Source organism: Amblyomma americanum, chromosome 3 (assembly GCF_052857255.1).
Source record: "Amblyomma americanum isolate KBUSLIRL-KWMA chromosome 3, ASM5285725v1, whole genome shotgun sequence".
NCBI lineage: Eukaryota > Metazoa > Arthropoda > Arachnida > Ixodida > Ixodidae > Amblyomma > Amblyomma americanum.
Window position 1 is genome coordinate 105,456,072 of NC_135499.1, and position 127,500 is coordinate 105,583,571.

Genomic DNA, 127,500 nt, shown 5'->3' on the forward strand with positions numbered 1-127,500 from the left:
GTCCCAATTGACCACAAGTCACCTACGGCGTAATCGGCGGGCCCTTGATGGATGGAAACCGATGATGATAGAATGGTGGTCACTACCCCAGTAGTCTAGCTCCAGGTGCCACTATGGAGTCCCGGGTCCTGACCACCACCTAAGGTCCGGAGCATATGTTGGACTGTGAGCATGGCGCGCAGTCCGCGTTGCTGAATCTGGATGGTTGAGTAAAACAAACAGCGCATCTGCGAATGTGTCCCGCACACGCCTACCACCGGGTCTTGAAGTGGGGTACCCCCAGTCCGGATGAGCGGCGTTAAAGTCATCACCGAATAAAACAGGCCACTCTGGATGCTGCCGTCGTAGAGCTAATAACCACCCCAGATTAATGCGGGAGGGAGCTCCACCGGCGGGTCTTACATAGTATGACACGACCACAACAGTTGCCTTGGGAAGCTTCACAGCCACTGCGACTACCTCTTGATATGAGGTGCACTAGTTTTCTAGAGAGAGGCGAACTCGAGGAAAACGCGCATCAACGTACACCGCCGCCTTTCCCGGACGGGCAACAGTGTGCACACGACGGTCGTTCATTGAAGGAGACATGTATCCATTAAAGCCATGAATGGATGGCAAGTCATTGGTCTCCTGCAGTAGCAGGGCCCACACCTGGAGCTTGTTCATGCGAAGTCGAGATTTGAGCTCTCCCAGTTTTGTGGAAAGTCCTCTGCAGTTCCATTGGAGCACACCACAACAACGTGTACTTGCCATTTTCGATTAGGCTTCCAAGCGCTGTAATAGAACTGATGTCAGGTTAGATAACTGCAGTGCTGCAGAAGACCTGGTAGAGTCTGCGAAAAACGCATGAGCGCTGGACGTAGTCGAAGGCGCTGCAGCATTGATTGGCGTGGAGTGGGATTCCGCTGATTGTCTACGGCGAGCAAGCAGTTCACGGCGTTGCCGTAGCTTAGAGACCTCAGCTAAAAGGCGTGCAATTTGGTCGTCAACTACTTCCATGTCCTCACGCAGAAGTTGCAGTATGCTGTGCTTTTGTGTATCTTGAAGGCGACGGTGATCCTTGCGCACTTTATCGCTGTACGAAGGTTGTGCAGGGGCTGTAGGTGGATTGGGTTCAGAAAGCTCCGGCCATTCGTCTTCATCCCACTGAAGAGCCGCAAACCTGTTGGATGTCTGTACCGGGGCTCTGTTTTCAATCGGAGGCACTTGCTTACGGAACCCACGCCGAACCTTCTCAGTTGCTTTCTGTTTTGTTGGGCAAGTTAGAGAGTTGATCTCGTGGTCGTCAGTCTTGCAAAGTCCGCACCTGTAAGACGGTGTGACTTGCGGCCGAGCCTCATCTTGCGTTGTAAAAGGGCATGATCGGCGCATGTGCCCAGGTCTGAAACAACTCTAGCTATAGACAGCACTCGGTTTGTAAGGGCGATGCCGCAGAATGCAGCCATAGTAGTAAAGTCGTTCTGGGAAAGTTGGTGGACCCTTTAGTATGGCGATGCACGAGCGCCCCTTTCCCATATACCGCGCTTGGATGACACGGTGGGTTGGACAGTACAGCTCACGCTGGGAGGTTGTCTGGTCTTCGGCAACGTCGACGATGTAAACAACACAGCGTTGTATGTCCGAACCTTCTACTAGGTACACCTGGACCGGAACCGAGACCTCGCTTGTAATCGATATGCAATTGAGCGTTTGCAGACGCTCGACAGCAGCTAAAGTCGGGAGCCACACAGCGATAGTATTAGATTTCGTTCCAGACGTGAAGCCACGAAAACCTTTGCTCCCAAGACACTCGTCCAGGTTCGCCTGAAGAATCCTGTTCGGAATGTCTGTCAGGCTTTTGGCTGCCAGAGCATTAATGACCACTTTATACGATACCGATCCCGATGTCGGCACGGCCACCTGGTTGGCATACGCTGGGCAGGAACGCTTGCCTTGTGAGCTGGAGTTGGCAGAAGACGAATCCTGTGCAGCATCCTCTGATGGACGCTTTTTAGAACTGCGGGAAGCCGGTGGCACGGATGGAGGTGCGGAAGACAGGTCCATTGGAGAGCTCTCCTCCTCACGCTGCACGGTTGAAGCCCCATCCAGCAGTAGAGGCTGGGCAGCCATTGCCGAGTTCCGCCCGGAGGGCAGCTCGCTCACGGCCTGAGGTGCATTTGAAGAAGGCGGGATGTGCACTGCCGCTGATGTACCGGGAGCAGGGACCGACGCCGGCAAAGCCAACTCTGCCAGCGCGCCACCGGTGGCTCTAGGCCTAGCCACGGAGCCCAGTCCAGCTGCCGGGATGACTGAAGGACATTTGTTTACTGCCACCCAGTCAGACGGCGCATGAGCCTCAGGAGCTTCTTCAGATGGTGCGAAGTCAGTTCTCATGATATAGGGAACGTATTTATGCGGATGGCGAGATTTTTCACTGGAGCGATGTGCACCCACCTTAGCAGGGACACTTCGTCTTCTTCAGTTCCTTCGTGTATACTTGTTCGTATTGGAAGCCTCTCGCTCATTCGCGCACAAATCGCCAGATGACAAACACAGCCTTACTATGCCATCTACCAGATATTGGGAGCAGGGGGGAAGTATTCACGATACTCGTCGGTGTACTTTCTAATGCGACGGTTATGCAGACGCATATCAGTATATTTCGATTTTCTAGCTCTATCCGGCATGGCGAGAATGCTCTTCTCAGTACTATGTATGTTGGCTTCGAAATAACTTAACAAGCTGTGACTGTAGTACACCAAAAGAGCCACGTTGTATTTATGTCTGCGTAGAAGCAAGCGGCTTCTTTTATTAATGCGAAAGCATTAGATGGCTCACTTTCCAGGTCATATCTGCAAAAAAAGTGTCCGCAAGAAACGGCGCCATGCAACGTCACGAGCCGACGAATCCCGCGACGAAGATGATGGCGCCACATAATTAATCAATGCTAATTAATACAATTGGGTAACGCTAAGACTAATTGGTCACGTCATACTAGGTCACGTGACGGCGATGCAATCTGCCATCAAACCTAGTCACGTGACGACGCTGTAATATGACATCACACCCACTCACGTGACAACTATGTAATTTCTCGTCATACCAGGCCCCCATCCAACCCCCTTCCACCCGATTTCAAGATCCATATGGATCCCACATTACTACACATGCGCGCAGGACGCATTACAAAGTGCCCACAACCTGGTCCACATTTATGACATTCGGATTGTCCAGCAGGTAAATGCGCCAGTTCTCATCTATGACGTATTGCAAAGATCATGCAACGACACATGCCTTTGACTCTAGAGATGATGGCGATGATGACAATGCTAACAGTGTATCCTTATGAGCCCGGGGAAGTCTGATATGCCGCTACCAAAATAAAGTTGCAAGAATATTGATTAAATATTGTACATTACCCAGCAACTGAAAACAATTATTGTGCGGGAAAATAGAAATACCTGCAGCTAATAATTAAGGATGATAATGTTGATGTTCCTGGAAGGTCAAGACACTCCTTCGTTTCAGCCACTTCCCCCCAGGTGGCGATGGTAATGGTTTAGCAATCGTGCGAATTCTCCGATGGCTCGGTGAACCCGCGGTATTTTGAAAGAAAGGGCTAGATTACGTCTTCGAACACTGTGCCGGGTATTAAATCACACGGGTCAAAACAACAGGCCTATAATTGGCAGCGCGAACCGCTCTATCAGGATCACCACGGATCTCCGCTCAAATTTCCCCGCAGCAAAATATTTTTCAGAGCCCCCCCCCCCCCCTCCCCCAACCCGCCGGGAAAAAAAACCGCCTAAGTACTCATACGCCTCAAAAGAATTCTGGGTACCATTTCGTCAACCAGTCTGAGACAAGCTGCTTTAAGTCAATCACTTGTTTTCCTTCAAAACTGAACTAATCAATGGTACGCCAGCATCCTCCGCGCGAGCATTCTGCAAAGGCGTTTAAGGTGAACGATTGGTCTCTGCAAAATAGTTAAAGGAATATAACGTGCAGTGCCTAGTCGTCTGCAAGGCAGGCCGCCAACCTAACTGGTATCATACGAGAAAATAAAAAAAATGGCCTGGCTTAGCTTATGGTTAAGCCTAGGATGCGAAGCATACGTCGCTTGGCAAGCCGTACTTCTCGTTCTTCTCCCGTTTCCGTGGCTCTTTGTAACTTGCGCTTTGCGGTCTGGCGAGCCGCCCTCTCCATGGCCGACATCTCGCTGCTCAACTGACTCAACGAGTGCGTCGCCTTTTATACAATTGCGTGACGTCAGTATCTCCTAGCGGTAGGAGCGGGAGTTAGGCCGCCGGCGGAGGCTGCGCGTCCGCAAGCGAGCGCACAAGTTGAGCCCCAGCTTTCACAGCTGTTGTGACGTCATATCACGTGGTGCGCCGATGTAGGTCAAGTGGTAGCTACGCGGCCGCGCGCGGCGCAGCAAGGAAGAGCTCGGTTGTGCGGCTGGTATGCTTCGCATAAAAATAGAATGATTACAAACATACAAACAAAAACGGCACGCTAATAACAGAAGCGAACAACAGTGTGCCCCATTAAACGTCGTATTAGAAGGTTTTAACCGGCGACTCAGCAGCACAGCGCGAGCATGTAATCAGTTCCATTCACACATCTTCATTATAAAAAAGGATTCATCTACCACATCATCATGCATTCATTATAGTTTTGCATTTTTTCGCCGCTGCAACACCGCTATGCTGATGCGTTCGCCTCGTGTTGTGGTGTTTCGGCATAATAAGCGAATTTCCGAGAAGGAGCAAGGAATAAGAGACCAAAGAGAGGTTATTCGGAAGTATAAAAAAAGCGGAATTATATTTGCATCTGCTTGCATTACGCCACGGGAATATACATAATTAGTGTGAGATTCGAAAGAGGAAGTCAACGATCAAAAGCTTCGACGGTGTTTTTCTTGCTTCGTACTTTTTAATCAAATCAGCAGCTGTCCTTGTTAGGAACCACCTGAATCACATTCTCTCGCCTGTGCCGACTACTCCATGTTTCTGTTAAGTCAGCTTTTAATGTACATCAGGATCCCCTTTATTGGACTGCAAGGCAAGAGCCATGACGTCAGTGCCGGCAACGAGCATGAACACGAAGCAGTCTTGCTTGGGGCCATCCGCGCTGCGACGAATTTATTGCGTGCTTGTTTTACTTAACTTATTTATTTGCGGTATCAAACAAAGCTACCGCGGGTCAACGTGAGTTACGTGCTTTTCGCGCTCCCAGGAGCTTGAGCCGACCGGCAGGCAACCGGGTGCTACGCCAGCGGGGCAAGGGGGAGGGAGAGTAGCGTGCTGTGTCAGCAACACTCCTTCCGGGAAGACCAGAGGAGTGCGTCTTCCTGTAGGCTCGGTTTCAACGGACTTTACAGCGCAGCACCGGAAGCTAAGAGGGGACTGTGGCATCCGGTTGTGCAAACAGGGGAAACCGAACAACAAGCGTCATTGCATATACATTGGTGCGGTGCGCTGCAACTCAGCTTCGGAAGAGGCACTCGTCGTAGTAAGACGTGGAAACTGCAAAAAGGCTCGACCTCAAAATTTTGACCTCAATGCATGAGGACCTCACTCAACTTCAAACTAGCGCGTGAAATTGAGGTCTGATTTGCTGACCTCAATCATCAAATTTCGAGCCGTCGCCGACCTCACCTCAACCATACCTCACGACGTGAGAATGAGGTCACTGTGAGGTTCAGGTCGACCTCATGAGGTCAAAACATCATGAGGTTGCCCACCTCTGGTGTGTTAGTGGTAGGCTTTTATTGTGTGCTTGACGTCTGCGGTGTGTTGTGTGCTAGGTCCAGAATCGCCACACAAGATAGTCGTTTGGCTGGAAGGCTTGAAGGAGATGATGATATGAGCAGTTTTTCATGGAAAAACTCCTGAGAAAGGGGGCCCTAACGGGGTTCAAGATTCTTGGAGACTGGCCGCGGCGATCATCGGCGGTGAGAACCTGCCAGGCCGTCCTGCGGTTGTTAAAGGTGTCAGGCCTGCGCTACAGGCTGCGACTTTGCCGAAGAATTTCCGCCTTCTGCTTTTTATCCCTTCCTTTTCTCCCTCACCTTTACATCCCCCCTCTTTCCCCCAGTGCAGGGTAGCAAACTAGTTTCATCTAACAGTTCACCTGCCCGCCTTTCCTCCTCCTCTTCCCTCTACTCCTTCCGTCCCAGAGGTTATCAGAAGGCGTCCACAAATTGTCAGTATACCCAACACCGTTTCTATCGTTCTTAACAGATCACCTACTGTAGACTTATCCTCTTGACAAATGTCATTCCTAAAACAACACAGTCAAGACAAGGACGCAGGACCGGACGTACAAACGCGTACGCAGTGTACACCGTCCGTGTGTATACGCCTGTCACTGCGTTCTTGTATTGTTAGCGCTGTTTTAGGAATGATCTGCCACTACCTCACCCTATAGCTTCTGCACTGGATTCTGCACATAATTTCTGTGGCATTATCAAAATTTTCTGTCTGTAATTCGTCGATCTATCTAATTTGCTGAAAACTTAACAGGTGACCATCCGTGCACGTTCACAACTGGACGCAGATTAAACATATGCTACTTGTACTACCACAGAGGCACAACTCAAATGTATGCGGCTCGCGTGGGTCTGTGTAAACGATGTGTGCAGCTATAGTTTCGTAGAAGCCCCAAAATGAAGCTCGGACCGACGCCTTCTTGAGGAGTATGCACCACCGAATACATTTGCATAATGGTCGCAACAAAGACATCACAGCGGACTATTGGGGTATTTTTCAATAAAATATATTACCTGTGTAAAGCGCTCATTCGTATTTCTCATTTGTGACATCACGGGTTCATAATTGAATGAAATAACTTTGCTCGAAAGGACAAGCGCCATTGGCTCCAACGGGAAGATTTCAGACTTCATGTATATTTTGGCTGTGTGTCCCTCGCGTGTGCTTCTTGTTTGACTTTCACGCCATGAAGCGTTTGATATCACTCATCAATCTGCTCGTCAAAACACCAGCCCTGCGGCAAGCCACTTCTTTCTGACCTGCTGTTATCCTCGCACATCACTGTTCATTTCTTTTCGCTTCCTTCCCATATAGAAGATACAAATGTGGCCGGCAGTGCGAATATATTCCACCTGGATGCGTTTCGTACAAATGTCGTTCCAATTCGTCTGCGAAGTCTGTAGAAGGGTCCAAAGTTTGATTTGGTGACATTCTGTGGACGGCCAATCCTAGGTAGAAGAAACATCTAGTAGGCGTCCAGTGGACAAAGTCATGGACATGCAGAGACACAATTATCTTGGGGGCGGGGGGGGGGGGGGGCACGTTCTGTGGATCTCCTGAGTGTCAGGTGTGTGAAGGAAGCCAACAGCCACCGGAACCATGCAGCACAGGGGAATATTTCCTTGTCTTTAATTTCTGGCGTTCATCAATGGGAGACCAATGGTATAATTATTTTATTTCATGAAGATAATTGATTACAAAGGAGAAGGTGGGAAAAGTCTCTACAGGAAAACGGTGCTCGGTCATTTCAGTATCCTGTGGAGTGCGCACCAAAAGCCATGTGTGACCAAGGGACTGAGAAGATCCCAGCCGACTCTCCTGCATCAAATTCGCACGCCTCTGCTCGCACTCCTGCATGGATGTATAAGACAAGCATAGCATCGCCTCCGCTCTGCTCTTTACGTGGTGTGTGCGGGGATATCGAACATTATATTATGTACTGCCCAGAGTACAACGCGGAAACGTATGTGATGTTCGCTTCCTTCAAGAAGACAGGACCCGTCACAGTACAGTTCAGGACATTGTCTATACCGAGCGGAAACCATACATGCAGAAGGGAGGCGGCACGCCTTCTTTTAACATTCCTGCAGGACACGGATCTTGTTTCTAAATGGTGACAGCAGGAACGGACTATGGCCTACTGTGATTGAATGTGTGCGTAGATGGTGTCTTCCGGAGTGGCCTACGTTATACTGTCAGTGAATGTGTGTATGGATTGTGGCACTACAATGGTCTATGTTCTACTGCGACTGAATATGTGCATAGATGGTCACTTCTGGAGTGGACTGTGATGTGGACTGTGTGGATTGATTGTGTGCATAGATGGTGACTGCGGGATAGAACGTGTGCTATTATAAGAAACTGTGTTCATAGCGGGGTAGATGCGACAGGCTATAGGACATTAATAATATAGAAGGGACGCTACGGTGGAGCAATTGCCGGCAGATAAAGCAAGGCTAACCCCACCTGTAGCATTCAACACCTCAAATCAACTCAACTCAACTTCGCGTCCGGTGCTCTACCAGCCGAGCTACGGCGACGGCTTTCCTGTCTTCTGCTTGCAGGAGTATTTACGCTGAGTGTAACCGAACCTTGAGAGTGTTCACCACCGCCACCCTGGCCCATAGCGGCGGACGTAGTACGTCCAGTATTACCGCGAGTGTGACGTGGAACATCATCGAACGATGAGGGCGGAAGCTGTGCGAGAATCCTCTTATGCTCATAGGCTACCTATGGCATCAAGACTGCCAGAACCGAGGCCGTTGTTAAGCTGTTGAGCACACAAGGGAAGGGAAATGAGGGGCTATGCTTTTTTCTGGCCATGTAGAGGTGACGACCATCGGGCGGTCTAGAAAAAGGCAGGCTTCCAAAGAAAGCCGTTCATTCGGGCGAACTTATGCCCACAAACCGAACAAGACTAAGCGAAAACGCCAGCAGCAACTGCGCTGGACGAACGTCGGGTTAAGGATGGTCATCACTCTCGGTCACGCTCAGTTTTAATAATGACATCTAAATCTCAAGGTAAGTAGATCAAAACATTAACAATATCGATCACTTTAGGCAATGCCGCTTGTTACGATAACAGTTCCAGAGCACTCTGGTCGCGTCTCACGAAGCCAACACAAAGTGGTCAGGCCGCGTGCCGGCCGCGATAACCAAAGAAGATGAATACAAGAAGCTTCGCGGCAATACGTTTGCATTTAGCTTTCTCGTCTCTAGACTGCCGAGTCCACTCACTTCAGTCCGTTCGTTCATTCGGGTGCACAGGTGCGCATCATAATCATCATCAATCTGACTGCGCCCATATCTCTCCAATTAACCATGTCCTTTGCCAGCTCAGCAAACATATCCCCGCAAACTTCTTAATCTCATCACCCACCTAACATTCTGCAACACCCTGCTATGCTCGCCTTCTCTTGGAATCCACTCCGTTAACCTCAACGACCAGCGGCTTTTAGTGGAACAGCGCAGCGGTACGAGGCCAACGGAAGAGAAGGGACGAGACACAGTGCAGTGTGCCATGCTTTCTCTTGCTTTCACCTCACGCCGTTACACTGTCGCGCTAAAAAATCATGTCTTACCAACATGCCCACCAGTTCATGTTGACCAGTGGTTACCTAGCCTTCGCATTATGTGCCCTGCCAAAGCCCATTTTTTGTCGTGATTTTCCACTATGATGTCATTAACTCGCGTATGCTCCCAGCTCCCAGACCTACTCTGCTCTCTTCCTATCTCTTAAGCGGTAACCATATGAGGCGATATTCCTTCGCGATACGTCACGCGGTGACGCCCCCATCGCCCATCGCTGCCGCTGGCGCAAACTGCACGAAGCGACGGGACTCGGCGTCACAGCGGCGAGTTTTCAGAGTTGCTCGTTTGCGGCAGCTTCAGCGTTCAGTCATTTTTCGCTAATTAAAGCGCAGAACAACGCTCTCAAGGCTTCATACAAGATAAAACATGAAAAAACACTGAAAAATATATTTACATAGTAATTTTATATTAAGTCTACTGGACAAAGTCACGTGATGCAGAAAAGCGCGCCCGAAGGACGCTGCGAAGCGGCGCCAGGCGACATTCCTGCGCTGCTGCGAATTATAGTGCGCGTAGGACATATCCCACAGCACCCTTTCCTCAAGAACTTCATTAATGGGCCTTTCATTAAATTCTTGCATTGCTGCCATGGTGATGGATGCGTCGGCTGCTGCTCAGCTGAGAGTCCGCTGAAGAAAAAAAAACGACTTTCGCGCGCAAAACGTATCAGAAGTTACGCACCCGCAAGGCCTACCGTCGTTGCCTAGTCTCGCACAGCACTTCCGGGTGATGGGCGAAATTCTCTGCAAACCTAGAACCTGGCCGACGCGATGAGCGACAGTGCTACGGCGGCCCTGAGGCCACCGCGTGATGCCATCGCATGGCGTGTCGCCGCGAATTGTCGCCTCATGCGGTTAGCGCTTTAACGTTACACCTACCATTTTCCTTTCCATAGTTTCCTATAGATATATGTTGTACTTAACTGAAGCTGAACCTTTTTCTTTAGCCTTCACATTTCTGCCCTTTAGGTGAGTACCGGTAAGATACAGCTGATATGCACTATCATCTCGTGGGGTATCGGCAAACAGCGATTCATTATCTGAGAGTACCTGCCAAATGCCTCCATCGCATTTTTATTCTTCTAGTTATTTTACTGTCGTGGTCCGGATCTGCGGTCACTACATGCCCAAAGTAGATGTGCCCCTTTGCTACATCTAATGCCTTGCTAATAATCGTAAACTGCTGTTCCCTCCCGAGACTGTTGAACATTACTGCAGTTTTCTGCGTATTACTTTTAGACATTCCCTTCTGCTTCGCTTGTCTATGTAATTTATCAAGCTTTGCAATTCATCTAATGAGTGACTTCTCAAGGCAATTTTTGCTCCGGGTCGCAGGCTACAGTTCAAAATTGTTCCCCATCCAGGTCTCTGAATACCTCCTGTAAACAGGCTGTGCATGGCACTGGACAGAATGTGCCCGCCTGCCTGACATCGTTACTTCTCGATTGTTCTGCAGCCACATACCGAACGCCCTCCATAGCATCCAAACCCTTCGAAACCACACGGCACCAGAGGTGGGCATTAGAACCTCAAAAAGCTGGACCTCACCTCAACCTCAAAAAAATTTGCCGACCTCACTCAACCTCAACCTCATCAGTTGAGGTTGAGGTTGAGTGTCCTCACTGTCCTCCCTCGACCTCACGTCGACCTCAAATTGCGAGGTTGAGCTCGGCTGCTCGACCTCAGAAAGCAAACGAAAAGCAAAGCAAAAAGTGATCAAGAAGTTTTTCAGTTAAAAACAATTTTGAGAATCCTGTGAGACAGGAAAGCCAAAATGATGATGGTATTATTTAATTAGGTGTGTACAGACACTATTGATGTGCACGCAATAGGAGAAGCTTATAATCTGGGATGAACCCTCAGAGAGTATATAGCCTGCGGGCAGGGGTGTCCCATACGCGGTTACCACCAGTACGTCGGTGAGTATTTTATGTGTCAATATTTGGCAACCTGCTTCGTGTATACTTCTTCGTATTGGAAGCCTCTCGCTCATTCACGCACGAACCGGCAATTGACAAACACAGACATTCTACACCATCTACCAGAAATTGGGAGGAGGGGAAGGTATTCACGATACTATTTTCAGGCTTGAGAATAGTTACCGAATATAAAGAAACTGGTCGTCGATGTACTTTCCAATACGACGGCTATGCAGACGCATATCAGTATATTTCTATATTATAACTCCATCCGGCATAACAAGAATGCTCTTTTAAGCCCTCTGTATGTTCCCTTCGAAAACACTTAAGCTGCGACTGTAGTACACCAACAGAGGCACGTTGTATTTAAGTGTGTGTAGAAGCGAGCGGCTTCTTTTATTAATCCGAAATCAATAGATGGCTCACTTTCAAGGTCATATCCGCAAAAAAGTGTCCGCAAGAAATGGCGTCATGCGATGTCACGAGCCGACGAGTCATGCGGCTAAGGTGACGACGTCCCGTAATTAATCAATGCTGATTAATAAAATTAGGTGATGCTAGAATAATTAGTATATTTAGAGATGACATCATGTGGGTGTAACGTCATACCAGGTAACGTGACAGCGAAGTAATGTGCCATCAAACCTAGTCACATGACGACGCTGCAATATGACATCATTGAAGGTATTGGTGAGTGCTACCAAAATACGAAAAGGGACGAACACACAAGACAAGCTGTGCTCGTGCCTTTCCGTATTTTGGTAGCGCTAACCAATACCTTCAAGGATGCATTTACAACTAGCCCCTGTTGTAGCTCTTTTGAATATGACATCACACGTACTCACGTGCCAACGATTTAATTTCTCGTCATACCAGGCCCCCATCCACCCCCCTTCTACCACCATTTCGAGATCCATATGGATCCAACATTACTACGCATGCGCGCATGACGCATTAAAGCGAATGCCCATAACCCGGTCCACATTAATGACATTCGGATTGTCCAGCAGGTAAACGCGACAGTTCTCATGTGTGACATACTGCAACGATAATGAAAAGATAAATGCTTTCGACTCTCGAGGTGATGGCGGTGATGATGATGCTAAAAGTATCCTTATGAGCCCTGGGAAGTCTGATATACCCCTACAAAATTAAAAGTTGCCAGAATATTGGATAAATATGGTACATTACCAAGCAACGGAAGACAATTATTGTGTGGGAAAATAGGAATGCCAGCTAATAATTAAGGATGATGATGTTGATGTTCCTGGGAGGTCAAGACCATCCCCCGTTTCCACCACTTCCCTTCAGGTGGCAATGGTAATGGTTTAGACATCCAGAGAATTCTCTGATGACTCTGTGAACCCGTGGTATTTTGAACGAAAGGGCTAGATTACGTCTTCGAGCACTGTGCGTACTATTAAAATCACACGGGTCAAAACAACTGGCCTATAGTGGGCAGCGTGAACCGCTCTCTCTGTAAAGAGCACCACAGATCTCCACTCAAATTTCCCCGAGGCGAAATCTTTTTCCGAGTCCGCCCCCCCCCCCCAACCAACGCCATCATGGTAAAAAAAAACCGCCTAAATATTAATACGCGTCAACAGAATTCTGGGTACCATTTCGACAACCAGTCTGAGATATGCTGATTTAAGTCAATCACTTGCTTTACTTCAAAACTGAACCAATCAATGGTAGGCCAGCATCGGCGACGTTTTTTACAAGCGAGCGCCGCGCGAGCATTTGGCGAAGCCGATTAAGGTGAACGATGGGTCTCTGCAAAATAGTTAAAAGACAGATAACGTGTAGTGAATCGTCGTCTGAGAGGCAGGCCGCCAACTTAACTGATTCCATACTAGATAATAAAAAGAACAGAGAATGATTAGAAACATGCAAACAAAAATCGCTCACTAAAAACAGAAGCGAACAACAGTGTGCCCCATTAAACGTCATATTAAAAGGTTTGTAACAGCGACTCAGCAACACAGCGCCAGCACGTAATCAGTTTTATTCACTCATCTCCATTTAAAAGAAAGAGGAAAAGGAATCAGCTACCACACCACCATACATTCATTATAGTTTTGCATTTTTTCGCCGCTGTAACACCACTATGCTGCCACGTTCGCCTCGTGTTGCGGTGTTTAGGCATATTAAGTGAATTTCCATGAAAGAACAAGGAAACGGAGACCAAAGAGAGGTTATTCGGAAGGATATAATAGTGAAATTATGTTTGCATCGGCTTGCATTACGGAACGGGAATATGCAGAAGTAGTGTGACACTCGAAAGGGGAAGACACCTATCAAAAGCATCGACGATGTTATACAGGTTTTCCTGGCTTCGTGTTTTTTTTTAATCAAATCAACGGGTGCCCTTATTAGGAACCGCCTGAATCACAATGTCTCACCTGTGCCGACAACTCCAGTTTCTGCTAAGTCGGCTTGTAATGTACAGCACGATCACATTTATTCGACTGCAAGGCAAGAGCCATGACGTCAGCGCCGGCAACAAGCATGAACACGAAGCACTCGTGCTTGAGGCCATCCGCGCGGCGACGAATTAATGGCGTGCTTGTTGGACTGAACTTATTTTTTTGCGGTATCAAACACAGCTACCGCGGGTCAACGTGAGTTACGTGCTTTGCGCAGCACCGAAAGTCAACAGGGAACTGTGGCATCCGGTTGTCCAAACAAGAGATATAGAACACCCAGTGTATGACAGTAACTCTTTCAGGGAAAACCAGAGGGGTGCGTCTTCCTGTAGACTCGGGCTGAGCGGACATTACAGAGCAGCACCGAAAGCTAAGAGGGGACTGTGGCATCCGGTTGTCCAAACAGGAGAAACCGAACACCAAGTGTATGACAGTAACTCTTTCCGGGAAAACCAGAGGGGTGCGTCTTTCTGTAGACTAGGGCTGAGCGGACACTACAGCACAGCACTGAAAGCTAAGAGGGAACTGTGGCATCCGGTTGTCCAAATAAGAGAAACCGAACACCAAGTGTATGACAGTAAGTCTTTCCGGGAAAACCAGAGGGGTGCGTCTTCCTGTAGACTAGGGCTGAGCGGACACTACAGCACAGCACTGAAAGCTAAGAGGGAACTGTGGCATCCGGTTGTCCAAATAAGAGAAACCGAACACCAAGTGTATGACAGTAACTCTTTCCGGGAAAACCAGAGGGGTGCGTCTTTCTGTAGACTAGGGCTGAGCGGACACTACAGCACAGCACTGAAAGCTAAGAGGGAACTGTGGCATCCGGTTGTCCAAATAAGAGAAACCGAACACCAAGTGTATGAGAGTAAGTCTTTCCGGGAAAACCAGAGGGGTGCGTCTTCCTGTAGACTCGGGCTGGGCGGACATTAGAGAGCAGCACCGAAAGCTAAGGAACTGCGGCATCCGGTTGTCCAAACAGGAGAAACCGAACAGCAAGTGTATGACAGTAACTCTTTCCGGGAAAACCAGAGGGGTGCGTCTTCCTGTAGACTCGGGCTGGGCGGACATTAGAGAGCAGCACCGAAAGCTAAGGAACTGCGGCATCCGGTTGTCCAAACAGGAGAAACCGAACACCAAGTGTATGACAGTAACTCTTTCCGGGAAAACCAGAGGGGTGCGTCTTCCTGTAGACAAGGGCTGCGCGGACATTACAGCGCAGCACCGAAAGCTAAGAGGGAACTGTGGCATCCGGTTGTCCAAACAAGAGAAACCGAACACCAAGTGTATGACAGTAACTCTTTCCGGGAAAACCAGAGGGGTGCGTCTTCCTGTAGACTCGGGCTGAATGGACATTACAGAGCAGCACCGAAAGCTAAGAAGGAACTGCTGCATCCGGTTGTACAAACAGGAGAAACCGAACACCAAGTGTATGACAGTAACTCTTTCCGGGAAAACCAGAGGGGTGCGTCTTCCTGTAGACTCGGGCTGAACGGACATTACAGAGCAGCACCGAAAGCTAAGAAGGAACTGCTGCATCCGGTTGTACAAACAGGAGAAACCGAACACCAAGTGTATGACAGTAACTCTTTCCGGGAAAACCAGAGGGGTGCGTCTTCCTGTAGACTCGGGCTGAACGGACATTACAGAGCAGCACCGAAAGCTAAGAAGGAACTGCTGCATCCGGTTGTACAAACAGGAGAAACCAAACACCAAGTGTATGACAGTAACTCTTTCCGGGAAAACCAGAGGGGTGCGTCTTTCTGTAGACTAGGGCTGAGCGGACACTACAGCACAGCACTGAAAGCTAAGAGGGAACTGTGGCATCCGGTTGTCCAAATAAGAGAAACCGAACACCAAGTGTATGACAGTAACTCTTTCCGGGAAAACCAGAGGGGTGCGTCTTCCTGTAGACTCGGGCTGGGCGGACATTAGAGAGCAGCACCGAAAGCTTAGGAACTGCGGCATCCGGTTGTCCAAACAGGAGAAACCGAACGCCAAGTGTATGACAGTAACTCTTTCCGGGAAAACCAGAGGGGTGCGTCTTCCTGTAGACTAGGGCTGAGCGGACACTACAGCACAGCACTGAAAGCTAAGAGGGAACTGTGGCATCCGGTTGTCCAAATAAGAGAAACCGAACACCAAGTGTATGACAGTAAGTCTTTCCGGGAAAACCAGAGGGGTGCGTCTTCCTGTAGACTCGGGCTGGGCGGACATTAGAGAGCAGCACCGAAAGCTAAGGAACTGTGGCATCCGGTTGTCCAAACAGGAGAAACCGAACACCAAGTGTATGACAGTAACTCTCTCCGGGAAAACCAGAGGAGTGCGTCTTTCTGTAGACTAGGGCTGAGCGGACACTACAGCACAGCACTGAAAGCTAAGAGGGAACTGTGGCATCCGGTTGTCCAAATAAGAGAAACCGAACACCAAGTGTATGACAGTAAGTCTTTCCGGGAAAACCAGAGGGGTGCGTCTTCCTGTAGACTCGGGCTGGGCGGACATTAGAGAGCAGCACCGAAAGCTAAGGAACTGCGGCATCCGGTTGTCCAAACAGGAGAAACCGAACACCAAGTGTATGACAGTAACTCTTTCCGGGAAAACCAGAGGGGTGCGTCTTCCTGTAGACTCGGGCTGGGCGGACATTAGAGAGCAGCACCGAAAGCTAAGGAACTGCGGCATCCGGTTGTCCAAACAGGAGAAACCGAACACCAAGTGTATGACAGTAACTCTTTCCGGGAACACCAGAGGGGTGCGTCTTCCTGTAGACTCGGGCTGCGCGGACATTACAGCGCAGCACCGAAAGCTAAGAGGGAACTGTGGCATCCGGTTGTCCAAACAAGAGAAACCGAACACCAAGTGCATGACAGTAACTCTTTCCGGGAAAACCAGAGGGGTGCGTCTTTCTGTAGACTAGGGCTGAGCGGACACTACAGCACAGCACTGAAAGCTAAGAGGGAACTGTGGCATCCGGTTGTCCAAATAAGAGAAACCGAACACCAAGTGTATGACAGTAACTCTTTCCGGGAAAACCAGAGGGGTGCGTCTTCCTGTAGACTCGGGCTGAACGGACATTACAGAGCAGCACCGAAAGCTAAGAAGGAACTGCTGCATCCGGTTGTACAAACAGGAGAAACCGAACACCAAGTGTATGACAGTAACTCTTTCCGGGAAAACCAGAGGGGTGCGTCTTTCTGTAGACTAGGGCTGAGCGGACACTACAGCACAGCACTGAAAGCTAAGAGGGAACTGTGGCATCCGGTTGTCCAAATAAGAGAAACCGAACACCAAGTGTATGACAGTAACTCTTTCCGGGAAAACCAGAGGGGTGCGTCTTCCTGTAGACTCGGGCTGGGCGGACATTAGAGAGCAGCACCGAAAGCTAAGGAACTGCGGCATCCGGTTGTCCAAACAGGAGAAACCGAACACCAAGTGTATGACAGTAACTCTTTCCGGGAAAACCAGAGGGGTGCGTCTTCCTGTAGACTCGGGCTGGGCGGACATTAGAGAGCAGCACCGAAAGCTAAGGAACTGCGGCATCCGGTTGTCCAAACCGGAGAAACCGAACACCAAGTGTATGACAGTAACTCTTTCCGGGAAAACCAGAGGGGTGCGTCTTCCTGTAGACTCGGGCTGCGCGGACATTACAGCGCAGCACCGAAAGCTAAGAGGGAACTGTGGCATCCGGTTGTCCAAACAAGAGAAACCAAACACCAAGTGTATGACAGTAACTCTTTCCGGGAAAACCAGAGGGGTGCGTCTTCCTGTAGACTCGGGCTGAGCGGACATTACAGAGCAGCACCGAAAGCTAAGAGGGAACTGTGGCATCCCGTTGTCCAAACAGGAGAAACCGAACACCAAGTGTATGACAGTAACTCTTTCCGGGAAAACCAGAGGGGTGCGTCTTTCTGTAGACTAGGGCTGAGCGGACACTACAGCACAGCACTGAAAGCTAAGAGGGAACTGTGGCATCCGGTTGTCCAAATAAGAGAAACCGAACACCAAGTGTATGACAGTAAGTCTTTCCGGGAAAACCAGAGGGGTGCGTCTTCCTGTAGACTCGGGCTGAACGGACAATACAGCGCAGCACCGAAAGCTAAGAAGGAACTGCTGCAACCGGTTGTACAAACAGGAGAAACCGAACACCAAGTGTATGACAGTAACTCTTTCCGGGAAAACCAGAGGGGTGCGTCTTTCTGTAGACTAGGGCTGAGCGGACACTACAGCACAGCACTGAAAGCTAAGAGGGAACTGTGGCATCCGGTTGTCCAAATAAGAGAAACCGAACACCAAGTGTATGACAGTAACTCTTTCCGGGAAAACCAGAGGGGGTGCGTCTTCCTGTAGACTCGGGCTGGGCGGACATTACAGAGCAGCACCGAAAGCTAAGGAACTGCGGCATCCGGTTGTCCAAACAGGAGAAACCGAACACCAAGTGTATGACAGTAACTCTTTCCGGGAAAACCAGAGGGGTGCGTCTTCCTGTAGACTCGGGCTGCGCGGACATTACAGCGCAGCACCGAAAGCTAAGAGGGAACTGTGGCATCCGGTTGTCCAAATAAGTGAAACCGAACACCAAGTGTATGACAGTAAGTCTTTCCGGGAAAACCAGAGGGGTGCGTCTTCCTGTAGACTCGGGCTGAACGGACATTACAGAGCAGCACCGAAAGCTAAGAAGGAACTGCTGCATCCGGTTGTACAAACAGGAGAAACCGCACACCAAGTGTATGACAGTAACTCTTTCCGGGAAAACCTGAGGGGTGCGTCTTCCTGTAGACTCGGGCTGAACGGACATTACAGAGCAGCACCGAAAGCTAAGAAGGAACTGCTGCATCCGGTTGTACAAACAGGAGAAACCGAACACCAAGTGTATGACGGTAACTCTTTCCGGGAAAACCAGAGGGGTGCGTCTTCCTGTAGACTCGGGCTGAACGGACATTACAGAGCAGCACCGAAAGCTAAGAAGGAACTGCTGCATCCGGTTGTACAAACAGGAGAAACCGAACACCAAGTGTATGACAGTAACTCTTTCCGGGAAAACCAGAGGGGTGCGTCTTCCTGTAGACTCGGGCTGAACGGACATTAGCAGAGCAGCACCGAAAGCTAAGAAGGAACTGCTGCATCCGGTTGTACAAACAGGAAAAACCGAACACCAAGTGTATGACAGTAACTCTTTCCGGGAAAACCAGAGGGGTGCGTCTTTCTGTAGACTAGGGCTGAACGGACATTACAGAGCAGCACCGAAAGCTAAGAAGGAACTGCTGCATCCGGTTGTACAAACAGGAGAAACCGAACACCAAGTGTATGACAGTAACTCTTTCCGGGAAAACCAGAGGGGTGCGTATTCCTGTAGACTCGGGCTGAACGGACATTACAGAGCAGCACCGAAAGCTAAGAAGGAACTGCTGCATCCGGTTGTACAAACAGGAGAAACCGAACACCAAGTGTATGACGGTAACTCTTTCCGGGAAAACCAGAAGGGTGCGTCTTCCTGTAGACTCGGGCTGAACGGACATTACAGAGCAGCACCGAAAGCTAAGAAGGAACTGCTGCATCCGGTTGTACAAACAGGAGAAACCGAACACCAAGTGTATGACAGTAACTCTTTCCGGGAAAACCAGAGGGGTGCGTCTTCCTGTAGACTCGGGCTGAACGGACATTACAGAGCAGCACCGAAAGCTAAGAAGGAACTGCTGCATCCGGTTGTACAAACAGGAGAAACCGAACACCAAGTGTATGACAGTAACTCTTTCCGGGAAAACCAGAGGGGTGCGTCTTCCGGTAGACTCGGGCTGAACGGACATTACAGAGCAGCACCGAAAGCTAAGAAGGAACTGCTGCATCCGGTTGTCCAAACAGGAGAAACCGAACACCAAGTGTATGACAGTAACTCTTTCCGGGAAAACCAGAGGGGTGCGTCTTCCTGTAGACTCGGGCTGAACGGACATTACAGAGCAGCACCGAAAGCTAAGAAGGAACTGCTGCATCCGGTTGTACAAACAGGAGAAACCGAACACCAAGTGTATGACAGTAACTCTTTCCGGGAAAACCAGAGGGGTGCGTCTTCCTGTAGACTCGGGCTGAACGGACATTACAGAGCAGCACCGAAAGCTAAGAAGGAACTGCTGCATCCGGTTGTACAAACAGGAGAAACCGAACACCAAGTGTATGACAGTAACTCTTTCCGGGAAAACCAGAGGGGTGCGTCTTCCTGTAGACTCGGGCTGAACGGACATTACAGAGCAGCACCGAAAGCTAAGAAGGAACTGCTGCATCCGGTTGTCCAAATAAGAGAAACCGAACACCAAGTGTATGACAGTAACTCTTTCCGGGAAAACCAGAGGGGTGCGTCTTCCTGTAGACTCGGGCTGAACGGACATTACAGAGCAGCACCGAAAGCTAAGAAGGAACTGCTGCATCCGGTTGTACAAACAGGAGAAACCGAACACCAAGTGTATGACAGTAACTCTTTCCGGGAAAACCAGAGGGGTGCGTCTTCCTGTAGACTCGGGCTGAACGGACATTACAGAGCAGCACCGAAAGCTAAGAAGGAACTGCTGCATCCGGTTGTCCAAATAAGAGAAACCGAACACCAAGTGTATGACAGTAACTCTTTCCGGGAAAACCAGAGGGGTGCGTCTTCCTGTAGACTCGGGCTGAACGGACATTACAGAGCAGCACCGAAAGCTAAGAAGGAACTGCTGCATCCGGTTGTACAAACAGGAGAAACCGAACACCAAGTGTATGACAGTAACTCTTTCCGGGAAAACCAGAGGGGTGCGTCTTCCTGTAGACTCGGGCTGAACGGACATTACAGGGCAGCACCGAAAGCTAAGAAGGAACTGCTGCATCCGGTTGTACAAACAGGAGAAACCGAACACCAAGTGTATGACAGTAACTCTTTCCGGGAAAACCAGAGGGGTGCGTCTTCCTGTAGACTCGGGCTGAACGGACATTACAGAGCAGCACCGAAAGCTAAGAAGGAACTGCTGCATCCGGTTGTACAAACAGGAGAAACCGAACACCAAGTGTATGACAGTAACTCTTTCCGGGAAAACCAGAGGGGTGCGTCTTCCTGTAGACTCGGGCTGAACGGACATTACAGAGCAGCACCGAAAGCTAAGAAGGAACTGCTGCATCCGGTTGTACAAACAGGAGAAACCGAACACCAAGTGTATGACAGTAACTCTTTCCGGGAAAACCAGAGGGGTGCGTCTTCCTGTAGACTCGGGCTGAACGGACATTACAGAGCAGCACCGAAAGCTAAGAAGGAACTGCTGCATCCGGTTGTCCAATTAAGAGAAACCGAACACCAAGTGTATGACAGTAACTCTTTCCGGGAAAACCAGAGGGGTGCGTCTTCCTGTAGGCTCGGGCTGAACGGACATTACTGAGCAGCACCGAAAGCTAAGAAGGAACTGCTGCATCCGGTTGTACAAACAGGAGAAACCGAACACCAAGTGTATGACGGTAACTCTTTCCGGGAAAACCAGAGGGGTGCGTCTTCCTGTAGACTCGGGCTCAACGGACATTACAGAGCAGCACCGAAAGCTAAGAAGGAACTGCTGCATCCGGTTGTACAAACAGGAGAAACCGAACACCAAGTGTATGACAGTAACTCTTTCCGGGAAAACCAGAGGGGTGCGTCTTCCTGTAGACTCGGGCTGAACGGACATTACAGAGCAGCACCGAAAGCTAAGAAGGAACTGCTGCATCCGGTTGTCCAAATAAGAGAAACCGAACACCAAGTGTATGACAGTAACTCTTTCCGGGAAAACCAGAGGGGTGCGTCTTCCTGTAGACTCGGGCTGAACGGACATTACAGAGCAGCACCGAAAGCTAAGAAGGAACTGCTGCATCCGGTTGTACAAACAGGAGAAACCGAACACCAAGTGTATGATAGTAACTCTTTCCGGGAAAACCAGAGGGGTGCGTCTTCCTGTAGACTCGGGCTGAACGGACATTACAGAGCAGCACCGAAAGCTAAGAAGGAACTGCTGCATCCGGTTGTACAAACAGGAGAAACCGAACACCAAGTGTATGACAGTAACTCTTTCCGGGAAAACCAGAGGGGTGCGTCTTCCTGTAGACTCGGGCTGAACGGACATTACAGAGCAGCACAGAAAGCTAAGAAGGAACTGCTGCATCCGGTTGTCCAAATAAGAGAAACCGAACACCAAGTGTATGACAGTAACTCTTTCCGGGAAAACTAGAGGGGTGCGTCTTCCTGTAGACTCGGGCTGAACGGACATTACAGAGCAGCATTGAAAGCTAAGAAGGAACTGCTGCATCCGGTTGTACACACAGGAGAAACCGAACACCAAGTGTATGACAGTAACTCTTTCCGTGAAAACCAGAGGGGTGCGTCTTCCTGTAGACTCGGGCTGAACGGACATTACAGAGCAGCACCGAAAGCTAAGAAGGAACTGCTGCATCCGGTTGTCCAAATAACAGAAACCGAACACCAAGTGTATGACAGTAACTCTTTCCGGGAAAACAAGAGGGGTGCGTCTTCCTGTAGACTCGGGCTGAACGGACATTACAGAGCAGCACCGAAAGCTAAGAAGGAACTGCTGCATCCGGTTGTACAAACAGGAGAAACCGAACACCAAGTGTATGACAGTAACTCTTTCCGGGAAAACCAGAGGGGTGCGTCTTTCTGTAGACTCGGGCTGAACGGACATTACAGAGCAGCACCGAAAGTTAAGAAGGAACTGCTGCATCCGGTTGTCCAAATAAGAGAAACCGAACACCAAGTGTATGACAGTAACTCTTTCCGGGAAAACCAGAGGGGTGCGTCTTCCTGTAGACTCGGGCTGAACGGACATTACAGAGCAGCACCGAAAGCTAAGAAGGAACTGCTGCATCCGGTTGTACAAACAGGAGAAACCGAACACCAAGTGTATGACAGCAACTCTTTCCGGGAAAACCAGAGGGGTGCGTCTTCCTGTAGACTCGGGCTGAACGGACATTACAGAGCAGCACCGAAAGCTAAGAAGGAACTGCTGCATCCGGTTGTACAAACAGGAGAAACCGAACACCAAGTGTATGACAGTAACTCTTTCCGGGAAAACCAGAGGGGTGCGTCTTCCTGTAGACTCGGGCTGAACGGACATTACAGAGCAGCACCGAAAGCTAAGAAGGAACTGCTGCATCCGGTTGTACAAACAGGAGAAACCGGACACCAAGTGTATGACGGTAACTCTTTCCGGGAAAACCAGAGGGGTGCGTCTTCCTGTAGACTCGGGCTGAACGGACATTACAGAGCAGCACCGAAAGCTAAGAAGGAACTGCTGCATCCGGTTGTCCAAATAAGAGAAACCGAACACCAAGTGTATGACAGTAACTCTTTCCGGGAAAACCAGAGGGGTGCGTCTTCCTGTAGACTCGGGCTGAACGGACATTACAGAGCAGCACCGAAAGCTAAGAAGGAACTGCTGCATCCGGTTGTACAAACAGGAGAAACCGAACACCAAGTGTATGACAGTAACTCTTTCCGGGAAAACCAGAGGGGTGCGTCTTCCTGTAGACTCGGGCTGAACGGACATTACAGAGCAGCACCGAAAGCTAAGAAGGAACTGCTGCATCCGGTTGTACAAACAGGAGAAACCGAACACCAAGTGTATGACGGTAACTCTTTCCGGGAAAACCAGAGGGGTGCTTCTTCCTGTAGACTCGGGCTGAACGGACATTACAGAGCAGCACCGAAAGCTAAGAAGGAACTGCTGCATCCGGTTGTCCAAATAAGAGAAACCGAACACCAAGTGTATGACAGTAACTCTTTCCGGGAAAACCAGAGGGGTGCGTCTTCCTGTAGACTCGGGCTGAACGGACATTACAGAGCAGCACCGAAAGCTAAGAAGGAACTGCTGCATCCGGTTGTACAAACAGGAGAAACCGAACACCAAGTGTATGACAGTAACTCTTTCCGGGAAAACCAGAGGGGTGCGTCTTCCTGTAGACTCGGGCTGAACGGACATTACAGAGCAGCACCGGAAGCTAAGAAGGAACTGCTGCATCCGGTTGTACAAACAGGAGAAACCGAACACCAAGTGTATGACGGTAACTCTTTCCGGGAAAACCAGAGGGGTGCGTCTTCCTGTAGACTCGGGCTGAACGGACATTACAGAGCAGCACCGAAAGCTAAGAAGGAACTGCTGCATCCGGTTGTCCAAATAAGAGAAACCGAACACCAAGTGTATGACAGTAACTCTTTCCGGGAAAACCAGAGGGGTGCGTCTTCCTGTAGACTCGGGCTGAACGGACATTACAGAGCAGCACCGAAAGCTAAGAAGGAACTGCTGCATCCGGTTGTACAAACAGGAGAAACCGAACACCAAGTGTATGACGGTAACTCTTTCCGGGAAAACCAGAGGGGTGCGTCTTCCTGTAGACTCGGGCTGAACGGACATTACAGAGCAGCACCGAAAGCTAAGAAGGAACTGCTGCATCCGGTTGTACAAACAGGAGAAACCGAACACCAAGTGTATGACAGTAACTCTTTCCGGGAAAACCAGAGGGGTGCGTCTTCCTGTAGACTCGGGCTGAACGGACATTACAGAGCAGCACCGAAAGCTAAGAAGGAACTGCTGCATCCGGTTGTACAAACAGGAGAAACCGAACACCAAGTGTATGACGGTAACTCTTTCCGGGAAAACCAGAGGGGTGCGTCTTCCTGTAGACTCGGGCTGAACGGACATTACAGAGCAGCACCGAAAGCTAAGAAGGAACTGCTGCATCCGGTTGTACAAACAGGAGAAAGCGAACACCAAGTGTATGACAGTAACTCTTTCCGGGAAAACCAGAGGGGTGCGTCTTCCTGTAGACTCGGGCTGAACGGACATTACAGAGCAGCACCGAAAGCTAAGAAGGAACTGCTGCATCCGGTTGTACAAACAGGAGAAACCGAACACCAAGTGTATGACAGTAACTCTTTCCGGGAAAACCAGAGGGGTGCGTCTTCCTGTAGACTCGGGCTGAACGGACATTACAGAGCAGCACCGAAAGCTAAGAAGGAACTGCTGCATCCGGTTGTACAAACAGGAGAAACCGAACACCAAGTGTATGACAGTAACTCTTTCCGGGAAAACCAGAGGGGTGCGTCTTCCTGTAGACTCGGGCTGAACGGACATTACAGAGCAGCACCGAAAGTTAAGAAGGAACTGCTGCATACGGTTGTCCAAATAAGAGAAACCGAATACCAAGTGTATGACGGTAACTCTTTCCGGGAAAACCAGAGGGGTGCGTCTTCCTGTAGACTCGGGCTGAACGGACATTACAGAGCAGCACCGAAAGCTAAGAAGGAACTGCTGCATCCGGTTGTACAAACAGGAGAAACCGAACACCAAGTGTATGACAGTAACTCTTTCCGGGAAAACCAGAGGGGTGCGTCTTCCTGTAGACTCGGGCTGAACGGACATTACAGAGCAGCACCGAAAGCTAAGAAGGAACTGCTGCATCCGGTTGTACAAACAGGAGAAACCGAACACCAAGTGTATGACGGTAACTCTTTCCGGGAAAACCAGAGGGGTGCGTCTTCCTGTAGACTCGGGCTGAACGGACATTACAGAGCAGCACCGAAAGCTAAGAAGGAACTGCTGCATCCGGTTGTACAAACAGGAGAAACCGAACACCAAGTGTATGACGGTAACTCTTTCCGGGAAAACCAGAGGGGTGCGTCTTCCTGTGGACTCGGGCTGAACGGACATTACAGAGCAGCACCGAAAGCTAAGAAGGAACTGCTGCATCCGGTTGTACAAACAGGAGAAACCGAACACCAAGTGTATGACAGTAACTCTTTCCGGGAAAACCAGAGTGGTGCGTCTTCCTGTAGACTCGGGCTGAACGGACATTACAGAGCAGCACCGAAAGCTAAGAAGGAACTGCTGCATCCGGTTGTACAAACAGGAGAAACCGAACACCAAGTGTATGACGGTAACTCTTTCCGGGAAAACCAGAGGGGTGCGTCTTCCTGTAGACTCGGGCTGAACGGACATTACAGAGCAGCACCGAAAGCTAAGAAGGAACTGCTGCATCCGGTTGTACAAACAGGAGAAACCGAACACCAAGTGTATGACGGTAACTCTTTCCGGGAAAACCAGAGGGGTGCGTCTTCCTGTAGACTCGGGCTGAACGGACATTACAGAGCAGCACCGAAATCTAAGAAGGAACTGCTGCATCCGGTTGTACAAACAGTAGAAACCGAACACCAAGTGTATGACAGTAACTCTTTCCGGGAAAACCAGAGGGGTGCGTCTTCCTGTAGACTCGGGCTGAACGGACATTACAGAGCAGCACCGAAAGCTAAGAAGGAACTGCTGCATCCGGTTGTACAAACAGGAGAAACCGAACACCAAGTGTATGACGGTAACTCTTTCCGGGAAAACCAGAGGGGTGCGTCTTCCTGTGGACTCGGGCTGAACGGACATTACAGAGCAGCACCGAAAGCTAAGAAGGAACTGCTGCATCCGGTTGTACAAACAGGAGAAACCGAACACCAAGTGTATGACAGTAACTCTTTCCGGGAAAACCAGAGGGGTGCGTCTTCCTGTAGACTCGGGCTGAACGGACATTACAGAGCAGCACCGAAAGCTAAGAAGGAACTGCTGCATCCGGTTGTACAAACAGGAGAAACCGAACACCAAGTGTATGACGGTAACTCTTTCCGGGAAAACCAGAGGGGTGCGTCTTCCTGTAGACTCGGGCTGAACGGACATTACAGAGCAGCACCGAAAGCTAAGAAGGAACTGCTGCATCCGGTTGTCCAAATAGGAGAAACCGAACACCAAGTGTATGACAGTAACTCTTTCCGGGAAAACCAGAGGGGTGCGTCTTCCTGTAGACTCGGGCTGAACGGACATTACAGAGCAGCACCGAAAGCTAAGAAGGAACTGCTGCATCCGGTTGTACAAACAGGAGAAACCGAACACCAAGTGTATGACGGTAACTCTTTCCGGGAAAACCAGAGGGGTGCGTCTTCCTGTGGACTCGGGCTGAACGGACATTACAGAGCAGCACCGAAAGCTAAGAAGGAACTGCTGCATCCGGTTGTACAAAAAGGAGAAACCGAACACCAAGTGTATGACAGTAACTCTTTCCGGGAAAACCAGAGGGGTGCGTCTTCCTGTAGACTCGGGCTGAACGGACATTACAGAGCAGCACCGAAAGCTAAGAAGGAACTGCTGCATCCGGTTGTACAAACAGGAGAAACCGAACACCAAGTGTATGACGGTAACTCTTTCCGGGAAAACCAGAGGGGTGCGTCTTCCTGTAGACTCGGGCTGAACGGACATTACAGAGCAGCACCGAAAGCTAAGAAGGAACTGCTGCATCCGGTTGTCCAAATAGGAGAAACCGAACACCAAGTGTATGACAGTAACTCTTTCCGGGAAAACCAGAGGGGTGCGTCTTCCTGTAGACTCGGGCTGAACGGACATTACAGAGCAGCACCGAAAGCTAAGAAGGAACTGCTGCATCCGGTTGTACAAACAGGAGAAACCGAACACCAAGTGTATGACAGTAACTCTTTCCGGGAAAACCAGAGGGGTGCGTCTTCCTGTAGACTCGGGCTGAACGGACATTACAGAGCAGCACCGAAAGCTAAGAAGGAACTGCTGCATCCGGTTGTACAAACAGAGGAAACCGAACACCAAGTGTATGACGGTAACTCTTTCCGGGAAAACCAGAGGGGTGCGTCTTCCTGTAGACTCGGGCTGAACGGACATTACAGAGCAGCACCGAAAGCTAAGAAGGAACTGCTGCATCCGGTTGTACAAACAGGAGAAACCGAACACCAAGTGTATGACAGTAACTCTTTCCGGGAAAACCAGAGGGGTGCGTCTTCCTGTAGACTCGGGCTGAACGGACATTACAGAGCAGCACCGAAAGCTAAGAAGGAACTGCTGCATCCGGTTGTCCAAATAACAGAAACCGAACACCAAGTGTATGACAGTAACTCTTTCCGGGAAAACCAGAGGGGTGCGTCTTCCTGTAGACTCGGGCTGAACGGACATTACAGAGCAGCACCGAAAGCTAAGAAGGAACTGCTGCATCCGGTTGTACAAACAGGAGAAACCGAACACCAAGTGTATGACAGTAACTCTTTCCGGGAAAACCAGAGGGGTGCGTCTTCCTGTAGACTCGGGCTGAACGGACATTACAGAGCAGCACCGAAAGCTAAGAAGGAACTGCTGCATCCGGTTGTACAAACAGGAGAAACCGAACACCAAGTGTATGACAGTAACTCTTTCCGGGAAAACCAGAGGGGTGCGTCTTCCTGTAGACTCGGGCTGAACGGACATTACAGAGCAGCACCGAAAGCTAAGAAGGAACTGCTGCATCCGATTGTACAAACAGGAGAAACCGAACACCAAGTGTATGACGGTAACTCTTTCCGGGAAAACCAGGGGGGTGCGTCTTCCTGTAGACTCGGGCTGAACGGACATTACAGAGCAGCACCGAAAGCTAAGAAGGAACTGTTGCATCCGGTTGTCCAAATAAGAGAAACCGAACACCAAGTGTATGACAGTAACTCTTTCCGGGAAAACCAGAGGGGTGCGTCTTCCTGTAGACTCGGGCTGAACGGACATTACAGAGCAGCACCGAAAGCTAAGAAGGAACTGCTGCATCCGGTTGTACAAACAGGAGAAACCGAACACCAAGTGTATGACAGTAACTCTTTCCGGGAAAACCAGAGGGGTGCGTCTTCCTGTAGACTCGGGCTGAACGGACATTACAGAGCAGCACCGAAAGCTAAGAAGGAACTGCTGCATCCGGTTGTACAAACAGGAGAAACCGAACACCAAGTGTATGACGGTAACTCTTTCCGGGAAAACCAGAGGGGTGCGTCTTCCTGTAGACTCGGGCTGAACGGACATTACAGAGCAGCACCGAAATCTAAGAAGGAACTGCTGCATCCGGTTGTACAAACAGTAGAAACCGAACACCAAGTGTATGACAGTAACTCTTTCCGGGAAAACCAGAGGGGTGCGTCTTCCTGTAGACTCGGGCTGAACGGACATTACAGAGCAGCACCGAAAGCTAAGAAGGAACTGCTGCATCCGGTTGTACAAACAGGAGAAACCGAACACCAAGTGTATGACGGTAACTCTTTCCGGGAAAACCAGAGGGGTGCGTCTTCCTGTGGACTCGGGCTGAACGGACATTACAGAGCAGCACCGAAAGCTAAGAAGGAACTGCTGCATCCTGTTGTACAAACAGGAGAAACCGAACACCAAGTGTATGACAGTAACTCTTTCCGGGAAAACCAGAGGGGTGCGTCTTCCTGTAGACTCGGGCTGAACGGACATTACAGAGCAGCACCGAAAGCTAAGAAGGAACTGCTGCATCCGGTTGTACAAACAGGAGAAACCGAACACCAAGTGTATGACGGTAACTCTTTCCGGGAAAACCAGAGGGGTGCGTCTTCCTGTAGACTCGGGCTGAACGGACATTACAGAGCAGCACCGAAAGCTAAGAAGGAACTGCTGCATCCGGTTGTACAAACAGGAGAAACCGAACACCAAGTGTATGACGTTAACTCTTTCCGGGAAAACCAGAGGGGTGCGTCTTCCTGTAGACTCGGGCTGAACGGACATTACAGAGCAGCACCGAAAGCTAAGAAGGAACTGCTGCATCCGGTTGTACAAACAGGAGAATCCGAACACCAAGTGTATGACAGTAACTCTTTCCGGGAAAACCAGAGGGGTGCGTCTTCCTGTAGACTCGGGCTGAACGGACATTACAGAGCAGCACCGAAAGCTAAAAAGGAACTGCTGCATCCGGTTGTACAAACAGGAGAAACCGAACACCAAGTGTATGACGGTAACTCTTTCCGGGAAAACCAGAGGGGTGCGTCTTCCTGTAGACTCGGGCTGAACGGACATTACAGAGCAGCACCGAAAGCTAAGAAGGAACTGCTGCATCCGGTTGTACAAACAGGAGAAACCGAACACCAAGTGTATGACAGTAACTCTTTCCGGGAAAACCAGAGGGGTGCGTCTTCCTGTAGACTCGGGCTGAACGGACATTACAGAGCAGCACCGAAAGCTAAGAAGGAACTGCTGCATCCGGTTGTACAAACAGGAGAAACCGAACACCAAGTGTATGACAGTAACTCTTTCCGGGAAAACCAGAGGGGTGCGTCTTCCTGTAGACTCGGGCTGAACGGACATTACAGAGCAGCACCGAAAGCTAAGAAGGAACTGCTGCATCCGGTTGTACAAACAGGAGAAACCGAACACCAAGTGTATGACAGTAACTCTTTCCGGGAAAACCAGAGGGGTGCGTCTTCCTGTAGACTCGGGCTGAACGGACATTACAGAGCAGCACCGAAAGCTAAGAAGGAACTGCTGCATCCGGTTGTACAAACAGGAGAAACCGAACACCAAGTGTATGACAGTAACTCTTTCCGGGAAAACCAGAGGGGTGCGTCTTCCTGTAGACTCGGGCTGAACGGACATTACAGAGCAGCACCGAAAGCTAAGAGTGAACTGTGGCATCCGGTTGTCCAAACAAGAGAAACCGAACACCAAGTGTATGACAGTAACTCTTTCCGGTAAAACCAGAGGGGTGCGTCTTCCTGTAGACTCGGGCTGAGCGGACATTACATAGCAGCACCGAAAGCTAAGAAGGAACTGCGGCATCCGGTTGTCCAAACAGGAGAAACCGAACGCCAAGTGTATGACAGTAACTCTTTCCGGGAAAACCATAGGGGTGCGTCTTCCTGTAGACTCGGGCTGAGCGGACATTACAGAGCAGCACCGAAAGCTAAGAGTGAACTGTGGCATCCGGTTGTCAAAACAAGAGAAACCGAACACCAAGTGTATGACAGTAACTCTTTCCGGGAAAACCAAAGGGGTGCGTCTTCCTGTAGACTCGGGCTGAATGGACATTACAGAGCAGCACCGAAAGCTAAGAAGGAACTTCTGCATCCGGTTGTCCAAACAGGAGAAACCGAACGCCAAGTGTATGACAGTAACTCTTTCCGGGAAAACCATAGGGGTGCGTCTTCCTGTAGACTCGGGCTGAATGGACATTACAGAGCAGCACCGAAAGCTAAGAGGAAACTGTGGCATCCGGTTGTCCAAACAGGAGAAACCGGCCACCAAGTTTTGGCAGTAACTGTTTCCGGGAAAACCAGAGGGGTGCGTCTTCCTGTAGACCTGGGCTGAGCGGACATTACAGCGCCGCACCGAAAGCTAAGAGGGAACTGTGGCATCCGGTTGTCCAAACAGGAGAAACCGAACACCAAGTGTTTGACAGTAACTGTTTCCGGTAAAACCAGAGGGGTGCGTCTTCCTGTAGACTCGGGCTGCGCGGACATTACAGCGCAGCACCGAAAGCTAAGAGGGAACTGTGGCATCCGGTTGTCCAAATAAGAGAAACCGAACACCAAGTGTATGACAGTAAGTCTTTCCGGGAAAACCAGAGGGGCGCGTCTTCCTGTAGACTCGGGCTGAACGGACATTACAGAGCAGCACCGAAAGCTAAGAAGGAACTGCTGCATCCGGTTGTACAAACAGGAGAAACCGAACACCAAGTGTATGACAGTAACTCTTTCCGGGAAAACCAGAGGGGTGCGTCTTCCTGTAGACTCGGGCTGAACGGACATTACAGAGCAGCACCGAAAGCTAAGAAGGAACTGCTGCATCCGGTTTTACAAACAGGTGAAACCGAACACCAATTGTATGACAGTAACTCTTTCCGGGAAAACCAGAGGGGTGCGTCTTCCTGTAGACTCGGGCTGAACGGACATTACAGAGCAGCACCGAAAGCTAAGAAGGAACTGCTGCATCCGGTTGTACAAACAGGAGAAACCGAACACCAATTGTATGACAGTAACTCTTTCCGGGAAAACCAGAGGGGTGCGTCTTCCTGTAGACTCGGGCTGAACGGACATTACAGAGCAGCACCGAAAGCTAAGAAGGAACTGCTGCATCCGGTTGTCCAAACAGGAGAAACCGAACACCAAGTGTATGACAGTAACTCTTTCCGTGAAAACCAGAGGGGTGCGTCTTCCTGTAGACTCGGGCTGAACGGACATTACAGAGCAGCACCGAAAGCTAAGAAGGAACTGCTGCATCCGGTTGTACAAACAGGAGAAACCGAACACCAAGTGTATGACAGTAACTCTTTCCGGGAAAACCAGAGGGGTGCGTCTTCCTGTAGACTCGGGCTGAACGGACATTACAGAGCAGCACCGAAAGCTAAGAAGGAACTGCTGCATCCGGTTGTACAAACAGGAGAAACCGAACACCAAGTGTATGACAGTAACTCTTTCCGGGAAAACCAGAGGGGTGCGTCTTCCTGTAGACTCGGGCTGAACGGACATTACAGAGCAGCACCGAAAGCTAAGAAGGAACTGCTGCATCCGGTTGTACAAACAGGAGAAACCGAACACCAAGTGTATGACGGTAACTCTTTCCGGGAAAACCAGAGGGGTGCGTCTTCCTGTAGACTCGGGCTGAACGGACATTACAGAGCAGCACCGAAAGCTAAGAAGGAACTGCTGCATCCGGTTGTACAAACAGGAGAAACCGAACACCAAGTGTATGACAGTAACTCTTTCCGGGAAAACCAGAGGGGTGCGTCTTCCTGTAGACTCGGGCTGAACGGACATTACAGAGCAGCACCGAAAGCTAAGAAGGAACTGCTGCATCCGGTTGTCCAAATAAGAGAAACCGAACACCAAGTGTATGACAGTAACTCTTTCCGGGAAAACCAGAGGGGTGCGTCTTCCTGTAGACTCGGGCTGAACGGACATTACAGAGCAGCACCGAAAGCTAAGAAGGAACTGCTGCATCCGGTTGTCCAAATAAGAGAAACCGAACACCAAGTTTATGACAGTAACTCTTTCCGGGAAAACCAGAGGGGTGCGTCTTCCTGTAGACTCGGGCTGAACGGACATTACAGAGCAGCACCGAAAGCTAAGAAGGAACTGCTGCATCCGGTTGTCCAAATAAGAGAAACCGAACACCAAGTGTATGACAGTAACTCTTTCCGGGAAAACCAGAGGGGTGCGTCTTCCTGTAGACTCGGGCTGTACGGACATTACAGAGCAGCACCGAAAGCTAAGAAGGAACTGCTGCATCCGGTTGTCCAAATAAGAGAAACCGAACACCAAGTGTATGACAGTAACTCTTTCCGGGAAAACCAGAGGGGTGCGTCTTCCTGTAGACTCGGGCTGAACGGACATTACAGAGCAGCACCGAAAGCTAAGAAGGAACTGCTGCATCCGGTTGTCCAAATAAGAGAAACCGAACACCAAGTGTATGACAGTAACTCTTTCCGGGAAAACCAGAGGGGTGCGTCTTCCTGTAGACTCGGGCTGAACGGACATTACAGAGCAGCACCGAAAGCTAAGAAGGAACTGCTGCATCCGGTTGTACAAACAGGAGAAACCGAACACCAAGTGTATCACAGTAACTCTTTCCGGGAAAACCAGAGGGGTGCGTCTTCCTGTAGACTCGGGCTGAACGGGCACTACAGAGCAGCACCGAAAGCTAAGAAGGAACTGCTGCATCCGGTTGTACAAACAGGAGAAACCGAACACCAAGTGTATGACGGTAACTCTTTCCGGGAAAACCAGAGGGGTGCGTCTTCCTGTAGACTCGGGCTGAACGGACATTACAGAGCAGCACCGAAAGCTAAGAAGGAACTGCTGCATCCGGTTGTACAAACAGGAGAAACCGAACACCAAGTGTATGACGGTAACTCTTTCCGGGAAAACCAGAGGGGTGCGTCTTCCTGTAGACTCGGGCTGAACGGACATTACAGAGCAGCACCGAAAGCTAAGAAGGAACTGCTGCATCCGGTTGTCCAAATAAGAGAAACCGAACACCAAGTGTATGACAGTAACTCTTTCCGGGAAAACCAGAGGGGTGCGTCTTCCTGTAGACTCGGGCTGAACGGACATTACAGAGCAGCACCGAAAGCTAAGAAGGAACTGCTGCATCCGGTTGTCCAAATAAGAGAAACCGAACACCAAGTGTATGACAGTAACTCTTTCCGGGAAACCCAGAGGGGTGCGTCTTCCTGTAGACTCGGGCTGAACGGACATTACAGAGCAGCACCGAAAGCTAAGAAGGAACTGCTGCATCCGGTTGTCCAAATAAGAGAAACCGAACACCAAGTGTATGACAGTAACTCTTTCCGGGAAAACCAGAGGGGTGCGTCTTCCTGTAGACTCGGGCTGAACGGACATTACAGAGCAGCACCGAATGCTAAGAAGGAACTGCTGCATCCGGTTGTCCAAATAAGAGAAACCGAACACCAAGTGTATGACGGTAACTCTTTCCGGGAAAACCAGAGGGGTGCGTCTTCCTGTAGACTCGGGCTGAACGGACATTACAGAGCAGCACCGAAAGCTAAGAAGGAACTGCTGCATCCGGTTGTCCAAATAAGAGAAACCGAACACCAAGTGTATGACAGTAACTCTTTCCGGGAAAACCAGAGGGGTGCGTCTTCCTGTAGACTCGGGCTGAACGGACATTACAGAGCAGCACCGAAAGCTAAGAAGGAACTGCTGCATCCGGTTGTACAAACAGGAGAAACCGAACACCAAGTGTATGACGGTAACTCTTTCCGGGAAAACCAGAGGGGTGCGTCTTCCTGTAGACTCGGGCTGAACGGACATTACAGAGCAGCACCGAAAGCTAAGAAGGAACTGCTGCATCCGGTTGTACAAACAGGAGAATCCGAACACCAAGTGTATGACAGTAACTCTTTCCGGGAAAACCAGAGGGGTGCGTCTTCCTGTAGACTCGGGCTGAACGGACATTACAGAGCAGCACCGAAAGCTAAAAAGGAACTGCTGCATCCGGTTGTACAAACAGGAGAAACCGAACACCAAGTGTATGACGGTAACTCTTTCCGGGAAAACCAGAGGAGTGCGTCTTCCTGTAGACTCGGGCTGAACGGACATTACAGAGCAGCACCGAAAGCTAAGAAGGAACTGCTGCATCCGGTTGTACAAACAGGAGAAACCGAACACCAAGTGTATGACAGTAACTCTTTCCGGGAAAACCAGAGGGGTGCGTCTTCCTGTAGACTCGGGCTGAACGGACATTACAGAGCAGCACCGAAAGCTAAGAAGGAACTGCTGCATCCGGTTGTACAAACAGGAGAAACCGAACACCAAGTGTATGACAGTAACTCTTTCCGGGAAAACCAGAGGGGTGCGTCTTCCTGTAGACTCGGGCTGAACGGACATTACAGAGCAGCACCGAAAGCTAAGAAGGAACTGCTGCATCCGGTTGTACAAACAGGAGAAACCGAACACCAAGTGTATGACAGTAACTCTTTCCGGGAAAACCAGAGGGGTGCGTCTTCCTGTAGACTCGGGCTGAACGGACATTACAGAGCAGCACCGAAAGCTAAGAAGGAACTGCTGCATCCGGTTGTACAAACAGGAGAAACCGAACACCAAGTGTATGACAGTAACTCTTTCCGGGAAAACCAGAGGGGTGCGTCTTCCTGTAGACTCGGGCTGAACGGACATTACAGAGCAGCACCGAAAGCTAAGAGTGAACTGTGGCATCCGGTTGTCCAAACAAGAGAAACCGAACACCAAGTGTATGACAGTAACTCTTTCCGGTAAAACCAGAGGGGTGCGTCTTCCTGTAGACTCGGGCTGAACGGACATTACAGAGCAGCACCGAAAGCTAAGAAGGAACTGCGGCATCCGGTTGTCCAAACAGGAGAAACCGAACGCCAAGTGTATGACAGTAACTCTTTCCGGGAAAACCATAGGGGTGCGTCTTCCTGTAGACTCGGGCTGAGCGGACATTACAGAGCAGCACCGAAAGCTAAGAGTGAACTGTGGCATCCGGTTGTCAAAACAAGAGAAACCGAACACCAAGTGTATGACAGTAACTCTTTCCGGGAAAACCAAAGGGGTGCGTCTTCCTGTAGACTCGGGCTGAATGGACATTACAGAGCAGCACCGAAAGCTAAGAAGGAACTTCTGCATCCGGTTGTCCAAACAGGAGAAACCGAACGCCAAGTGTATGACAGTAACTCTTTCCGGGAAAACCATAGGGGTGCGTCTTCCTGTAGACTCGGGCTGAATGGACATTACAGAGCAGCACCGAAAGCTAAGAGGAAACTGTGGCATCCGGTTGTCCAAACAGGAGAAACCGGCCACCAAGTTTTGGCAGTAACTGTTTCCGGGAAAACCAGAGGGGTGCGTCTTCCTGTAGACCTGGGCTGAGCGGACATTACAGCGCCGCACCGAAAGCTAAGAGGGAACTGTGGCATCCGGTTGTCCAAACAGGAGAAACCGAACACCAAGTGTTTGACAGTAACTGTTTCCGGTAAAACCAGAGGGGTGCGTCTTCCTGTAGACTCGGGCTGCGCGGACATTACAGCGCAGCACCGAAAGCTAAGAGGGAACTGTGGCATCCGGTTGTCCAAATAAGAGAAACCGAACACCAAGTGTATGACAGTAAGTCTTTCCGGGAAAACCAGAGGGGCGCGTCTTCCTGTAGACTCGGGCTGAACGGACATTACAGAGCAGCACCGAAAGCTAAGAAGGAACTGCTGCATCCGGTTGTACAAACAGGAGAAACCGAACACCAAGTGTATGACAGTAACTCTTTCCGGGAAAACCAGAGGGGTGCGTCTTCCTGTAGACTCGGGCTGAACGGACATTACAGAGCAGCACCGAAAGCTAAGAAGGAACTGCTGCATCCGGTTTTACAAACAGGAGAAACCGAACACCAATTGTATGACAGTAACTCTTTCCGGGAAAACCAGAGGGGTGCGTCTTCCTGTAGACTCGGGCTGAACGGACATTACAGAGCAGCACCGAAAGCTAAGAAGGAACTGCTGCATCCGGTTGTACAAACAGGAGAAACCGAACACCAATTGTATGACAGTAACTCTTTCCGGGAAAACCAGAGGGGTGCGTCTTCCTGTAGACTCGGGCTGAACGGACATTACAGAGCAGCACCGAAAGCTAAGAAGGAACTGCTGCATCCGGTTGTCCAAACAGGAGAAACCGAACACCAAGTGTATGACAGTAACTCTTTCCGTGAAAACCAGAGGGGTGCGTCTTCCTGTAGACTCGGGCTGAACGGACATTACAGAGCAGCACCGAAAGCTAAGAAGGAACTGCTGCATCCGGTTGTACAAACAGGAGAAACCGAACACCAAGTGTATGACAGTAACTCTTTCTGGGAAAACCAGAGGGGTGCGTCTTCCTGTAGACTCGGGCTGAACGGACATTACAGAGCAGCACCGAAAGCTAAGAAGGAACTGCTGCATCCGGTTGTACAAACAGGAGAAACCGAACACCAAGTGTATGACAGTAACTCTTTCCGGGAAAACCAGAGGGGTGCGTCTTCCTGTAGACTCGGGCTGAACGGACATTACAGAGCAGCACCGAAAGCTAAGAATGAACTGCTGCATCCGGTTGTACAAACAGGAGAAACCGAACACCAAGTGTATGACAGTAACTCTTTCCGGGAAAACCAGAGGGGTGCGTCTTCCTGTAGACTCGGGCTGAACGGACATTACAGTGCAGCACCGAAAGCTAAGAAGGAACTGCTGCATCCGGTTGTACAAACAGGAGAAACCGAACACCAAGTGTATGACAGTAACTCTTTCCGGGAAAACCAGAGGGGTGCGTCTTCCTGTAGACTCGGGCTGAACGGACATTACAGAGCAGCACCGAAAGCTAAGAAGGAACTGCTGCATCCGGTTGTACAAACAGGAGAAACCGAACACCAAGTGTATGACAGTAACTCTTTCCGGGAAAACCAGAGGGGTGCGTCTTCCTGTAGACTTGGGCTGAACGGACATTACAGAGCAGCACCGAAAGCTAAGAAGGAACTGCTGCATCCGGTTGTACAAACAGGAGAAACCGAACACCAAGTGTATGACGGTAACTCTTTCCGGGAAAACCAGAGGGGTGCGTCTTCCTGTAGACTCGGGCTGAACGGACATTACATGCAGCACCGAAAGCTAAGAAGGAACTGCTGCATCCGGTTGTACAAACAGGAGAAACCGAACACCAAGTGTATGACAGTAACTCTTTCCGGGAAAACCAGAGGGGTGCGTCTTCCTGTAGACTCGGGCTGAACGGACATTACAGAGCAGCACCGAAAGCTAAGAAGGAACTGCTGCATCCGGTTGTACAAACAGGAGAAACCGAACACCAAGTGTATGACGGTAACTCTTTCCGGGAAAACCAGAGGGGTGCGTCTTCCTGTAGACTGGGGCTGAACGGACATTACAGAGCAGCACCGAAAGCTAAGAAGGAACTGCTGCATCCGGTTGTACAAACAGGAGAAACCGAACACCAAGTGTATGACAGTAACTCTTTCCGGGAAAACCAGAGGGGTGCGTCTTCCTGTAGACTCGGGCTGAACGGACATTACAGAGCAGCACCGAAAGCTAAGAAGGAACTGCTGCATCCGGTTGTACAAACAGGAGAAACCGAACACCAAGTGTATGACAGTAACTCTTTCCGGGAAAACCAGAGGGGTGCGTCTTCCTGTAGACTCGGGCTGAACGGACATTACAGAGCAGCACCGAAAGCTAAGAAGGAACTGCTGCATCCGGTTGTACAAACAGGAGAAACCGAACACCAAGTGTATGACAGTAACTCTTTCCGGGAAAACCAGAGGGGTGCGTCTTCCTGTAGACTCGGGCTGAACGGACATTACAGAGCAGCACCGAAAGCTAAGAAGGAACTGCTGCATCCGGTTGTACAAACAGGAGAAACCGAACACCAAGTGTATGACAGTAACTCTTTCCGGAAAAACCAGAGGGGTGCGTCTTCCTGTAGACTCGGGCTGAACGGACATTACAGAGCAGCACCGAAAGCTAAGAAGGAACTGCTGCATCCGGTTGTCCAAACAGGAGAAACCGAACACCAAGTGTATGACAGTAACTCTTTCCGGGAAAACCAGAGGGGTGCGTCTTCCTGTAGACTCGGGCTGAGCGGACATTACAGCGCAGCACCGAAAGGTAAGAGTGAACTGTGGCATCCGGTTGTCCAAACAAGAGAAACCGAACACCAAGTGTATGACAGTAACTCTTTCCGGTAAAACCAGAGGGGTGCGTCTTCCTGTAGACTCGGGCTGAGCGGACATTACATAGCAGCACCGAAAGCTAAGAAGGAACTGCGGCATCCGGTTGTCCAAACAGGAGAAACCGAACACCAAGTGTATGACAGTAACTCTTTCCGGGAAAACCAGAGCGGTGCGTCTTCCTGTAGACTCGGGCTGAGCGGACATTACAGCGCAGCACCGAAAGCTAAGAGGGAACTGTGGCATCCGGTTGTCCAAACAAGAGAAACCGAACACCAAGTGTATGACAGTAACTCTTTCCGGGAAAACCAAAGGGGTGCGTCTTCCTGTAGACTCGGGCTGAATGGACATTACAGAGCAGCACCGAAAGCTAAGAAGGAACTTCTGCATCCGGTTGTCCAAACCGGAGAAACCGAACGCCAAGTGTATGACAGTAACTCTTTCCGGGAAAACCAGAGGGGTGCGTCTTCCTGTAGACTCGGGCTGAGCGGACATTACAGAGCAGCACCGAAAGCTAAGAGGAAACTGTGGCATCCGGTTGTCCAAACAGGAGAAACCGAACACCAAGTGTATGACAGTAACTGTTTCCGGGAAAACCAGAGGGGTGCGACTTCCTGTAGACTCGGGCTGAGCGGACATTACAGCGCAGCACCGAAAGCTAAGAGGGAACTGTGGCATCCGGTTGTCCAAACAAGAGAAACCGAACACCAAGTGTATGACAGTAACTCTTTCCGGGAAAAGCAGAGGGGTGCGTCTTCCTGTAGACTCGGGCTGAGCGGACATTACAAAGCAGCACCGAAAGCTAAGAAGGAACTGCTGCATCCGGTTGTCCAAACAATAGAAACCGAACACCAAGTGTATGACAGTAACTCTTTCCGGGAAAACCAGAGGGGTGCGTCTTCCTGTAGACTCGGGCTGAACGGACATTACAGAGCAGCACCGAAAGCTAAGAAGGAACTGCTGCATCCGGTTGTACAAACAGGAGAAACCGAACACCAAGTGTATGACAGTAACTCTTTCCGGGAAAACCAGAGGGGTGCGTCTTCCTGTAGACTCGGGCTGAACGGACATTACAGAGCAGCACCGAAAGCTAAGAAGGAACTGCTGCATCCGGTTGTCCAAACAGGAGAAACCGAACACCAAGTGTATGACAGTAACTCTTTCCGGGAAAACCAGAGGGGTGCGTCTTCCTGTAGACTCGGGCTGAGCGGACATTACAGCGCAGCACCGAAAGGTAAGAGTGAACTGTGGCATCCGGTTGTCCAAACAAGAGAAACCGAACACCAAGTGTATGACAGTAACTCTTTCCGGTAAAACCAGAGGGGTGCGTCTTCCTGTAGACTCGGGCTGAGCGGACATTACATAGCAGCACCGAAAGCTAAGAAGGAACTGCGGCATCCGGTTGTCCAAACAGGAGAAACCGAACACCAAGTGTATGACAGTAACTCTTTCCGGGAAAACCAGAGGGGTGCGTCTTCCTGTAGACTCGGGCTGAGCGGACATTACAGCGCAGCACCGAAAGCTAAGAGGGAACTGTGGCATCCGGTTGTCCAAACAAGAGAAACCGAACACCAAGTGTATGACAGTAACTCTTTCCGGGAAAACCAAAGGGGTGCGTCTTCCTGTAGACTCGGGCTGAATGGACATTACAGAGCAGCACCGAAAGCTAAGAAGGAACTTCTGCATCCGGTTGTCCAAACCGGAGAAACCGAACGCCAAGTGTATGACAGTAACTCTTTCCGGGAAAACCAGAGGGGTGCGTCTTCCTGTAGACTCGGGCTGAGCGGACATTACAGAGCAGCACCGAAAGCTAAGAGGAAACTGTGGCATCCGGTTGTCCAAACAGGAGAAACCGAACACCAAGTGTATGACAGTAACTGTTTCCGGGAAAACCAGAGGGGTGCGACTTCCTGTAGACTCGGGCTGAGCGGACATTACAGCGCAGCACCGAAAGCTAAGAGGGAACTGTGGCATCCGGTTGTCCAAACAAGAGAAACCGAACACCAAGTGTATGACAGTAACTCTTTCCGGGAAAAGCAGAGGGGTGCGTCTTCCTGTAGACTCGGGCTGAGCGGACATTACAAAGCAGCACCGAAAGCTAAGAAGGAACTGCTGCATCCGGTTGTACAAACAGGAGAAACCGAACACCAAGTGTATGACAGTAACTCTTTCCGGGAAAACCAGAGGGGTGCGTCTTCCTGTAGACTCGGGCTGAACGGACATTACAGAGCAGCACCGAAAGCTAAGAAGGAACTGCTGCATCCGGTTGTACAAACAGGAGAAACCGAACACCAAGTGTATGACAGTAACTCTTTCCGGGAAAACCAGAGGGGTGCGTCTTCCTGTAGACTCGGGCTGAACGGACATTACAGAGCAGCACCGAAAGCTAAGAGTGAACTGTGGCATCCGGTTGTCCAAACAAGAGAAACCGAACACCAAGTGTATGACAGTAACTCTTTCCGGTAAAACCAGAGGGGTGCGTCTTCCTGTAGACTCGGGCTGAGCGGACATTACATAGCAGCACCGAAAGCTAAGAAGGAACTGCGGCATCCGGTTGTCCAAACAGGAGAAACCGAACGCCAAGTGTATGACAGTAACTCTTTCCGGGAAAACCATAGGGGTGCGTCTTCCTGTAGACTCGGGCTGAGCGGACATTACAGAGCAGCACCGAAAGCTAAGAGTGAACTGTGGCATCCGGTTGTCAAAACAAGAGAAACCGAACACCAAGTGTATGACAGTAACTCTTTCCGGGAAAACCAAAGGGGTGCGTCTTCCTGTAGACTCGGGCTGAATGGACATTACAGAGCAGCACCGAAAGCTAAGAAGGAACTTCTGCATCCGGTTGTCCAAACAGGAGAAACCGAACGCCAAGTGTATGACAGTAACTCTTTCCGGGAAAACCATAGGGGTGCGTCTTCCTGTAGACTCGGGCTGAATGGACATTACAGAGCAGCACCGAAAGCTAAGAGGAAACTGTGGCATCCGGTTGTCCAAACAGGAGAAACCGGCCACCAAGTTTTGGCAGTAACTGTTTCCGGGAAAACCAGAGGGGTGCGTCTTCCTGTAGACCTGGGCTGAGCGGACATTACAGCGCCGCACCGAAAGCTAAGAGGGAACTGTGGCATCCGGTTGTCCAAACAGGAGAAACCGAACACCAAGTGTTTGACAGTAACTGTTTCCGGTAAAACCAGAGGGGTGCGTCTTCCTGTAGACTCGGGCTGCGCGGACATTACAGCGCAGCACCGAAAGCTAAGAGGGAACTGTGGCACCCGGTTGTCCAAATAAGAGAAACCGAACACCAAGTGTATGACAGTAAGTCTTTCCGGGAAAACCAGAGGGGCGCGTCTTCCTGTAGACTCGGGCTGAACGGACATTACAGAGCAGCACCGAAAGCTAAGAAGGAACTGCTGCATCCGGTTGTACAAACAGGAGAAACCGAACACCAAGTGTATGACAGTAACTCTTTCCGGGAAAACCAGAGGGGTGCGTCTTCCTGTTGACTCGGGCTGAACGGACATTACAGAGCAGCACCGAAAGCTAAGAAGGAACTGCTGCATCCGGTTTTACAAACAGGAGAAACCGAACACCAATTGTATGACAGTAACTCTTTCCGGGAAAACCAGAGGGGTGCGTCTTCCTGTAGACTCGGGCTGAACGGACATTACAGAGCAGCACCGAAAGCTAAGAAGGAACTGCTGCATCCGGTTGTACAAACAGGAGAAACCGAACACCAATTGTATGACAGTAACTCTTTCCGGGAAAACCAGAGGGGTGCGTCTTCCTGTAGACTCGGGCTGAACGGACATTACAGAGCAGCACCGAAAGCTAAGAAGGAACTGCTGCATCCGGTTGTCCAAACAGGAGAAACCGAACACCAAGTGTATGACAGTAACTCTTTCCGTGAAAACCAGAGGGGTGCGTCTTCCTGTAGACTCGGGCTGAACGGACATTACAGAGCAGCACCGAAAGCTAAGAAGGAACTGCTGCATCCGGTTGTACAAACAGGAGAAACCGAACACCAAGTGTATGACAGTAACTCTTTCCGGGAAAACCAGAGGGGTGCGTCTTCCTGTAGACTCGGGCTGAACGGACATTACAGAGCAGCACCGAAAGCTAAGAAGGAACTGCTGCATCCGGTTGTACAAACAGGAGAAACCGAACACCAAGTGTATGACAGTAACTCTTTCCGGGAAAACCAGAGGGGTGCGTCTTCCTGTAGACTCGGGCTGAACGGACATTACAGAGCAGCACCGAAAGCTAAGAATGAACTGCTGCATCCGGTTGTACAAACAGGAGAAACCGAACACCAAGTGTATGACAGTAACTCTTTCCGGGAAAACCAGAGGGGTGCGTCTTCCTGTAGACTCGGGCTGAACGGACATTACAGTGCAGCACCGAAAGCTAAGAAGGAACTGCTGCATCCGGTTGTACAAACAGGAGAAACCGAACACCAAGTGTATGACAGTAACTCTTTCCGGGAAAACCAGAGGGGTGCGTCTTCCTGTAGACTCGGGCTGAACGGACATTACAGAGCAGCACCGAAAGCTAAGAAGGAACTGCTGCATCCGGTTGTACAAACAGGAGAAACCGAACACCAAGTGTATGACAGTAACTCTTTCCGGGAAAACCAGAGGGGTGCGTCTTCCTGTAGACTTGGGCTGAACGGACATTACAGAGCAGCACCGAAAGCTAAGAAGGAACTGCTGCATCCGGTTGTACAAACAGGAGAAACCGAACACCAAGTGTATGACGGTAACTCTTTCCGGGAAAACCAGAGGGGTGCGTCTTCCTGTAGACTCGGGCTGAACGGACATTACAGAGCAGCACCGAAAGCTAAGAAGGAACTGCTGCATCCGGTTGTACAAACAGGAGAAACCGAACACCAAGTGTATGACAGTAACTCTTTCCGGGAAAACCAGAGGGGTGCGTCTTCCTGTAGACTCGGGCTGAACGGACATTACAGAGCAGCACCGAAAGCTAAGAAGGAACTGCTGCATCCGGTTGTACAAACAGGAGAAACCGAACACCAAGTGTATGACGGTAACTCTTTCCGGGAAAACCAGAGGGGTGCGTCTTCCTGTAGACTGGGGCTGAACGGACATTACAGAGCAGCACCGAAAGCTAAGAAGGAACTGCTGCATCCGGTTGTACAAACAGGAGAAACCGAACACCAAGTGTATGACAGTAACTCTTTCCGGGAAAACCAGAGGGGTGCGTCTTCCTGTAGACTCGGGCTGAACGGACATTACAGAGCAGCACCGAAAGCTAAGAAGGAACTGCTGCATCCGGTTGTACAAACAGGAGAAACCGAACACCAAGTGTATGACAGTAACTCTTTCCGGGAAAACCAGAGGGGTGCGTCTTCCTGTAGACTCGGGCTGAACGGACATTACAGAGCAGCACCGAAAGCTAAGAAGGAACTGCTGCATCCGGTTGTACAAACAGGAGAAACCGAACACCAAGTGTATGACAGTAACTCTTTCCGGGAAAACCAGAGGGGTGCGTCTTCCTGTAGACTCGGGCTGAACGGACATTACAGAGCAGCACCGAAAGCTAAGAAGGAACTGCTGCATCCGGTTGTACAAACAGGAGAAACCGAACACCAAGTGTATGACAGTAACTCTTTCCGGGAAAACCAGAGGGGTGCGTCTTCCTGTATACTCGGGCTGAACGGACATTACAGAGCAGCACCGAAAGCTAAGAAGGAACTGTTGCATCCGGTTGTCCAAACAGGAGAAACCGAACACCAAGTGTATGACAGTAACTCTTTCCGGGAAAACCAGAGGGGTGCGTCTTCCTGTAGACTCGGGCTGAGCGGACATTACAGCGCAGCACCGAAAGGTAAGAGTGAACTGTGGCATCCGGTTGTCCAAACAAGAGAAACCGAACACCAAGTGTATGACAGTAACTCTTTCCGGTAAAACCAGAGGGGTGCGTCTTCCTGTAGACTCGGGCTGAGCGGACATTACATAGCAGCACCGAAAGCTAAGAAGGAACTGCGGCATCCGGTTGTCCAAACAGGAGAAACCGAACACCAAGTGTATGACAGTAACTCTTTCCGGGAAAACCAGAGGGGTGCGTCTTCCTGTAGACTCGGGCTGAGCGGACATTACAGCGCAGCACCGAAAGCTAAGAGGGAACTGTGGCATCCGGTTGTCCAAACAAGAGAAACCGAACACCAAGTGTATGACAGTAACTCTTTCCGGGAAAACCAAAGGGGTGCGTCTTCCTGTAGACTCGGGCTGAATGGACATTACAGAGCAGCACCGAAAGCTAAGAAGGAACTTCTGCATCCGGTTGTCCAAACCGGAGAAACCGAACGCCAAGTGTATGACAGTAACTCTTTCCGGGAAAACCAGAGGGGTGCGTCTTCCTGTAGACTCGGGCTGAGCGGACATTACAGAGCAGCACCGAAAGCTAAGAGGAAACTGTGGCATCCGGTTGTCCAAACAGGAGAAACCGAACACCAAGTGTATGACAGTAACTGTTTCCGGGAAAACCAGAGGGGTGCGACTTCCTGTAGACTCGGGCTGAGCGGACATTACAGCGCAGCACCGAAAGCTAAGAGGGAACTGTGGCATCCGGTTGTCCAAACAAGAGAAACCGAACACCAAGTGTATGACAGTAACTCTTTCCGGGAAAAGCAGAGGGGTGCGTCTTCCTGTAGACTCGGGCTGAGCGGACATTACAAAGCAGCACCGAAAGCTAAGAAGGAACTGCTGCATCCGGTTGTCCAAACAATAGAAACCGAACACCAAGTGTATGACAGTAACACTCCTTCCGGGAAAACCAGAGGGTAGCGTCTTCCTGTAGACTCGGGCTGAACGGACATTACAGCGCAGCACCGAAAGCTAAGAGGTAACTGTGGCATCCGGTTGTCCAAACATGGGAAACCGAACACCAAGCGTCATTGCATGAAATCTGCTGTGATGTGCTGCAAACTGCGCTTAGGAAGCGGCACTCGTCGGAGTAAGATGTGGCAACTGCAAGAAGTCTCGACCTCTAAATTTCAACCTCACTGAATGACGACCTCACTCAACCTCAAACTCAAGCTTGAGGTAGAGGTCTGATTTGCTGACCTCACTCACAAAATTTCGAGCCGTCGCAGACCTCACCTCAACCTCACCTCACGACGTGAGGTTGATGTCATTTTGAGGTTTAGGTCGACCTGATGAGGTCGAAACCTCACGAGGTTGCCCACCTCTGCACGGCACAAATATCCAGAATGATCGGAAGAATCGCGAACAAAACCAAAGGGAATGAGAGGAGAGGACACTATGCAACTTGTAAAATCTGTCATCCTATCTAGAGTAATCAACAGCCTCCTCTACCACGAGCCAAGGAAAGCGGAAGTGGATCATGTGGGCGCACTCATATGGAAATCTTTTAAGTTAGCGTTAAGCCTACCCGACTGCACGCCCACCGGCACTACTAAAGGCAGCGGTATACGATACCTATTCCGAATACATACTGTTCCGCAATTAAACGCGCGCCGTAGAATGCACCTCACAGCTAAAGTCGGCAGAATTGTTTGATACCACATTTGTTCAGGATACTTGCCTGAATCAATAAGAAAAAGTCGGATATTCGCATCATCTGCGGCGACGACAAAACGAAACGGGCCGCTTTCTCAGCGATTCCGTCGGTGGCATCATCTCGTAGGTCGACCATAGATATTAGGCAAGGGAGGGGTCCTTTGCGGGAGGTTTGAAGACTCTTCAGCAAATGCTTTATCAATGATGGCAATGGGCAGCCTCATTGCCTGGTAGACCCTATGAGCTGGAACCCAGATGACTGAAACCTCAGGCCAATCGCTTCTCCCCTTCTGTTCCTCTGCATAGTGAGCTTACAGACGATCCGGAAACTTGCAATCTCTACAACGTACCACTGAGTCAAAATCACGTAATCTGGCGATGCCCAAATCTCCGGAAGCTAAGCAGACTGATCCCCTTGAAAAAGTTGCCTGGGTGTCCTACATCCGCAGCCCAAATACAAAATATCGTCCTCGCCTGGCGGAGGAGACTTACTTCAAGACCTTCTCTGCGGTCACGGCGCCGGACGGCCGGCAAGGGGAGACCCTCCCTATGGCTGAGCCCCTGCCCTGAGGTCCATGTCGGTGTAAATAAAGTCTTCTCTCTCTCTCTTTCTCTCTATCATTGATCACAAAACTCACTAAGTTTGAAGACTTTCGTGGTACAGCATCATCAAACCTGCCGCGAAACACTCCCCCGCCTTCTTTGCAAAACCTCTACAACCGACAAACAAGGTGGCCGCGGTGGCTCAATGGTTAGGGCGCTCGGCTACTAAGCCGGAGTACCCGGGTTCGAACCCAACCGCGGCGGCCGCGTTTCGATGGAGGCGAAACGATCGAAGCGCCCGGGTGCTGTGCGATGTCAGTGCACGTTAAAAATCCCCCGGCAGTCGAAATTATTCCGGAGCCCTCCACTACGGCACCTCTTCCTTTCTTTTTTGACTCCCTCCTTTATCCCTTCCCTTACGGTCCAGTTCAGGTGTCCGCCGATATGTGAGACAGATACTGTCCCATTTCCTTTCCCTAAAGTAGTAGTAGTAGGAAGTGTTTTTTATTAAAATGTTAATAAAAAGGAAGGAAAAGAATTTTTGCTAGCCCCTTCATCTGCAATTGATACTACAGCACCTGAGCTGGGGCAGCGGAAATAAAGGGTAGCAGGCAGAATGGAAAAATGAAATGAAAAAGGTGAGGGGACAGGAAGAGAGGATAGGGGGAGAGGTAATATACACAAACTATTTACATCCCGAACACCGAATTTTCAATTTTTTAACGCCTTTAGCATCCCGCTGTGCTATGTCCTTTTAAATCAGGTGTAATCTGGTGTCATGATAAGGTTTCAAATTTAATAAATGAGAATTGTCGTCAACCTTTTTTTACGGTAATACATAAGGAAATTTGCAGGATTTATAGAAAGGTCTATCGCCAAATTTCGAATCGAGCAAGTTGACAAGCCCGCCACGGTAAAAAAAAATGGAAATAAAGATTGGTTTTGGTGGAAGGAAATAGCGCAGTATCTGTCTCGCATATCGGTGGACACCTGAACCGCGCCTTGAGGGAAGGGATAAAGGAGGGAGTGAAAAAAGAAAGGAAGAGGTGTCGTAGTGGAGGGCTCCGGAATTATTTCGGCCACCTGGGCATCTTTAACGAACCCGCCACGGTGGCTCAGTGGTTCGGGCGCCAGTTCCCGGGATCCAACCCGACCGCTACGGCTGCGTTTAGATGGAGGCGAAATGCTAAGGCGCCCGTGTGCTGTGCGATGTCAGTGCATGTTAAAGATCCCCAGGTGGTCGAAATTATTCCGGAGGGCCCTCCACTATGGCACCTCTTCCTTTCTTCTCTTAGCCCCTCATTTATCCTTTTCCATGTGGCGCGGTTCAGGTGTCCGCCGATATGTGGCATATACTGTACCATTTCCTTTCCCCAAAAACCAATTTTCACGTTTTCACCGGCGCAATCTCTGAGAAAGCGGAATTTTTCGTTTTGTCGTCACCGCAGGCGATGATAATATCCGACTTTTTCTTTTAACGCGTAAGCATTACTAGGCTATGTCGGCGAAAATATGTCCGCTGAAGGTTTCCGAAAAATGTGTCCGAAAAATGTTAATAACGTCGAGATCTGAGTGTTACTGCGCCCTTTCCTTTCGTCAAAAACATTTCATTTTCCTCAAAGCACGTGATTTCGCGGGGTTGAGGTGTCCACCAAGATGTCGAGATCAGTGAGCTACTGCGCCCTTTCCTTTCGTCAAAAACGTTTCCTTCCCTCAAAACATGTCTCGCATTCCTCCACGTAAGCAGACTTAAGTAGTAGAAGTGGTAGTAGTAGTAGTAGTAGTAGTAGTAGTAGTAGTAGTTTATTAAAATAATAATAGAAAACAAGGATAAGATTTTTACTAACCCCGGCATCTGCCATCGATACTGAAGCACCTGAGCTGGAGCAGTGGAAATAAAAGATAACAGGCAGAATGGAGAAATTAAAGAAATGAGGGGACAGGAAGAGATGATAGGGGGAGACAAGGCTTCTCTATACAGCGTGTTCTGCAATTGGATTGGATTGTAAAACATTTATTGCGTCGAGGGCAGGTTGAAGGAGGCACATTCTAGAAGGCCGCGCTAGCCAATGATTGGCGGCGACCTCACTGGCCCGCCCGATTGCCCGTACTTGAATCTTGGGGTCCAGCTGACCAGCACGGCCTCCCACCACTCGGGAGAAGGGAGCTGTACAACTCCGCCGGCGGCGGTTCATTTGCGCTGTTCCACAGAATGTGGCCGTGTGTGGCCCTTTCACCCTATTTATGGCAGTTTGCGTCGTACTGGCTAGGGTACATGAGGGCAAGCACTGCCGGATTCAGAAGGGAGCGTGTTTGCGGTCGGCGACAGGCAACTTCCTGCGCTTTTGTTAACGATTTGCGGAGAGGGGTATATGGGCGCCTCTCCAGCCTAAAGTGATGGGTGATGTCATGAAATGAGCTCAACCCGTCCCTCGTGAAATTTCGGTCGGAGGGCGCGCTCACTGCCCGGTCGACGAAACCTCGGGCTTGCGCGTGAGCCGCCTCGTTGCCCGGATTAGACAGGTGGGCCGGGACCCAGATAAATTCAACTTCTCTAACCCTCCTTTATCCCTTCCCTTACGGCGCGGTTCAGGTGTCCAATGATATATGAGACAGATACTGCGCCATTTCCTTTCCCCAAAAACCAATTATTATTATTATTATTATTCGAAAGGGGGTTGTTTTGAAGGATGCGGAGTGAGGCAGATGTGATATGGCACCTCGCGAAATTGCGAATGGCTGTTTTGGAGTCGCTGAATATAATATCAGCACGCGTGTTCGCTATAGCTAAGGCTATTGCCGCTTCCACCGCCGTCTAGGAGGAGGTGGTTTCTATCGACGCGGCCGCCAACGGGGCGGGGCGCCTTTCCCGTTCACCGCAATCAGTGCAAACGCTTTTCTCGGGGTTTGTCGGTATTCCGCTGAGTCCACGTACGCCACGTTGTCGTTTCGGCCGTAGTTGGTGTGCAGGGCGCGAGCCCTCGCTGCGTGTCGGCCTTCGTGGTGCGCGGGGTACGTGTGCTTGGGTAGGGGTTTAATCAAGAGAGCCTTCTTGATGTTCGTGGGTAACTGCGTTTTCTCGTCCCTATCTGGGGGCTATTCGCACATCTTTAGTCTATTTAGGATGGCCCTTCCCGCACTCGTACGAGTGAGTCGTCCGAGCTGGGAAACGAGGTGCGCCTAGCCCAGCTCCGAGAGAGTGTTGTGAACCCCAAGGGCCAGCAAATTTTCCGTGGACGTACTGTGCTGGAGCCCAAGGGCCGCCTTGTAGGCTTGCCGGATTGCAGTTTAGACCTTGTTCCTTTTCGCGAGCTGCAGGTGCAGGTAAGGGAGGGAGTAGGCGATCCTGCTCAGCACGACAGCCTGAACAAGTCGACATAGATCTTTCTCTTTCATGCCTCGTCTTTGGCTGGAGATCCGCCTGATTATCCGTACAGTCTGATTGACCGTGGCCGTGGGTCTGTTGATTGTTTCGGTGTTTTTGCGATTGTTCTCTATGTACATGCCCCGTATGCGTATGGTTTGGGCCCCCTTTACCGGAAGTCCTTGCACGTATACTTTCAGATGGGTCGGCGGGGTCATGTTCGCGTTTCTACCGCGTGGCTTGGCCCTAAGAACCAGCAGTCCCGGTTTCAGTGCGAGCATTCAAGGCCCGCTCCTGACGCGCAAGTTTCAATTATGTCAACTGCCTGCTGCAGGGTATCTTCTATTTGGCCGTCATTCAGAGTGGTTACCCATAGGGTGACGTCGTCCGCGTATACGGTATGCTGCAGCCCCGGCAAGGCGGCAAGTTTGGGGGGAAGTGTAATGAGTACAAGGTTAAAGAGGAAAGGCGAGAGCACTGAGCTTTGTGGCGCGCCTCGGCTTCCCAGAGGAATGTGCTCCGGTTTGAGGCCACCTAATTCAAGCTCTGCGGTCCGCTCGGATAGGGATGATCGGACGTAACTGAACGTCCGTTCTCCCGGTTCTAGGTTAGAGAGGTTCATGAGGATGCCTCATGCGAGACATTTTTGAAGGCCTTGTTTAGTTCTAGCCCGAGAACTGCCTTCGACCCGGTGCCGCGTGGAGGGTCCAGCACGTCCTTCTTAAGCTGGAGCATCACGTCCTGCGTGTACCAGCTAGCCCTAAAGCCAATCATTTCGGGAGGAAGTAGGTCACGGTCATCCGCGTAATTTTGCAATTGGTTAAGAATGACGTGCTCCATGAGTTTTCCGATGCAAGACATGAGGGAGATGGGCCACAGATTCTCGATCGAGAGTTTCCTTCCCGGTTTGGGGATGAAGGTCACCCGTGCATGCCTTCATTCCTGGGGAATCTCACCTTCCCTCCAGTAGGTGTTCATTCGGTCTGTCAGAGCCGCAACAGACTTGGGGTCTAGGTTTCTCAGCGTCTCATTCGACAATCCGTCCGGCTCCGCCGTGGAGGTGTTACGGAGCTGACCCAGAGCAAACCAGACCTCGGCATCTACTATGTCTGTGTCCATGGTCTCAATGGGGAGGCCCTCGTATGTGGGTAGGGGGTCTGTATGCGACGTGTTCAGGTAGCGTTTTTGCAGTTCGGAGAGTATAGCTCTACGTCTGTACCCTGATACTAGTGAATTAGTCTCGTGGGGTGGTCGCGTTGTGTGGCTTTTGTGTGTGTCGGGTCAAGCACGTGGCGGAGCAAGAGCCGTGTCTTTTTGCATCCCATCTTCCCATTCATATTATCACAAATTTGGCCCTATTGTTTTTGCACAAATTTGGCCCCATTGTTTTTCTTGCAGTTCTAGTGTGTATGTTTCTATTTGGCGCTCGAGTTGCGCCATACGCTTGGGTAAATTTGTGTTGTGTGTTTCCTCCAGCAATTTAGTAGGCTGGCGTGCGCTTCGAAGCCACATGTGGAGGAGTTTAGAGTCAGTCGTCTGATGCGGCTCCTCAGTAGGCGTCTCGACCGTGGTGGTCTTGACGTCGACTTTGAGTGCGGCAATCCACTCCGTTAGGTTGTTGATCTGACCTGGGGCAGGCTGCTCTCGTAAGCGTCTGAACCTATCCCAGCTGGTAATGCGAGTGCGCATGGGGTGCAGTTGGTGAAATTTCGTGTCAAATGTCGTGGCTAGTATATTGGCGCGTGCTCATGGGAGCGCGCCGACGATGAAGACGAAGTGTGCGTGCGCCGGTGAACAAAGACGAAGTGTGTGTGCGGTTCGGACAGCCATCTTGTGAGTTCCCTGCTGTGCGCTGGACTTCGCTGAGACCGTGATCTGTGCCGGTCCTGTCTTCGTTACATTTTTGGTGGAGGTGCTGGGTACTTTCCAACATCTACGTTACGTGCCCCGAAGGCTCTCTATGAACACAGATTTGACTCCGATTCATCGCAGTACGAGCCACCGAATCCAAGGTCAGTCACCAGAGTACGGTCCGTTATCCCCTAGGACCAGGGCTCCAGCTGCGACGCGCAGGACTGACGCGGCACCTATGGCTAGCAACGGAGACGCGGCAGCTATGGCTGACAACGGGAACTCAGCTGCTCATTTCCTGGTCCTCCAGCCGCGAACGCCGCCGACCTTCCATGGCGAAGTGTTTGAGGACGCGGAGGACTGGCTTGACCAGTTCGAGCACGTTGCCAGGTACAACGGCTGGGATGCGGAGCGGAAGCTGCACAATGTTTACTTCGCTCTTGACGACTCGGCGCGGACGTGGTACGAGAACCACGAGACAACGTTTCCTTCTTGGGAACGGTTCCGTAGCCAGTTGCTGGCTACCTACGTCAACACCGACCGTCGGGAACGAGCTGAGTCGGCGCTGCAGTCAAGGAACCAGCGACCCAATGAGAGCGTCGCAATGTGTTATGAGGACATGACACGACTGTTCAGAAGGGCGGATCCAAACATGGCCGAGGACAAGAAAGTGCGCCACCTGATGCGCGGGATAAAAGAAGAACTGTTTGCTGGGCTTGTGCGAAACCCACCTAACACCACTTCGGAGTTTCTATCGGAGGCCACTACCGTCGAAAAGACCTTGCAACAACGCGCCCGCTATTACAATCGCACCGTGAACACCGTATCAACTGCCAACTTTGCGCCAGCCTCCAGCGACTCCGCTGACACCCTTCGGGAGCTGGTTCGATCTATCGTCAAAGAAGAGCTGCACAAAATGCGCCTCTCTGCCCAGTCGCAGCCGCAGTGCCCATCGTTAGCACAAATTATCCGAGAGGAAGTGCAGCAGGTGGTCCCTGAACCTGTTGCCCCTGCTGCCCTTACACCGACGCCCCCGCGCCAGACGTACGCGTCGGTACTCCGACAGAACTGCGACCTCGCCCCTTGGAGCACAAGCCCATCTGCATCTGCTTTCCAGCCGCGGCCCCCGCCTGTCCCTGTGTTGCCCGAGGCCAGACTACGGAAGACGGACGTGTGGCGGGCACCTGACCAGCGGCCCCTTTGCTACCACTGCGGTGAGGCTGGCCATATCTTGCGGTGGTGCCCTTATCGTCGAGCTGGAATTCGAGGATTTCATCCGCGAGTCCCCTGTCCGCCCAATGGCGAACGGCCCCGCGAAATTGAGGAGCACCTGTCAACGCGCCGGGATCACACTCACACTGATTTCCCTCGCCCTGACTACCACCCACCAACCTCTACCCGCTATCGTTCGCCGAGTCCCCGTCCTTCGACAAGCCGTTTCAGCCGCTCACCGAGTCCTCGCCGGGGAAACTAGACCCAGCGGCCTGCGGAGGTAAGGCCGCTGACGAGCGAACAGCCGAACATCCTCCATCGCGTTCCCGACCAGACGACGGCTATCAAACGAGGACACGTGACGATCACAAAGGATGCGCAGCTTCGGACTTACCGGTCGATATCGACGATTTAGCAGTGACGGCATTGGTTGATACGGGAGCGGACTATTCGGTTATGAGCAACGAGCTAGCAAAAGAACTGAGGAAAGTTTTAACCGCGTGGACTGGGCCTCAGATTCGCACAGCTGGTGGGCACCTAATTACCCCTGTTGGCCGGTGTACGGGGAGAGTTACAATCGACGGATTTGTTTACGTTTGTGACTTTGTTGTCCTGCCTCACTGTTCGCGCGATGTCATTCTCGGCCTGGACTTTTTACAAGCTAACGGCGCCGTTATCAATTTACAAGAGCCGCGCGTGACGTTTTCGCCGACGCAAGCAATTGAAATAGCCGACCCAGACGACTCCAGGATACCCGCCCTGCGTATTGCTGCTGACGACGTGACGGTGCCTCCGCGGTGCAGCATGATGGTCCCCGTGCAAAGTGACTCGCCCGGTGATCGAGACGTTATGGCAGAGAGAAACGTCAGCCTTCTATTCGAGAAAGGAATCTGCGCTGCAAGAGGGCTTGTTCGCTTACGGGATCGCTCTGCGACACTCTTGATCACCAACTTCGGAACAGAGTTCCAGCCTATTGCGAAAGGAACGGCCGTCGCATACGTTACCGACTTCGTTGAGCCCGCAGAAATATGTGCTCTGGAGCTACCGTCGCCGGACGGACGCGATGCAGCAGCCGTTCTGTCTACCGTGGACATTAATCCCGGCTTGTCGGTGGGTCAGAAGCAGCGCTTGTTAGAGCTCCTTCACGATTTCGCAGAGTGCTTCGCCACGACATCAAAGGTAGGGCGCACCTCGGTAGCCAAACACCGCATCATCGTCAACGAGGAGACTAGCCCCATATCCCAACACCGTACAGAGTGTCGCCGGTGGAACGGGAGGCTATACGATCCCAAGTGCAAGAAATGCTTGCAGACGACGTAGTCCAGCCGTCCACGAGCCCTTGGGCTTCGCCTGTGGTATTGGTGAAGAAAAAAGATAACACCTTGCGATTCTGCGTCGATTATCGGAAGTTGAATCGTGTCACGAAACGGGACGTTTGCCCCCTTCCACGTATCGACGACGCCTTGGATCGACTGCGTGACGCTAAATATTTTTCTTCACTCGACCTTAATAATGGCTACTGGCAGATCGAAGTGGACGAAAGGGACCGAGAGAAGACAGAGTTCGTGACACCTGACGGCCTTTATGAATTCAAAGTGCTACCCTTTGGACTCTGTTCTGCGCCAGCAACCTTCCAACGCATGATGGACACCGTTCTTTCTGGGCTGAAATGGCAGACATGCCTAGTGTACCTTGATGATGTTGTCATTTTTGCTCCTAGCTTCGAGGAACACCTCAACCGGCTGCGAATGGTGTTACAGGCGCTCCGTTCGGCACAGTTGACGATAAAGCCACAAAAGTGTCACTTTGGTTTCGAAGAGCTCAGTTTTCTTGGTCACGTGATAAGCGCTGACGGAGTCCGTCCTGACCCGGAGAAGACTGCCGCTGTGGCACAGTTCCCGCGCCCAAAAGACAAAAAGTCCGTTCGTAGGTTTCTGGGCCTCTGTGCCTATTACAGACGTTTCGTTGAAAACTTTTCCACAATTTCCGAGCCCCTTACAATGCTTACTAGAGACAATGTATCTTTTGTGTGGCATGATGATCAGGAATCTGCCTTCAACGAGCTACGCAGCCGCCTACAAACTGTCCCTATACTCGCCCATTTTGATGAACGAGCTGCCACTGAAATTCATACTGACGCCAGCAATGTTGGTCTCGGCGCTATTCTCGTTCAGTGGCAGGATGGCAACGAGAAAATCATAGCGTAGGCCAGCCGCTCCCTCTCGAAAGCAGAGGCAAACTACCCTACCACAGAGAAGGAATGCCTTGCGGTAGTGTGGGCGATTAGCAAGTTCCGACCATATCTCTATGGTCGCCCGTTTCGAGCTGTCAGTGACCATCATTCGTTATGCTGGCTAGCCAATCTCAAAGACCCTTAGGGACGGCTTGCGAGATGGAGCCTTCGCCTCCAGGAATACGACATCACGGTAGTGTACAAGTACGGCCGTAAGCACAATGACGCCGATTGTTTGTCACGTGCACCTGCCGACGTTGCACCGGCCGAAACGGAGGACGACTTCCCGTTTTTTGCTCTCGTCACGTCGTCCGATATGGCCCGGCGTCAACGGGCTGACTCAGAGTTGCGTCCGCTCATCGAGCATCTGGAGGGCCTTAACGTCGCTGTTCCGCGGCTTTTCGTTCGAGGTTTGGGTTCCTACAGTCTCCGAGATGGCGTCCTTTACAAGAGGAACTTCGCCCATAACACGGAAACCTTTCTTCTGGTTGTGCCATCCGAACTCCGTCCAGAAATCTTGCACGCCTGTCACGACGAGCCATCGGCTGGCCATTTGGGTGTTACGCGGACGTATGCCCGCATTCGTGCGAAGTATTACTGGCCAAAGTTGCTCTCATCAGTCCAGCAATATGTGAGGACCTGCCGTGACTGCCAGCGACGAAAGACACCACCAGTTAAACCCGCAGGGCTTCTCCAGCCCATCTCACCGCCTACAACACCTTTCCAACAAGTGGGCATGGACTTGCTGGGCCCATTCCCATTGTCTTCCTCTGGGAACAAATGGATTGTTGTGGCGACGGACTACTTAACGCGGTACGCCGAGACACAGGCGCTCCCCCACGCTAGTGCTGCAGAAGTGGCTCAGTTTTTTATGACATCAATCGTCTTGCGTCACGGTGCGCCATCAGTCGTCATCACGGACCGTGGAACCGCCTTTACGGCGGCATTAATGCAATCTCTCTTCGAACTCACCCACACCAGTCACCGGAAGACAACAGCCTATCATCCCCAAACAAACGGCTTGACTGAACGCCTCAACCGGACGCTTGCAGATATGCTTGCTATGCATGTCGACGTTGAGCATCGTACGGTCCTGTCTTCGTTACAATATAATGGTCGCTTCCTAGCGCTCGTTTCGTGTTGGACCAGCGGGCGTCGGGAATGCTTTCGGATAGTGTGAGATCCGGTGAGGTATCTATGCTAACGCTATTTCCGACCCGCTTGTTTTCTTGGGGATCGTTAAGAATTGTGAGGCCCAGGTTTCGGATCGTTTGCCACAGCTTGGTGGCCTTGAGGTTGTCTTTGCTATAACGCAAGCTGAATGTTGGGCGTTAAAGTCGCCTACCACCAGGAGTTGTGTCCTGGCGGACAAGCTCGTGGCTTTAAGCGGTAGGTGAGGAATTCCTGACCCTCTGTCTTTCCGGAAACTGTATAAGTTCAGAATAAAGAGATTTGCGTCTCCCTTTTCGCTCAGCACAATTTCTAGTTACGTGTATTGTTCGTTAGAACTGTCTATAGTGTGTTGTATCGCCGTAATGTTGCGTTGCACAAAAGTAGCGGTGAACGGTGTCCTCGCCGTCGTCACTGCGTTGGAGGGGGGAATGAAATGAATGCTTTATAGCCTGGTAATTCCGCCGGGCCGCTATCTTCTTGAAGGGCTATCATGTCCGGTTGTCTACCTAGGTTTTAAGCGTGAAATTACAGGTTTCCCCGTTTGTTACGGAACCCCCTGCAGTCCCATTGTCATACCTCAATTTCTTGGCGAGGGGCCGTGGTGGGATATGGAGGGATGATTACGGGCAATGTCGCGACTGGTGGCATTACGTTGCGGCTTGGCTTCAAGGCCGCGAGGCGCTCCACTATTTGATGGAAAAAGGTAGCGATGTTTGTACCCAGCTGGGTTACCTCCCTCGTAAGGTTAACTTTTTCCTCGAGACCGCTAAATTTGTTCTCGAGGACGTTCATTTCGGCTCTTATCTTGTCTGTAGCCTTAGGTTTGATCGTCGGTTGCGGGTTGTCTCTTGGGACGCTTCCGCAGCGCGTTTCGATCCGGAGCCCTCGTCGGAAGGAGCCGGCCTTTTGAGGTTAATGCTGTTATCCGTCTCCATCGCATTACTGGTAGAGGGTATACCGCTTAGCGCGGGAGAGGGGGTCGTGCGAAATACGTGGGGCATTGCTGTTGCGGTGGATTGTAGCAATTTAAACAGCCTTTTCATATCGGCCATCTCCCTTTGATTTTGAGCAATGGATTCGTCTCTGGGCTGTATTTTAGATAGGAGCTTTTTCTTACGAGCCGTATAGTTTTGGGAGGCCGTATCCGGCTAGCTCACCTGCTTCTTCGAGCAGCTTCCACTCCTGCTCCTGCTCGCACTCCTCCGTCTGTCCTTGCTTCCATATACGAAGGGTATTTATAAAGCGTTGCTGGTTTGTTATCTACACAATCCTATCTGGACTGTAAAAATGGAAAAATAAACCTACTGTACAGTTTCGTTCTCAACGGAGTCCGCCACCGTCCTTCGGAGCCGGGACCTGCGGTGCTGAAGGTGTCAGATAACCCAAGGGCCCCTCCGTCTCCAACACAGGTTGCACCGGTGGGATTGAAGCGCAATCCACATTCTGGTGGCAGCGGCGGAATTGAAGCGCAAACCCCAACACAGGGTTAAACGCTTTATTCAAAAGAATTTAGAGACAGAAACGACTTAGTGTACACCGCCTCATCCCTGTATCACAAGAAGGGATCGGTAGCAGCGGCGGTAGATAATTTACAGCGTCAGCTAGTAACCACCTCCGTCGCCTCAGAAAATCCATTAACAGCTGAGTCGGGCGCAATAGCTCTAGCAATCGTAAACTGGAGGGCCAATAAAAGCCTGATGATTGTTACGGACTCGCAGGAAGCCTTCAGGGACTACACGATTGGCCGGATCGACATTAACGCCCTCAGAATTCTGACGAAAGCATCTAATCCAAATTTCACATCGGTATACCTTCATTGGATGCCGGGGCATGAAGGATTATTCGAATACGACGAAGAAAGTATGCTATCTTGAGCTTACGCCAACCGTGCGACACCTATGCTGCCCTTAACACCGGGTGGTGTCCTTCGCTGATCGCCTAGAACATTATGGTACGCTTAAGTGCTGTTATGCTCCTCTACACAAGGACCTAAACAAAAAGCAATCCCAGGACTGGCGAAAAATCCAAATGGGGATTTATCCAAACCAGCTCTTTATAACCGCGTGCATCCGAATAGCTATCGGGAGGATTGTCGCTGATGCGAAGAATCGCATCCCTCGCTAGACCACGTTACGTGGGAGTGTAAAAGCAGGCCGGATCTAAGAAAACGCGCATGCATTTCTCGAGAGAACTGGGAGTCCCTTCTAGCCCGTTCTGACCTCAACGAATAGCTGCAATTGATCGAAGCGGTCGAGAAGGATCTATGCAAGAGACAGTGTAGTCCTGGACTAAGGACCAAACCTTGCTCTCCCATGAATATTTGTGTGATTTACAGTAAATATCTTTCAGTTCAGTTGACACAGTTCTTTACTGTAATTTTATTGCTGCCTTTATGGAGCGCTACGGTGGCTGCGCAGCCTTTATACAGGGTGTTTGAGCCAACATAAGCCAGGATTTAAAAATATCCTGCGGCACTCAAAGACGACGTCATCAAATGCATGTTACTGGCTACTGTATGGAGCAAGTGGCGCTATTTTTGTATTGTGTTTAATTGCATAATAAGTCGAGATTAATTAACCAACTCCGCAAGAAACGAAGATAGGCGAAAATTTTCAATGAGAAAGTTGTAGGACGATGCACGAAACATCCGATTGAACAGTTTCTAACTTTTCATCTATTACATACTAGCTTTTTTTGGCTCACTGCAGATGCCGGCGAAATACCAAATAAAATACCACGCGAGTTACCCGTTTGCGCTCCGTGATTGCAGTCCTCTCAAACGTTCCGAAAAATTAAGTTAGACGAAAAATCAAATTAGGCCGGTGCCTTAGAAGGCGACAGGGCAGCGGCGCAGCAGCTGGCTGTGCGATTTACGCCAGCAGTATGCTTACCGATAGCTCCCCTCGCGGCGGTTCATGTTAGGCGTAAGCGGGCAAAGCCCTTATCGCTCGAGCTCGAGAAAATTGCACAGCCAGCGCCTACGTAGCAGTCCAGTCACTTCTCAAGCGACAGCACACCCGGTTAAATGAGCTGTTCGTTTGTAGGCGGAACGCTTGAGAGCAATGCAATCGCGGAGCGCAAGTGGACATGTCACGCGGTGTTTTTTTTTTGTATTTCGCAGGCATCTGTAGTGAGCGAAAAAAGAACTAATACGTAATAGATGGAAAGTTAGGAACTGTTCATTCGGACGTTTTGCGGACAGTTCCACAATTTCTCATAGGAACTTTCCGTCTTTTGTTGCTTACGAAATTAGTTAATCTCGACTAATTATGCAATTAAGCACAATGAAAAAATAGTGAGGCTTGCTCCTTACAGTAGCTGAAGCAACATGCATTTGGTCGCGCAGCCTTAGAGTGCCGCGGCATATTTTCAAACCCTGGTTAAAGTTAGCTGGGTGTAGACATGTTCTAGCATTTTTATATGAGGCTCGTTTACCCACTGATTCCGTAATGAGGCTGCTGAGGTTTCGACTCAGTCAAATGCTTTCTCGTAATCTATGAAGGCTATATACAGTCGAGCCAGCTTATAAAGGCCGCAGATATAACGAACGCTTGCTTATTACGAATGAGTGTGTAATTACGGTTAAAACATGTATTAGGGCTATAGCACTGCGTCTCAAATACACGAACAATCATGGACGCACTGTTCGGTTATAACGAACGAGAAAGCGTCGGAAAGTCGCCCCTGCAGTCAAAAAAGCGAAGCTTCCCGCCAGCGCAGTGACCGAAGAGTGGCTTCCAGCTCCTGTGATACTCCCCCGAAAGAAAGTGTTGATCTTCCCAAAATACAATACTAAGTATTTCACTGAAATGCAGCTAACCTTCCGCCAAGCGCAGGCCGATAAGCTACAACTTCAATCGCTGCGTACGTGTGCGCAAGCTGCAGGTAAAGTGCCGAAAGTGGAAGCCTGAGCCCGTTTCACATGCTGCGAATTTCACCGCCCGACTCTATTGCCGGAGAGGGCCGCAGACGGCTTGCGAACGATTTCCGTCGGGTTGGAATTCATTCGCAGGCCGAGCGAATTCGCAGTGTCGGGTGGTGAAATTCGCAGCTTGTGAAACGGGCCTATGCGTGGTAAGCGCGAGACAGGGGCAGCTTTGAGAGCGAAACTACTGCACATTGTCAGGTTCAACAATAACAATAATTAATAATAATAATAATTGGTTTTGGGGGAAAGGAAATGGCGCAGTATCTGTCTCCTATATCGTTGGACACCTGAACCGCGCCGTAAGGGAAGGGATAAAGGAGGGAGTGAAAGAAAGGAAGAAGAGGTGCCGTGGTGGAGGGCTCCGGAATAATTTCGACCACCTGGGGATCTTTAACGTGCACTGACATCGCACAGCGCACGGGCGCCTTAGCGTTTTTCCTCCATAAAAACGCAGCCGCCGCGGTCGGGTTCGAACCCGGGAACTCCGGATCAGTAGTCGAGCGCCCTAACCACTGAGCCACCGCGGCGGGGCCATAACAATAATTTGAAAAGTTGAAACACCGTGCCACGATGACTGGCCTTGCTGGCCCAGCCCACTTACGTGGCGTGCGTCGCCTGCCCCATCGGATCTCTATCAGCGCTACTGCCGCGTGCAGGCAGCGCGCATACGGCAGATGTAGTATATATCGCGCGCCGTATGCCTTGCAACGGGCCACCGTCTGCGCAGCGCCCTGGTGACCGAGCTCACGAGGCAGCGATGCAAAAAGGCGAGGGTTTTGCCATTCCAGTGACGCGTATGCAGTCGCCCCTGAGCCCTCCCACATCCTACTCCTCTACAGCGAAGTAAATCGTTCATTGAAGAGATAACCGGGCGCGCCGATGAGCGCTCTTGGCGTGTTCAAAAGGATTTCACTTGTCATGATAGCCTGCAACTAGGTTGCAGTCTTTGTGAGCGCTCATTTCCTCATAACGAAAAAATAAGGCAAAAGAAAGGCAGCAGATGTTTTGCATGGTTAGGAATCAGACGTCTCGCCAGCAAAGATCCGAGTTCAAATTTGAACACAGACAGACAGACAGAACAACTTTATTGAGCAAGTGAGTTTTAGACCCAGCTGGGTCCCTGGGCCACTGCGCGGTCCCGCACTGCATCAAGTAGGTCATGCCGGGACATGACGTCGGCAGCCCGAGTCACCGCAGCAAGCAGCGATGTCGGTTCTACAGACATGAGCAGGACCTCCCAGCTCGAGATGGCGTGCTGTCCCCAAGGGGGAGGGTCAGCAGGGCAGCCGAAAAGGATATGGGAGAGTGTGGCGAGGGGGTCACCGCATAGGGAGCATGCAGGGGATGTGCCGCAATAGTGGGATAAAAGCTGAGGGGATGACAAGAGAGCGGGTCTGGAGGCGTCTGAAGAGGATCTGTTGGGAGTGCGTAAGAGAGGGGTGGGGAGGAGGGTAAGCCCAACGGTCCAAACGGGGTATTTGCGTGAGCTCCGCAAAGGTGTGCGCCCGCTCCCTCGAGAATCCTGGATCGAGACTGTCCTGAGCCCGGCAAATCAAACCTCGGGCCAATTTATCGGCAGCCTCGTTTCCTGGGTTCCCAGAGTGAGCCGGCACCCACTGAAGCTCTACCCTGCGCGGTAAATTTTGGGTAGGGGCGTTCAACAATTGCCAGGCAGGGGCGTGAATCCTGCCCCTGGAAAAGTTGTACGGAGCCGTTTTTGAGTCGCTAAAGATGTATTGGGCGTCAGAATGTGCAAGGGCTAGGGCGATGGCGGTCTCCTCTGCCTCCTCAGGCATAGAGCCCGAGGGAAGACGGTGAGTTAGGGGGAGAAGTAGGGTTGGATTGTAGGCAACTGCTACCGCTTCATGCGCTGTACATGCGGCGTCTACCCAAACGACATCGTGGGCTTGCCCATACTTATGGAGGGCATTAGCGTGAGCTACGCGGCGAGGGATGTGATAGTTGTGTACACAGCGCCGTATAGGGTTAACAAAGCGCGCCTTTCATTTTCTTTGCTTGTTGAAAAAAAGTAGTCTTCAGCAATTCCCATGTGTTGAATACAGCATTAGCGGCGAGCGCTGCAAACATCGTGCGCCTCCCTTCATTCTCATACTTTGCGGCGAAGCATCTATAGTTCCCGATACAGCATTGCCAATGAGGAACTTGTGCTGAACACACTGCATAGCGAGAAGAGCAAGCAGTTTTGAGTAGAAGTCTTAGGACTTCTCCTCGCCACCTTCCGGCGCTTATTGGCGTGAGCCTCCGCGCTCTGTCGAAGGTGCACGTGCCGTGCGTCAGCTATATGGGCTACGCCGAGAGAAGCTAGGCAAAGAAAGCTGTCAGCCAAACGCGGGTATCTAATCGCGCAGAATGTGTCCTCGCGTTTGCAGCGGGCGAAGCTGCTGACAAAAGCAGTTTTGAGTCACCGAATGGAACAATTGCACTGTCACCTTGGCAGCGCAGGTTCCCCATACCAATCCTTTGCTTTATTTTTTTGCTCGGAGGTAAAGCCAGCATTTGTCTGCGACTGATAAGAGTAAAAAAACCCCAGTTGACCACGCCAAGCAAGCTCACGTGCGCCGCACCAAAGCATTATCCTTTCAAGGGGGAGGGGAAGCTAAGGGGTGACGCGCGTCTCTGGAATGGCCAAACCCTCGCTCTTTTTTTTCTCGCGCACGTCACATGCCACGCTGTGAGCTTGCCCTCCAGCGCTCTGAGGCAAGCTCCGGAGCGTTGCGAGTCATACTGTGCGCGATAGTATGTTCTGCGCGTGCATACGCTATTTTCGTCGCTGCATCCTCCCAACTTTTTCAAGGAACGAAGACGAGGATGCCGACGTATACTACCAGTTACCGTAAACATTCGAAAGAGTCCCGGGCAGGAGCGCATGACTGTGCTGGAGAGCTTTAAAGGCGGCCCGACAGGGTCTGAATGGAAGAAACAGTCGTGTATAACAAAGTGTTGAGATAAATAAAAGACGATTTTGTCTGAATGCATTTTTTTACTGTAATAGGGCGGCTCCGCTTACTACGAACGCAGTCCACATGAGTCAGGTTCGTTATAAGCGGGCTCGGCTTATCGTGGTTGGTTATATTGCCTGCATTTCTCTATCACCTCATAGTGTAAATATGGTCTATTGCCGAGTAGCCATCACAGAAACCTGACTAGTCATTTAGTTGATCGAAGCCTAGGGTTCTCCCGATTCTATTAGCTACAACGTTTGTCCGTAATGTTTCCAGGCTGATTTATTTTCTTCTCTAGAAATGATTCCTAAAATCAAATGTTGGTGCGCATGTGTGGCGCCATCTTTTCGGGATAACCTGTGCTATTTATGTTAACTGCTGCGGCAACCGCTAGATGGCACTACATGTAAAAAGATATGTCACTAACCGTTTGCGCATACATGTAAAAAGATATGTCACTAACCGTTTGCGCATACTACAGCGAGTGTATTTGGAGAGATGGACGTCCACCTCTAACAGCGTGCAAGCCTAAAAGTCTGTGTGAAGCTTGGCAAGACAGCCACACAGACGTGTGAGCTCCTTCGCGACGCTTACGGCGAGACAGACGTTTTTAGCATACCGGAGACGTATACCGGTTTACCGGACCCCTCTCGCGCATGCGCAGAGGCATGTTGGGGTGAGGGGGACCACTGCGCATGCGCAGCCGGCAAACCGGTATACGGCTCCGGTATGCTAAAAACGTCTATTAGAGAGTTATAGCATATCGTTACCGTGTTTACGTTACCGTTTACCGGGCCTGGCAAGCGACATCTGCGCATGCGCCGCCACTTACCGGTCCGCAAACACTTTACGGAATCCATATATAATTATATTATTGCGGAGGGTTAGCGTTCGCTTGTAAACAAACATGGCGGCGCCCTGCACGGCCGCTTCGGACCAAATACAGCACCGCCGCCGCGTTCTTCGGCGCCACTTCTCGCTATACATGAAGGCATTCGCTTTTAATTTGCAAACTCTCTCATACGTTGAGGTTTGAGTAACAACTAGGCCATGTTTTTGAGAATATTTGCCGATTTTTGAGCAGTTAAGCCTGACTATATGTCGTGTACATAGCCAAATAGCAACTACACTGCAGCTCTTCAGTTTCGTGCCCGATTTAACATTTTTCTATATTTTCATGATTTTTTCCTCGAAAAAAAGACTGCTAATTCTCTTGGTATATTCATCAGTAATTTCAGTAATTTCTCCGGCCCGGTGTTGGCGGGCTTTAACTTACTGCCACTAGATGGCGCCACAGTGTTTTCAGCAAAGCACGTGGTACATACTTTATCGGAGGATAGACCGGTTACAGCAATAGCTTCACTAGAGCAAGGAGAGTGGGAAAGGGCCGAGAAGAAGGTTCCTAGTGGCACATCAACAGGACCAGATGGTATCCCGATTATGTTGATAAAGAAGTTAGGACCAAAATCCAAGCAAACATTAATACAGGTAGTGAACAAAATGATAGTGGATGAGAAAGTCCCCGATGAATGGCGATTCAGTAGAATGAACATGATATATAAGGGAAAGGGGGACAAAGCAGACGTAAATAACTATCGCCCCATAACAGTGACATCTGTGGTTTACAGGGTGGTGATGCAAATTATAAAGGATAGACTGCAGGCTTGGGTGGAGAACGAGGGGGTGTTAGGGGAACTACAGAATGGGTTCCGGAAACAAAGGAGGTTGGAGGACAATCTATTTTCATTGACACAGTGTATAGAAATTGCGGAAAAGGAACATAGGCCCTTATTGCTAGCATTTCTGGATATTAGGGGAGCCTATGACGTTACTCAGGTGCATTTGTGGGACATATTGGGCACATTGGATGTGGAAAATGGAGTAATTAATCTTTTAAAAGATATATATAGAGGTAACAGAGTGCTCATAAAATGGGAAAAAATGTATCAGGGCCTGTAGAGATACAGCGGGGGCTTAGACAAGGATGTCCTCTGTCCCCTTTGTTGTTCATGTTGTACCTGCAAGGTTTGGAGGCCAAGCTAGAGGGGAGCGGACTAGGCTTCAACCTATCTTTTTTCAAGCAAGGGGAATTGATTAAACAGACATTACTGGGACTAATATATGCGGACGATATAGTGATAATGGCTGACAACAAGGAAGACCTGCAGAAGTTAGACATATGCAGTACAGAGGGAGATAGATTAGGCTTCAAGTATAGTAAGGAAAAATCTGCAGTCATGATATTTAATGAAGACGGCGGCGAGCATAGAATACAGGAGTTCGTGCTAAATGTAGTGAATGAGTACAAGTATCTTGGGGTGTGGATAAATAACAGTGTTGAGTATCTGACAGAGCATGAAAAATAAGTAATGAATAAAGCTAGTAGGAATGCAGCTGTCATGAAAAATAGGGCACTGTGGAATTACAATAGGTATGAGGTGGTAAGAGGGATCTGGAAAGGGGTGATGGTCCCTAGCCTGACCTTAGGGAATGCGGTCCTGTGTATGAGGCCAGATGTTCAAGCAAGGCTGGAAATTAGGCAACGGGGAGTAGGGAGGTTAGCTTTGGGAGCACATGGCAATACACCAAATCAGGGGGTACAGGGTGATATGGGATGGGCGTCTTTCGAGAGCAGAGAGGCTAGCAGTAAGATAGCATTTGAGGGACGATTGAGAAGGATGGAGGAAAAGTGGTGGGCTAGGAAAGTTTTCAGATACCTGTATATAAAGAATGTTGACACGAAATGGAGAAAGCGAACTAGAAAATTGACAAGCAAATATCTGGACAGCAGTAAGGGGGCAAATCAGCAATTATCGGTTAAGAAAAAGGTTAAAGGAACAGAGAGAGCTTTGTGGAAAACAGGGATGCTGGCGAAATCGGCACTAGAAACATACCGGACCTTTAAACAGGAAATTGTCAAAGAAAATATCTATGATAATTGTAGGGGAAGTTCTTTGTTGTTTGAGGCCAGGACTGGAGTTTTGCGGACTAAGACGTATAGAGTCAGGTACCAGGAGATAGACACTTTGTGCATTGCGTGCGGAGAGGAGGAGGAAACAGCTGAACACTTGATACTTTTCTGTAAAGGGCTTCACCCTACAGTGGAAGGCAGCGGGGCTGACTTACCCAAGGCATTGGGGTTTAGGGATAGTGAAGGGAAAGTGGATTTTAAGAGGTTAGAAGTAACCAAGCGAAGGTTATCTGATTGATGGCTAAAAGCAAGACAGGAGTAAAATTTCACAAGACATGGCTAGGTGGCTTGAGCCACCGCCCGATGTAAAGGGTTCAGCCGTATCCATCCATCCATCCAAACACATAAAGCGACGTTGCGGCACGGCAAACAGGTGTCGTAGTTGTGCTTTTGTTTTACAGCGCCCGCAACGCAACGTGCGCTGTGTATGCAAGCTTACTGAGGTCTACGTAGTGATATTGTCTGTTGGTCAGGGTAGGCAAATGTCTTTTTAAGCATCATTGTTGTGCATCATTACTAGCTGAAATTTTCAGTTCAGTATATACAATAGTGCCTGCCGTAGATAGCTTCACGGGCACATTTGAAAAGCCGCTGAGTCGGCTGTTAGCTGAAGTGTAGTCGGTACGTCTTTATATGCAGAGAAAAAGATTATGAAAGTGCAGCATTTCACTTCGTAGAAATGATTGCAATGCATCCGTTTTTTTAATCATTAGAAGCTGGGCATCTGCCATCATCATCACTCGTCTTGGCCCTACGGTAACGCGCTACGGAAGAGACGGTACGCTAAAACGTCTTCTGGCATGCGCCGCGCTAACCGGAAAATCCGGCGTCCGGTAACACGGTAACGTAAACACGGTAACGATATGCTATAACTCTCTATTATCGCGTGCGTGAGTTTTCGAGTAGCACAAGAGATTCATTTCGGGGAGAACGTCGGTGGAAGATGATATAAGGCAGGGGAGCCCTTCAACCTCACAGAAAGAAAACATGGCTCGGATTCAAAGAAATCGTACAGCAAGACCGCACCATTATAGTCCGCACGCCATCAAATGCTCTCGACATTAGTAATACACCATATGCCACCAAATTTTGCATGAGAACTTCGGGAAACGAAAGCTGAATGCCAGACTTGTGCCGCACTCCCTCACACAGAACCAGGACACGCGGGCATCAGTCAGCGCTGATTTGCTCTCCGAGGCAGAGAATGCTGCATTCGTGGACAGCATCATTGCTGGCGAAACACGGCGTTTTGAATACGATCCTTAAAGAGGCAGAGCACCGAATGGCGGTCTACAAGCTCTCCGGCGTCAAGAAAGGTGCGGCGACAAAATATGAAAACAAAGACGATGCTGAGTTTTTTTTTTTTTTCGATGCCAGTGGTGTCATACACCACGAGTTTCTCACAAGGCCAGACGGTGAATCGGATTTTTATCCGCATGCTCCAACAGACGCGTAATGCACTGCGACGCCGTCGCCCTGACTTATGGGCATGTGGACAATGCAGCCGTACCCACGATACTGCAAGGCCGCACACTGCTCTCAGCGTTACAAAATTACTCGCCAAGCACAGCATTACTGTACTTCCCCATCCGGCATATACGCCTGACCTCTCCCGATGCGATTTTTTTCCTGTTTCCTCATGTGAAGATAGCCCTAAAAGGTCACTGGATGGGGAGCGTGGAGGCCATTCAAGACGCCACGACAAAGGAGCTGACAGCTCTGCCGAAAGAAGCGTTTTCCAACTATTTCCAAGACCTCAAGAGGCGTTGGAAGCTGCGTATAGACTGCAAGGGAGACTATTTCGAAGGGATGCTGCACAAATGATGTGTTAAACGCATTTTTATTAATGGACTCAGTCTCGGAACTTTACGGACAAAGGTTGTATTACCTTAGCAAATAAATACCTTGTAAGTGACAGACAGCAAGTTGATCGGTCTAATTTTTTCGAGTAATCGACATCCGCTTTCTTATGAATTGGGACGATGTTTGCATCATCATGGGGTGCGCACAAATACAAGTCTAAACTAACCTGGATAACAGAGGAGCATCCATGTGTTACAGGTGAAGCTAATAGCACCGAAGAACACATGGGTGTCTGTTGGGAGCTCATCCATGTGTTACAGGCGTAGCTGATAGCCCCAAACACACGGGCGTCTGTTGGAGCTCCGTTGAGAAAAGCCCAACGAACAAATCGCTACCACATAAAGGAGTTAACTACTACATCCCACGCGTTGCACAGATTAGAATGCAAGCTTTTAGTGCCCAAGCACAAATCCGATGGGTACCAACCCCGAGCACAATCATCCGTTGCTCGCACGTGGCCTAACACAAGCGCTCTGTCCCACGGCACTGCCTGCTCATTGCTGTTTTCTGCGTAGCAGAAATCAATGCTTTCGCACCAATTCAAATGTAGTAAACATAGTGTAGTTTTTTTTTACTGCGCCATCAGTTCAAGGTATTTTTCCCGGTTCTGCGGCGTCAGCGCAAAATGATGTAGTGCGAGGAGGAAACGCAGGAAAAGGGGAATGGCGCTGCCTTCTACGAGTAGCGGTGCACACCAGTGCTTTACACGTTCGCTGTGGCACGGTCATAGTGGTCTCGCGAAGTCGCTCCATGACTCACAATGGGATCTTATAAAGTAAAACAAAACCAGAGCCCAGTCAGAGCGCTAGAAATAGGAAAAAGTAGCACCGAGACATATTCACCACCCCTTTTATCACTTGGTGGAAAGGACAGGGTGGTCGCCCTGTTCCTTCAATCCCCACATAAAATGTCATCCCTTTCTTCTTTCTCACTGATCGCTCATTTTAAGGCATCATGTATACATACTCCTGATTTTTGAACAGCCACCGGCCCTTTCTTTTTCTCGATTCTACCAGGAAGAGGCCCGTGAACATCCATACAGCCACTGGTGAGCCAAACAACCGCATCTTTGACGTCCTGTTAAAATTGGTCTAAAACTCACCCAGGGCACCGACGATGAAACCAGCCCCCATTCAGCCAGAATAACTATTTTGTAGTGAGATTAAGACCTCGGAAGGAAGGTCACCTGTTTGGCTAAAGCCTGTTGTTTATCCAGCGCCACCGAGTTTCGCCAAGTGCTTCAGAAGCGCTGCAGATGCTTCCAGAAGTTACGCTTACATGAATGTGACAGCAGTGTATCCTATCAATTTTCTGACATGTCGCACTCATGTAAACGGAGACAAAAGTGCCCGGAGAGCACATCTCGCCAATTGGCCAGACGGGAAGTATATAAGTCAATTACACGTAGCCAAATGGATTATGGGGAAGTGGACCTGCTTGCCACTTGCGCTAGCCGCAGTGCCCCAGCTGCTGGATAGCAGAAGCAGACGTGCACAAGGTTGCTGTCTAGAAAATAGGTAACAGTAAAGTACTGCCAGCCTAGAGCAGGAAGCATTTTAAATAAAATTCACTTCGCTTTAGGATTGACGTCCAGTACAGTAGAACCCAGATGTTATGTTCCCAAAAGCTGCGTTTTCCTGGCTGTGTTCTTGTGGGCCAGTCTACGGTAGCTTCCACAGATTTCCATGCAATACAAACTCGGGTGTTACATCGAGCATTTCTGCATGCATGAATGACACCCAACACTGTGCAACAAGTGCCAGAAGCAATTTAAAATTTGACATAGCTTGACTACACAAGCATCAACCGCAGCGAGCACTAGAGGGTGCACGTTCCTCAAAGCATGGTTACTGTGTGCACGCAAGCACGTTGACCATAGCGGGACCTTGCAATGGACATAAAAGTTTGACCACGCTCCACTGTGTTGGCCGGCTTCCAATGCGCCCCGACTACATCGATGAACCAAGCGCTCACAGGTGGCGTGAATTTTGTTGCGTGAAGTTCCATAGCAACAGCTAAGTAAGCAGGCGCAAAACCGAAATCGCGAAAACATCGCTCGCGGCATCAGCAGCGCTGCAAGAGGTGCCGGCTGTTGTGTGGGCTGCCTCTGGGCTTTTGTTCCTGTCGCCTAGTTTTTTCTAGCCCACTCTGGTTTAAAAGACTGAGTTTCTGGATTCAAATCCTTGAAAAATGGGCACAATGCGCCCACAGCGAGAACAGCTCAAGATCATACGCGCACCGCAGCTGCGCCCACTCCCTGCTTGCTCCCTCCCGGCCACTGCGCCCTTGAGTCGGACAGCTGCTACGATGGATGCATACAGCCATCGAAGGACTTTTTGTGCACGCAGAAGGATCGCGAGTGCTGCTCGACAGTGACAATCACAGGAGCCATAATGGTTTGCAAACTCGAGTAGTATGTTGAACTAGCAGGAAATTAAAGAAATAAAAACGACAAACAGCATACTTTTTCAAACGCAGAGATTACAGTTAACTTCCACCAAATTCCCTCATGCTATTGTTTTTTAATACGTTTGGCTACGTTTTCTGGCTCGTAGACTTTTTCCTTCTTTTCCGCAGCACCGTAAAAAATATGACAAGGGTTTCTACTTCTATTCTGTCAACTTTACAAGTGGCAGGCAACTGTCTCGCGATGCACGGAATACTACTCATCAAATGAAGGCAATGTTCGTTCCCGAGATGAAGCACATAGGCAACCACACTCGCTAAAAAGCCTCAAAATTTAGAAATGGGCTCACTGGAAATCGCAGTTCATCCTAAACATTTTTGGGGGCCCAAAACTCGCAGCGCCAATTTCTTCAGGTAATTAGAGCCGTTAGCGCGCTGCTGGACCGATACATTGTAGAATGTGGATGTGGCCTCCCAAACTCCCTATGCAAGTCACCATGCATATTAAGTGCCAATGCTCATCTCAAGATATGTTCAACATATTTTTGACGGCCTCACAATTATCCATTCTCATTTTATCACAGCATTCGTGCAGCGGCGCGGTAATGTGCAGAAAATGACAGCACACAATTCTAACCAAATCCAGGCCTAAAACCAAGCGCAGCAATTTGGGCTACACATTCTTCGTTAACTCTTTGATGCTCCGCGTAACGTCAAAAGGACGGCAGCGAGCTAAATTTAGGGTCATCTGTGCCGGCGAGCAGCGGCGAGGTTTGCCGATCGATGCGTTATATGAAAGGATATGCTCCGACGTGTCATGCAGATGTTTATGAACAGAAATTCTGGCACACGGCGGCGACGAAATTCCCCGCTTGTTCCCGTTTCACTAATCCCTTTCAATGCGTACAAATCAGTCAGCCTGTAAGCTTCTCTAGTGGTCAGACAGATTTGAACTTCTTTCCCTGAGGATATTTCCGAGGCAACAGATGCACTGCAACATGTCGCAAGATGCGCAACCCGCATCCAGGCGTCTAGCCCTCTGCGGCATGACATCTACAATTGTACACTAGACTTTTTCAGAAATTTTTTTTCCAAGCGTGCGGCGTTGGTTTTACAAAGCCAGTGGTGCTGGCTGCATTTCAAACTCTAACAGAATGGTAGGGCCATTTTGTGCCCACAAAAAATTTTCCGAAACAATAAAGATGGACGTCATGAAGTTCAATGGCACGCCTAGGAACTGCTGTCTGGTGCTATCATTTTTCTTTTCCGATGCAGTGGAATGTTTTATTAAAAGACACTGCATCATTGTTTCCATTGCAGAAATAGTTTTGGATGAAAAATTGTGCGTAAATGCGTTTGACAGAATGCTGCATTTCCATAAGGTTGGAAGTGTGCAGAGTACACAGTTTCCTCAAGTTTTTGAGCCATTCATGTTTTTTTAAATGGAAGATTCAAAGATACGCACAACAATTTCACTTTTTTTGCTCGACAATAGACCACAATGAGTGTTTGAAAGAGATGGGAAGGCCTGGCATTATCATCGCCAATTAAAATATTGATTTTGACGTGCTTTGGCACAGTTGGCCATTTTTAACAGAATTGCGGACCATATTTCATTTCACGCAGAATAGTGCGGTTTGAGTAGGAGTTAAAGGATTGCAGTCAGCACCATTTGTTGACTGCATCACTTCTCATTCTGTGTGGAGATGTCTTTTCTAAGTTAAGACACTATTTTTCATCCACTTGAACTGTCATTTGGCCTGCCCGAAACAAATATCTGAAATATGAGGTGCAAAGGCATTTTATTACTGTTGTAGTTGACACCATGCAAAAATGGAAAACATAAGTTGATGAAACAGAATGTGAAAGACCTTGCTAAATAATTTGTCAAGCTATCCAGGACACCATGAGTACATCTAAAGTCACCACAGTTCTATGAAACATGCCTTGTTAAGTTATGACTAAGACAGCCAGCCAAGCAGGCAAAAGGTACAGCAAGATACACTTTGCCTATTGTACCTTTAGGACTCCTATTGCACATCATGAAGCCGAGCGTAGACGTTCAAGAGCAAATGCTGGTACATTCATCGTGTCCTGGACAGATTCACAATAGTACATACTTACCAAGAGCGCTGTAGTGATGGAGCACAGCACATTAGTTTCCACTGGGAGCTCAGCGTCGTGTGTGAAAAGGCGAGTGATGAGGCGCAACACCACAAGACAATCTTTAAGTGAGTGTGCACACCGGAACCTATCTTCTCTAGAGCGGAGCCATTTCCCTCATGAACAAATATGCCATGATTCACTTCACATTTTTAGTCCAACAAGGATAAATGGCCATAACTGACTGCACTAAGTCCTTGAATGCACTGACAGGAAATGGAAACATTATAAAATGTACAAGCAGAGTGCATGTGGACCTCAATACAGTGAGCCATGTTAGCTACGCAGAGCAGATGTCATGTAATCCTGATCTCTGACTAAGCAGGTACCCCCAGCTGAAGGAAAACTGCATAAAGTTCATACATTCTATGTACAGGCATGCAATATTTACAGAAACAGACATTGTACACATTGCTTCTTAGAAGCTTCACTGCTACATGTTGGCTTCGAAGTTCCAACTGCTCAAAAGGAAAAGCAATTTGTACGCTAGCAATTTTCATATTGGCAAAGAAATACCTACTGCCATAGAGAGACAATAATTTGCTCTCAAATTCCTGAGCACTGCTGCTTAAAATAACTACAGAGCAAGCAGCATACGGCAAAAAAATGTATACTGCTATACTGCTGAATGATGCTTTGCTTTACGATAAGCAACGGCCTATTCATGTCTACCGTAAAAACCGGAATATAGGTCGAACTTTTTTTCAAAAAACCATGGTGAAAAGTCGACCCCCGTCTTATATACCGGTCATTGGCGGAAAAAAATACGGAAGTCTTGCTACAATGGGTGGCTGAAGTCAACAGCCTCCATCACCATCGCCATCAGCAGCAGTGCCGCCATTTTGCGTTTCAGTAGGTGCAAAGCGGAAGCTAACGGCAATTTACCGTCGCCTTCAAGAAAAACACGATTGAGTACGAGGAAGCTCACAGGAACCTGGCGGCACAGCGCGAATTTGGAGTATCCGAAAAGAGCATTCAGTACTGGCGGAGGCAGAGGCTGCGTATTACAACTTGCAGCAACCAGAAGAAAACATCATTTCGTGGGCAGACCGTAGTGTATCGAGAATAGGAAGGAAACGTTGCGCTGCGAGCAAGATCGCTGCCTGTGACTGCCGAATGCATCCGCGTGAAAGCGGCAGAGATCGCGCGTGCCTCTAGACTCACGAGGGCGCAATTCAAAGGCTCGCCATCCTGGCTGCGGCGATTCATGAAGAGGAGGGCTTTGCTCTACGACGCCGTACTTGCCTGTGCCAGAAACAAACACGCGGGCCGATTGGTGCGCGATATTGTTAAAAAATTTGCCGGGTGTACATACAAGCAGCATTTAAATGAAATTAAATACTGTCACCATTGTGCAACCTCTCGAGTCGCATTTGTTTCAAAGTAAGGATGTCTTTCGGTACCTTTCCCATTGAAAAAGATATTTTTAATTTTTAGAATTGGTTACTTAGGGGGTCGACCTATATTCCGGTCCGACCTATAGTCCGGTTTTTACGGTATTCACTTGGCACTGCCTGTGGCAAGATGGAAATCGCAGGAAAGTATTGTTGGCACAAGTAAACCCATAAAATAAAAACTGCGCACAAAAAAAAATAACTGAGGCAAACACAGGACAAGGTTTCCACAAATACTTCCTGGCAGTAACCACAGCACAAGCGATGCATCGGCAGATGCTACATAATGCCTGCTCAAATTTTGAATGCAAGTGGAGCAAGAAATTTCTAGAAAAAACTAGCAGTATCATGAATACCGGTCCACTTCTGGGTCAGACAGACTGAGTGGCGCTGCAAACACCCATTTGAAAAAGCCTCACCCGGACAGGTGCAAGATAATGCTGCTAGTTCGACATCACCGGAGCACTGGGCCCAGAGGCAGCCGAGTGGCACTGCAGTTTTGAAGTCAATAAAGCCTAAAGGAAACTGTTCGCTCTACACAGTCTGACAGCATGTGGGATGCTGTCAGTGTCAAGCTGTCACGACACTGCTGTCAAGGGCAAAACTGCACCAGGCAGTATGTCGCAATATAGATTCCATACAGCACAGCATCAGCCGTCGATACTGTGCACCATCTGGCTGTCCAAGCTTAACGAATGAATGTGCACACGACACAGTGTCCACTATGCAACAAGGCAAGATGCAGAAGGCAGACAAAGCTCGTTCAGTTCGGAGCAGGATGTCCAGACCCAGGTCTCAATGTGCTGTAAAATGAGGCAAGTTCATGACAGAGGAGGGGCACACAGAACCAGGCAAGCTGTAGCACACACATGCACACGCATACACCAGAGTGGGAAGACTGCATTATGTCCACTCCTCCTCAGACGGTGGGCTTCAGCGAGAAGGACAGTTTTGGGCGCACACGTCCCTTGTTCAGGATCACCTGCTGGTCCAAGCGCATCCTCTTTTCTTGCTCCTGCTCCAGCTGCCTTCGGGCCTCATCAATCAGCCGGCGCTCTTCAACCATAGCCAACCGCTCTTCTGCCTGCATGCACACAAAAACATGACAGAAGATAAAGTGTCGTTAAGCCAAATGCGAATAAGGAGCGCTAGCACATTGGTTTCGGTTTGAGGATCGGTTTTAAAGACCAAGCAGACTTCATAGATTGGTGAAAACGGACTAAAGCTCTATCTAAGGGCTTGACACAATAATGTTAATGAGTTAATGCCCACATATATGCAGAATTGGTCAGTCTATTTTACACTCATAGATTCCTGGGGGCCCCCATACCACTCCTAGCACGGTGATGCAGCGGTTAAGCGACGCACTACTGCCCTACAATGGCAGGTGCTGCCACCAGTGGAGCTGTGTCACCAACCCGCACCACCAGACAAACAGTGGCAAAATTAGTGAGTGGAGGTCTTGGTGCCAGCACACTGAAACGAGGTACCAATGGCGCTGTAAAAGCTGAAAAAACCAAATGAACGATGACTGAAACTTTCCCAGCCTACTTACTAAAGAAGGCAGCATTTCTCGGGCATAATAAGGCCAATGTCTCGTTCTTGGCAATGGTGAATTGCCTCTGGTGGGCTCCAAGAAAAGAGATGACTAAATGCTCGAGAAAGCTGCGTTCTGCTGTTTTTACGATATTCATGTGCTGTATGCAGAAGACTTATTTCATGTAGCAGGCTGATTAGGCCCTTTCAACAATGGTGGAGTGAAATGCCACTCATCCCTAGGCTCATCAAAAAATATATATATATTTCAGAGACTAAGGCTCAGTACTGCAAAAATTCACCACCTTTCTTCTACTCTTTTCGTGAAGCTATGCAGTGCCTTGCCATTTCATTGTTTTACACACTTCTGAGTTGGCAGGCACCCCAGTAGTAAGAGCAGCTGGGGTTAAGTGGGTAAGCAAACAATGTCCTAATGCTCTAAACACAATGATAGATATCCTAGATGAACATGCACCAAGAGCAGAAGAGAATCGAATGTCTAACCTGAGGCAATATCACCTGCAAATATTCGCTTACAAGTCACTGACGATGCCACCCACCGGCTCCTCATTTAAGCTTCTTAGTATTTAAGGACCTGTTACGTGACATTTCAAGAGGTCATTATAGCGCTGCAGACCCTTTCCAAATTACACAAGGCCAGACGCCTTTGTTGATGCTGCGAAACAAGAGATCTAATGACTGCCCTTCAGCCCTCTCTGCGCCATGTTGCATGCTCTGAACCACAGAGCGCACTCCCAGTTGTTACCTGCACTCAGGAATAGCAGTGGCACCGAATTCTGCTTACGTCACACAAAAAGTAAAAGGGTGTGCGCTCTTGATGCAAAAAGCCTCAGTCTTGGGATTTCGGGAAAAATTAGAGCAGTGGAGGGCGTGTTTGCTGTTTCCGCCCCTTCATTTAGGCGCTCCTGCCGACGCTCAAGAAGCTGCAGGTTTGAGCTTGGACGATATTGTTGGAAACAACGCAACATGTTCTTTTGTATTCTTTTTTTGGCTCCTTCAATATGTTGAATATCTTTTTTTTGTCATTTTTGAATAACACCACTACATTGAAAAATGCCTCATTTAGGGCGATGTTTCTTGCACTTCCGTATGTTATATAAAAATGAAAGTAGGTACGCTCCTTTAGCCCCTAGACACCTATCTGTTCTTCAAATTTGAAGAAGGCGTGCTTTATATTTTGAGAAAAGAATTTTCTTGAAAATAGCCTCATTTGAGACTTGTGCCTTTTTCAAAATTTTTTTTCTAGCAAGTGACAACTTCCTTACAATAGCGGAAATAAGCCTGACATATTCTTTCTGAACCATACTTTTAGTATGCAAAATATACCGTATAAACACATGTAGGGCAGCACCCTGTTTTCCCAAAGGAAATAATTAAAAAAAAACATGTAAGGGCCGCACCCAAACTTTCCTGGACCCACGTGAGAATAGCATTCGAAATGCACGAGCACAGGAGCTTCCAGGCGCCACCCATGGATGGCACCCGAGGCCGCGGGTCATCATCATCATCTTTTTCTTCTGCCACGAGCTTCCACTATCTGTATCGCCATCGTATTACCAGTTCAGACTTTGTTGTGTTGTGGCTGTCAAAGCACGTGCTTTTGGTGGTTGCGTTAGCGTGGTCGCTTGTCGTAGTTGTGGCTCTCATGTGCTGTCTTTCTTCAATTTTTCATGAATTGCCACCGAGCATTGCCATTCTAGCATGATGGGCAAGCACCTAGTAGCTACATAGCAGGCTTTACACTGAAAGTAATGGAGTTTGCTCTCCAACACAGCAAGCGTGCCGTGGAGGAAATTTGGCATGGACGAGATGTGCGTCCGACGATGGTGCAACCAAAGGGATGCGTTGAAGAATACCAGCTCCAAAAAGTGCGCTTTCCGAGGCAAGCCATGCAAGTTTCACGAGCTAGAAGAAGAGCTCCTGTGCTATGTGATGGAAGTGCACAACAGTGGCTACGAGTTGACAACAGACATGCTGCGCTTGAGGGCACAAGCATTGGCGCGTGCTAAAAGCATAGCGTGCGAGGTCTTCAAAGCTAGTGCCGGCTGGGTACGAAGATTTCTAAAGAGTAAGGGCCTATCCTTTCGGGCAAAGGACCACGCTGTGCCAGCGTCTGCCCCTCTCCCCCCCCCCCCCCCCCCCCCCCCCCGACTACACCTACAAGGTGATCAGCTTTCAAAAGTATTTCATCAGTCTACGCCATGAGCACAACTACATATTGTCTCAGATAGCGAACGCCGACCAGACCCCCGGGTGGTTCTACTGTCCCGAGAACTGCACAGCTGAACTGAACGGTAAGAGTGTTTTTGTGCGGACAACTGGCGTGGAGCGCCAACAGTGCACCGTTACGCTGTGCATCCCCGCAGATGGGCGGAAGCTGCTCCCCTAGGTCGTCTTGAAGATGAAAAAAGATTTCTAACGACATCTTCGCCAAGGGAATTGCAGTTCGAGCCCAAGAAAAGGGCAGGATGGACGATGAGCTTGTGCTCGACTGGGTAAAAAGCGTTTGGGAGAAACGCCCAGGCGCCATGTTGGCCCGAAGATCGCCGCTCGTCTTGGAACAGCTTCCGCGGTCTCTTGAAGGACAGGGTTAATGAACGCCTGCCCGGTATCCACACGGACATGGCCATTATACCAGGCGGCCTCACCGACATGCTGCAACCCCTGGATCAACCCCTGGATGTCAGCGTCAATCGGCCTTTTAAGGTTGAATTCTGAAGGCAGTATTGGACTGGATGGAAAACGGCAACCACGCCGAGATGCCGAGAGGGCGGCTCAAGAGGGCACCGCTCGCGACTGTGCTTGGTTGCATTTTGTCTGCATGGAACTCCGTGTCAACCGACATTGTAACCCGGAGTTTCGAAGTGACTGGGATTTCGAACAGTTTAGATGGGACTGAAGACTTGTTTTGGGGTGAACATTTACCAGAACACAGCACCAGCTCGGAGTCGGAAGGCTACGTGAGTGATGAGTGAACGGTAAATAAATGCCACGCATTCCAGATCTGTGTGTTTTTACATGAAAAAAAAAATTCTAAATTCACGTGTATGGGTCGCACCCCGAAATTTGGCCATCGTGGCTTTAATCTCTAGGTTATTACGTCACTGGAAAGTTTCCAAATTGAGCTGTGCGTAAGAATTCTGCCTCTGCCACGACGTCGGTAATAATTTTTTCTCCTGAAATATACCGTAAAAACCGGACTATAGGTCTAACCGGAATATAGGTCGACCCCTAACTAACCAATTCTAAAAATAAAGAAAAAAATTAATGGAAAAAGTACCGAGAGACACCCTTACCTTGAAACAAATGTGACTCAACAGGTTACATGCACAATGGTGGCAGTATTTATTTTCATTTAAATGCTGCTCGTATGTACACCCGGCCAATTCTTTAACAGTATCGCGCGCCCATCGACCCGCGTGTGCGTTTCTGGCACACAGAAGTACGGCGCCGTAGAGCGAAGCCCTTCCTCTTCAAATCGCCACACCCAGGATGGCGAGCCCTTGAATTGCACCCTCGCGAATCTAGAGGCATGCACGATCTCTACCGCATTCATGCAAATGCATTCGGCAGTCACAGGCAGTGATCTTGCACGCAGTGCAACCTTTCCTTTCAATTCTGGATAGGCTGCGGTCCACCCATGAAATGATGTTTTCTTCTGGTTGCTGCAAGTTGTACCGCATTCACGCAGATGCATTCGGCAGTCACAGGCAGCGATCTTGCACGCAGCGCAACCTTTCCTTGCCATTCTGGATACACTGTAGTCCGCCCACGAAATACTTTCTTCTGGTTGTTGCAAGTTGTAATACGTAGCTTCCACCTCAGCCAGAACTGAATGCTCTTTTCGGATACTCCAAATTCGCGCCTTGCCGCCAGGTTGCTGTGAGCTTCCGCATACTCAATCGCGTTTTTCTTGAAGGCGACGGTGAATTGTCGTCGGCTTCCGCTCATTTTGAAACAAAATGTGAAAGAGCAGCCTTTTAACGAAATAGCTTTGCAATGACGGAAACGCACAATGGCGGTGCTGCTGATGGTGATGGAGGCTGCTGACTTCAGCTGCCCATTGTTGCAAGACTTCCATAGTTTTTCTGCCAATGACCGGTATATAAGACAGGGGTCGACTTTTCACCATAATTTTTTGAAAAAAAGTTCGACCTATATTCCGGTTTTTACGGTAATCATTTTCAAAAAATGAAAATCACTGTTTGCCTACTGAATAGTGTACATAATATATAAAATAATGAAGAAAATTAAAAATATTTAGACAGTTTGACCTCGCATGGAATCAGCCAACTGCATGCTTATTATTATGTGCCTAATTAGAGAAGACCACAGGCTGCTATTGCATCATAGCCTAAGATGGAGCTTCCGTGTCGCCCTAACTTTTTTTTACATTTGGCTTCCAACGGGTCTTGTGGTGAAGATAGAAGCATTTAATAATTTTTGTCTTCGCAGTTAATTATTGACTGGCAGCTGAAGGGGATATCAAGGGTAATACAGTATATTCGTGGGCTAATAAAACAAAACTAAAAATGTCACATGGCTGCTTACGAAGTGTGTCTGGCAGCTGCTTACAGCAAAAAAAGAAAAGACTTTTCCACAGTCACATAAGTAGTACAGTGCACAAACTACAATCATTGCTTGAAAGAAATCAAATATTTATGTTGACAATCATGTGTAGGATTTAACGTCTTAAAGCGATACAGTAAACCCTCGTTACAGGAGACACTCAAGGAACCCGAGAAAGATGTCTCTTGTAACCAAAAATTCTAAAAAAACTGAGGACTAGATCAGTTTATTGCACATCAGGATATAAGTGTGTTTAAACACATTGACAGGGAATTGTTAATTTGACTTAACTTCAACATGACTTTTAGACATTTGAGTTTGTGTCTGATGCGAAACTACCGCTCAGACCATTTGTAACGTAACTGATTATAATGCGAGACTGCACTGAACGCAGCTTTTTGTGAAAACCGCTTCGCTTCCCATAGAGGTCAATGTATTGGCATACCGCTTAATACGTGGCAGCGCGAAACCGAAGACTGTGTACAGTTCAGTTTCTGGAAAGCCTGGCAGCCCGCGTACCGGCGCGGGCCCATGGGTACCGGCGGGCACAACGAGCGTGCTTCCCAAATTGCGCAAGAAGGGGGGCAACAGTCGGGGTGGTGGAGCGTTGTCAGCATGGTTCAAGGCAAGGCGGAAGGCAGGAGAAGGTAGAAAAAAAAAAAGAAAGTCGCAAAGCAGGCGCTTTTCCTCGTACTTTCCGATGCGCCTCCATTGGACACACTGATTGGACAAAACTTGAAAGCACGTGATGGCACACAGCCGGACGAGCATGCTGGAGTGGTGGCCGAGGCAGCGGCGAGCGCAGGGCACGACACTGCAAGCGCTGCTCATAGCTTCATTCGATTCAGAGCTGGTTCACGGCACCAATCTTGAAAAAGTGTCGATGGTGTCAGCGCAGTGCTGAACCAGTTCTGTGGTGCAGGTGCAGTGCGTCAGCAGCGCTGCACCTTATGTGCGACAATTTTCAATCGAGTGTGTGCAGGCAGGTCTTGCCGTCTGCTCGCCATAGAGGTATTCAGTGGTTCAGTTCTTGCATGTATTTTTTGCGTGCGGTCACTTTCGTGCATACCTAGACTTGTGTCGGCCATGGAGTTGGCCATGGTCGACAACGAGGACATCACATAGTTCCTTGTTATGGAGTAGTTCTACTCTTCCGACAGTTAATACAGTGAAAGCTCGTTAATTCAACCCCCGTTAATTCAGAAAATCAGACAACTCGACCTGCACGCGTGGTCCCTACAATTATATATAGGAGTCTATGGGCAAAACTCTCGTTAATTCGGACAAATTTTACCACACATTGGTTAATTCGACCTAGTTCCACAGCCCACCAAGAGCAGTGCTACTGTAAAGCTGAAAAAGAAAAAGAATGCAGCGTAGGCCATCCGTAAGGTCATCGTCATCAGCAGTGCGAGAGAGGGCGAGGGAAGCAAGGTTAGCAGCAGCCGAAGCACCTAGTGTCTTTGTGCTTCATTGCCTTTTGCAGCCCTGTTCCAGTCATCGTGTTAACCCTATCTTCAGAAAGTCTCGTTTTGGCATGTGTTGTCGTTGCCTTGTGTTTCTTGCTGCTAAAATTGTGGTTATTTAACCCTAAGGCGCCTTTTCTGGTTATTGCGTGCTTTGCCAGCGTGTTTACTGTGCTGCTTTCGAGTGCGTAGCACGCCGTACCTGCACGCCTCGCCATCACGTCCTGCTCCGATGGTGACACCAGCAAAGCGGCCGAAGTACTACAAGGCAAAGGACCTAGCCATGAAAGTGGAAATATTGAAGGCGCTGAAGGACGGTGTTTCAAGCTCTGACGTGACGGACAAGTATGATGTTAAAAGAACAACCTTGGCCACGTACGTGAAAAATGAAAGCAGCATTATGGAGGCGTTCAAAAGTGAAGCCTGCAGTACCAAAAGAAAACGACTGCAGACGGCGGCCCACCTGGAACTCGAAGAAGCCATAATGCGATGGATCAGAAATGCACGTGAGGCCTACCTCCCTGTGAGTTGGCCATTAATTTGAGCCCAGGCTGAAAGGTTCGCCACGAAAATGAACATTGAAGAGGTCAAAGCTTCTGAAGGTTGGCTTGCTCGTTTCAGAAGCCGTCACAATCTGACTTTTAAGAGTGCGTGTGGCGAAAGAGCTTCCATGGACGAAGACAGGATCAAGGAGTGGTGGATCACCGGGATTCCTGAACACCTAGCTGCGTACGACGCTCGGAATATATTTAATGCCGACGGAACAGCGCTTTTCTTTAAAGCACTCCCAGATAAAACAATTATCTTTAAAGGTGATCCGTTCACAGCAAGTAAAAGAAGCAAAGAGAAGGTCACTGTGCTACTTGCTGCCAACATGACGGGAACAGAGCATCTGCCTCTCCTATTCATCGGAAAGGCTCAGAAGCCGAGGTGCTTCAAGAATGCGCGGCACTTTCAGGCTGAATATCAAGCCAACAGGAAGGCTTGGATGACGTCCAGCATATTTCAATCCTGGCTTCATCAAATGCACCGGCGTTTTGGAGCTGAGAAACGGAAGGTTCTCATGGTTGTGGGCAATTGCAGTGCTCACTGCAAGGTGTTGGGCCTGGAATGAATCAAGCTTGTGTTCCTCCCGCCGAATACAACCGCAGCCCTTCAGCCCATGGACCAGGGCATAATCCAACATATAAAATGCAAGTACAGAAAGAATGTATTGCAGAGCATGCTTCTCTGTATGGAAGCTAGAAATAACTATGATCTTACGCTCCTCAGTGCTTTGAACATTCTGGCGCACGAATGGGCCAACACGCCTACAGCAGTTATTGCCAACTGCTTTCGGCACGGCGATTTTGTGCAACCGAACTACTGTGTAGGGGAACCGCAACCACAGCAAACGACAGCTGTTTCGACAGCGTCTTGCCTTCGGCCGTGCGGCTCGCCGATTATGTGTCCATTGATGATGTCGCCATTGCCGGTCAGCTGACTGAGGAGAAAATCATTCAAGAAGTGACAGGCGCCGACAACGACAATTGTCGGAAGATGACGTTTGTGAGCACCTGCCCCAAACGATGAAGCGCAAGGTTTGTGTTCCTGATGGTTTGTGTGGAGCGGAGCATCTGGCACCTGTTACGAGCTATTGTGGCCGCTCAAATTCGTACGAAAAAGCAGATGACAATAACAAACTTCTTTGCCAATTAAAGGTACGTCATGTTTGGGCAAATTTCTTGTTCTTTTGTTGTTCATTCGATATTTTGACATTCGGATAATTCGACAATTTTTCACGGCCCCATCACTGTCAAATTAACAAGCTTTTACGTATGAGGAAACCGACTCCGTGCTGTCCTTCGCCACAACTCACTTGTTTCGACCGATCGCAGCCAAATTCCCAAGTACATGCTGTCCTTCGCCACAACTCACTTGTTTCGACCGATCGCAGCCAAATTCCCAAGTACAGTTGAATCCCATTACAATAAAATTGATGGGACGCACGACAAATTTCGTTGTCGCGAAATTTCGCTGTCGAGAAATTAAGCAAAAATGCAAGGCAATAACTCCAGCAAAACATAGTTTTATTGCCAGAAATCTGTGAGCTTAGCCTGCATGCATTTCACTGCCAGCAGCAGCGTCACGCGACCCTCGCACTCTGTTAACAGCGGCATCGCAACCTCCTCGTCATGTGTGCCAAGGAATTTTCTAATAACGTCGAAGGCATTCAGTACCTGCGATGAGGCTGCCGGGGCAGGTAAATCTTGAGCGGAGTCGTCTTCATGATCGGACGGCTCTTCCGGCTCGCGAACACTTTTGATGATGTCTTCATCTCTTCGTTCCTCGTGGACAATCACGTCCGCGTCAGCGCCGAGGAAATCGTCCAGCGCTATGTCAGCAGGGACGTTTCCAGCCTCCTGGAGCGATTTCCAAGTAACGTCAATCCCCGGAGTCGATGACGATGGTACGCTTTCCACAGCTGCAGTCATGCTGGTCGCCTTGCTGTCGACAAACCCAGTGTGCTTCTAGCAATTGTGGATCACGCTGCACCGTGTTGCTCTCCATGCCGCTGCCATCATTTCTAAAGCAATGAAAAGATCGACTTTCGTCTCCCTACCAGCGTCGGTGTTCAAGAGAAGCCGCTGAATCAACCTCTCCCGGTAGGAAGACTTCATGCTCTGGATGATGCCTTGGTCCAGGGGTTGAATGATTGAGGTACAGTTCGGCGGGAAGAATTTCAGCTCCACACTTGACAGCTTGACGTCGTCAATGCGGTGCGCTGAACAATTGTCCAAGAGCAAACAAACCTTTCGATTTTGTCTGCTCATGTCGCGGTCAAGTGCCACCACCCAGTCAGCAAAAATGGCACGGGTCATCCACGATCGGCTGTTTGCCACGTACTTGACAGGTAGGCTCCTGTTCCCCTTGAAGCAGCGTGGTTTTGCACTTTTGCCAATAACTAACGGGGGGTGTTCGTCACACCCATGCACATTTGTGCACAGCAGCACAGTCACTCGTTTCTTCCTATGTTTGCCTCCGTGGCAACGCTGCCCTTTAAAATCAAGCGTCTTCGCTAGCAGCATCTCATAGAAGAGGCCCATCTCGTCTGCGTTATAAATATCAGACGGAGCGTAACTGCTCATTATGTCAGTAATGTTGTCCGCCGCCCATGCTGATGCGCCGTCAACGTCCGCAGATGCCGATTCACAGCACAAAACCTTGCCGACGATGTTATGCCTTTCTTTAAAGCAATTCAGCCATTCTATGCTTGCCTTAAAGGGACACTGAGAAGAAATTGAAGTTGGCTTGTATCGATACAATACCAGTTCCTCATCACAAAAACGCCGCTCTTACTGAAAATAAAGCTATTGTAAGGTAGAAAATAGCAAGAACCAAAATACAGGTATCGCCGCCACAGGCAAATCTCACAAGTACAAGCTTGGTGACGTCATAGGACAAGAGACACCACCTTGGAGGAATTTTTCTTCCTACATAGAGCAGCGAATCTCTGAGGCTAACTAAGGAAGGTTGCGCGGTTCAATATTGAAGTAAGTTTTGTTTTAAAACCAATAGTGCACTTTAAACACACAAGGAAGGCAGACAAAAGACAACCTGAATGTTGGAAGCAAATAAAACCGATGCTTGGCGGCGCCACAGGCGGCCAGGAGAGTTTCGATTTGTTATGGCGCTTCGCGTCTATGAGCTTTGTGTGCCCTGTGGTTTTATTTTTGTTGTGCCTTGATATACAAGCGCCGTACAGCAGAGGAACTCCAAGTGCTGCTTCAAGTGCTAGTTAACCTTTGAAGGAGCCTGTTAAGGCTGATCAGATGATCGCCACGGTCGATGAAAAACTATGATGGCACGATGGCCGGTGATCGTACAAGACAGTTCGCAGTATAAAGAGTACTTGTGTCTTTGCATGCTCGCCCGGCGAAACATTCCCGGCTGTGCCAGTCAACTTCAAACTACTTAACAGAAATCGTTTATTAGGGACGGGAGACAAGGTACAAGGCAGTTAAAAAAAATTGCTGATGGCCTAGCTCTGTTAGGCAAGGATATACGTAGCGAAAGCGCGGAGATTTCTGCATCGGAAGAGTGCATTCACTAGATGCGCCTTTATTGATGGTCATACCATAAGCCATCGTGTGTCGTGGCGGAGTGGTAGCGTCTCCGCCTCAAATGCCGAAATCCCTAGTTCAATTCCGAGCCTCGGCACAGGATTTTTTTTTATTCAGTGAGTGGGCGGTGGGTTTCAGTGGCTCCCATAGATGCCACCACCGAATACGTTGGTTAGGCTCTGTTAAGGCGCGTTTATGCTCTGCGTAACGCACGTGTGCGCTCTGCACGGCGACGTCACGTCGGCCAAAGCGACACCCTCTATACTCCAACTGCGCTTGACCGCCGACGCGTTCGGCGGCTTCGGCACACTCTGACCGCACTGGCGGAGACTCGGAGCATGTCTCTATTTCGCACCGAGTGCGCCAGCCGCCGCCAGCCCGGACAGACTGATTCGGCTCCGCGGCGAGGTGCGCGTTGGACGTAATTCAATAGCTTCGGCAGTTGGGCGGAGCTGTTCTTTTCGAGCTCTCGGCTAATTTAATCCATTCACAGTTACATCTGAAGGTACATGCAAGTGGGCGAGAGAGCCCGATCCAGTGGACCCGTTGGCTCTGGCGGAAGCCGTTGAAGCGTCGTGCGTCGGCTTTAGTTTCAAGCCGCCAACTTTAAACGCGACCGCCCTTGAGCACCCATCCGTTTTTTGTAGAAAAAAATAAATAAATAACTTGGCCCTTGCAACCATGGGAGACCTCGACGCTGCCTGCTGCACCGTGCAACCGCGCCGTTTAAGGAATTACAATCCATCGGCCCCAAAGCCCCGGACAGCCTCCGATGGGCACAACGAGCTGATCTTGTCCTGGCCCCTCGCGACTCCCCGCACTGGGGTTATGATATTTAGTTTGCAATGGCTGCTCACAGCGGAAACGACCCGCCGGCACCTAACCTAACCGTGCTCCCGCAAAAGCATCGCATGCTCTGTGGGGCCGGAGTTTTTGCGACAACTACGTCGTCAGGTTCGGGAACGGGATCCATCGTAACGCTGTCAAGACGCCGGTGCAAACGTAAACGAAGCGACGGTACCGACCCCCGATAGATGCCTTCAACATGCGGTGGCAGTAGCCTTCATTTCGGCAGCTGCTAGACCGCCACTAGCAGCCAGAAATCACGGAGTCTGCGTTTACGTCATGTTTCCCGTCACTCCGTCCTATGACATCATAAGAGTTCTCCGTGATGTCATAAGAGTTCTCGAGTTTGAATCGGAGCAGCGGGAAAAACTTTTTCAGCTTCAAATCCAAATTTGTTTGAAATAAATGCATCTTTCACTCCCGGACAAGCGGCAACAAAGCCATGAAATGCCGAACTATCAGATTTTGCTAACAAAAAAAAAATTGACAGAGTTCTCCTCAGTATCCCTTTAAAGTCGTTCAGCCCTAGCAAACAAGCATAATTTAGGGCCTTCTGTTGTACAATTTTACCGCTCAGGGGCATGTTTGTTGCTCGCGTATCGACGAATCAAGCATAGACAGCCTTGTCGAGCTCTTCATACGTTGGTTGCATCACTTTCTTGTGCTGCGCTGAAGTGCCTGATGAAAGTGCCTTCCTAATGCTGTCTTTATTCTTCAAAATTGTCGATAGCGAACTCGGCGCAATGCCAAAATCTGCGGCAATAATTGCCTCCTTTTTCCCACTTCAGTGATAATTCTATCCTTTTCTTCTAGCAATATAAACTTTCGCTTCTTCGTTGGCGGCGACATGGCAGAGGCGATCAACGAGATCAGACTGCAGCGAGAGATCGACGATCAACACACACCGACACATGAGAAAATAGAGGCAAGGGCTGCGGAGAAGGTGCGGAGAAGAGGCTGGCGACTGGATTTGGATTCGTCTTTGGCCCTCGTACAGCCGGCGGCCTTCGCACGGCACCAACAAGTCCCCTCGCTGCTTCCCTATGACGAATAAACGACTCCCAACCAAATTTTTTAATAAAAAATACATGAAAATGTAATAAACATACATTCCGTGCATTATTTAGCTGCTCCAAGCCACTGCTTTAGCAGGGAATAATCCCGTACAGCACCTAACTTTTGAAGAAAGGCAGGCCAATGACCAGTGAAGGCTCGCGAAAAATTTGTAGAAGCGAATGCGTGCTCACAAAGTAATTCGTTTTCGAGGAAATTTTAATACATTAACTCCTATGGGGATTTTGCAGGGAATGAAAAATACTTCGTTATGGCGAAAATTTCGTTGAAACGGCATTCGTTGTGCCGGGATTCAACCGTACTGTAAAAGCGTGGTTGCAATTGCTACTTCAATTTCGAATTCATGAGGCCCTTCAGACTCTTTATAGAGAGTCGTTCAAAGAACTTTTGGCATGCTTCAAGGCCCTGCATATTTTCCGACGCCTACAGGAAGGCACGAACAAATTACCGTCAAGAGCCCGCCTCGCTCATTTACCTCTTTATAAGAAGTTTAAAACTACCTTGCTGCTTAGCGTGAGCCCTGGCATCCCAGTACCCGCAGCAGAATGACCAGGCAGCGGTGAACCAGCAGCATCTGCCTGCATGCTAGCGCAGCAGGCAGAGGTACCGGCGCCGGCAAAACACGCCCAGATTCACTCTGCCCGTATTTTTCCAACAGCCCACACACCACTGTTGCGCCGTCTGGAAAAAAAAAAGTTTTATGTGAACCCGCACGCACACGGATGGCTTAGCTAGCTCTTACAAGTAGCAGGTACAACAAAAAAACACAGAAAGTTACCTGCTGTCGCGTACTTCAGCGCCATTTTCTCGCAAAATGACATAGGATCCGTCGATGACAGCGAAGGCCGCCCTCAATTCATCTTCAATACTTAGAAGCATGTTAGCGTCGTCTGCGCGTCGCCTGCTGAAAGCTCTGCACATGCAAAAATTTTTTGCACCTCCTTGGCAGCTGGTGCCGTAGTACCTTGCACCAAAGCAGCACCACGGCTGCACCCAAATCAATCGCGGACGGCGGTGCAGAGGGCGCTGTGAATCGGGGGCTTTGGTGCAGCACACCATGAACCGGTGCAGGCGGTGCAGTGAACCACAGCTGAATTGAATGCAGCTCATACCACACGCACGTGCGGCAGCGTCTTGTCATGCCTGAGCCTGTGAGCAAGGTATGTGTCACCGCGTGTAGCGAAAAGCTGACAACGCGAGATCGTCTACCAGCCTCGGCTCTCCAGTTCCGATGGCGTCTGCTCCTGCGAAAGCCAGGAAACTGCAAGCTCTCGAAACCAAGCAGAGCATTGTGAGGGATGTCGAGAGCGGTTTGAAAAAGGCTACGGTGGCAAAAAAGTACGGTGTCTCCGACGTTACTGAGTCCGCCATTTGGAAGAACAGTTGCGACAACAGCTGCAGGAAGACTGCACGTTGCTTTCAAAGAAGCGGATTCGTGTGTCAAAGTACGAAGATGACGCCGCTTTGTTTGAATGGTTACATTGGGGTCTGGGCCCAGGGCGTCCCTGTGAGTGGCTAGATGTTGCAAGCCAAGGCCAGGTGCCTTGCAAACATTTTGGGGCATGATAGTTTCAACCCACTGAACGGTTGTATTCAGCGATTCAAGGACCAGCACGAGATAAACTCGTCGTCGTCGTCGCTGACAATAACGGCATTGTGTGTGAAGTAGCCGCCACAGACGAAAACATCATGGCAGCGATGCGTGGTCGCGATGAGCCTCTATCCGAGGATGAACCCGACAAAGTGAGTGAAAGTGCAGAAGTTTCGTGAAAAGACGTGCTCGACTGTTGCAACAAACTGCCGTTCTACTGCACTCAGAGAAATCTCAGCGAGCAAGCGCTCAAGTGCTCTAGTGTTTTTGAAGATGAAGCTACTAGCAATGCAGTTCAGTCGCAGCGCCAGACTAAAATAATGTAGTTCGTCATTCATTACGACGCTTCGATAAAAAGATGAAATAAACGTCTTTGTTGCCTGCGATATGCAGCCTTGTGCGTCTGATGCGTTGTCATTTGCACTTTGAAAGGTAGGCTGGCCATTGTGAAAACGCGAATGCATGAAAAAACAATGTTTTGGTTACAGTGCAGTACCACTTATAATCCGGTCTATGCTGTATAGCGGATAAATCGAACAGAACTGTCCCATGTAAACATGGCGACAGCTCCGGAGTCCGACCAGCCTGACTACCGCGTACAAAACGACCGGCACCGCGACAGCTGGACTGAAATCTGAGCCAACATAAATTCAACTCAAGAGTCAGTGCAGGAGCACGACAGCAACTATAGAGGCAGAATGACGGAAATTTTGGTGCAGTCAGACAATAATCTCAAATGATGTGTGACATCCAGCTGAGGAACGGAACAGATTCGAGCCAAGGGAATGAACAGTGTAGCACATAAGAGTTGGTATGACGCTGGCCACATTAAGTGAGCATATCTGGGTTGCGTCTCTTCTAAATAATGAAGTATTTACTGTAGGGACCTAAAAAAGTTGCCCTTAGTTAACCGAGTGTCTCTCGTATGCAATGTTGTTAACATGGCGAACATAGGAAATATGAATATGAAATACGAACATAAGTTAATATGAATATTAACTAAATATCAAATGTTCAATTCGTACAGTCGCCGACCGATTTTTCGGACTCGAAGGGACACGAAAAATGGTCCGAGTAATCGAACTGTCCGAAAAATCTATGAAGTACAAAAAAATCACTTTATTGAGATGAAATCGGCTTAAAAATGTCACTGATTTTACCTCGCGGAAAATTTCTCTTGCTGGCGACGATTTGCACCTGTATTTACGCCAAAGTTGTGCTTTCACTGTACACGCTAGCCAGCAAGGTCACCGCATTTAGTTGGAATACTTCCCACACTTCTTTGACGGACCCGGCGAGCATGTTGTCCACAACCACAGTGTGCACCACACCGCTCGTCAAACACGCAAAGATAAGGCACTTCACGCTCAAAGCGGCAGAACCGCCAGACGCAATCACAAAACGGCGAACGGATGTAACTTCGGGAAGACTGAGCGCCACTCGGTCAACGCGGTCAGAGAAACCCAAGTGACGAAACAGCCAACGTATGAGACCCGCCACGGTGGCTCGCTCAGTGGTTAGAGCGCTCGGCTACTGATCCGGAGTACCCGGGTTGGAAACCGACCGCGGCGGCCACGTTTCGATGCAGGCGAAACGCAAAGGCGCCCGTGTGCTGTGCGATGTCAGTGCACGTTAAAGATCTCCAGGTGGTCGAAATTATTCCGGAGCCCTCCATTACTGCACTTCTTTCTTCCTTTCTTCTCTCAGTCCACCCTTTCTCCCTTCCCGCCGAGACGTGAGGCGACTCCTGCACAATTTCCTTCCCCCAACAACCAAATTTTCCCCATATGGGACAAGCGATAACTGCCCGCGACAACGTCGGCAACAAAAGCAAGTTGACGGCAATGACAATCCGGCTGCCACCTCAAAGTGTCAGAGATCGCAGGGACCTCTACTGGCAACAATGAGGTACCGAAAGTATGTCAAGCCAATCCAACTGCAGCGTAAATCCACCTCAATCCAAGATGGCGCGCCGGCAAAAAGCCGATAAGATGGCCGATTTTGGCCCGCAGGCGACTGAAATTAGTCCGAAAAATCAAACTTTCGGACTTTTGAATTCCGAAATATCCGTTGCTAATATGTATGTGCTTCTATGGGGTGACTGACGGTGCCTCATCGAGGTCCAAAATATCCTACAAGTCCGAATTATTGGAGTCCGAATTACCCGTCGGCTACTGTATTTGAAATTTCCAATATTCCCACACCCCTACATTTCAGGAATGCTCTCAGCCAGACCTTCCCTGCCTTGCCCCAATAAAACTTCTGCCCCATTGCAAACGTACTCAGCCTAGCAACTCCTTCATGTCAAAGCTGTCAATAAGTGACTTTTTCCTCTTCTTTCTGAACGCTTCTTTCCGAAGGCACATTAACGGCAATACTCAAGAGAAGATCGCTCCCGCTTGCGGCCGGCGACAGACACGTCAAACACACGACAGGAAGCGTCTCAGCCCATCGGACGGCACGTTTCAGTCACGTGCAAAGACTACCGAAAAGCAGTGCAAGTTGACTTTTTTTTTTCTGCAACCAATAAGCGTAAAAGCGCAGCAATTGCACAAAACTGAACACAAAAAGCTGCTTTCCGAATGAGACCAAGATGGCGGCGATCACTGCCGAAGAATGACGGCTGTGTGTCGCAGAAAGAGTGGTTTTCGTGTCGAAATCTGACAAGAGTGCGTGCGAATCTACACTTCTTTTAAGCGTATTACATATGAAATATTGACTGTGGGCTTCTGGAAATTCCCAGACTAGTAGGAAACAGCTGGGGATTTCAAAACTTCTATTCCTGAAAAAAATAGATTTTTTTTCGCGATTTTTTCACCCCCAGAAGCAGTCGCCCCCCTTAAAAGAGCACTGAGGAAATTGAAATGCTACAAGTGTGCTCGAGTCTGCATTCCGAGTCAGATCTCAAGAGCTCTCAGGTGATGATGCAATAACAAGTGTTCACTGCGTTGATGGCTTTATTTGTACAATGAACCCGGCTGATAACAAAGGCCACTTACCAAGTTTCGCTGTGCTTCCTCCAACTGCTTGCTTTTTTCTGCCAGCATTTGCTCAAGCTCTTGGAGTCGTTTTCTCTCCTCCTCCTACGGAAACCACAAGAAAAGCACTGTTAACAACAAGACTAGGATTGCTAATATACTATTGAGACAGGAAATGGTAACCCCACGAACAAAATAAAGCGCACGCTTGAACATCCAAAACTTAAGTGCGCAACAAAAAGGAAATTTACACAACCTACATTACAATGATAAGGGCAGCATCAAAGGAAGCCTTGTGCGGCAAGCATGCCAGTTACCCAAATAGTTTCTTTGTCGTTCATGTTATTCACACAACTTAACGTTCTCGCAGTGACAATCAAAACTCCCAGAATAAGACTAATTGAACAACTAAGAGTACCACTGAAATTTGCCTCCTTTTTCTACAATAAACTTTTACACAAAGCTTAGTGCCGGTTTACACACTGATATCAATTTTTCCTAAATGTCGCATCATAAAGACTTCTCATTCCCTCATTTTTAAATATTACACGTTTGTTCTAAGGCATTTTTTTCTCATCACTAAAATGAAAACAGTTCACAGGCAATAGGAACACATGATTGCCACACAGACTGACACTGCTACAAAGACTTTTTTTAATTTAACCACTAAAGCAATGATCTCCCAAGGTGAAATGCAGCTAAGACAAGACCCTCATGCAAACAAAAACTGCATCATTACATTATACAGCATAGAGCAGATCTTTTAATCTATAAGAGCATAACCCAGTGACTCACCCGAGGTATACCTGAGGGAAAGCCGCCCAGGTATTTGCGCCTCTGCATTGAGCTCCCCGCAACACATCATCGCCAGGTGCCCTCTCACATCGTACGCTAGGATGCCCCACCGGCAATGGGGGCAAACAAACAACCACAGCTTCTCTGCAGCATTTTTTTTTTCCTCAGTTCCTACTACTTTTTCATTTTAACTGCGGAGGAAACGAGACCTTTCTACCCCACCATCCCTTTTTGCCCATAAAAATCTTTTCTTTCATTTCGAGCCCACTGCATCAAACTTGCCAAGTGAAAGGACGCATTCATTCTCTTGCCTGTGGTTGACAGCCAGCTTCCCTGCACGACAAATTGATTCCAGACACTCACGCTTGGTTTCCGGCGAGACTGCAGTGCCTAGAGAGAGAGAGCTTGGAAGAGGCATAGTTGGCGTGCAGGGGGGAAACAAGTCTCGGGTTAAACAGGAGTGTTCCGCCACCGCCACACCCTTGCTCGCTGCCTGTGAAGAGCTCCCACGGAACGCTGACGATGTGCACACAGTCCAAGCACTCCCCTGGCTTTATGTAATGCTTTCTTTAGCGCTCTAAATGTGCGCCCAATCTACCTACACACTTTAAGCTAGCATGGAACTACTTGCCACGTAACCGTTTGATTCCCAGAATTGTTTCATTTTTAAACACAGTTAAACATTTCCTCTACAATATGATCTTACAGTCTCATTATAGTGCATGATAATGTCTGTCCAGCACTGGGACTGCAACTCAAAGGACTGGTCTCCTCCGAGTGAAGAACTTCACAAGACAATTTCACATGCACTCCTGAAGAAATCTTTAAAGCTTTTGCCAATATATTTGTTGCATTCCCTACAGCTACTGTCACACCCGCTTCAGAGAAAAGCACTGTGCAATGCAAGCTAAGCAGAACACAATTTAAAACAAGGCAACATACTACACTGCATTAGCCCACACTTCATGCATGCCCCTTCGTTACAGCTTAGCCTCGACACTGTCCCACATAACACTTCGCCTCAGCAATAATAAAGCTGCAAAAGCGTTACCACCTACAATGTTTTTCCTACTAAGCCCCAACAAAATCTGCATATGCCTACACTGGAAAAAAGATCTACAGTATCAAAACAAAGCACACCCATGTAAAGTGAAAACTTCATTGCAGTGCTAACAAAGTACCCCTTAATTGTGATCACCACACCCTTAACTTGTTCTCAGGCCTTATATTTGAAGTCAAACTCTGCAAAACCCAAAACTTAAAAAACCCTTTCTCCTGACTGTCCACAGAATGGTGCTCAAATTATGAATGAACTACCTCACCTAGCATTACTGCAATGCAAATCAATGATGTAAGCAAACAAATTCTACACCATAAGGGTGATAACTTTTTCACACTGATCTGTTGTCTTCAAAATCACTTACTACAAGACTAGCTCCTTCTGATTTTCCTACTGGCAAACCATCAGAATGCTTGCATAAGTCCCTTTAATGTGGTTCGTATAAGAGTGCCTGCATAAAACTTGTCTGCATATTTTCTGGCTGAAAAGAATATGTGAAATTGTATGCAGTGATTTCAAATCGAGAAATACAAGTTTTAACGCATTGATTTCCCAACAACAAGACACAAAATAAGCTTTCTTCATACAAAATCAAATCACACAGTAAAGCCCACAGACAATGACAATATAAAAATGCACTATACTATGTTGGCACACTCTCATAATTTATGCAATGCCGAATCAAGCAGGAAAGCGCAAACCTAATGAAGACAGCAGTTTGGAAAGCCAAAAAGGCAAGACTGATAAAGCAGTTTCCTCGAAGTGAATGATATACAAAAATTAAGCGAAAGTCAGCCTGAAATGAAAGCCTCAGCAACTCAATTTTCTACAAGCTTCTGTTTTAGACAAGAGCCACGAACCTCAAGCCAGTCAGCCACAAGCTAGCCTAAAGAAGCCAGAGAGTGGCATGAAGGACAGACGCCCTTTATCTCCTACCCAACAGGACAACAGCATTTTGACCCATATTGACGAAGATGTCCGACAAAGCTGGCACATTTGAGTTTACACAAAAACCTGTAACAGTTAATGTCCCTGCTCAAATCTTCATGTACTGTGTCATGATAAATGACATTCTGCAAAGAATCTGCTCGAGCAAGCTGGTACAAGAGCATGCGAAAAGCCAGATACGAATTGGAGGTAGCATGTTGCCATAAGAAATCAATACGAAATCTATATGCTGCAATCTATCTGCCGAAGTGGCTATCACTGGCCTCTCAACAAAAACCACAAAAACGCACGTATAATAGGAGGTTTTTTTCCCATAATTAGCGTCCTAAATTTCCGCCTTATACTATTTGCGGACCCACACAAAAATTTTCGAAGTTGCTCGAAGTTTTGGTTTCATTATTGCGGCGTGGCTACAGTTTGGCTTTGCTATTGGTGCGTGGCTATGCCTTGGCTTCATTACTCTCGACAAACGACGTCACGATGTCGTTTCTTTGTTGTTGATCTGATGGGTATGCCGAGGGGTCGTGGTGTGCCGTGTGCCTGTTGACAATGCACGTGCTCGCATGTAAGCCACGCTTCGCGAAGTGGACGTTGGCGACTCGGTGAAGAGGCTGCTACGCAGCTGCGGCACTGAACTCGTGATTTCGGGTGGGACGATGTCACAACTACAGCGCCTTGATGTTTGGTAAGCAAACCCTTCAAGGATGCAGTTAAGCGGTGCTACGCAGAGTGGATGCGCTCAGGTAAGCCTGCAGTGACGCCAACTGGGCGGCTGAAGCGGGCTTCACCAGCCACGCTGTGCAAATGGATCGTGGACGCGTGGGCGGCCATCCCAGAAGGTCTTGTGGATCATTCTTTTAAGAAGTGCGGCATCTTGAACGCCCTCGATGGCATAGAAAATGAGCACATTTGGGATGATTTGTCAGACAAAGAAATGTCCGAAGAAAGCGCTGCTGAAGATGAAAGTGATTGAAGTGCGGGATGCGATTTGAATAAATGTCTTCTCTGAGCTTTCGTCACTCGTATTATACGCGGGTAAACTTTCTTTTTTCCATTTTGCGTCTCTTAAAGCTTCACCTCGTATTATATTCGGGTTCGCATTATATGCGGGTTTTACGTTAAGCAGCATGCTTCACGGAACTCAAGCGCCACATCTTTTCAAGCTAAACAAAGGAAGGAGCCTGCTTAGCCAACAAGTGAAACATCAGAAGCATCATACCAATGAAATCCTATACCTTACACCTGCCACTTGAGCAGCTGGCCGTGTCTTACTATAAAGCCAAGTTAATGACAACGACCTCTTTTGTGTTCAAAGTGCCGTAGGAATGGCTGGCCGCAGCAACAGCAACAAAAGTGCCAGCAGCAACGTGCCACAAAGCAACACATTATATCACAGTTTGCTGTGGAGGAACGCTACACTTGATAAGCCACCATCTACGGGTCGCCGATGGCGATGACAACAGAAGCAGTCACAGAACAGCCTGGTGCAGCACGCGTGCGAAACAGCGGGAAGAGGGGGCCGGTGGCCTACCTCCCGCAATTGCTGGTCGGCGACCATCTGAGCTCGGCGCTGTTCCATCTCTTGCAACAGCTGCTTCTCCATGTTGTGTCGGGCCTCCTCGACGCGGCGTCGCACCTCCGTTTCCATTGCCTCGCGCCGCCGCTCCATTTCTTCGGCCACCCGGGCGGCCACCGCCTCTTCGATTCGGCGGTGCATCTCTTCTTCCGTCCTCTTGGAATGGTCTGCATCACGCTGCCGCCTGCATACACACACACACACACACAAAAAGAATGTCATCATGATCATCATCAGCTCAGACATGTCCACTGCAGGACAAAGGCCTTTCCCACTGGCCCCCAATTACTCCTGTTCAGCACCAGCTGTGGCCACCTTATCCCTGCAAGCTTCCTAATCTAATCCACCCACCTGACTCTATACAGTCTCCTGCAACATTTGCCTTCTTATGGAATCCACACTGTTAGCGAGAACTCGCCCAAACAGTGTTAGGCTTCGAACTTTTCTTTTACTATGCTGCAAGGCCTATTACCAACTTCTTCACTGACAGGCACCACACACGGAGTGAGTTGTGGCCTGCCGCCAGAGAACGACGCGAGGGGTGCCACAAGATCATCAGTTATATGCTCTCCGAATCATATGCCCTAGCCATGCCCATTTCCTTTTCTTGGTCTCAGGATATCACTAACCTCAATTTGCTCCCTAACTCACTCTGCTCTCTTCCAGTCTTTAAATGTTATGCCTTGCTTTCCGTTCCATAGCTCACTGCACTGTCTTCAACTGAAAAAGAAAATTAAATACTTCCAGTCTATGCATGTGTGAATGCAGGCACAAAATGCTTTGCAGCGGACATCATAGTGATACGAAATGGTATGTGAAGGAAGCTTGTCAGCACTACATCAGATATCAATAATATAAGCCTCCCAAAGGTTCATTTGCATGTCTCCATGGCTCAACAGTATGACCTATCAACATTAAGAGTTCTCGAAGTACTCGCTACCAATCAGCTACAACAGCTTTGACATGTCCAAGGCTGAACCAGTTTCAAAGTCTGCTGCAAATACTGCTTTAGATTCATCACTCGCAGCTCGAAGTATGCACAATGACAATTTACACTTCTCATTTAATGCAATTATCCAACAGGCACTCAAGGAAATGCTTTGAGCACATAAAGCACTCAGTGGTCAACTAATTCCAACACGACAAAATTGCACAATAGTTGGATGTTTAATGATTGGAAAAAAATGTCCTGTTCAGTAACAAATGCACCTTAACCGTCGTTTGCGACCAAAGGAAACGGACCAAAGGGAACAAGTCTGGCACTCTGCAACTTGGTAAGCGATTTCAAGAATTGGTTCAGAATTTCTGTTCCAAAGCTTGTACAGAAGTACTGGATGATTCTTCTGTAGCGTAGTAGATCAACGTTATTCAAATGCACAGGTGTGCCAAGCTGAACAAATTTCCATTTGTCGCACAATTCTGCAAGTGCCGGAATGGCCTGCATTTATGATTCCTGCATGGACACACAATGTTGCAGCTACAAACCTAAAAAAAGAGATTAATTGAAATGATATAACTTTTTGGGTCTAATGTATAGCATCTGCTTTCAGTACTCAGTGGCTTCTCTTTCTTTCTGCTTACATCACTGAAACACTCGCACTTCAAGTCACAGAGTGTCAGACCCTGCTTAACAAGGGATAGTATAGACTCCTGAGGACTAATTAAATTTGGCCTGTATCGATAGGGTACCGTGGTGTAATCACTTAGAAGACCAAAAGCACCAGAAACAGAGCTTATACAAACTAGAAAACACCAGGAAACAAAATGCAGGTGCCGCCATCACCGGCCGATTTCACAAGTAAACTGCATGTGTTGACACAAATTTCTGGGCATGGATCTGGATGCTTGCTACATAGCTGTTCACTCAAAAATGATAGCAACTAGTCCTTTTTGTGGTAAACACCACATGTTGGAATCGGGCGGCGGGAAAATTACTCAGTTCAATTTTTTCACCCATAAATACGTCTAAATGCAGCTGTAGCTGTACAAACGTCAACATCCCCATAAGGAGTACAATAATAAATTTTTACAGACAACAATAAATGGAAGGAGTCCTTCTCGGCGTCCTTTTGAAGGGAAGGAAGGCATAGCACCAGCAGCCTCACCTTCCTTGTTTACTGGCTTATTCAACATTTGCAGCGCTCAAGCATTTGGCCTCTACATTTGTACCTCTCTCTCTTTTAAGTAGTCTGGTTTACTCTCATGTTCAAGTAGTGATCATGTCAACTTTAAACTGCAAGACATTTTAGTGTTGCTTTCTAGACACTGTGTAAAGGCACAGACAAGATGGGAAAAATGTGCACTTCAAAGCGTACGCGATCAGTACCCTAGCCTTAACAGGCCATTGAGGGTTGCTCTATCTTTGTTGTTAGCAAAAATTGATGGTATGGCTCTCTGATTCAATGCTGAGAAAATATGGCTTGAAAATTTTCCCGCCACTTGATTCATACTTTTCACATCAAAACTGAAAAGGACTCCTTGGTCACCATTTAGAAGGGAATGCCAGTGCAGCCTAGCCTCACAGATCTGCGCCTATAAAGCTGTCTTGACGCACTGCCGTTTACTTGCAGCAATGGCGAGTGGTAGCGATACCTGTATTTCATTTTTTGGCCTTTTTTAGCTTAATAAACTGTCTTTTCAGCAAAAGTAGAGTCTCTATCATTTGAATGCAGAAATCTATCAATACAAACAACTTTGATTTCTCCTCAGAGTCCCTTTAATCTGAAAAAATTCAGCACACGGCCAAAGCATTGTTGCACCACTACAGTAAGTGGTAAAGAAGACTCGGACACAATAGGTTGCAGTTACTCAAAATTCTAAATGAATATTGATGTTAATTCAAGAAAAAATGAAGCCACCACAGTAGCTCATTGTTTATGGTGCTTGGCTGCTGACCCGAAAGATATGGGTTCAATCCCGGTCGCAGCAGTCGCATTTCAATGGAGGCGAAATGCTACAGGTCCATGTGCTGTGGGATGTAAGTACATATTAAAGAACTCCGGGTAGTCAAAATTATCTTGAGCCTTCCACTAAGCCATCCCTCATAACACGAACAGTTTTGGGATGTTAAATCCTATAGAACAATCAAGTGATTTAACACATGCATGACGCTCGACTAACCTGACTAAAGTATAATTCAAAGCAACGAAGCAAGCATGCACGAATGTAGCATACAACGCCACCGAAACTTTGCTCCCTAAGCCTCCGCAATGGTGTGAGCTTCCACTGGCACGATGCCAACGTTCACCACAGCACAAGGCCACGCGCATTTATGCTACCTCAAACCATAAAGAAAACTGTACAAAGAATGTAAAAACAACACCTTGCTCCCAAGAACCAGTGCTATTTTTGTTTTTCATACAACATTGAAAAGCATTATGTCCTAGAGACAGATTCCTTAAAGAAAATGTATGATTCTTGCTTACACTATGGACATAATCATTAGTTTCATGCTATAAGATTGTCCTATTTAGAATGCATGTGCATGTACTGTCTGCTGTTAAAAATTTAAAGTTTGAATGGCTTAGTGGACTGTAAACTTTTGCAACAAACTACCTGTCCAGCTGCATTTTCCTTCTCAATAAAGGCATGTTTTTGCGATTTTTGCTGCTAAGGGCAATAAAGTGTGTTTTCGCCTCATAGTCCTTCAGAACAAAAGGCATTATTCAAAAATGCTTATTCAGCTTCCTTTTTATGCATTCCGCACCTGTGAACTCCAATACGCTGAAAAACACTGAAGTAAAAGCCTAAATTTACCAACACTCATTGAAAGACACAAACAGCACTTTTATCACTCCAAGAGTTTTTGAAATTGTTACATTTAAGAATAGAACTGAACAACCTGGCTAACAAAGTTGCTGCTGCCTTTGAAGCAAACTGAAAAACTGCTCACAGCGTTTCCTGGACTGCTTTTATTTTACAATCAGCAGTTAAACACCAAATAAGAATGGAAATGAGTGTCACCTTTGCCTACTTTGCTGGAGACACTTTTGCATTCAACTTTGCTATGCTGTATTTTCAGCATAACTGTGGAAGTCTAATGATCCTTAAAGGTATTCAGCATATTCAGAAGCCTAGTAGTCCACACACTACTCTTCACCTACTTGTTCCAGTTTAATTATTTCAATTTAGAAGTTACACTTCCACACTAGACTGTTCTGCCAACACAACATAAATGACCTAACATAAAAGCCAAAAGCCCTATGCATTAACACCACTTCTATTGCACAGGACACTTGTTTCAAAACACAACCTTTCTTCATTGCACTGCATTTTTGGAAACACCGCTACTACTGTTACACGGGAGACTTGTTTCAAAATAGCACTCAAAACTTTTGTTTACAACCCTGCATTTTTGGAAACAGACAGAACTCAGACATGGGTTGACAAATAAGGTAATTCTTTACCCAAATTACATGACCACAGATGGCACATGCTCAAAAAGAGCCACAACCCCCTAGACCACAGGCCCAGCAATTAAACTGAATGACCGTGACGTCAATGCGAGATTTGTGAACTACAACACACTAACAATAGCGCCGACACCTTCCGTCTCATAAACGGTAACGTATACCACCACCAGTGAAAAAACCTCAGAACGGAACATCCGACTGCTATATAATGCCAAGAACTGCAAATAACAAAAAATGTCAAGTGACTAGTTTATCACACCCCCTGTAAGACAACCAGAAGATGATAAGGAGCCCGAGCTCATCATCACCATCAAAAGTCTAACTACATTTGCTGCAGGTCAAAGGCCTCTCTCATATCTCTACAATAAAAGGGACTCTTGGGACAAATTAAGTTGGCCTGTATCGACAGACTACAGCATTCTATCGACCAAGAGGCAACTCTCCATGAAAACAGAGCTTTAATAGGCTAGAACAGACCGAAAAATGAAATAAAACTGCGGCATCACTAGCCAAGTTTGCAAACTTCCTTATCTCCAGCCACAATTCTAAATGGAATTAGTAGTAAGCATATATAAATAAATAAATAAATCTCGCACGTAAAATGCATGTGTCGACAGATTTTTCAGCGTGGACCTCAAAAGCTCCGTTACATCCCATTCACTTCTAAACATTGGCAACTTGTCCTTTATAGAGACGTGACAAATTTTAACTGCTTGGCGCAAAGGTCTGTAAATCCAATTTTGTTGGCAATAAATGCGTCTTCTACTGCTGGACAAATGTCAACACGGCCAGAAAGAGCCAGGGAATCAATTTTTATTGAGAACAAAAATAGAATAGACTTGTCCTCAGTGTCCCTTTAATGCTGTCCTTCGCCAGCTGCAGCCACTCTATCCTCACAAACTTTACCTCCTCCACTCACCTGACCTTCTGCTGCCCCATGCTACGTTTGCCTTCTGGAATCCAGCCAGTTACACTTAATGACTATCAGCTATTGCCTTTGTATTAAATGCCCTGCACATGCCCATTTCTTCATGATTTCGACTATACTCTGTTCCATACATAGTAGCCAACATTGCGGAGGCTGTTTTAGGGTTTTAGGGGGGTTTAATGTCCCAAAGCGACTCAGGCTATGAGGGACGCCATAGTGAAGGGCTCCGGAAATTTCGACCACCTGGGGTTCTTTAACGTGCATTGACATCGCACAGTACACGGGCCTCTAGAATTTCGCCTCCATCGAAATTCGACCGCCGCGGCCGGGATCGAGCCCGCGTCTTTCGGGTTAGCAGCCGAGCGCCATAACCAGCCATAACCACTCAGCCACCGCGGCGGCCCACTGCGGAGGCTGTGGAAGTAGTGAGTCCACGAAACAATATTGCTCGCCACACATCAATCGTTCTCAAAGCCTTGGTGAGTGTTTGGAAGAAAACAAAGAGCAATATAAGACAATGTGCGAGCATTGAAAATGACAGCCAACGCTGTGAGGTGCTCGGTGTTCGCAGCTTCTGGCAATAATTTTCACTGAGTGTGAACTAGTTTTTAGGCATGGATGGAGTCGGAGCGATTTGCCCTTCCAGCTGCGTGTCATACCGCCACATGTCATTACTTCTCGAATTCTTGATGAGTCGCATGACGAAAATGTACTGAGAGGTAAAACGAAGTGCAGGAGGTCGCCAGTCATGGTACCCAAGATCTGCCGCAAAGAAATATGCTTGTGCTCACTTTGGTTGCATGACGAACTACTTCTTGGGCGCAGACATTACCTGCGTGAACAGGCATGCCAGTTTTGGCAGCGTTGTCTGCGTTCTTATCTCTTAACGTTCATCTATAATTTTCCTTTTCATAATGCGCCCAGTTATCCTCAATTTATGCTCAATGCTTCTCGCTAGCTTCCATATTTCTGCCCCATAACACCTGAAAACACCTGCCAAATGCACTCCACCCTATTGTAATTCTTGTCAGTTCTTCCTCATGGTCTATACCTGTGGGCACTACCTATCCTAAGTAGATGTACTTCCTTACTAGATCCAACGCTTCGCTGCTTATTGTAAACTGCTGTTCCTTTCCAAGAGCGCTGAACATTACGTTAGTTTTCTGCATATTAATTTTTAGGCCCGCGATTCTGCTTTGCCTGTCAAGGTCCTTGATTATGCTTTGCAATTCCCTGAGTTATTAAGGTAATTTCATCCGCAGCTCGCCAATCACTAAGGTATTCGCCATTAACTTTTATTCCCAACCATTCCCGACGCAGATCTCAGAATACCTCCTGTAAAAATACGGTGAATAGTACTAGAGAAATCGTGTCTCCCTGCCTGATACTCTTCCTTACTGGGGTTTTATTACTTTCTCTATGACTACGACATTTTCCAGCAATTTCGCATGTGACTCTTCTACACATTGAACCAACAATGCCTGCACGACTGCTGAAGTTTCAACTCAGTCAAATGCTTTCTAGTGATCTATGCAGGCTACATATAGGAGTTGGTTATTTTCTACGTATTTCTCAATCACCCGATTGATAGCACGAACAATGTCTACAGTTGAGCAGCCTTTACAAAAGCCAGCCTCTCCTTCGAATGATTCAACCCCAATAGTGCTCAGAATCTATTAGCACTAGCCTTAGTAAATACCCTGCAGGCAGCAGGCAGTAAGCTGATTGGTCAAATCTTTCACGTCCTTCCAAATCCAGTAAGCTCAAGGTCATGAGGCATTACATATACAGGGTGGCTAGTTTTTCTAGCACAATCTCGCCACCACCCTTTAACAGACCTGCAGTTACCTGACCATCACCAGTTGCTTTCCCCTTTGGATAGCTAACAAGGTATTCTTTGCTTCTTTTAGTACAATCTCCCCAGCGTCCTTCAGCAGACCTGCAGTTACGTGATCCTCACCGACTACCTTCCCCCTTTGCATTGCTAATAGGGCATTCTTTAATTCTTTCATCACCATTAACGGGGTATGAAATTTCTCTGAACCGCTTCCTTCGTGATTATAGACCAGATTATTTCGGCTTCTGTAGAGATCTGTACAGAAATCCTCAGCTACGTCAATTGCACTATCCATCGCTCATCACCAATTACATCTGCACAACTTCCTATTAAGAGTAGGGCTCATTCAAGGCAGCAGAACAGGAGTGAGCTAAACTCTAAGTTCTCAGTCCAGCCTTTATTTGGCAATCACATAATGCACTGGCCAAGCTGAACTCATGCGCACAGGAGTTGGATAAATGCATTTTGCAACTGCAAACTACAAAATGCTGAAAATACTAAACTCAAAGCCTAAATTTACTGCTGCAATGGCATTCGAGGCTCCAAATGGCATTCAGTCTCAATAGAGGTCAATAGAACTCCACAATTTTAAAAGGCAGTTAAAAGGTTCTAATTCTATTGCCATATTTCAACAACATTACTGCTGCCAAGTTTCACCTGAGTAACTTCTACAAATCCTTTGAAACATACAGGTTATCTTTGAAAGGAATATTGACAAGTGTTCATAACAAGACTCATAACGAAAACCTTCAGTTTCCTTTCAAAGATTGGTGCTATTACACAGATGGGCTCGGAAACTCGAAACAGGAAAAAAATGCAGCCAACAAACTAGAAGATGACCACCGGAGCCACCAAGTTGTGCAGCTGCACCGGCCACAGAAATAAATAAAAAGCTGGTACACATAATATGTTCAAATTTGTTGATATGGAGCACGCATTTCCTCATAATAATAATGATTGGTTTTTGGGGAAAGCAAATGGTGCAGTATCCGTCTCATATATCTTTGGACACCTGAACAGCGCGGTAAGGGAAGGGATAAAGGAGGGAGTGAAAGAAGAAAGGAAAAAAAAGGTGCGGGACGGATCGAACCCAGGAACTCGAACCCGACCCCGACCGCGGCGGCTGCAGCTTTTTTATGGAGGCAAAACGCAAAGGCGCCCGTGTGCTGTGCGATGTCAGTGCACAAAATTTTCGTTTTCCGAATGAAGGCATGAAGAAGCTGCGCAAGAAGATACATACACTCATACTTCGAAGGTATTTAAATGTCTCAAATGTCTTCAACCAAATGCCACTGAAAAACATTGTGTAGCAACACAAGATTAGCATTTGAGTCAAATGACATTTGGTTCGATGACATTTGAAATGCCCGTGTAGCACAGGCATAAGCAGTAGAGTGAAAACCATTTACCATACGATGCAGATTCTTGACAATGTTTCTCTGCACACACCTAGCAGCTCTGGAAACTAATCCGTGGACCGATGCTTTAAATGCCCCTCTTTCAATCCTTAACAGATTTGCTGCCGAGCCTGCTTCTGTATGTGCTCCTGTTCTAAGGCAATGACTCAAAACTTTGTGCATTTTCTCAGGCCCCGGAAACTCCACCTAATCACATTCACAGCATTACTATCACCTTGAAGAAAAGATCACTATAGATATACATGTGGTAGACCTGACGGCAATCATGCCTGATAGTGTCAACGGTGCTTATACAGCACAAAATTCGTGCTAAACTTCACTTCAAAACCCCACTGCCGAATACTGTACTGTACTTAAGTCCAATCTGGACGCGCATGGTAAGGCTCCGCACCAAAACCTGCCAAGACAGTGGCCGAGGTCACAGCGCAAGGCCTAGCTTCGCGATCACTTGCCATTTCACAGGTTGAAAGTGAACTCGAGATGCCAACACAAGCAGCTAGGTCCTGTCAAATTTGACTTTTAATAAGATTACCTGCACGACTGTAGTGTGGATCAAGAAGTGAAGGTGCTCGTCGGAGACATAACACTCACCTCTGGCGCTCGAAATCGGATCCTCTGTCGCCTTCCGACGACCTCTTCACTTTGCGCCTGGCCGAGTCCAAAAGGCCGTCGATGTCGTCGCTGCTGCTGCTCGACGCCGACGATGACCGCTTCCTTCGCCGCATGAACAGAGCGAATACACGCGGTCAGAACAGTTGCGCCACTACAACGCGTGAGTAAAAAAATGAACTGTCGAGCTCCTACTCACAGAAAACCGTGCTGGCTTCATACGTCCGTATGGCATACGCAACCTCTGGGCGCTTACGTAGCTATTAGCAGTTGCACGTGTCAAACAAGAGAAAACTCACATTTCGACCGCGAACAATCGTTACAGCAAGCACAAAAATGTTAAGACAGCAAACATGCTTAGCGACCCTCAAATGGAGAGTTAAAGGAGTGATGCCCGACGAGGCACATATCTGTGTGAAAATCCTCAAGATTGACCAACTAGAAACTCCAGCATTAGGTGTAGACCACGAAAAGAAGTAAGAAGCATGAAAAAAGGCTCTACCTTGGTCTGCGGTCGTTGAATTTAGCCCCTGCCCTGCTGACGCTGTCGCGGCTCCGTCCCCTAGAGTGGGAGCGCTTCCGTGGGCGCTTGTTTTTATGCCGAACTAGCTTTGGGGACCGACTCCTGCTCCTGCTGCGAGATCTTCCCATCGTGAAAGGCACTGGACTGTTTAACACACGGCGTATTTCAGTGCAAAAGGCGAATTCCAAGAAATATGCGACAAGCCTACGTTAGAGGATGCCGTCCTTACGTAAGAAGTAGAAAGCTAACAACCAAAACGAAGGCTGCCCATGGTTGCTGAGACTGATGCTTGGTTGGCTAGGTTGGCTACCGAGATTCGCAGAAGAAAAGTTCAACGTTGCACCTTTTTACTCAATATTTAGTAATTAATAAGATTGAACCAGACAAACTTCAGCAAATATGTATTTCGTATTGCGCGCAGTTTGTATAACGTCCGCCCTAATGTGCTCAAGTCCTAAACATATCGGCGCGAAGTTTAAATCAAAATCTTGAGTCTGGGCAACGACGTGCTGAGAGCCGGCCGGGAGGCACCCCCTCCTAATTGCTGCCTCCCTACCGTGAGGCCCCATGATGACGGGAATAAAATTCATTCATCGAACCCGACCGCGGCGGCTGCGTTTCGATGGAGGCGAAACGCTAAGGCGCCTGTGTGCTGTGCGATGTCAGTGCACGTTAAAGATCCCCAGGTGGTCTAAATTATTCCGGAGCCCTCCACTACGGCACCTCTTCCTTCCTTTCTTCTTTCACTCACTCCTTTATCCCTTCTCTTATGGCGCGGTTCAGGTGTCCAACGATATATGAGACAGATACGCCATTTCATTTCCCCAAAAGCCAATTATTATTATTATTATTATTCATTCATTCAATGACGGGTGCCATAGTGGATCACTCCGGACTAATTTCCAGCGCCCAGGGCTTTGAAGTGCATTGCATCGAATAGCACACGGGCGTGTTTTCATTTCGTCTCCACCGAAATGAGGCCCATGGACTGGTTAAGGAGTCAAACGCCACAGTCACAGCCACCCAGGGGGAGAAATTAATTGCACTTTCTTCGGAACCTTAGCTGAGGGAGGGACTTTCTCAGAGTAAACGATGTCACCGTAGTATGTAGTAACCAAAAACTCGCCTCCGCTGACCTCAAAGACTCACTCACCTCGCCAGTAAACGTGACATATCACAGCTCGCTTAGACAGCAAATGCGAGAAAGTAGCCACTTCGGCAGCAAAGGTAACAAAGCTAGGCCCCTAGTGATCAGTGATCACTTTGCAAGCTCAGCAAGCAGTCAGATGTTTACATGCCTGGTGCACTGCTTACGTCACGCATGCTTTACCTGTACCACCTTATAACAGGCTTACGGCTTTATGACAGGTGTGAAGAGGATATATATTAGATGACTGTTCCTGTATATGAACCTCAAACTCGTGCCTGGTGGAGCACCATCGCTTTTCACGTTAATGTTCTCATTCATCACGGCCGCTTTTTAGCTTTTTTTTTTTTACAGCGACAGCTATTAAGGCCATTAAGGCCACAGGTGCAACGCGCCATGCTGATTTGGGAGGTCGTAGTGATGTAATGCGTGGCGCCATAGCAGCGCTCCATGTTGATTGGTCCGAACGCTTTGACTACTCGTAACGTCACGGGCTCTCCCGCCGGTCGCAAGCCTAGGTTGGATAGATGAGCTGTATATATATACACACATCATTGTGCGTTTTTATCGTGAAGATTTTCAAAAGTTTCCCCGCCTCAACCGCTAGCTCATTTGCGGTGAAACTGCACATAGAGCTTTCGTATTATGGTAACTTTTGTATCGTAGCAAGTTTGACAACGGTACTTACTGAGTTGAGCCGTGCATGATGTGAAAACATAATCGTCTGCGTAGAGATCGGCGAACCAAAACCCGCAGACGACGTTTTTTAGCTGAATGGCGGCAGTGGCGCCATCTGTTTTCGGCAGTCGAAAGCGTCACAAGGCCGCCGAGACGAGCGTTGCAAGAAACGCGGGTCCTTTGAATATGCCAATCCGGTCGTTTCGTCTGCTTCAACTGAAGCACTTACAACAATTTCGGCTAATTGAGCGAAAAAAAAATGTCAGAACAACTGATCTCACGAGGCTTTACCTTTCAAAGAATATTGTTTGCAGCGACTCCCTTAATATATATATATATATATATATATATATATATATATATATATATATATATATATATATATATATATATATATATATATATATATATATATATATATATATATATATATATATATATATATATATATATATATATATATATATTAAGGGAGCTAACAGTCACCGGAACCAAGGTCCATATATGGGAATGTTTTTTTTATGTGTTGTGCTTATCAGTGGGATATTATAGTACTTAGATTAATAAATCGATTAAAGAAAATTAATTACTTATAAAGCAGCAGAAAAAACAACCATGCCGCCGGTGGGATCCGAACCCACGACCTCCGAATATCGCGTCCGATATTCGCGATATATATATATATATATATATATATATATATATATATATATATATATATATATATATATATATATATATATATATATATATATATATATATATATATATATATATATTGTTACGAGCAATTCGAAGGAGAACCTCCGGAGAAGAGACGTAAAACTGCGGCGGTCCCTAAGTGGTCCGAGTGCGCGAGCGGGCGCGAAACATCTTTCTCCACGGATGCAGGCGCTTTTTCTTCGTAAGGGCCGAAGTATCTGCGCAGCAACTTTTCAGAAAGGTGCGGCGACGAACAGGTGTCCACACCTACACCAAGTCGCCAGGCGCGTAACTGACGAAGCGGCGTCTGAGGTTGTGCCCAGCGGCGTCAGTTTCCTGTTGGCGGTTAATTCGCAGGCGTGCCAATTGGCGCACTTCCTCAGCACGCTGGACGAAGGTGTCTGCGTCGAGGTCAGCGTCAGAGTCGCAGTAGGGGTCAACGGGCAACATAGAACCCAACGGAGTGGTCACTTGCTGACCGAAGACAAGCTGAAAGGGGGTCAGTCGGGTTGTCTCCTGCAGGGCGGTGTTATAGGCAAACGTTACGTACGGAAGAATGGTATCCCAAGTTCGATGCTTGACGTCAACGTACATAGAAAGCATGTCGGCTAGAGTGCGGTTGAGTCGCTCTACCAATCCGTTTGTCTGTGGGTGATAGGCCGTAGCACGTCGATGGCTGGTGTGCGTCAGAGTCATCAAGGACTGGGTTAAGCGGGCAGTGAAAGCAGTTCCCCGGTCAGTAACAACAACGGCGGGGTCTCCATGACGCAGGACAATGTTGTGTACGAAGAACTGCGCCACTTCAGCAGCAGTGCCTTTGACAAGAGACGTGGTCTCAGCGTACCGTGTCAGGTAGTCGGTGCAACGACGACCCAACGCTTTCCAGATGAAGACTTCGGAAAAGGGCCAAGGAGGTCCATGCCCACTTGGTGAAAAGGGGTCTTCGGTGGTTCGATGGGGTGAAGAAATCCGGCTGGTTTCAACGGAGGAGACTTACGACGTTGGCAGTCGCGGCATGTTTTTTACGTAGGCCCGCACTGATGGGAGTAACGTGGGCCAATAATACTGCTTAATGCGCGCGAGTGTGCGACTTACTCCGAGATGGCCGGCGGAGGGTGCATCATGACAGGCACTCAAAATCTCTGGCCGCAGCTGTGATGGTACGACTTTTTATCAGTTACGCATAGGGGACACGAGGCAGAGGTGCCAGTATGTCAAAAGAAAATTCCGGAACTCTGTCCGACACACATCAAAAACATGTATCCTTGATGTTTTCCCACGGCCAGTGCGGCACCATTATGATGCTGGTGCGGTTGTCTCTGAAGCGACAGAATCATTCAGCTGATTGCCTCCAGGAACATCTCTTATCAAACCTTCGAACATTGCTGAAATCTCCTTTTCTCTCCCACCCCGCACCTCCACCAAATGTTACGAGCAATTCGAAGGTGAACCTCCGGAGCCGAGACCTAAAACTGTGGCGGTGCCTAAGTGGTCCGAGCGCGCGAGCGGGCGAGCAACATCTTTCTCCACGGATGCAGGCGCTTGTTCTTCCATAGTGGCACGTATCACTGTATATATATATATATATATATATATATATATATATATATATATATATATATATATATATATATATATATATATATATATATATATATATATATATATATATATATATATATATATATAATATATATATATATACTCAGGAAGGGAGCCAGCAGTCATCGAAACCAAGGTGCATAGGGGAATGTTTAATTTTTATTTAATGTGTGGTGCTGCTCGGTGGAATAATAATACTTGCATTAATCTATAGCTTAAAGAGAATTACTTATAAAGCATCAGAAAAAACAACCATGCCGCCGGTGGGATCCGAACCCACGACCTCCGAATGTCGCGTCCGGTGCTCTTACCAACTGAGGTATACGGCGACGGCTGTCCAATCTGCTGCTCTCGTGGTTATTTATGTTTATTGGGTTTAAGAGAACATTGAGAGTGTGCACCAGCGCCACCCTGGTGCACACTCTTTCTTTAAGCGATAGGTTAATCAAGATATTATTATTCCACTAATCAACACCACACATTAAAAAAAAATAAACATTCCCCTATGCACCTTGGTTTCGGTGACTGTTGGCTCCCTTCCTGAGTTTGTCAAAACGAGCCCCTCATTTCATTAACTTTGTATGCTATATATATATATATATATATAATATATATATATATATATATATATATATATATATATATATATATATATATATATATATATATATATATATATATATTCTGTTTTCTGAGAACGCATTCAGCAATATTTTGATCGCTGCAGTAAGTCTATTTTAATCCCTACCCAACTTCCAACTCATGCCCATTAGAAACACAAAATTTATAGAAATTTTGAATGCCGGAAAAAATCTATAAAAACTAAAATATTGAAAACTTTGAAAATATATTCGTTGCAGGAATATGCAGATAATTCATACTTGCATATTTGAAAGTAATTTGAAAACTGAATGACTTTAGAAATACTTGTTCACATATGTTTATCATTACGTGGTGCTTGGTGTTTCAAAACTGCCGTTTGCTGGCTTGTGGTATATACCGTATTCACTCGATTCTAACGCGCATGTCATTTTTCGACCATTTTTTTCCGGAAAAAAAGAGCGCGTTAGAATCGAGTAAATCCGGTTCGCGGTTCAGAGAAAGCAATATCTGGAGGTTCCTCTTACGAGACTAGGACTGCCTCTGTCTCTTACAGTTCTTCTATCGTTCGGTGCGAGTGCCAAGGGATTCCCATTAAGCAGTGTATGCGGCTACCTTCACGATTACATAAGTGCAACTAATCGATTATCTTGTTAGCTATACACAAAATTCTTTCGCATGTCCAAAAAAGGCTAGATTGATTCTATTCCGGATGACTCATACCTCTTGAATTCATTTTATTTTTCCCAATTTTTTTTATCTTGATTCACTCTTCTGACGTTTCCTTCCCCGCGCAAATGCTTCATTGGCATTCTACCCTATACCTTGGCCAATCCCCCCCACGTGGGTATGTGCCATATTACTTGAGGAGAAGAAGAAGAAGAAGAAGAAATAGAGTGCCTGTGCATGTCTCTATCCACTCAACAGCCATGGGAGGCAAGGCATGCTCATTTGGAGCAACGCATGTAAAAAAAAAATGTTTTCGATAAGTGGCCACCCGACAACAGGGTGATCTGCTTAGCCTGCACACGATGGCGCTTCAAGGATCGCGTGCGCTAACAATTTTTTCAGTTGCCATTGCGATGAAGTTGTGAGACCAGAAGTATGGCGTTGAAAGCTAGCCAGTACCAGTCACGAGACGGAAACTTAAACATACAAACCGATCAGTATACTTTACAAAAACATATCTTGAGAGAACATTGCACCAGTGTCACATCATACTTTACAGATGATATGCTCCAGTGGAGCAACAAATTTATTCCTTAGAACCAATACTGTCTATAAGCCTCCAGACTTCGATAGCTTGCATTCGTTCTATCATTTACGCACTCGTTTTTGTGCACAGACAGCGTATACAGGTTGGCCAGTTTTTCTACCGCGATCTCCCCACCGTCATTCAACAGATAGCTACCTCCCCAGCTGCTTTCCTCCTTTTCGTTGCTTCTAAGACTCTAATTTTTCCTTCGAAACCGACGGAATTCCAAACTCCTCTACACTGCTGCTTCCCTCATTACCTACATGACTACTCCAGCTATTGTGTAGATCTGTGAAGAACTCCTTGGCTACATTCACTTTATTATCCGTTTTAGTAACGACATTCCCTTGCTTGTCTCTTGCGCATACATCTCTCTCTCTCTCCTCTTGGCAGCTTTCAGGCTACCTCCAATCTCTTAAGCATGCTTAATTCTCTCTATATTATACTTTCTTATGCCACGGTTGCCTTATTAACTTTGATAGCTCTGCTAGTTCTATTTTGTCTGTCGGATTAGAGACTTTTATGCTTTAGCGTTTCTTAATCAGGTATTCTGCCTCCCGGGAGAGCTTGTCGGTATCCTGTCTAGCTATCCTACCGCCTGCTTCTACCGCGCCCTCCTTAATGATAGCTGTGAGGTTATGGCCGAATACATGTTCTGCAGAGAGATCCTGAATTCGCCTACTTTCCCTCTTACCGCGGACGCGTTGATGGGTTTCTTCCTTACCAGTTTATTCCCTTTTCTCTTCAAGTCGTAGACACCTTACCATCCTATGGGCATTACATCACACCTTGCCGAATTTTGCATGTAAACTGAAACAAGTATTAGGTTTCGACACCCTTGCTATGCTCTTTTTTTTTCGCAACATGCAAAAGAAGAACTCATTCTATGTTATTTGACCTGAGTAGTGTGTGCTGCATTGTGACGATGGTATTCTTTTGTTATGTGGTTTTTAGTGATTAATTGATACTTTTAAACCTATATGCGTATATACGGTGTGATTTTTTAACTGTTTACAGATTTTTATTTTAAAGACGGTGAGAAATACGTCGGCCTGTGCAGGAGGACTGTTCACGAAAGCGGACATAATGCACGCGATAGAGCTCAATAATTAAACGATTCATTCCACAATATAATCTTGTACCCTGAAATAAAAAAGAAGTTGATTAGCTAATTTCACTTATTTATTCGCATAATTATTGAGCTTTGTAATGCACATGTAATGTCCGCCTTGCTGTATAATTTACCTTCAAAAACCGCACTAAAGTATCTCAGTTTTTAAATGAAAAGCCTGTAAACGGTAAAAAATCACCCTATATAAAATGAAAATGTGTGAGCAATGTATGTATGTGTCAGAAATTTGTGAGTGCATCTGTGTTGCATTTTCTCGGCGGACTGTCGTGGCTCCTGTAGGAATGATTGCTTCTGCAGTCAAGAAAGATTGTAAATTTAGGGCAAAATAAAGAAGTTACAAATTACAATCACACTTTTTTCTCTATCACCACGCTTCAAAGTTTGCGGCTATGAATTTTTCCACAAATGAGAAATAGCAAGTGTCAAGTGAAGACAGTATACATGCTCGTTTTCTTTCTTGAGGAAGAAAATTTTTAACGCATAACATGAGGAAATAGCAGCTCATTAAAATTTTTTGTTTTTATTTTCAACACGTCTAACAGCGTTGCCACACAAAACAGAGCAGCGCAACTTGTCTAATAGCTCCTTGGATTCAGCTCGGCTATAATGGAAAGCCAAAGGCACAATATGAGAATACAGCGGGCCGGTATTTGATGCCAGTTGTTTAGGCCTTCCGTATTAACAAGCAAGCAAATCATCGTGACTCAACCTTGATCTCGACACCTCCTGCTTTTTATACACCCTTGCTCCTTCCTGGAGCCCTCTGCTAACTTCGGAGAAGCTTGGCATCTAGATGGCTCTGGTGTGAACAAAAAGGCTACGTGGTTAATCCTCTCAGAATTTTTGCGTATGCCTTTCTTGGTTCATCAGTGGCATGGACGGAAGTAGTAGACGTAATTTTTCGACGGAAGTGTCCGCACGAACTGTCAGTCATAAGTTGTACGGTAAATAAAATAAAATGTAAATGTTTATTAGGCAACACTTGATAAGCAACATATATGTAATATAAAACACAAATGAAAGCTAATAACAATAAAAATAAAAAATTGAAAACGAAAACAAAAAAAACGGCAGTGGCTTAGCTCGGCTATGCTAAGATATACGTAGCGAAAGCTAAGGCATAGCTTGGTTAGCCTTGGTTAATCTTGATTACAGGTCCAGGTTAGTCTGGTCACGTGGTTCGTCACGCGATTGGTCACGTGACCAGTCACGTGGGTGGTCACGTGGTTGATCACGGTGGGAATGCGAGCACCGCGAAACTGCGAGTTTTTATGGAGGAAAAACGCTAAGGCGCCCGTGTGCTGTGCGATGTCAGTGCACGTTAAAGATCCCCAGGCGGTCGAAATTATTACCCGGAGCCTTCCGCTACGGCACCCCTTTCTTCCTTTCTTCTTTCACTCCCTCCCTTATCCCTTCTTTCACTCCCTCCCTTATCCCTTCCCTTACGGCGCGGTTCAGGTGTCCAACGATATATGAGACAGAAACTGCGCCATTTCCTTTCCCCAAAAAACCAATTATTATTATTATTAAACTGCGAGTTCGTGGCCAATGTAGCTTCCGCTACAAAAAAATTAAAAATGAAAACGAAAACAAAAATTAGAATAAAATAGAAAGGAATAAGTAATGAAAAATAAAAACGAAAAGTAAAAAGAAATAAAAATTAAAATAATAAAAATGAAAAATTGAGGGAGAAAGAGAAGAAAGGGAAAGGCTTTCGTATTTTCTCTAGTGATATCCTGCGATTTTTTTTTTTACACCCTGACTTACGCTACGCTACGTGAGCAATATATGCACGGGAATATGTGGGGTGGGTAAAAGGCGTGTAAAGGGTGAAATTGGGGTGAGGGCGAGAAAGTAACATGGCTGCAAAGTTGATGGCTTGGTTTATGCGAGTTTAACGTCCCATAATGACTGTATGATGAGGACTGACCAAAAGCGATGGCATGCACCTGCTTTCCATTTTGTAGACATGTAACGATTTGATTCTTACCAGCACACTCTTGTGAACTAGGCCGAATAGAGCGGTGCAAAGACATTGAAATGAGAAGAAACAGGCGTGCAAACCTGCGAGATACCGAACGGGCTATCTTATCGTTACGGCACCTGCCAGGAAACGCGCATGTGCGCGGTACACGAGTGAAGCTAGCGCTTGTCCAGAGCGGTATACTGGTATCCAGAAAACGTATGCCTAACGCTTTTAGCATCCTGCTGTGCTGTGTTCTTTAAAATCAGGTGTAATCTGCTGTCACGATTAGGTTTCAGATTTAACAAATGAGAATTGCTGTCGTCAATCTCGTTTTATGCCAATACATAAGGAAATCTGAAGGATTTATAGACAGATGTATCGCCAAATTTCGAATCGAGCAAGTTGACAAGAGTACAAGACGGGATGAAGGAACTGGATAATACAAGGCGCTAACAGCCGACCGCTTTAGTGTGCGACATAAACCACACTGAGAAATAAAACCGTGAATCACTGCGACTTATCATGGAAACGTGATGAACAGGAGACCTGGCATGTCGCTCTTGTTTATGTGCAAAAATTGTAAGCATACACTGAGAGGTAGTATTCTGTTTTCTTACCGAGCCTGATGCTCGAGGCAGTCGAAAAGTCGCACTTTGTAATAAGCGCGTGTCTGCAGGTTAGCAGTCTTGTAGATGACTTATCATATACAGGAGACACGATAAAAATGCTGTTTGAGCAAAGAAACAGAGATGAACCCACTGAATGTAATTTGTTACAAGTTATGCAACTGTTATCTTAAGATAGTATGCATGTATGCTTGCAATTCCATAGTGCAAGACCATATAGAACGAATTGACTCTTACATGTTAGTATACACAGATCCGTTAGTATACAGCGAGGTTCAGCCCCTGACTACTGGTCGTCAGCTCGTCCGCGGCTGAACGGGCTGAACCCAAAACCATCCCCGCTTACGTATTGATGATTCAGGACGGGCAGGAGTCTGGGCTAAAGCAGGTATGGTCACAAAAAAAAAAATTGGCCAGCTTAATGCGTACTAAAGGGCCTGTGAATGTGGCACGTGGTCAGCTGTCACCGACTCTGTCTCTGACAATGCTAAGCGACTTCAGTAAGACAAAGCAAAGCTGGTCGAAAACACATAACTACGTCTGCAGACGAAGAGACACGGACGAGGAATGGAGGACGCACTTCTTGAAAGCAAAGTCAGCATAGTTGCGCGATAAAGCTTGAAGTATATAGTTGCTAATTCCAACGCGAGGCCTTGGAGACACTAACGCCTTTGAAAAAGAGGCTTCAGCTGTGTAGTTGAAACATGCAACGATACACATTGTCCCTGCGGTAACTGCTCTATAATCGATGCGAGCAAGTAAAACGCGCCAGTGTAGTCACGTCGGGTAGTCTCGTGTTCTCTTGGTGTTCCCATGGTGCCGCTGGCAAGGATGCGTATTAGCATGGTGTCGTCAATAGGACTGCTGGGTCACCTCGGAAGACCCCTGCGGACTGGAGCGAACTTTATGCTCTTCCACGATCTCATCGACGATGGCGCGCACGTCTGGGTGGCGCAACAGGACCTCGTTGAAGTCTTCACGCGTGAGGGAGAAGAAGCGGCAGTAGCGTTCAGCAATCACCGTGCGAAGCCGCAGCACGTCATGCAGCAGGGCCACCTCTGCAAATGAGGGAATTTGAAGCGGTTGGAGTGTTGCCCAAGCGTCCCATGCTTTGCGTATTCAGCCTGCCATGCGAGCAAGAAAAGAAGGGGACGCACCGCCGAATCTGTCCCCTGGCATGACAGTGGCCACGGTGGTTCCGACATGGTTGACGACGCGAGCGCTGCCGGACTGCAGCAGGTAGAGGCGGTCGCCCATGGTTCCCGCGGCGGCCACCACGTCACCAGGCGTGAAGAACTCGGGTCGCATGTGCAGCACCAGGTCTCGCAGAAAGTCCGGGTCGGCGCGAGCGAAGAAGGGCACGTTACGAAGCACCCGTCTGCAGTTGTGCCACATCACGCGCTGCGCGCCATGTCCGGCATGTATAGTATAAGCTGTCTTATTCGTTAAAAAACAGTACTACGCAGAAAAAGTCAAGACATGGTTTGTTCTCTCAACACTGATGCTACGCTCCTATTCCTCGCAGCTAAGGGTAAGCTTAGTATACGGTCGCCCTATTGGGGGTGCATCATCTTCATCGTGCATAGTTGACAAATGCACTACATGGCTGGCAGACCACGCTTTTGAGCTTGTGCACCGAGTGTTACGACACCGAATGGTGTCCTCTACCGCTCTTCGTAGGGCGAAGAAAATACGGCTCCCTCCCAGCGCATTGTCGACAATGCAGCAGACTTCCATGCATGGTCGGTGACGTTTTATGTTTCGACCACTCGCTGTTCATTTACGGAGAGGGGCACGTCAGGAGTCATGAGTAAATATGCGTTGTGAAGGGTCTAGGGAGAATACAAGGAGGTGCAGTGAGTCAGTGACTGCTAAGGACGTGCCGCGTCCTGTCTTCTTGTCCCGAAGAGGATATTGTTACGAGGTGGCAAGCTAAGGAACGGGACGACATGATGACAGATTAAAATATGATTTAATGGTTGCGGGCCGCTCCACTGCCCTCTTCTTCGTAACAATATCATCCCAGGATTCATGATATAACATCCTGTATAGAAAAAAAGCCGTCAGAGCACAGCGGTGGAGAGAAGCTGATCTGCAGAGGCTATCGCGTGAGCTGCGCCGGGTACCAATGCACTGCCTGGTAGCGTGTAAAAACCACTGTCCGGTGTGCATTCACATTCACAAGTGCACAACCCGCGGGAAGCATGGGCGCCAGTTGTGTTGAGCGAGTACGCGGCAGAGGGTTTTCCAAGGAGAAAAAAAAGAACGCCTTTAGTTTTCGTTTCCTTTTCAATTTCTCACGCGATTACCGCGGCTAAAGCAGCGGCACTCGCTGCAACCCGCCGCTGTGGTAGTAGGGTACTTAGCCGCGGCTTTTTTTGTGTCCAGCACAATCGCTGAGAGCCGCAATTTCAACACCATGCAGCTGATACTAGAACTTAATCATTAGCACAAACAGTACCTTTTTGCGGCCAATGTGTACCGGTCAGGTTATCCTAGCTTTAAGGGGCAGTTGATAGTCAGTGCAATAAGCCAAAGCAATGCATGCAACGCAAGGCACTCGTGCCCGTTGTATACCGGTTCTCGACTCAGTTCATTGAGAATTCTAGTAAACGGTAATGCGCTATATCTGTGGCCAAGTGGTCAAAATGTTTAGATTGGGAAGAGGTTACAGCCATCGCTGTCACTGACATCTCTTCCCAGAGAGGGACAAAGTCTAATGGTTATTTCTGTGCACACCAATCGGCAGTAGATATCTTACAGCGGACATGACAGCATGAGAATACTTTCGTATGCTATGCACACCCGGGTGTTTCAGTTAATTCGATATATACATTCACAAAAATGCTACTTTAGTCACAGAACATTTCTTTCGGGGTCGTTATTTGACCAGGCGAATGGCTTGCTGAAGCATACCTGTGAACACTAACTGTTCATTTAACATGTAATCAGCATTTAAATTAAACTGCATACAATGTATTGTATTGAATCAAATGAAACGGCTCATACATGTCCTCTTCAGACTCAGCATATAGTAATGCACGGTCGTTTTCTTCACCATTTATTTATAATGTGCCACTTGCGCAGCATATATTCGGTTGAATAATACAGAATTCAGGCAGAAAATATTTTCATCTTCATGACTTTGCAGTGAAACAGACGCGCTGAGCAGCCTTCAGAATCGGGGGTCTATTGACGGTTGCTAAATAAGCACCACGTTTTTTACGTTTTATCAAGATGTTCAGTACATTTCATTGGGCGTCGTACTCTGCTTCGAATATATTTAACCTCATATGCGATAGCTTATCTTGTTGCCACTTTTTGAAGGCACATCTGCCCGTTGCGTACAGGTTCGGGGGGATTGTTTAAGAAAGTTATTGGACATGCAGAAGCAAATCCTCTTGCGAAAGTTGAAAAATATGTTTGGTTTACGCGTACAAAACTGAATTTCCGCTCAGGCTAGCGACCGACACATAAAAGTCTCGACGGATGCACACACCTGCCGCAGCGGATCGGAAAGCGCATTGATGATCTGCGTTTCGTCGAAGACTCGTCCTTTGTACCGGTTCTCGGCGTAGTCACGTATCCGGCGCTGTAGCTTCGGTGGCAGCATGTTGTAGTTCATGTAGTCGTCCAGGTCGCGTATCTGAAAGAGAACGTGTTCCGTGCTTACCATGCTCGCCCTCTCAGTCTCTGCAGCGAATAGATGAATGAGTGTCAACCCAGACCAGAAAGCTCTGTGCGAAACCTCAACTGCTCCGGGCAAAAAACTCGTGGCTGCATCAGCAACACCCGCTGTGGTGGCTCAGTGGTTAGGGCGCTCGGCTACTGAGCCGGAGTTGCCGGATTTGAACCCAGCCGCGGCGGCCGCGTTTCGATGGAGGCGAAAAGCAAAAAGGCACCCGTGTCCTGTCCGATGTCAGAGCACGTTGAAAAATAGGAGAACGCTTAAGCTTCGTCTTTAAGAGTGAGACGCGACAGCATGTCGCAGCGTTGCCGAGGAGTACACGGAACACCATTGCCCGTTCGGCGCGACGCGCGTGGCCCGTTGGAGAAAAAGGGCGCCTGTCTCACATATCTCGGCGGACACCCGAACCAGGCCGTAAGGGAAGGAAAATGAAACGAACAATTGCTTTTAAGGAAAGGAAATGACGCCTGTCTCACATTTCTCGCTGGGCACCCGGATCGCGCCGTAAGGGAAGGAAAAATCGATCGATCAATCAATCGATCAATCGACCGACCAATCGATCAATCACTCAATGATCAATCAATCCATCAATCAATTAATCGATCATTCCATCAATTAATCATTCCTTAACGCTGTCTCGTAAAAATCCCTTCCCTTACAGCGCGGTTAAAGTGTCCACCAAGATGCGCCATTTTTCGCTCACAGCCAAAGACGCCGACGCCGAAGATACCGGCTTTTCTAATAATAATAAGACAAAAAACGGATGGGTGCTCAAGGGCTGTCGCTTTTAAGGTTGGCGTCTTGAAACTAAAGCCGGCGCAAGACGCTTCAACGGCTTCCGCTAGATCCAACGGGTCCACTGGATCGTCCATAAAATTCTCAACTCCTCTCAGCCCGATTCTTCGGTGGGCGTTCGAAGCGAGCGGACGTGTTTTTTAGCTCTCTGCTCCTTCGGACGCTGGGCCTAAGGCTTCGCGGCGTTGCGGGGTCTCCCCACGGAGGCCACAGACACCGTGAACGAGCGAAGGCCTGTGTTCGGCGGTGACAATCAGCAACGCAGGGCAGGCCGCTCACGCTCACGATCACGGAGACGAACGCCGTCCAGAGGAAGGTCGTCCAGCACCATTCGGCGAATGCAGGCCGAGATCGCTGATCTGCGGGACACGGTGAGGTGCCTGACGGCGGCGCTCATCACCACCTCGGAGAACCTTGAGTCTGTCATCGGGACCTTGGACGTGTCGCCGGCGGACCCACGCGTTCTAGCTTTGAGGGACGCCATGGCGCTCGCTCACCAGACGCAGAACTCCATGGCGGCTCCCTCCCCGCCATTTCTGGCCACCCCTGCGCTTCCTGCCGCCATTGCTACACCTGGGGAACCGGCTGTGATGCCCTCTCCCCCTGATGCTGCTGCTGCGGGCTCACCGCGGACACCTGCAGCCGAGGAGAGCATGTGCACCCCAATGGACGAGTCTGCTCTCCGGAAACGGCGACGCTAAACGGGGTCCGAGGAGGAGAGGGACTTGGAAACCAAAAGGGACATCGCGGTGGCCAAGCGGGAAGCTCGAAGGCCCCCCACCGTCACTGTTCCCTCTCCCTCCACACTCGAAGGAGCAGGGCCTTCCCAGCACGAGCCCCATGGAGCCCGCCTCCAGCCTGCTGCTGATGCTGCTGCTGTTGCTGGTGGGGCGACGGCGTCCGGAAGAAAAACGGGTGCGACCTCACCAAATCCCGCCGCACGAGACCAGGCTGCGGCTGGGGCTTCGTCTGCTGGCAGAGAGCGCGCCCAACTCCGCCGCGCGCCGCAGCAATGCCCCGCAGGCAGCGGCGACGCTGATGCTGGGGCCAGCCTGGTCCCGTGGCGCATTATAACTACAAAGGCGCAGCGGCGTCGGAGAGCTGCCCTGGAGCGAGCCGCGGCTGCTGTGGAGGTCCCGTCCAGCCTAATGGGGACGGTGCTGTTTCGGCCGGCGAACCGGGGCACCGCCTTCACCAGGGAACAGGGCTGGGAGTTGGCCGAGGAGATCGGATCCCGCCCGGGCGTCCTCGCCGTCCGGGTAAACATGCGGCGGAATGTGGTGGCAGTGGACGCGGGGAGCAGCGATGCTCTCCAGGCCCTGCTAGCCACGGCCGTCATCCGCGGCGTGCCGGTCTGCGCCAAGGAGCCTCCTCCTCGGAATCAATGCTCCGGCCTGGTCTTCGGTGTGGACGGGCGCAGGACGGCGGAGGAGCTGCTAGCGGCGGTGGAGTCAACGGTGCCGATGGTGTCGGCGTCTCTGTCGGGCAGCACACTCGCCCTCCGTTTTGCGGCGCCGACACCCCCGGCGTTCATCACCATATTCAAGCGCAGGCTCGCGGTCCGCCCCTGCCGTCCCCGGCCGCTCCAGTACGTGTGCCAAGTGCGCCAGCCTGGGGCATGCCACTGAGGTGTGTCGTGCTCCTGCCCGATGCACGCGTTGCGGCGGGCCGCACGGCCTGCTACCTGCGCGAGCAAGCCCCGCTGCATTAACTGCGGGGGGCGGCACGCAGCCATTGACCCAGCGTGCCCGCACTGGCAGCGAGAGCGTCACGTGGCCACTTTAATGGCCACATCCATGGCCCCGATGTCCAGGCGGGTTGTCCGAGCCGTCGTCCAGGCTGAGACAGCGGCCCCAGCCCAGCAGCATCAGCAGACGCCGCGCGCTCTTTCTTATGCGCAGGTCGTCAGGGGAACACCCCAGCAGCAGAAACAGCAGACACAGAAGCAACGGCAGCGCCGGCAGCGGCAGCGGCGATCCGGTTGCCCGGCGTCCCGTACAGCGCGGCCCGAGCATGCGGCCGCTTCTCACGGCCAGCCCCCTGATGCACGGGACGCGGAGATCGCGCGCCTAAAGCTGGCGTTGCGCGCCCTCAGCGCACTTCTCCCGGAGGGCACCGATGGACACCGGGCTTGCTTAGAAGCAGCGGGTGCTCCCGCACAGATAAGCCAGCATGATGGCTAGCCGTCGGACTCTCTCCCGCATACCATCCATCCTGCAGTGGAACGTGCGCTCACTTGCGGCGCGGTACGCCGAAATGCGAGTTCGCATCGCACAGGATTCGCCGGAAGTTATCGCGCTGCAGGAGACGTACGTACGTTCACATGACGGGGAGCCCCAGATGCGGCTACCTGGCTACATTGGCTACCACTCAGCCACCACGTGCGAGGAACCCACCTGTGCCGCAGTGCCCTGTTGTGTCACATCTCATCGCCCCGGGAAATCAAGGTGCGCGATATACGTGCGGCAAGACGTCCAGCACAACCTCGTCGTTTCGGCGGCGGCGACATCTGACGCCCAGGAGTGCGTGGTGGTGACAGTGCGCGTCGGTGGTGTTGACACGTCGGTGCGTCCAGCTGTGCGTCCAGCTGTCGCGTGGAACACGCTGTTTTTTAAGTTCTGTGTCTTCGTGCTGTGCCCCGCGCCAAATCATCTGTGGTGATTTTAACGCCCACTATAGTGCGTGGGCAGTGCGCGCCACTCCGCGCGTGGAGACGACCTGCACGACGCAGCAACGCAGCTGGGACTCACCCCCTTGAACACCGGCGAGCCCACCTTTCGACGACGCGGAACAACCGGCTCCTGCATCGACGTTGCCTTCGCATCCAGAGGCATCGAGGCGACATGGCGCCGATCACCATCTCTCTGGGGCTCGGATCATTACTCCATCCTAATTGAACCCACTGCGATGGAGGCGCGCCCCAAACGTGCCTACTCCATTACCAACTGGAGTGCGTTCAGGCGGGCGGTCGACGAGGCGGCGGCCACTGGCGCAGATTTCTTTTCAAGTCTAGTCCGAAGCGCTCTCGCAGCCACCCAACGAGCAGAGGTAAGGGCAGGGCAGCCCACACCTGATATGAAGCTGCTCAATCTGCGCGAGAAGAGAGATCGCGCAGAGCGACGGGCGCGACGGACTGACAGAGCCGCCGACTGGACTGTCTACAACCGCTTGGACGCAGCAGCGCGCCGCCACGCCAACAAGCTATACCGCCGGCAGTGGGCTTCACTATGCCAAAGGATGGAGGAAGATGTCAGCTCGCGGAGGCTGTTTGACACCCTGCGGCGCATCACCGAACCACAGGCAAACCGTCAACCGCTGGCCGCCCTCGCAATCTCCAGCGGGCTCAGCTTTGTAGAATTGGCAGACCGGTTTGCCGATCGGTTCGCGCCGCCCAGCCCCGCAAACGCCGCTAACATAGCTGCTCCTGAGAGCCCCAGAATCGACGCCAGTCCCTCGCCCGTCGCCTCGGAAGGTCCATGTGATGCGCCGTTCACCGCGGCGGAATTGAACAATGCGCTGCAGCGCTGCCGCCGCCGCTCGGCGCCCGGACCGGACGGGGTGACATACCAAATGCTGCGAAACCTGGATGCGCAGCAACGACAGATCCTCCTGCAGCAGATCAACCTGGTGTGGGAACGCGAGGAGCTATCGGAGGATTGGCGAACCGCGGTCGTTTGTCCAATCCGAAAGGCAGGGCGCCCACCTACGGAGCTGAGCGGATACCGGCCAGTGGCATTAACATCGGCGGCAGGTAAGCTCATGGAGCATATGGCGTTGCAGCGTCTGAACGAGCGGGCTGCGGAGGCTGATTTGTTTGACGAGCGGCAGACGGGTTTCCGTGATATGCGGTGCACGGCTGATTCTATATCGGACGTTGTTACAGCGCTGGAGCATGCCAGCGCAGCAGGCCAGGTTGCGCTGCTACTGCTACTGGACGTCTCGGGCGCTTTTGACAACGTTCACCGCGCACCAATTCTCGTGGTGCTTGAGGGGGCCGGTGTGAGCGGGCGCCTTTTGCGATACGTTCATGGCTTCCTGAGCGGGCGCACCATGCGCGTACGAGTAGGGGGTAAGCTCTCCAAGCCTCGCCCGGTCGACATGAGCGTGCCGCAGGGCTCTGTCCTATCACCATTTCTGTTTAATGTGGCCATGTCGGTGGTGCCGGCCTCCCTCCCCACGAGCGGGCGACACCATGTGTACATGTCCATATATGCAGACGACGTAGCTCTGTGGTGCCGGGGACCACCGGGCGAGGCGTTCCGCGTGCGGGGATGCCTTCAGGGAGCCCTGACCGCAATCGATGCCAGCTTGCGCGGCCTTGGTCTGTCGCTGAGTGCGGACAAATCGGTGGCCATGGCCTGCGTTTCGCGCTCGCGCGCGCACCTTGCGCCACTGTCACTGGACGGGACTCCGATTCCTTGGCGTAAAGCGGTGCGGTACCTTGGCCTGGACATCGACTGGCGCCTTTCCTTCCGCCCCGCGGCGACCAAGGCCTGTCTGCAGATGAAGAGGATCACCGCCGCCGTGCACAAGCTCACCGCTCGAGGCCAGGGCATCTCCCAGCAAGCCGCGCTGCGTCTATACAATGCCGCAGCTTTGGGGGCGGTGCTCTATGCGCTGCCGCTCGTCACGGTGCGCAAGCTGTGCTGGAAGAAGCTCGAGCTTCAGCACCGCAAGTCCCTGCGCGTGTGCCTAGGCCTGCCCAAAACCTCGCAGTGCGCCGCAACGCTGGCCGAGGCAGGAGCGTGGCCCCTTGAGCTCCAAGCAGCGCGCAGGGCACTGAATCACATCGACCGGCTTCACCGAGCACCGGACGGCGGCTCGCTGCTGCAGCGTATGCGCTCGCACCCGCGCTCACGAATGGGCGCGGCGCTGCTTGAGTATGAGCAATTGACCCAAGGCCCACCCCCCTACGGCTCCTGCGCGCCCTGGCCTGCTGCCTCGGAGGTACAGCGAGAGATCGTCGGCATCGCGGGAAAGCGGAGCACACCCCTCTGCGCTGTGCAGCAGCTGGCCAGAGCCGTCATACACGAGGAGCTCCAGGACCATCTCCTCGTGTACACCGACGGCTCAGTGGCCCGCGACAGCTGCTCCCTTGCTGCGGCGGCCACCATCCCCGTCCTGCGACTGCACAGCCAGCAACACGCAGCCTTCCTGGGCTCCTCCACCACGGCGGAGTTGATGGGGATCCGGCTCGGGCTGGACCTGCTGCTCACCCTCGGCCCTCCGCCGCTCAGGAGTGCTCTGCTGTGCGACTCCCGCGCCGCCCTCAGCCGCCTGCAATCTAATGGCCGCGGTACCCCACTAGTGCGGGAAATTCGCTCGCGCATCGAGCGCCTCGCGCAGAGAGGTTGTGCCGTGCGTGCACAGTGGGTGCCCGGTCACTGCGGCATCGCCGGCAACGAAGAAGCTGACGACCTCGCGACCGCTGCACACCAACTACCTGCCAGCGATCTGCCCCTTGCGCTGGAGGACGTGCGTGCGGCCATTCACGACCATCTCCGAAAGCAGCACCCCGACCCACGCATCGCGGGAGGTGAGCGCATCGACAGTGTCACCGGCTGTCGCGCACTTACACGGTCACAACGTGCAATGATCCTCCGCGCGCGCATTGGCTGCGTGTGGCCCGGGGAACGTCGGGTGCGTCACGGAATCGCGACGAGTGATGTGTGTGACGGATGCGGTGCAGTGGAAACACTAGAACATCTGCTCCTTCGCTGCTGCGCGTTCCGATGCTCGTCCCGATATGCTCGCGGCCTATAGGGCGCAGGGCATACTACCAGACTCCATCAAGACGCTATTGTGGCCGCAGGGCAGTGCGCGCACTCGTGAGCGAACTTTGGTGAGCCTCTGTGCATTCCTCGAACACACGGGCTTGACGTCCCGTCTGTTCTCCGTCAGGTAGTTACCCGCAGTGACCGAACGCTCCGCGAGTTCTGCCTTGAACGATTAATAACTGGACGCGCCACTCCAGTTGTAACCTACACAGTGCTGTGCGCGTGTGTGATTTAATTCCTCTAAAATGAACTAATCACGCGCACAACCTGGACACATTTCTTATTGTGTAAATAGTTGGTACATATTACTTCTCCCCCTGTCCTCTATTCCTGTCCCCTCACCTCTTTCATTTCATTTCTCCATTCTGCCTGCTGTCCTTTATTTCCGCTGCCCCAGCTCAGGTGCTTCAGTATCGATGGCAGATGCCGGGGCTAGCAAAAATCTTTTCCTTCCTTTATACTATTATTTTTAATAAAACCACTACCACCACCATCTAATAATAATAATAATTGCTTTTGGGGGAAAGGAAATGGCGCAGTATCTGTCGCACATATCGGCGGATACCTGAACTGCGCCGTAAGGGAAGGGATAAAGGAGGGAGTGAAAGAAAGGAAGAAATAGGTGCCGTAGTGGAGGGCTCCGGAATATTTTTGACCACCTGAGGATCTTTAACGTGCACTGGCATCGCACAGCACTCAGGCGCCTTAGCATTTTGCCTCCATAAAAACGCAGCCGCCGCGGTCGTGTTCGAACCCGGGAACTCCGGATCAGTAGCCAAGTGCCGTAACCGCTGAGCGACCGCGGCAGGCACACCGGCTTTTCTGCGACATTAGCTCCTTAACGCTGTCGCGTTAAAATCCCTAGGTGGTCGAAATTATTCCGCAGCCCTCCACTATTTGATTTTTATTTTTTTTATTTTATTC

General features: G+C 49.2%; 2 protein-coding genes across 2 annotated transcripts; both read right to left on the reverse strand.

The window, feature by feature from the left end:
* Positions 1–72,544: 72,544 nt before the first annotated feature.
* Positions 72,545–106,862, reverse strand: LOC144124796 (uncharacterized). The gene is made up of 6 exons (XM_077657671.1): positions 106,588–106,862; positions 106,068–106,190; positions 96,837–97,065; positions 92,524–92,607; positions 74,420–75,402; positions 72,545–73,592 (listed from the first exon to the last, which is right to left on the reverse strand). Exons 1-5 carry the CDS (start codon positions 106,734–106,736, stop codon positions 75,238–75,240), a joined length of 750 nt encoding a protein of 249 aa, XP_077513797.1. The 5' UTR covers positions 106,737–106,862; the 3' UTR covers positions 72,545–73,592; positions 74,420–75,237.
* Positions 106,863–116,577: 9,715 nt separating this feature from the next.
* Positions 116,578–117,621, reverse strand: LOC144123204 (uncharacterized). Its single transcript, XM_077656077.1, has 2 exons — positions 117,474–117,621; positions 116,578–117,374 (listed from the first exon to the last, which is right to left on the reverse strand). Exons 1-2 carry the CDS (start codon positions 117,571–117,573, stop codon positions 117,169–117,171), a joined length of 306 nt encoding a protein of 101 aa, XP_077512203.1. The 5' UTR covers positions 117,574–117,621; the 3' UTR covers positions 116,578–117,168.
* Between the last annotated feature and the right edge of the window lie 9,879 nt (positions 117,622–127,500).

Coding starts and splice junctions, on each gene's coding strand:
- LOC144123204 (XM_077656077.1), bottom strand. CDS start 117,573: ATGGGCGACCGCCTCTACCTGCTGCAGTCCGGCAGCGCTCGCGTCGTC. Junction 117,375..117,473: donor GCCAGGGGACAGATTCGGCG/GTGCGTCCCCTT, acceptor CCTCATTTGCAG/AGGTGGCCCTGCTGCATGAC.
- LOC144124796 (XM_077657671.1), bottom strand. CDS start 106,736: ATGGGAAGATCTCGCAGCAGGAGCAGGAGTCGGTCCCCAAAGCTAGTT. Junction 92,608..96,836: donor CCGACCAGCAATTGCGGGAG/GTAGGCCACCGG, acceptor TGGTTTCCGTAG/GAGGAGGAGAGAAAACGACT. Junction 75,403..92,523: donor AGGAAGCACAGCGAAACTTG/GTAAGTGGCCTT, acceptor GTGTGCATGCAG/GCAGAAGAGCGGTTGGCTAT.